The sequence below is a fragment of the Plecotus auritus genome (genome assembly GCF_963455305.1).
Source record: "Plecotus auritus genome assembly, chromosome: 1".
Lineage (NCBI taxonomy): Eukaryota > Metazoa > Chordata > Mammalia > Chiroptera > Vespertilionidae > Plecotus > Plecotus auritus.
In genome coordinates this window covers 221,308,285-221,452,463 of record NC_137770.1, presented here as the reverse complement: position 1 = coordinate 221,452,463, position 144,179 = coordinate 221,308,285, and the positions used below count along the sequence as shown (strand labels likewise).

The window sequence follows — 144,179 nt, the reverse complement described above, 5'->3', positions numbered from 1 at the left end:
TGGAGGTTTAGATGGATAATGTCCTTTGGCATGGACATCAATGTTTACATTAGAAACAGTGTCCAGGGTGAGCCTTTACCAAGGGGCTTTCAGGCAGAGGTTGGGTTTATGGGTGGCTGCTGCTAGGCAGGAAGTCAGCCATGAGATGCCTGAAGCTGATAGACTAGTTTGATAATAATGCTAATGATGACAGATATTATCTGAGTGTTTTTCCTCCCTCTTGGCAGACCAGGAAACCCAGTCCGAAAATGACTTTTCAAGCACAAGTGAAGTCCCCCTTGGGGACCTCTAGGTAAGCCATCCCTAGTACAATAGAACTAGTGGACCTACTGAAAGCAGGAATTTTAGGATACATGTGAAACATAAGCATAGAATAAAATTCTGGAAAAATAAATTCCAGACTGTAATTAGGATTTATGTCTGGATATATTATGGTAGCTTTAATAATTATTATTGCATATCTATATATGCTGAAATGGTTTACAAACAACATGTACCTCTTTTGTATATTTTATGTTATTTTTAAAAATTTGCTGTTATACATGTAAGAAGAAATGCATGAGTTTCCCCCAAAATATTTAGGGAGAACCTGTGGGAAGTTGTGAAGCCCTGTGGAAAACTGAACTGGGAGATGCACCCAGAAATAGCAAGGCTGACCCTTATTGCAGAATATGAGAAGATCAGACCAAAGACCTACAATCTGCACTTCGCTGTCTGTGGAAACCCATCTAGGCTTTGTTAAAGCTATACTGTCAGTTTCAGCCTCCTGGGGCAGCTGAGTCAGAAAATGGGGCCTTGGATTCAAGAGGTGCTGCTAAACCAGCTTGGGGCCAGGGTACGCCCATATGATTGACCCTTCCTAAGCCTACTGGGCCAAGGTGAGACTATGGACCACAGGAATATATCCATGGTATAACACCTAATAGCTGTACATTTCCTGTTCCTTTAATGAAATTTCATTTTGCAGGAGGGGATGTTTTTATTAGTTTACAAGCTGTCCAAAAGGATAAATTTCTATTTCTGGCTGTAAATAGAAATGTTAACACCCCAGAAAGGTAACTAGGAATTGTTGTACTAGGGATGGCTTGGACTTAAGCATTACCTGGTTTGTTCTCTCTCCTATGCATGCCTCAGGCCTGTCTTTTTGGCTTTAATCCCTGCTCTTCCTTTACATGTAATAAGCACTCTAGCCAAGGAATAACCTCTAGTTCTCATGCAAGTTCACAATATGCCCTCAGCGTGGAATGCCCTCCTACTCCATCTCTGTAGGTCCCCATCTAAATATCCCGCAAGTGTTTGCTCAAATGCCTTCCTGGTCTGCCATTCCTCTGACCCTCCCAGAAGCACTTGATAAGAAAAAATTTATAGCACACATTCCTTTCTTCTTTGCATTAGTTTCTGGAGGTAGGGAAGTAGAGCTTTCTTTTTAAGAAGTAGATTGTAAAACTTCCAGCTAGGAGTAATAAACAGGTGATTTTATTTTTTTAATATATATTTTTATTGATTTCAGAAAGAAAGGGAGGAGAGAGATAGAAACATCAATGATGAGAGAGAATCATTGATTGGCTGCCTCCTGCACACCCCCTACTGGGGATTGCCCACAACCCAGGCATGTGCCCTGACTGGATCGAACCTGGGACCCTTCAGTCCGCAAGCTGATGCTCTATCCACTGAGCCAAACCAGATAGGGCTAAACAGGTGATTTTAAACAACTCCTTTGAATTAATAGTGAAACAAGCTGAGTTTCAAATGTAGGGGTTGTGGGGGAGGGGTAACCTGATCTCTGACCTTCAACCAGTAGGCATTACATTCCCAGCCAGGTCCATCTCCTCCACATGTTGAAATATATAAGATGCAAGAAAGTGGGGAATATGCTCATTTTCTGAAGCTCTAGAACATATTTCTAGTGTATCTATATGTTTTTCTATCTTGAGTAGCTAAGTCTCTGATAAATTTTCAAAACAAGGTAAAATTATGACATGTATAAGAAATATGTTATAACTATTATATAAAAAGCCTGGTTGTCACGCCATCACGCTGTCATGACCAATAAACAGGAGGCTGCATGCACGGGGTGGGCAGGGCTGTGTGAGTGGCGAGGCACGCGCGGGTGGGCGGGGACTTGACTCTGGAGGACCTGACCAGAGGCGTGGGTGGGTTTCTGGGTCCTGCCTCCCGCAGTGGCGGCGGCCGTGGGACTCTTTCTGGGTTCCGCCGAGCAGCAAGACTCTGGGTCCTGGGTCTTGCGTGATTTCGCATGCTGGGCCCCTAGTTTATAAAATAAGAGATTATACCCAGCCAGCATGGCTCAGTGGTTGAGCGTCAACCTATGAACTAGGAGGTCACGGTTGGATTCCTGGTAAAGGCACATGCCCGGGTTGCAGGCTCAATCTCCAGTAGGGGGCATGCAGGAGATAGCTGATCAATGATTATCTTTCATCCTTGATGTTTCTATCTCTCCCTCTCCCTTTCTCTATGAAATCAATAAAAAATATATGTTAAAAAATTAAAAATGGATTATTTTATAGTATGTATAAAATAAACACATGTCAAAAAATTTTATGCAATTCATGAAATAATGAGAACTGGGGAATTTGTTAAAATCGATTCAAAGGAGAAGCCAAATAACTACAAATTCATATGGATTAAAGGAATGTTGAAATAAATTTACAAATAAAAGAAATTTTGAATTTTTCTACAGGAGTGAGTGGGTGATTAGAGAAGTCAATTCAACCTCCACCAAGTAGAATTTACCTGTGTGTGTTTATAGATATGAAAGACAGAATGATGCCTCCCTTCCTGCACCTCCAAGATGCCCACATGGTAATCCTCAGACCCTGTGGGTATGTTAGGTTACATGGCAAAGGGAATGGAGGTTGCAGAGGGGATTGAGATTGCCTATCAGCTGACCTGATCATAGAGAGATTATCCTGGATTATCCATCTGGGCCCTTGAAAGTGGAAGAGAGTAAGCAGAAGAGAGTTACAGGGAGCTGTGACCACTGAAGAAGGGTCAGAAAGATGCAAGATTGCCGGCCTTTAAGGTGGAAAAAGAGGTCCAAGAATCCAGGATGTTGTGGCCTCTAAAAGCTGGAAAAGGCAAGAAAATGAATTTTTCCCAACAACCTCCAGAAAGAAAAAAGGGGAGCTCTGCAGAAACCTTGATCTTAGTCCAGCGAGAGACCTACGTGGGACTTCTGGCCTCCAAACCTATAAGACAGTAAAGTTGTGTTAAATTTTTAAAGGAGCAGTAGGAAATTAACATAATAGACAAGAATTAGTTACATTGCTATCAGTTATCTACGATGTATAGAGTTTAAAAATAGCCTAGTCAGAGGTTAAAAATAGCCTAGTCAAAAACAAAGGGGCGGGGGCGCACACACACATAATTAAGACCTCATACTTAAGCTACATCAGCAGAGCTTATGGAGCTTACTTTTCAGGCAGCAAATAAAAGTTGGAATGTACTCCTAATGAGATGAATGACTCAGCACTTAGCAATTACAAAGATGCCCTATCCAACCACAGGATCATTAATCACTGATGGAAGCAGAAATGAGCAAATTGATGACTTGATGTTTCAGTAGATCTCCCTTGAAAACTGGGGAGAGCCAAATCATCAATAACTCTGGAATCAATTCTTGCTCCATCAGCCAATTTTTAGCCAAAAGGAGTAATAGCCTCTTGGTATCCAACTGCTTCAGCTTCAGCGTTTATGTTATAGCAAAATTTTTCTTTCCTTCAATTAAAAGAAGCTGTGTAACACTTACAACTGGACTCTTATCCTATGAAAATTCTTATCAAGTAGAAATTGATTGACAAACACTGAAAAAAAACACACACAAAAATATAAAAAGCATCAGATAAAAAATGAAGTTTGAAGCAGAATTATATGACTTTTGCTTTCCTGGCATCTATATCTCATTCTTTTCATAACAACACTTAAGAGTTTCAGAGGAAGCTGATCTCATAAATACTCCTCTTACCACTCCATTCAGACAACAGTGGGTGAATGACCCAAGCCTGGCCCATCTGTGTCAATGATAGGTTTCAGAATTTATGAGCCTGGCCAGTGTGGCTCAGTGGTTGAGCATCGACCTATAAACCAGGAGGTCATGGTTCCATTCCCAGTCAGGGTATATGCCTGGATTTCAGGCTTCGTCCCCAGTAGGGGGTGTGCAGGAGGCAGCCGACCAATGATTCTCATCATTGATGTTTCTCTCTCTCTCCCTCTCCCTTCCTCTCTGAAATGAATAAAAATATATTTAAAAATTAAAAAAAAATTTATGGGACCAAATTTGACCCACTAAGAATCAAGCCTGGATCATTATTTGAAAAGTATCAGGCGAGAGGCACTTTCTATGGTCTAGTCTTGCTAACGTGGTAGAATAGGGATTTGAGTTGAGGGAGAATCAGCTTGACAATGAAGTCAACTCAGAGGGAAGCAGAAAGGAGAACACAGAGTCATTTGTTATCATTTGTACTCCGGGGTATTTTTTTTTTTTTTTATGTTTTTATTGATTTGAGAGAGAGAGAGGAAGGGAGAACCATAGAGAGATAGAAACATAAATAGACTGCCTTCTGCATGCCCCCTACTGGGGATCGAGCCCAAAACCCAGGCATGTGCCCTGACTGGGAATTGAACCAGGGACCACAGGGTTCATGGGTCGATGTTCAACCACTGAGCCACACTAGCCAGGCTCATTTTTACTCTTAATTCCAGTCACATTTATTACAAGATCATGTACCTCTGGTCTTTCCAAAGTAATCAATTATTTTGTCCCCTTTCCCTCATAAGTCTGTTTGGGCTTAATTTCTGTTACTTGCCATCAGGAGAGTCCTGACTAAGACAACCATGTATATTTGATAAGTTATCTCACTACTGTTAAAAGATAACCCAAGGCATATTAAAAATTTTAAGTTTATTTTAGCAAAAATTAATTCAAATCAGGTAGTGCCAAACCCTAAGTGGTTAGAAGCACTCCACTGACAGGAGCTAGAGAAAAGACTTTTATAGGGAAATGGCAGAAGCAAAGCAATGGAATTATTTGATAGGCTATACTTTAAATATTTGCCTTATTGAAAAAGACTAGTCTGTGGTTGGTTGTCCTTAAGATTTGCCTTCTTAACCTTAAGGCATGTATAGGCTTGTGTTTTGGATGGCTAAAGTATTAGAACTACCTTGGTCTAATGGCTTCCATGTTTAATTAATTTAACATTACCAAACAGACTGATAAAGGAAGAAAGCAAATAAATACACTTGGGGGGTGGAAGAGACAAATTTTAATTGTTAAAAATAAAAAAAGGACCAAATATCATCTATTCATGATACTTCTTGATAATCACTGCATTCTATAGTTAACACTAACCACTAAAAGCTCTTACAGAAACCAATGTCTTGGCAAAGTGGCTTCAACTACTATAATCACGATGTATTTTATACTGTTCCTAAATCGCTTGAAACACTGTCTTGGAATCCATATCAGCATCTAAAGCCTCGGGGAATGATACAGAAATGGAGAAAATATAGTCTGCCTGTTATATACTTATGTTCTAGGGAGAGATAACAGAAGAAAATCTAGCTGTTACTAAAAATGAGTGCTATTTGTAAGAATAACTATAGCACAATTTGATAAATTGCCCCTTATTTTCATCCATTAAAAACAAGTTATTTCTCCTTTGAAACCTTTCTAGAATCTCCATTGTAGGCCTATATCTGTGGTGCTTTTAGTCTATCTTCAGCACATCTGAGAATGCAGAAGAAGCAAAGAGAATGAAATCAAAATAACTCAATTATTAGAATAATATGATTAAGGTGATTCACTCAGCAAAAATGAAGTCAAACTATTACAAAGAGTTTTAGTGGGGAGTATCATCTTTCATAAATCAAGAAAGCAAACCATGAACCATTTGGAAAGCCACCTGGTTTGTGTCCCCTTTTCATTTATCTTACTTTTGCAGCTTCACGGAGCATGGCCTGGCAGTTCAGTGTGAGGTCTAAGGTTGTGGAACAGAGTGTTCCTTTCCCTCATATATAAACTTAGGTTGTCCCCTTCCCCCCCCCCCGCCCCCCAGCTTTGAAAGGGAAAGGAAAATTTTCAACTCATAACAAAAGACTAGCATCAAAACATAATTTTAACATTTAAGTATACATTTTTAAAGTTCTAACAAACCAATAATAATGGAGAGTAATAAAAGGCAAATCTTGGATGGCCTCTTCAAGTCATCTTTCTTCTTCTCTTCCCCCACAACATTGCCTCCGTTTAGAATTCATCACTTCTCTCCTATATGTATGTAATGGCCTCCCAATTGATCTCTGGGCTTTTAGTTTGCCCTACTGATCATCTTCTATCCGGTTGCCAGAATGACTTAAATCTCACGCTGTCACATTTCTGCTTAAAATTGTACCTGGATTTCAAGGTTAAATTCAGATTGTCTCCTTAGCACAGCTGCATGACTCTGTAGCTCAAGTCTTTCATAATCTCCCTCACTGGCACCTCCATTCTGGCCATACTGAACTAATCACCTGACTCCTGTTTGTTGCTTCATGCACTTTGCTGCTGTCTGGAATACCCTCCCCCACTTAGCCAACTTCGCCTGCCCTTCAAAACTTAGGGCCAGTATTACCTTTTCCAGGAAACCTTTCCAGATTCCTTCGACCTAGGATCCCCTCCTAAGTGCTCCCTGTGATTAACTAGGCTTCTGCTGGTATTACACAGTACTGTGTGTGATTTCGGTTTACTTGTCTGTCTCCCCTGCAGTCTACAATACTCATCTTTTTATCTTCTATGCCAAGCCTCGGGCCTGTCACATAGCAGCCGCCTTAAGTGCCTGTTGAGAGAATTCATTTCAGAAGTAGAACCATGGGGCTGAATGAGCCCCTGGAGGAAAACAGCAAAGAAGACGTTGCTGAGCCTTCTACATTAGGGAGTAAAGAGATTTCGTGGTCTGGCAATGGCAGGGGGCGGGGGGCATCTGTGAGCTGGAGAAGAGAAAAAAGATGTTTCACCGCCTCGATTTTTTTTAGCTTACTAGGCCAATAGGCGTGCAGGGCAGGTGAAGCCAAAACGAGAAAAACTACATTTCCCATTATGCCCCGGGGCACCGCTCGGGTTTCCCCTCTTCAGCACCGCCTTTTCCTCACGGAAGTGAAAGGAGCACTTCCGATCCCGGCAATAACCCCGCGCCGGCGGCGTTAGGTCAGCCCTGTTGGGCCTTGTTCCGAAGCTCCGCCTTCGCTCAGGTCTTTCTAGAAACCCAGCTTTGCTCTTGGCGGTGCCGGACAGGTATTTCCCGGCCACTACGGGTGTCCCCGGGGTAGTCCGCCGCACTGGTGCTGGGGAGAACTTTTCTCTATGGAGGGCGTTGGAGTTCTCGCCGGGCGCTCCTGGCTTGTGGCACCGGCCGAAAAGCCGGTTGCGGGGGCCGGGGCTCCGCGCTGACATTTGTTTCTTTTCCTAGTTGCAGCGTCCCAGACGCGCGCGTGTGTGCCCTCCATGGCGGATACGACGCCGAACGGCCCCCAAGGGGCGGGCGCAGTGGTAAGTGAGCCGGCCAGGTGATGTGACTTGCTTTGCAAGAGTTAGGAAGGAGCAGGAAGTGTTGCCAGTAGGGTCCGAGGCGCTCCAGAAGCTCTTTGCTTTCAGGACTGGGGTTAGTGATTGGGGTAGGGTTGAGGGTGGGGCAGAGGGAGATCGTGATCGAAGTTGTAAGACACCTACACGTTTCTTTTTCAGAAGCGACATTAGGCTAGTTGTCGGGCCAGCCGGGAGCAGGTGGCCCACACCTGTATGCCGTGGAAATTGGGCCTTCTTGCCTTTCCCACTCCTCGGTCTCTATCCTAGGTCCCAAGGTTGAAGATGCCACGTGAGATCGTGCCAGGATACGCTCATTCTGCACACGCGTGCTGGCAGAGAATGTTTCTGCTCAGTTTATGCCATTATCTCTATTTATATATACACTTTCTTTTTTCTTTCTTTTGCAGAACCTTTTTAGAGTTAGTTGCATACATCATGATGGCTAACCCATAAATAATTTCGTACTCTACATGACTACAATGCAATCATCACTGCAGTTCTTGCAGTTAAATTTCAGAAATTTAACATTGATTCATGTTATAACCTAATATTCAGTCCACATCCAGACCCATTGCTCTGCAGAATACTCCTCAAATTGGAGTTGTCTGATAAGTGATATTCTGTCCTCAGTACGTTATACATATCAGGATGCATTTTATGTTGATTTATCCCATCATCTGAGATACTAAGTTTGATTATCTGGTTAGGGTGGTATCCACCAGATTCTCCATTTTAAAGATATCTTTTTTTGCCTTTGTAATTAAAAAGTAGTCTATGAGCCCTGGCCTGGGTGGCTCGGTTGATTGGGCATCATCTGTGGGTCCACCATCAATTCCCAGTCAGGGCACCTATCCTAGTTATGGGCTCCATCCCTGGTAGAGGGCATGCAAGGTAGTCAATTGATGTTACACTCTCACATCAGTGTTTCTCTTTTTCCCTCTCCTGTCCTATTCCACTGAAAATCAATGAAAAAATATATATTTTTAAAAAGTCTATGACATAGTAGTTTGACACTGTGTGAATAGTTTTTCACTCAAAGATCCATTGATATTTTTTGCCTGAACTATTTATTACATGATTGGGCAGTTCACTCTTAAAATTTAGACCAATACACCTTTTAAAATCTTTGTTGTTGTGTAATAAAGTTACACACACATAAAAATGTACAAAATGGAATGCATAGCTCAATGATTTATCACAAAGTGAACACCCTAAATACAAATAGGTTTTAAGAAAATGTTCTAAAATTAGAACACTTGTAGAATCTGAATATTAGTATAGAAACAGCATAGTGATCTAGATTCATCCTTTCACTTGGCTACTGATGATCATTTAAACTTAAAGGTGTCAACAATATAGTTGGATAGAATAAACTAGAGGCATATTTCCAAAGTTACCAGCATACTGTTAAAAAGACATGCAATAAAACATCCTTGAATTTTAAAATGTACTTGTGTTTTTTTCCAAAAGTTTTTTACTATATCTTCTTGCAAAAGATAATTATATTAGACTAGAGGCCCAGTGCATGAATTTGTGCACCAGTGGGGTCCCTCAGCCTGGCTTGTGGGATCAGACTGAAACCGGTTCTCCGACATCCTCTGAGGGGTCCCGGATTGCGAGAGGGCAAAGGCCAGGCTGAGGGACCCCTGGTGCATGATCAGGGCCAGGGAGAGACCCGGCAGGTTGGCCAGCCGGGGAGGGACGGAGGGACCGCAGGAGGGCTCCAGGGTGTGTCGAGCCAGTCTCGCTCAGTCCTGCTCCGTCGGACCCCAGCAGCAAGCTAACCTACCAGTCGGAGCTTCTGCCCCCTGGTGGTCAGTGCACGTCATAGCAGTTGAGCAGCCTTAGTATATCATTAGCATATTACACTTTGATTGGTTGAATGAATGACCGGACACTTAGCATATTAGGCTTTTATTGTATAGGGTTGCTTAAACTATTGTTTCAGACTCCAGGTTAAGATGCATTAGTGAGTTTTGAAATCAGTTTAGTGGGAACACTTTAAGTTTTTTTTTTTTTTTTTTTTAATGTTTTTATTGATTTCAGAGAGTAAGGAAGGGGAAATGGAAACATCAATGATAGAGAATCATTGATTGGCTGCCTCCTGCACGCCCCCTACTGGGGATCTAGCTTGCAACCCCAGGCATGTACCCTGACTGGGAATCGAACCATGACCTCCCCGTTCATGGGTTGACACGCAACCACTGAGCCACACAGACTGGGCAACACTTAATTTTTAAAACATTAACTAGAAAGCAAAATACCAAAATCTATCACAAATAGTATGGGTAAGTATTGTTTTGTGAAACATTTGTTTATATATTCACACATTTGTGTTGGATCTTGATGTAAAAATTATTTATGTAGGTCCTATCAAAAATTTGAAAGCCACTTTAGAATTTGAATATAAGTTGATTTTTGAATGTAAAAAGATATTTTAAGTTATTGGTGATGGACACATCTATTGGCAAAAAGCAGTAAAGCAGGGGTCCTCAAATTTTTTAAAGAGGGGGCCAGTTCACTGTCCCTCAGACCATTGGAGGGCCGGACTATAGTTTAAAAAAAAAACAACTATGAACAAATTCCTATGCGCACTGCGGGCCCGGGACGAGTCGGCTGCTAAGCAGGACAGGCAGCCGCGGGCCGGAAAATGTCCTCGGCGGGCCGCATGTGGCCTGCGGGCCGTAGTTTGAGGACCCCTGCAGTAAAGGAACAGAGAAAGAGAAGAAAACAGAGAAGAAAATGGTATATAGAAGTTTAATCTAGGGCCACTGAAACGAGGGTAAGACTTGTGGGGGAGCTTCCTGGGGATGAGCAAGTTAAAAATCGTAGAGGCAGATGCTGTTTAACACCAGACAGCCATATTTTGAGCACCTAGAGTATGTCATTTCCTTGTGTGTACATGGGCAAATCATCCTCAGGCTGAGTTCAGTGGTGAGTTACTGTTAGCATGGTTTTACAGTTCTACTTTGTAAGGTTTACTTAATCCAAACTGGCTTTGTATACTACCTTTTTATTCAGATCTGAGACCTACCTATTTCAGTTTGAGATTTTTGTAAGAATAGGCATTCTGGTTCTCTTGAGAGCAGTTCTTGTTTAACAGTCTGAAAATAGATGAGGTCAGTTTTACAAGTATAGAAGGAATACAGACAACTGTAATTAAAACTCTGAACAAATTTTTCTTTCCTGATTAGTCTTTTTTAAATCAGTTTTAGAGAGAAAGGGAGAGGGAGAGAGAAACATCGATGGGAGAGCCAGACATCAATTGGCTGCCTACTATGTACCCCCCTACTGAGGATTGAGCCCACAACCAGGGCATGTGCCCTGACCATGGGGAATCGAACCAGCCATCTCTTGGTGCATGGATCAACGCTCAGCCACCGAGCCACACTGGTGGGGCTCCTGATTAGACTATTTTTTTATATGTCTACTGGTATTTTCCTATTTAAGTACTTCCTGTGCTTTCCACATCAAAACAGTAGGGTGTTCGGACTTGCTAGGTGAAGTGATTGCTTTAAGAGTTATCACCTAATGATCTTAAAAAAAACTATTATTACAGAATTGTTCAAACATTTTGAATAGGAATAAAACTACATAATTTTCATCTTTAAAAACATTTTGCAGCCTTAGCTTACTACAATATTTTTCTTTTTAAATTCAGCAATTCATGATGACCAATAAACTGGACACAGCAATGTGGCTTTCTCGCCTGTTCACTGTGTACTGTTCTGCTTTGTTCGTTCTGCCTCTTCTTGGGTATGTATTATATTTATTTCTGCCTTTGTTATTCAGTTGTTCAGTCAGTTTTTATGGAATATCTTTTAAGTGCAAGACTTGCTAAACTGCAAGGGATTCAGGGACAAATAAAAGACAAGTCTAAGACACTAATAACCTAATGTTACTAACAGGAAGAATATATTATGTGCTATGTGGAAACTGACATCACATTGAAATCTGAGAGAAAATAGATGTGTGGAAATGAGTTTATATTTTTTTGCATTTTTTACTTAACAGGAAAAATGACTGCTTTGTAAAATTCAATTGGGCATATATATGAAATGATGCTTCTAATGATTCTAGTAAATTCTAAAAAGATATTTTTATTGATTTCAGAGAGGGAGAGAAAGATAGAAACATCAATGATGAGAGAGAATCATCAATCTTCTGCCTCCTGCACACACACACACACACACACACACACACACACACACCCCTTGGGGATCGAGTCTGAAACCCGCGCATGTGCCCTGATGGGGACTTGAACCGTAACCTCTTGGTTCATAGGTCAACACTGAGCCACCGAGCCACACCAGTGTAATTTTTTTCTGCTTATAATTAAGTAATAGATTTAGGTGTTGTGCAATTATGACGCAATTCACAAAGGAGGAAGAGGCATGGTAGTTGTTTATGTCTCATGATAACCTCTCCTCTGGTAATTTGCAGGTTGCATGAAGCAGCAAGCTTTTATCAACGCGCTTTGCTGGCCAACGCTCTTACCAGTGCTCTGAGGCTGCACCAAAGATTACCGCACTTCCAGTTAAGCAGAGCATTCCTGGCCCAAGCTTTGCTAGAGGACAGCTGCCACTACCTGCTGTATTCACTCATCTTTGTCAATTCCTACCCTGTTACAAGTATCCTTTGTACCTTTTGACAATGAAATTGCCCATTGCTGTGCACAGAGTAGAAAATAAAGTCACTGGATAATCTCTGAAGCTAATGAAAATTAAAGAACTCATTTGGAATTTGTATGTTTACACATTTCCACAGTGTTGTGGGATGATAATAGGTATTGTAAAAAATGGGGAAGGGATAAAGAAGGGGGTGTGCTGTTTAGTCTGGAAAGAACTAGCTTAACCCATAGGTTTCTTTACTATAGGACCTTTGAAATGCTAATGTACTTTGTGAGACTAAAAGTTATTACTGTTTCCTAAACTTAATTGTTATTTTCCTCCTGTGGATCATCTCTCAGGAAAGTGATTTGTGCTGTGAGAAGTGCTGCTCTTAAGAGTTTTTAAATAATTTATACAACTATACATAATGGAAGCACAATAAAATATATATTTTAAGACTAAATACTACCTTTTTAGATAATAAGTCTTAAAGGGAATAGGAGGAAAGTGAAATTAATTATTTGAGCACTTATTTTGCCAATATATATGAATTTGACATATTTAATCCTTGCAATACTGAAAAAAATTGTCATTGAACACATTTTAGCAAATGCCATTTCAGATGTGAATATTTGGACATAATACATAGCCTATTTTGCAAAGTACTTGATAAATTTAAAATGTTTCCTTAATTGTTTTCTTCAGTGAGTATTTTCCCAGTCTTGTTATTCTCTTTGCTTCATGCTGCCACATACACAAAAAAGGTTCTTGATGTAAGTAAAACTATGCAGGGTTGTTTGTTTGTTTGTTTGTTTGTTTTCTTTTTTGCTCCTGACCTGAATTTGAGCTAGCTGACATGAATTTGTGCCGGGAACCAATTCCAGCATGTAATAATTACAAGAGTTTCACCAAAAGGTTGGTGAAGCTTGGGCAGCTCAACAAGGGTGAGCCACATATGTAGCTTACCTGTTGGAAACGGCTAAAGGTCACTTCCCCCAAACCTGAATAGGATGATTGTTAACTGCCAGACAGCTCAGGGCGTTTTATTGCCTCCTGTTGGCCAAGTATCTGAACAGCTGTAGGCTATTCCCCAAACTGACAATGCTTCTGTACCCTACCCTTTTTTTTTTTTTTTTTAAATATATTTTATTGATATTTTACAGAGAGGAAGGAAGAGGGATAGAGAGTTAGAAACATCGATGAGAGAGAAACATCGATCAGCTGCCTCTTGCACACCCCCTACTGGGGATGTGCCCGCAACCAAGGTACATGCCCTTGACCGGAATCGAACCTGGGACCTTTCAGTCCGCAGGCCGACGCTCTATCCACTGAGCCAAACCGGTTTTGGCTGTACCCTACCCTTTGAAGTGTATATGTCCACCTTGCCTTAGGACAAATTGTGTTTAATAAATACCACGGGGTCCTTAGTTCCTTCAGCTGAAGCTCCTCTGACCCCCAATGCCTTTCAAAATTATCTTTCGTCTCTGGACTCTTTAATCATCTACGCGCAGCCCCTTTCTCCAGAATGCTGAACCCTTTGTAAGGCTGGGACAAGAACTCCGACATTATGGTGCCCGAAAAGGGATCACCCTTTTTGATTTTTTAAATTAAACAATTTGAACACTAAGACATTTTGGCTTTTGTCACAAAAAGCTCTAATCCTTACAAACTTGTCCTAAATTATTTAATGATTTGAAAGTTTTAAGTTTGGAATATTTTATTTACATTTCATAATACAGTATATTTTGTAGATAAAATAGTGCATTTAAAATTATCCCTCAGTTGCCAGAGGAATTTCTGAAGTTGAAATAGATCTCTTCATTATTTAAAGGAATTGAATCTTTTAGGTTTGATAAGTTGTTAGAGAGCTGTTCTGTCAGTATTAAATTCTAACATATCAGTCAAGTAGAGTGTACTGTACTGAATTTCTTTTATTCTAATGTTCTGAAATGCTACTTTACTAAAATTTCTTATCCTTGGGTTGAAACATTAAGCCTAACATAAGTGTGCTAGGCAGATTGACTGCATATGCACTGAAGTTTGAATTAAAATATCAAAATTTGCCTTGTGTTGGCCTTTTTCTTTATCCCTGTTGTTCTTTGGTCACAGCAGTAATTGGACTCGGTGATTTCTACCTTTAGTTAGCTAAGGAGTCACAGATACTTTAACTGTATTACTGGATAGTCAGGTTTTGTTATGGTTGGAGAGAAATAACCACCATTTTTCTAATCTTAAGAAATGTAAAGGACTTGTATTAAAGTTGTTTTTATTTCTAAATTTTCAAGTACATAAAATATAATAAAGCAAGAAAATACACTAACTTTTGTCTTTAAGTAGTTTCTTATTTTATATCATCATTTCCAAATGTTTGTCTTTTGCTTGTATGGCCTGTTAAATGTGCTATTTATCTAAAGAAAGAAAATAATAGAGTGATCAGAAATGCTTTGTTATTTCTAATGTTTGTTTTCTTCTGTTTTAGGCAAAGGGTTCAAATAGTTTACCTCTGCTGAGATCCATCTTGGATAAATTAAGCGCTAATCAACAGAATATTCTGAAATTCATTGCTTGTAATGAAATACTCTTGATGCCTGCTACAGTTTTTATGCTTTTTAGGTAAGAATGAAAATACATTTGTTTTAGGAGGTTGATGACTAAGTGACTGTAATAAATATATTAACTCAAATTTTATCCTGCTTCAATCTGTTGAAGTAGATCCTGATATGTAGAGCTAGATGGATCTTAGCAATTATCTTTCACTTTATAGTGGAGAACCTGAGACATTAAACCTGGGAACATGTCTTACTTATCATTCTTTGTCATTTATCATTTAACATTTGGAAAGTTAATTTCAGAATAACTACATTTGAAAGAATCATGGAAAGTATAGTACATTCTATTATTAAGATGATTTTTCTTTGTACTAGAGAAAAATCTGGAATTGTTACCTATTGCTCTTCTAATTAATTACAGTCTAGAATTAATTGTTGCTTACTACCACTTCAATAGTTCGTATCTTAATTGCAGAAGTAAGGCAAGGGAAGGAGGGAGAGAGAGAGAGAGAAAGAGAGAAAAAAATACATGAATAAAGAAAGTCTTCCTTTTAAAATTTAAGAAAAGTATTGATCACTCCATCAATATTCTTGTGTTTAAGTTTTAAAAACTACATTTCTGTCAGGATTATTGCTTTTTCAATTTTTACTTTCACAAGTATTGGGATACTACGTTTGACTATGAATCCTAGTAGCAATTCTGTCCTCTCCTTCCCAGATATATGGAGTTTGATAGTGTACATGTATGTTGTCTTTAAAAACACGTATGCAGATGGGTACAAAATGTATATTATTATATTGTGGGTGAAGGGTTTTGTTTGTTTAGTTTTTATATTAAATCAAAAGTATCATAATGCACCAATTGTCTGCATCTTGCCTTCTTCACTCATAGAGTATATTTTTGTGACCTATTTATGTTGACATACAGAGTTCTTATTTGTGGCTGTGTAGTGTTCCATCATGTTAGCATGGAACATTTTATTATGCATTCCCTTATTCATAGACATTTGTTTCCATCTATTTACTTTTCCAAATATTGATGCAGTAAACATGTTTTTATTTGTCTGCTTATACTTTTCTCTCAGTGTTATCTCTAACATAGATACCTGAATTGATTTTGCTGAGTCTAAGCTGGGTACATTTTATATTTAATAGACCATGGTTTATGAAGTATTTTAATGTTCATTGCCTAAGGGTTTTATGTACCTGACAGTTATTCCTTTCTTTAACACTCTCTTTTCAAGGTAGTAAGAGTTTTATAGATTTCCTCATAAAGGCATCTGTTCCATTCTTTTAAGTTATGTTTTCCCCTGAAAAAACAAAACAAAACAGAATCACCACATATTGCTTAAGTTGTTGGGTCCCAAATAGATAGTATAACCTAAATAAAGTTCTGGAATGATATAATGGATTTAGATATAATAGGTATTACTATGACCATCTATATATATAAAAGCCTAAGCACCATCCGACCGTTCGCCCGGTAGCTATGACACACAATGACCACCAGGGGGCAGACACTCTGACCAGTAGAGGAGGGAGCCCGATTCCTTGTGGAACTGGCCATGGGTTAGGTTGCTGCTGGGGCACTGTTGGCCCAAAATCTGCTTCACCCACACCCCGGATTGTAAGAGGGTGCAGGCCAGGCTGAGGGACTCACCGGTGCACGAATCCATGCACCGGGCCTCTAGTTTGATTAATAAAGACACATCCTCCAATTAAATTGCCTTTAAGTTTTGAGAGTATGTATATGAATTAATGATGTATACTTATTACCTCTGTATTTGTTTCTTTTAGCGGTCAAGGAAGTTTGCTCCAGCCTTTTATATACTATAGATTTCTTACTCTCCGATACTCTTCTCGAAGAAATCCATATTGTCGGTAAGCTGGGGATTAGTTCAAATTTGTTTTATTTTTTAAGAGTTAAATACAGTATTTGTAACGTTTAACTTATTTTGCTTTACATATATATATATACTTTTTTTCTTTTTTTTTTTTAATTGATTTCAGAGAGGGAGAGATAGAAACATCAATGATGAGAGAGAATCATTGATTGGCTGCCTCCTGCACATCCCCTACTGGGGACTAGCCCAAAATCTGGGCATGTGCCCTGACCAGGAATTGACCATGATATACTGGTTCATCATAGGTCAAAGCTCAACCACTGAGCCATGCTGGCCAGGCTAAGTTAGTTCAGTTTTATGTTAGAATTTAGAAGCAAACAATGTTTTTATACATTTAAGTTCTAGGCTTTAAAACTGTCTAGGGTTGGTGAGAAGGTGGTTGTATTTCCTTTTTAAAAAAAATAAACTTCTATTGATTTCAGAGAGGAAGGGAGAGTGAAAGAGACATCAAACATCAATGAGAGAGCATCATTGATTGGCTGCCTCCTGCACACCCCACACTGGGGCCTGAGCCCACAACCCAGCATGTGCCCCGACTGGTAATCCACCTGTGACCTCCTGGTTCATAGGTTGATGTTCAACCACTGAGCCACGCCGGCTGGGTGGTGGTGGTTGTATTTCTTTTCAAAAACTGAGATTGGCCCTAGCTGGTGTAGCTCAGTGATTGGGCATTGTCCCATGCACCAAAAGGTTTCTGGTTCCATTCTGGGTCAGGGCAAGGCCTGTGTTGTGGGCTCCATCTTTGTTAGGGAGCATGCTGGAGGCAGGCGATTGGTGTTTTGCTCACACATGGATATTTCCAAATTTCCTTCTTGTCTTTGTGCAAGGGCATATTTCATCCCCCCCCTTTTTTTAAATATCTTTATTGATTTCAGAGAGGAAGGGAGAGGGAAAGAGAGATAGAAACATCAATGATGAGAGAGAATCATTGATTGGCTGCCTCTTGCACCTCCCCCAATGGGGATCAAGCCCGCAACCCAGGCACGTGACCTTGACCGGAATCGAACCTGGGACCCCTCAGTCCTCAGGCTGACGCTCTATCCACTGAGCCAAACCAGCTAGGGACCTCCCCCTCCCTTTTTTTTTTAAATCCTCACCTGAGGATATGTTTTCATTGATTTGTTTGTTTGTTTTGAGAGAGAGAGAGAGAGAAAGAGAGAGAGGAGAAACGTCGATCAGTTGTCTCCCATATGTACCATGACCAGGGGTTGAACCCACAACCTTTTGGTGTATGGGACAATGCCCTTAAGTAGCTGAGCCACCTGGCCAGGGTTCCTTTTTTATTTGTTTGTTTAAGCAGTACATTATTGCTTTTTCCTAACCATAAAAATAACATGGAAGATACAGAAAAGTAGAGCAGGAGTTGTCTTTATACAGGATGAGTCAACACATAAGGTGAAAATTACTACCTTTGATGATCAATTACAGTACAAGATACATGATATTGTTTCTGCTAGCCTGTACTATGTATGTGTGATGTGTACCGTGTGTAATAAAGAGTATTTTGTAGGCAACGAGCACAATTAAGGCAAAGTCTAGTCTTCAACCTGTTTTGGGCACAAACATGCAACATAACTGGAACATGGGACTCGGGGCAGAGAGTGGCAGGAGATGAAGAAGAAAATTTGATTGAGACCAGATTCTGGAGGGCATTAGATGTTAAGAAATTGGGCTTTAGTCTGAAGAAAGACAAATGCCAGTTTGATCAGTGTAATGATCCAACTGGGAAGTAATATCCATTGAGCATCTTCTGTGTTATCTCATTTAAACTTCATTACAACTCCATAAAGTGCCTATTCCTATTTTTCAGATGAAAGCTCTAGGAAACAGTATGTTTATTAAAGGAAATAGTAGGTGGGATTGCCCATGTTATATAATTTTCACTTTCTTGTTCTCTTTTTTAGAACTAGTTGAATTTGCCTAAGTTAAATGTGAAAATGGTATGATTCTACTGTAAAGATATAAATCATCCCTAATCTCAGCCCTCAGAGGTAGCCATTTATTAAATGCTTTTGTTAAATAAACTTTTCTCCCCAGAAGGACAGGCGTTGATTTGCGAATTTTATTTTGTGTTTTCTAGGGAAAACTGTTGGCAATGCATTCTAGTTACTTCTTTTACTTCTTCAAATTCTTTAATGGCTGTGGGAAATTCCATCATCAGCATTTGCCTTGCATTGTGTTGCTTTTTCCCTTGTGTTTCTGAAAGAAAACTATTTTATCTTGCAGGACCTTGTTTAATGAATTGAGGATTATTGTTGAACATATAATAATGAAACCTGCTTGCCCTCTGTTTGTGAGAAGACTTTGTCTCCAGAGCATTGCCTTTATAAGCAGATTGGCACCAACAGTTGCGTAGTTTAATATCCAGCTAAGTTATATATGATATAAGTAAGCGTTATTAGCAGCTGGTACTTCTGCCAGGGGTTGTGAATTCCAGGTGTGAAACTGACCTCAATCCAACTTCCATAATTTACATAAATGCATCTTAACGGAAAAATAATATTTTCCTGGCATGTTAAATCAAGCCTTTATAAAAAAAAAAGTTTCCAAGAAAATTATTTGTTGTGTTGTTAATGGTTAAGGAAGTTTGTATTTTGTAATAAATGTATCACATTTTTTTTAGATGCTACTGTGCCTTTATCATGTACATTTATTTTTCTTGTGAAAATAGTTCTAAAATTTATTTCAACCTAATTGGTAATCTGAATTTATTTATATCTGGCATTAGTTCATTATGGTCAATTTACTTATGTGAATTCAGTATATTTTGAGACAGTATTCTTTTGCCATTTATGAATTTTGGTTGATGATTCTAACTGAATCATTTCCCACTGTATTTGGTTTCAAATTGTTATTGATTTTGTGCTGCTTTGTTAGTACAGATTTATTTTGGATGTGCCATTATAAGAGGAGTTCTGTATGTGTCTTACACTATGACCTTCTAAAATTTTATTTCCATAATTCTGTGGATTTGAATATTTTTTAAAAGGCTCAACTATAAGCTTACTAGCCAATTAAGTAAATATTTGGAATTACCTAACCATTTTACATCAGAGAGCAGTAGTCCTACAACTTTCAGACCCATTGAGTAATATTTCTCAGACAGGAAATCCTTTTATTACAGTGTGGACACATTATTAGTATAGTTTTAGAATTGCCTAGATCAGATTCTTGACTACCAACTTTCTCTGTTTCTTAGGCTTGAATTTTCATGGACAGTTGCAGCAGTGCAGGTACCTTTTGAAAAGAATATAACTGAAGATCATAAGACTGATACTTAGTGTCTGTTCTGAAATAATAATGAAGATTGTCCTGTAGATTATATACACAGCAAATCTTATTGAAAGGTTAAACGGAAAGATTTATAGGTAAGGGGATTGATTGGGAATGGTGCCTGAGTAGGCATTTTGGGAGAATAGTGTACATTTCAGTTTCATGCTGGATAAATAAAATTGGGGGAATTGGATGTATTATGCAACTGTGATTTGAGTTGTGTAATATGTTAAATCCTACTTGTTGAGCTTCTATCAACTCTATAAAATTTATTTTGATCTTTGTTGTTACATGATTGGAAATGTCTAAAATGTTGCAAAAATTTCAGTACAGAATAATGTAATGGTTTTTGTAACCAATTTTCTTCTGTCTGCATGTAATATGGATTCTTCAAATACATTCATTGGTAACTTATTAGTAACATCAGGTTTTTTGTTGTTCAACTTTCAGATCTATAGGAATGTGATATCTACTTGATAGCTCAACCATAACCAGCTCTTTTTGTAATATTTTTCTACTAAGTTAGAGAAGCAGCCTCATAATATACAGTTGATTTTGTGTGTGTACGTGTTTGTGGCTCATTATCACTATATATGTAATCGGATGATTTCAAGAACTAAATTTTCTAGAGCAATAAAGTGACTATAATGTTAAGTGAACAGTATATTATTGATTTCTAATGAGTTTTTAAAAATTATGTCTTGAATTAAATCAAGAAATTTTGGCAGTGAAGGCATATTTATTTTTAAGTTTAGGTTTTTTATGTTTTGTTTTTTGCAATTTTTTAAATCTTGATAATTTTAGATTTATAGAGGAGTTGCAAAAATAATAGAGTTCCTATATATCCTTTACTTACCCTTATGTTAACATCTTATATAACTATACGACATCAAAATCATGACATTAACCCTGGATAATATTGTTAACTAAAGTATAGAACCTATTCAGATTTCACCAGTTTTTACATTTGTTAATATTCTTTTTGCTCTGTTTTTACCATGATTATTATGGTTTACTTTTAATGCCCTTTAAATGTGTCTCTGTTTTGAGTTTTTCTTTTTTTTAATTTATTTTATTTTTATTGTTGAGGGTATTACAGATGTTCCCCATTTTGTCCTCTTTTGCCCCCCAGTTTTTCTTTTGAAAATTACTGTTAGTCAAAAAGATTTTCTAAGGAAAAGAATTCATGTTGATTTTAACAAAAAGAATGTGAACATTTAGACCTTACAGGCTGTCTATCAAAAACAGGATTGTATTTCTGACATGTTCATGTTTGACTTAAAGGGAGGCTTGATTTATAAATAAAACATTTCTGTACTCATGCCAAAGTAAATTTTACAATTTGAACATTACCAGATGTTCAGTTTGCATGAATTTGTAGTCAGAAATTCTATGATATAAAAACATACAACCAGCTAATAATGGCATCTGAAATTAGTGCAACATATACCTATTAAATCAAAATTAAGGAAACACAATAGCAGTATATAGAATGAATGCAGTAGGAAAAATAGCAGCATAGCTGAACTTATTTCTACTAACAGGATTTTAAGAAGTTGATTTAACATCCAAAATATCAAATTCTTTAAGAGGTGGTACAGTGCTGCTGTTTTTCTAGCACTTTTAGATATCACACTCTCTCAGACAGGTGGAAGCATCATATAAAACCTGCTTTATCTAGCAGCAAGTCTACTTTCCTTTTCTCTACTTGATTCCTCATAAATTTAAACTCTATTTAACATTATTCCAAAGAGAAATTTCTTAAATAACAAATTGTATTTAAAGGTACTTGGAATAAAGTTACCAAGGTAAATGCTCCTGGAAGTAAGCAAGAATAAAAGCTAGCTTCTTTTTTTTTTTTTTTTTAGTTTAGCTATTTAAGAACCTCCCTTACAGGGAAAATCAAGGCATGTTAATATTAGACCAGAAGTTATTAAAGATTTATGAGGTCTTGTATAACTAAGAATTATAAAGCTGTCCGAATACTTCCTTTCTTCCTAAAAGTCAGGATCACAAATTCCGATTAGATTTGTAAGTTTAGGACATAAATGTTATTCATCTGGAAAAATAAAATGAGTATATATGTAATAAGACAAGTAAAACTGGTTTAGTTTTTTAATGAATGATGTTAATTTTGAGAGATTATGGGACTTTTTATTAATATAGTTATTCTAAAGCTTCTTCCCTGCCCAAATCCCCTTAAGATCTGCTAGCATCAACGCTATTACCCAGATTTAGATTAACTTCGCTACCTATTTTGTCCAAAACCTCCAGGGAGAAAATAATTACAGACAGGTAATTACAGATCAGTAGGTGGCACTCTCCTCCAGTAGCCTCCCAGTTTCACATGCCCTGTTGGAAGGTTAAAAGCCACTAAAAGGGCCGAGACAGCCATAAAACTAAGGACCTTAATTCCACGACCTTTTAAAATATGTAATTAATATTCAACCAGTATTTAGCAAGCATTTATTCTGAATACATTTTTAAAATATTGAAATGTTCAAAAGCTGAAAGAAGTATCCTGCTAATACCTGCTTTCTAGGTAAACAGTAAAATAGGCCATAATTATGTGTGGTATTATTCAGATCATGGTCTCTCTTTTTTAAATTTCATTGTAAATTTCTGTATCACCTAAACATATCAATTATAAAATTGTTCTTTCTCCTTCATTTTCAGGTGTGTAGAATAAATAAAATTTTTTCATGGTCATTTTGTAGGTACACAAGGTATAGGCAGTTCAATCTCTTAAAATTTAAACTTTCATAGAAATACAAATGCATATTGAAATTTTTGGATATTGTATCAGGAATGGTACCTAGCCCTATCTGGTTTGGCTCAGTGGATAGAATGTGGGCCTGCGGACTGAAGGGTCCCAGATTCGATTCCAGTCAAGGGCACATGCCTGGGTTGCAGGCTCGATCTCCATTGGGGGGCATGCAGAAGGCAGCCAATCAATATTCCCTCTCATCATTGATGTTTCTATCTCTCCCTCTCCCTTCCTCTCTGAAATCAATAAAAACATATTAAAAAAAAATTTTTTTTAAAGAAAAGGAATGGTACCTAGACTTGTAAATTCTGTTTGAGTTTCAGAGACAATTAGTTCCTCTTAACACTTCATTGGAATTTCTCTAGGATTAGGAGAATTCTACAGAGGCTTAATGATAGTGTAGCTCAACAGATAGTATACAAAAACATGTTTATATATCCAGGGGTTATTTTCAGAGATTGTTTTAATAAGCATTCCTCTTATAATATTCCAGGTGGGAAGTTGTTATGGGATCTGAAAATAAGGATAAGAAAGGAGCTGCTAAAATTTTGGGAGGTGACTTGGGGGTGAACACAATACAATATACAGATGGTATATTATAAATTGTACACCTGAAACCTATATAATTTTATTAACCAGTGTCACTCGAATAAACTCAAAGAATTTGGGCAGGGACAATAACTACTACAATAGTAGTAGTTATTCGACATGTTTACCTCCTAAGGTGACATTCAAGTGGGTTCTTAAAAGAAACACATTCCTGTGTGAGGGATTAACTCGAAGTAGTCTTTCTCTATTTGTGTAGTGCAAATAGGAAAGCTGACCTGCATTGACTTTTAGATGTTGTGTGAAGAGAATAGAGTACAGTATTTTTTAAAATCTAAAGTAGATTATTTTTCTTAGAAAGTGATGGTAAAAAGTTACTGATGGATATCTTTGCTGAAATCTAAAAATTAGCTCATATTCCAGGAGAAAAGGGCCCCAAAATCATTTTACTTTTTCCTTCCTAGCCTTCTGAAGCTACTTTTTTGATGCGTTCAGTATTTTTTAAACATTTTTTTCTTGATTCATGACAGTTTAGCTCCAAACTTGGACTATATTTTTATAACTTTAAAATAAAACAATTGCTTTTGACATGAATTTTTGCATACATACATAAGTTAAGACCAAATGGGCAAAGTCTTTGGCAGGTAACATTTGTGATGTGTTATATTGGAAGAAATGTTAAAGGGTCGCAAAGATTAGAGTAAAAAAAAAACTAACTGCTTGATTTATAAATGCATTACTTCTGGTGCTCTATATAATGGGATATATTGAACTAAAAATTTGTATAAATGATATGTCAGCATTTCTTAGTAACTTCTCGAATCCATTTTTAATATCTAATATTGTACAGGTTGGGGAGTTATACTTTTCAGGCCAATACTATCCAGACTATATAAATTTATAAAATAAATTGAAAAATTCATCATTCCCTGGTATTCAAGACCAAAGCACATAAATGCTAATGTAGGGCTCAGAGGGGAAATATATTTCTCCTGAATATTTGAGAAAATGTGAAGTCCTTTCAGGAAAATCTAATAAACATAATAATCATAGCCTGCTGACACTAAGGAAAAAGGACCTCATTTGCTCTTTCTTTTATTCAGCGATTTACTGGTCCCTACTGATTTCCAAATTGGATCACTGTAGTAAATTATCTATGCTGGTACCTGTGAAAGTAAGCCCTGGGATCCACATTTGTTTTGTGTTCTGCTTAAATCAGCAAGAATGATAAATTTGCTGGTGTGGAATTGGAAGTGTCAAGGGCTTTCTCTGGTGATTGAGCAAAATAATGTCTCCACTTGTAATTTATTGTGCCCCTTTTTCACTGAATGTTCTTTGTATATCTAATATTTATTTCAGTACAAATTAAATTGTTGTTCCTTCATCTGTATTGTTATATCTAAGATTTTATTGATGTAAAAATCAAATTGTGTAATAAAAACCTCTCTGGATTTAAGCAGATTTGAAAATGTTATGTTGCAGAAAACATTTACAGTTAGAACTCAGCTTTCCATTGTGCTTCATTGCCTTATTGTTAGGATAAGGTGAATTTGAACATTTCTGTTGTCCTCAGTTCCTCACAAATAATAGAAATGGTATAATTTTGTGGTCTAATATGAAACTGGAAAAAAAAATTACAGTGGATCTCAGCGGCTTGCCTGCTTCTTTCTGTACTTTTTTTGTTAGTGAAATTTACAGCCTACTGTAAAAGTTTTTTATAACCATAAAATGACTCACAATATACAATACATCCAAAGTCATAAGTCAATATAGGATGACACAAGAATATATTTTCCTTCTAGGTGTTTATAGTTGGCAGATATTTATTTTCTGTGTAAATTTTTAACGTGTACTAAGCAAAACACAGTACAAGCAAGTTAAACAAATCTTTGTCCATTTAGAGATCATAATGTAAGAGGCATTATGGAAATCTGTTGTGTAAAGACCATTCTGATAGTTGAGTAAATACTAAATTAGTACATGAATTATCCACATAAGGGGAAAAGAGTATTAGGAAAATTGATTTCCTAAAGATTTAATGGTGAAGAGTCTTCCCTCAGAGTCTTATACATTGTTGATTCATATGTTCTTCCCTTTATTGTGTGGGAATACATGGAGCTGTTTTATAACATAATTCTGTGCTTTGAGAAGGGAAGGGTCATCTCATTCCTCAAGGCTGGCTGATAGGAGAGACTCCTCAAAGAAGTGGCCCACTGAGATCCTTGAGAGCTGTCAGTCTAAGCAGGTGATTTGTCAACCAAGTGCTTTGTAAAATTTATTATGGTGAGTTATGAACTTACATAAAAATAGAATGTATAATGAACCCTTCTATTACCCAGCCTTAACCAGTCCTGCAACCCTGCCTTATCCTCACCTGTGTTCACTTTCCCTTCTGATTTAAGTAATTTCACATTATTTTACACCACTTAGTAAAATTTTCATTATGTGCCTCAAATAAAAATCCCTTTTTAGTATCAATATAAAAAAAATAATTAACAGGTTTTTTTAGACTGGATGACTAGAAGTGACTAAGAATAATGCCCTGATGTGAAAAAGGCTTCCACAATTTTATAACAAGCATGAGATGAAGGGAGAGGGAAATTCTGCTATTTTTTAGAAAAAGACTTTTCTCCCTTTATTTGTGCCCTCAGAGAAAGACAGAGGCCACCATCCTCTTGGCAAGATGATAGATTTTTGCCTTCCCACACTAGACTATCCTCCCCCAAAGGAGATAGTTGAAAACATGGAAATGTGGGATGTTGGTGGTGTTACCAGAAACAGTGGGGCAGGTTAAGTTCTTCAAAGAAAGGGAGTACTGCTAACCATAGAAGGGGATAAGTGATTTGGGGCTGTGACACTAGATTAAGAAAGGGATTTCAGGTGGGAGAAGGCATCCTATCTAATAAAAGTAATATGCAAATTAACCATCTCTGTTACACCCACAAGCCACGCCCACCAACCAATCAGGAGCGAGTATGCAAATTAACCCAACCAAGATGGCTGCGGCCACAGAGAGAGCAGGAGGGAGGCTTGGGTTTTCCTGGCGATGGAGGAAGCCAAGCTTTCCGCACACCCTGGCCAGCCCAGGCCTCCGCTTAAGGCTATAAAGTTTCAATTGTAGAAGATAAATAAATCCCAGATACCAGGGCCTCCGCTTGGGTAGCCAGGGGGCGTGGCTGGCTTGCAAACCACCACAGGCCCCTCGCCCAGGCCGCCCCATGCCCCAAGGGAACCCCCACCCTGATCCGGGACACCCGTCAGGGCAAACGAGCTGGCCCCCACCCATGCACCAGGCCTCTATCCTATCTAATAAAAGAGTAATATGCAGATTGACCATCACTCCAACACACAAGATGGCTGCCCCCATGTGGTCAAAGATCCTGCCCCCATTGGACACAAGATGGCCACCACAAGATGGCCAGCAGGGGAGGGCAGTTGGGGGTGATCAAGCCTGCAGGGGAGGGCAGTTAGGGATGACCAGGCCGGCAGAGGAGGGAAGTTGGGGCAAACAGGCTGGCAGGGGACCAGTTAGACATCAATCATGCTGGCAGGGGAGTGGTTAGGGCAGGGGTCCTCAAACTACGGCCCGTGGGCCACATGCGGCCCACCGAGGACATTTATCCTGCCCGCCGGGTGCCGCTGCCTGTCCTGCTTAGCAGCCGACTTGTCCCGGGCCCGCAGTGCGCATAGAAATTTGTTCATAGTTTTTTTTTAAACTATAGTCCGGCCCTCCAACGGTCTGAGGGACAGTGAACTGACCCTCTGTTTAAAAAGTTTGAGGACCCCTGGGTTAGGGGGTGATCAGGCTGGCAGGCAGAAGTGGTTAGGGGCAATCAGGAAGGCAGGCAGGCGAGCAGTTGGGAGCCAGCAGTCCTGGATTGTGAGAGGGATGTCTGCCCGTTTAGACCCGATTCCCGGTGGGATTGGGCCTAAACGGGCAGTCAGACCTCCCTCGAAGGGTCCCAGATTGGAGAGGGTGCAGGCTGGGCTGAGGGACACCCCCCTCCCCCATGCACAAATTTTGTGCACCAGGCCTCTAGTAGAGGGTATAAAGGGTGATGGAAAAAATAAAAAATTTAAAGGGATTTAATATTAGAACCATTATTCTTGTTAAATTTCCTTGTAAATAGTTCCAAATAATTAAATTGTGAGATTTAGGTCAATTTATTCCCAATTTTATTTTTAAATTTATATCCTTTAAAAAATATCCAGTAGTTTGTGTTTTTGTTTTTTTTGGGGGGGGGTTTGTTTGTTTTTTCATTACATTCTTAAATTTGGAGCTCTACAAACGTTATTGCTTACAGTCCCAAAAGTAATAGGACAATTCATTTAAGTAACAAATCAAAATCCCTGAAGACAAAAGAATGAAATTTGCAGTGATCCAGAATAAAGTGGATATATCTTTCTTTCAACTCCTAAAGATAGTTATATAAACAGGCCTTTCCAATCTGAAGTAACAATCTTTGACACTGAATTATCAGGTTCATGTTTCATAGGACAATTTAGTAAAAGCATAATCTTCAAATGTTTAGAAATTACATTTTTGTTCCTTTACCTAAAAGGCTAAACTTCATTTTTGGACTTGTACTATTGGGCTTATTTTGAATTAGTGTGGTTTTCTTAGGTCAACTTTCTTTTTATTTATCCTCACTGGAGGATATGTTTTCATTGATTTTTAACGAAAAGGGGAAGGAGAGAGAGAAAAATATCAATTGGTTGCCTCCCGAGCAACCTATTTATATGCCCTGATCAGGAATCAAACCTGCAACCTTTTAGTGTATGGGATGACACTCCAACCAACTGAGCCACCCAGGCAAGGCTTGAATTAGTGTTTTTTTATATGAACTTTATAGTTCCCTTAACTGAGGACAATCCTCAATTTCAAAATAAAAACAGGACATTTCTTTTTATATGTATATTTTTTATTGATTTCAGAGAGGGAGAGGGAGAGATAGAAACATCAATGATGAGAGAGAACCATTGATCAGCTGCCTCCTGCACGCCCCCCACTGGGACTGAGCTCACAACCCATGCATGTGCCCCTGACCAGAATCGAACCCGGGACCCCTCAGTCCACAGGCCGACGCTCTAGCCACTGAGCCAAACCAGCTAGGGCAGAACATTTCTTACAAAAATATTGGAACAATGTTTAGAAAAATATTTTAATTTGGGCCCTTTTATATTTTCAGTTATATAAATATATTTCTGGGAATAAAATACATTTCAAAGTGAATAGTAATTAAACACCCTAATAAACCTACCAGAGGAATTTTTTTTTTTTTTTGCCTTTTTAATATTGTGGTAAAGTCAAAGGATATGTAAGGCTTATTACAACTTTATGTTCATTATGCTCAAAAGGTTTTGTGGAAGTTATAGTTAACTATACATATTTATATAGTACTAATGTGCTTTCAATAGCATCATAATCTTTTAACCCTTTGACATTAAAATGTACAAATAACCTTGAAGCAGGTTTATAGTCTTTCTTTGTCTATTTTCTATATACTATTATCAGATTTTCAGATTTTAAGACATTAGAATCTTATCTATATATATAAAAGCCTAAGTGACCGGGAGACCAGTCGACCAGTCTCTATGATGCGCACTGACCACCAGGGGGCAGTCAACTTGGACAGATGAAAAGAGAAACAGGTGATTGAGTCTATGAAAGATCGCAAGCAGGTGGGGTTGAGCTGCAGTTCGCATTGGGAGGCCAAATTCCACTGCTCCCCAGGGACCACTCCAGAGGTGTAGCACCCCCAACCCCCATCAACCCCTCTGGCCGCATCCTCCCCGGGCAGCCAGGACCAAGGGACAGAGGGAGGGAAAAAAGAGACCACGAACTCTGTACCTAGCTCCCACCTTCTCCTATCAGACCAGAGCCACCCCAGGACTTGCAGGATGGTGCGTGAAGTGGGCAGCCTTGCCACGCAGCTACAGCGACTCCCCGGTCTGCCCCAGGTGCCCCTCGGGCACTCACCCCACTTCTCCGAGCCTACCTCCCTGACTGCCTGTCGCTTTGCACACTACTACATCCCTTGGGGGATGTTGGATGCCAGTTTCAGCCCGATCCCCACAGGCCATGCTGAGGGACCCCACTGGTGCACAAATCCTTGCACCAGACCTCTAGTTTTAATTATAAACAAACTGCCCCCTGGTGGCAACTTTCCTGCAAAATAATCCTAGTGCCTCTCATTTTGCATGTAATAAGAACCATAGGGGTGGGGAGGAAAGAAACATTGCTTGGCTTTTAATTTTATTTCCAGTTGGTTTTTACATTAAATACCTAACCAAGGTTATAAGGGGCTTATTATGATTTCAACCTTTAATGTTAAAGTTTTTAGACCATTATCATTGGTTAATACTTACTGTTCGTTTTCAACATGCCTAAGTAAGCTAATAATCTTTCCCATTACATTTATGACAAGTATGCAGACTTTTTGTCTCTATTTTAAGACTGAGAAACCCAAATTCCACAGATGAGTCAGTGGGAATTCCTGACTGATAATTCCTGACATAAATCATTACAGAGTACAACCCTCATTCAGGCCAGGTTCACTGAGTATGCATTTTAGAGTCTAAGTGACAGTCTTAGGAAACAGCAGCCTCTGGATGTTCTTTGGTGTACCATCCTAATGGGTACTCATACAATCAGCTCATTCTTTTTTAAAATTTGTAAAATAAATGATTCAATACTTAGGAGATGCCTCTATCATATTTGCTGTTTGCCCAATCTCAGAAGGTCATCATAGACATTTACATGTCTTCCAAGTTTTGAGCAAAGAAGGATAAGTGGTGATACTCTTCTGTATATGAACATTTTTTAGTTATCAATATTGGTTCTCTTATAAATGGATGTAACTACCATGCCAAGAAAAAAAGTACTGCATAACCATTTACACCAAATATTCCAATTCTTTCATTGAGTTAGCACATTACCATTCACAGACATCAGAACTTAACACTGGTTATTTTAATGTCATTTCTGTATAAAGTTTGAGGTTAAAACGATTTACAGTTGCTTCTGCCAGATGCCTGGAGCATTACCAAACTGGGAACACTTTAAACTAAATTTTTAGCTCTGGATATTATTTTTCTGTATAGGAAGTATAAATTTGGGGCACAATATTATGAATACTGGCTTTTGGCTATGACTTCTCAGGGGAGATTTTTCTTCACTGCACCTGGCACACAGGTAGAAAAAGGCAACTTTCCTAGTTGTCTCATTTGACTTCAAATACAGTGGTTATGCAAATGTCTCCTATTAGATTTTCCTCCTTAGGTGGTCCTTTTTAAATATATATAGATAGATATATTTTTATTTATTTCAGAGAGGACTGGAGAGAGAGAGAGAGAGAGAGAGAGATGGAAACATCAATGATGAGAGAGAATAATCAATTGGCTGCCTCCTGCACACCTCTCACTGAGAATTGAGCCTGCAAGTGCCCTGATCAAATGAACTCCTGGTTTCATGGGTTGATGCTCAACCACTGAGCCACACCAGTTGGGCTGGGCCTTCTTTATCTCCTGCATTCAGTGTCCCACCCTTTACCCCATGTTTACTAGGATCTAGAATAGATTACCTGTGTGCATTCATATATTCTGAAAATTCTTTACGTTTTGCCTTCTTGGGAATTGCTTTTAAGGTGTGTATTTCCTATTTAACATGTTTTTGATTGATTTTAGCTGAAAGATTATTTCTTGTGTGTCTAGTTCACCCTGCTAGCGGAAACAAATCAGTCCAAAGTTGGACTTTGAGATGTGAGAATCAGTAAGCATTCAGAGAAAGTTTGTTGGGTAGGGTTTTATTCTGAAGAATCTGAAGGACCCAAAAGTTTCTCCAAAGATAGATGCACCTGAATGATCCTTTATTGCCCATCAACATGGAGATGGGAACCTAATGGGAGACAAGAGGGCAGGAAAAGACTTGGAAGACTGGATGAGGAGAGGGAAAAAGATGGTGGAGAGGCAGGGAGCCAAGAGAGAAAGGAAACTACTATCTATTTGAGGTAGACTCTGTGATCTGATCTGATAAGAGACTCCATGGGAAAAGTAAATAAATGTTTCACCACATTCTCTGGGCTCTTTTTAAATCCAGGATGGCTCAGCTCAAATGTTACAAATACATATGGCATCAGGATAATGTCAGGAAGCCCACAGTGGTGCCTCCAACCTGTACACATTCTGTTTCATTGGCCTTCAATGTCTTCATTTGTAGAATGTGGCCAGCATAGAATGTTGAGAATTGTTGAATGTGAATAACTACATTTTATATTATGCTTCTCATTTTACCTTAGGAGATTCTGGGACTCTTGAAATTTAAAGAACTTCCCTACTTGATGAATCAGTGGTGGTTTAAACTTATGTTGCTATGCTTTATGTCAACACCTTTCTGTGCAAAACAGAAACTTTGGATCTGTTAACAGAATTTCTTTCCCCTTTCCCTCAGTAAAGTACACAACCTTGTGTTGACAGTTGTTGTTTTTTTTTTACTCTCAGGTAAATTCCAGGGACAGAAAGTAAAAGTACTATTACTTAGCAAAATCAGATCAGTTTCTGTAACAAGAGCTCTCCCAGAAGTACATCTTCAAAATCAGTAACTGATTAAAAGTTCCCTTCAGTACATGCTTTTGTAAACGTCCCCAAATGAATGTATAAGAAGGATGCAAAAATAGTCTATAAAATGCTCAAAACTGAATTTATAATGTGCACAGAATGAGGCCCAGAATTATAATTCTGTATTCTTTAGGGAATTTGCCAGAAATGGGGAGTGACTTGATTCTTATCCTAAGTGAGACACCTAGGAAGTAGAGGAAATAAGAACATCATCAGGAAGGCACTAGAGCTTGGCCAAACTGTAGGGTTCAGTCACTTCTTAGCTGTGTGATCTCTGTTTCTCTTATAAAATGGTGATAATACCCCATACATTGTGAGATGACAAAATGAGCCAACCATATCGAGGTTTAAAACAGTGCTTCAGATAAAAGGGCTCAAAATATTTTGGCTGTCATGATCTGTAATTTAGAACAATTGTATGGAATGCATTACTGAATAAATTGAGTAGTTGTTATAATTTCCCACTTATTTATATCCCAAACAGTTAGAAAATAACAAATTATTTTCCAGGTATTGTTGAGTACTAATTAATATCTGTAGTGTTGACCACATCCCATTTTCTCCCCTACCCAGGTGCTGTAAATTTTTTAATTGTCAAAGAAAGTTTAAATTTTCGAGATTACAGGATATCTATCTATATAATATAGGAATATGCAAATTAGTTGGGACACCATAACATCACAACCGAACAGCAGGGACCTGAGGCTGTATGGCGCCTGGCTGGGGCGAGGGACCTCAGGCAGCACCCCCCACCCAACAGGGCTTGACAGGGACCTCAAGCTGCGCCCCTTGTCTGGTGGGGCTTGACGGGGGACCTGAGACTGTGGCCCCCACCCGGTGCTGGGCCGGGGGACCTGAGGCTGCACCCCCACCAGGAGGGGCTTGACAGGGGTGGGGTCAGCCGGGTCTGGGTCAAACCCAATGGGGGCGGGGCCGGCCGGGTCTGGGTCTCCATTTTCAAAGCACGTGCAGGTGGTGGGCGGGAACTTGACTCTAGGTCTGGCGGCATACCCCAGACTCTGACAGGAGGGAGATCTTCATATACATTTTACTAATTTTCTTTCATCTCTGATACTTCTATTATAAAGAAAGGGCAAATAGCAATATTAAAATATTTCCTCTAATTAATTCCCTTTAATGTGCATGAATTTTGTGCACTGGGCCACTAGTAATATAATGGGAAGAGCATAGAATAAGGATCAGAACCAGGTTTCAGTAGTTAACTACTTCACACAGATCTATGACCATGGGTAATACATTTAACCACTCTTTATGTCTGTTCATTCTTCTGAAAAATAAAGCAATATAAGATCAAAACTATTTATGTATGATGGGATGGGGTGTTCTTCCCTGCCATTCCTTTCCATATTCTAGAACACTGAATTCTAGAGGCTACATTAATACAAGAGTGTGGTTTTTGGTTGCTTTTTTTAAAAATAGAAGTGTGGTACCATCTTATACCTGTCAGAATGGCTATTATCAACAAATCAACAAATGGCAAGTGCTGGTGAGGATGTGGAGAAATAGGAATCCTCATGCACTGCTGGTGGGAATGCAGACTGGTGCAGCCACTGTGGAGAACAGTATGGAGTTTCCTCAAAAAACTAAAAATGGAATTCCCATTTGACCCAGTGACCCCGCTTCTAGGAATATATCCCAAGAAAACAGAAACACCAATCAGAAAGGATATATGCACCCCTATGTTCATAACAGCACAATTTACAATAGCTAAGATTTGGAAATAGCCTAAGTGCTGATGAGTTTATTAAAAAACGGTGGTACATCTATACAATGGAATACTATGCTGCTGTAAAAAAGAAGAAACTCTTACCATTCGCAACAGCGTGGATGGATAGGAGAGCATTATGCTAAGCAAAATAAGCCAGTTGGAGAAAGATAAATATCACATGATCTCACTCATTTGTGGAATACAATGAACAACATAAACTGATGAACAAAAATAGATCCAGAGACAGAGAAGCTTCAAACAGACCATCAAACCTCAGAGGGAAGGCAGGGGAGGGTGGGTGGAGAAAGGGGGTAAGAGATCAACCAAAGGACTTGTATGCATGCATATAAGCATAACCAGTGGACATAGACAGTTGGGGGGTGAGGACATGTGCTGGGGGGTGGGAGTGGCCAGGGAGAGGTCAATGGGGGAAAAAGAGACATATGTAATACTTTAAACAATAAAGATTTTAAATTAAAAAAAAAAGTGTGGTAGGCAAATAGACATGAGCAGAGCAAGGACAATGAACCAGGTACAAAAGGTCACCAGGGTGGAAAGCCCCAGGTGCCTAGCAAAGAACAACTGTAGCTGGAACCTTGCCCCCAGGGTATCCTTTTCTCCCCTAGCATATCTTGGGCATGCAGTTTTGAGAAGGCTAAAAAGGCTAATTCCAATGTAACCCTGATATTTGGGGGGGCTAGCAATCTGAATCTGTGCCAGCAAGCCCAGTGTACATTCTTGATAACCTATAATTAAGTCACTGCGTCTTTCCCAGAAGCTGGCCTTGCAAAACTTGTTACTTAAATACAGAAGCCATAAACTTTGAACAATGCACAGCCCTGGAGGGCGGGGGTTATTAGTGCTGGCACCAGGCCAGACCATCATATATGGTGTCAAGACCCCCAACTCCTGGGGCCTTTTTTGCAAAGCCTGCAAAGGGACCGGAAGCATAATCCATATTTGAGGGACAAAGACCCTAGAAAGATATAAAAGAGAAGCCCCCTGCATGTTACTTTACTCAGATTTGGGAAGTTATTCCTCAGAGTCTGCTGGCATAATAAACAGTCCTTTCCTCTAAAGTGTTGCTTGGTTTTTCTCTGGTCTTCTGCAACAGTTTGGGCCCCCTGACCTTTCCTCCCTGGATAGAACATTTAGACCTCAGTTGTATTTCAGCTCCAAGCCCAGAAAAGCAACAAAACTGAACCGCGTCCAGCCAGCCAGGGGTGAACCTGAGGATGGGCAGTGAAGGATTAAAGAAAACAGACAAGAGAATACATTTGGGGCTAGGTAGGATCACTGTGCCTGAATGAGGACATAGTGACACAGCCTATAAGCCAAAGCTTTATTTTATAGTTAGAGCACACAAAACGAAACAAGGGGAGTGGTCAACATGTTTACAATGTTCTTGCGAGTTTCAAATCTATTTCGTTACTCAGGCCTTGTTTTGGCAGCACTTGCTGCACCTCCCACAGCCCATTAGCTATCTAGGAACAAGGGAGGACTATAAGGTCAAGCTTAATTGTGCTAGGAGGGCTCTGCCCTCCAAGCTGGGACTTATATGTGGCTCTGCCACAGGTCAGTCCAAGGTATGACCCTATGGCTGCTCCCTACACAAAACCAGAATTTAATTTTTTTTAATTTAAATTCTTTATTGTTTAAAGTATTACATGTGTCTCCTTTTTCCCCCATTGACCTCTCCCCGGCCACTCCCACCCCCCAGCACATGTCCTCACCCCCCAACTGTCTATGTCCACTAGTTATGCTTATATGCATGCATACATAGTGTGACCCATGGCTGACCTTAGGACCAGGTGCATTGAATAATGACCCCCTGCCCTGGTGCTGGTCAATAAATTAGTGGAGACCACACCTTGAAAGGACACAACTGAAAAACTGTAACGGGACAAACAATGGGTCCGTGCTGTCTGTCACTACCCAAGCCAATGAAGCAGAGACAGGGTTGAATCATAGATGAGCGTTTATTCCAGTACTGCCGGCAGTATGGGAGAGCAGCAGGCCAGCCACAGAAATCTGCTCTGCACACCACCATAAGCCAGGTGCTTATGTAGTAAAAGCACAAAGAAGAAGTAGGCAAAAGGGCAGTTTATAGATATGCAAAAGGACTAGGGGTCTTCAAAGGACTCAGTGATATGCAAGGGCTGGGGTTACAAGGAAAATAGCCGAAAGGAGTGCCAGATGGGCAGTTAACAGGTAAGCAGGCTGGAGGTCTGCAAAGGCCTACAGGTATGCAAAAAGGGCTGGGGATCTTCAAAGGGCTGGCAATTCTGGTTTCTGTAACAAATCTTTGTGAATCTCTCCATAATAATAGGCAGCTCCAAATGGGGAGGAAGGGCTGCATCTCCAGGTCAGCTCCAGCCAGGGTAGAAAATGCCTTTTTTAATCAGAATAAAATAATCACAGTTAACAGAGCATGATTAATATTTCTTACAATACTAGGTGGTTCCCCAAATTCTTTTGCTGCACCCTTTCAAAACTGCTGAATATTCTATTGAGATCTTCCTCTGGGACCTTCCCTAAAATCCCCACCTTTGAAACCCTTAGGAGGAGGACTCAGTGCTCTCTCCCTCCTGGGAGCACTCCCAAGCCTTTCCCTCCTCCCTTACCCTACCCCCAAGCACATTACCATTAGCTTCCACACTCCCAAAGCTTCAAGGGCCCTTCCTTTATCTGTATAACTTGTTTCCTAATGAAAATGGGAAATTTGGACTGGAAACATGTGATGTCCCCCTGGGCAGGATGGTTCCTGGGCTCTTGTCCGGTGGAGTCGAAGAATGAAACTATGGTCAAAAGGTGGTAGAGCAAAGGTGGAAATTTATTGAGAAGCGAGCACAGACTCCCAAGTGGGGAGGGGGAAAGAGTCCACTGAGTCCCTTTTTCCTACAGCTTATAAAGGCTGCAGATCTTTGTGCCTTGCTATCCCCTCTGATTGGTCACCATCCCTTTCTGATTTGGTCACTATATCAACTCCAGAGCTCAAAGGTGGAACCTCACAAGGGAGGCCTGAAGCTCTCCTTTTCCTCCCTCATTGTTTCCCTATTCCCTCTGGGCTTCCTTCTTCCCTCTTTGAATGAGGGCTTCCTTCCCTTTATTCTGTAAATGTACACCTTCTGCAGCTCCCAGTCCCCTTATTCTATGGAAATGTGCCTTCTGCAGCTCCCAGTCCCCTTATTCTATGGAAATGTGCCTTCTGCTGTCTCCAGCTCCCTTATTCTATGGAAATGTACCCTCTGCAGCTCTGTAGCCCTGTGCTTTTTCCATGGACCCCTCGATTCTGCAAATTTCCTAAACCTGCCCATTTCACCCCTAAAAACTCCCATTTTACCCCTAAAACCTCCTTTCACTAAGCCCATTTCTTCTAGGAATTACTTTTTCTACCTCTGTGATTTATAAATAACTGTTAGTTGGAGTCTTGGCTCTAAATTCTTTCTTAGTCAGAACCCAAGTATCAGGTTGCTGAACCCAGGTCCAGTCTGACCCCACCGGTCTGACACCCAGTTCCCACCTACAACAGAGGGTGTTTTTAAAATAATGTTACCTAAGTTAGTGAAGTAGAAAAAGTATCAGTGTAATGAGGAAGGATCGAAATGCATTACACATGTTATCTGAGGTCTGACCCCCATGAGGACTTCTCTCCCTACCTCATGCACACTCTCGTTCTGAAACATGCCCACTACCAACAGCAGTACCAGCTGGAGCATTTCTTCTCCTTCCTGCTTTATTTTTCTCTATAGCACTTATCATTGTTTTATAGTACTTAACATATAACACATAGAAGTACCATATATTTATTTATTTCATCATCTGTCTCTGCCAACAGAGCGTAAGCTTCATTAGGACAAGCATCATTTTCTGTTTTTTTTCATTGCTAAAAGCCAGTTCCTAGAACACAGTAGGCACTCAATGAATACACACTGAATACTAGAACAAAATTCATTCTAGTTAAATAGAAAAGGATTTTTTTTAAAAAAAGATTTTGAGTAGCTAAAAAAATCTGGAAGGAGGGGAGAATCAGGGGTGAAAAGATGCAGTTTCTTTCTTTCTTTTTTGTTTGTCTGAGAGAGGAAGGGAGTGGGAGAGATAGAAAGATCAATGATGATGAGAGAGAATCATTGACTGGCTGCCTCCTGCATGCCCCCTACAAACCCGCAACCCAGGCATGTGCCTTTGACCAGAATCGAGCCTGGGACCCTTCAGTCCGTAGGCCAGTGCTCCATCTATTGAGCCAAACCGGCTAGAGCAAAGATACAGTTTCTTACTGCAGTTTTTATTGGAGACAGTCATCATTATTGTGGGGACACTCTCCTGGACTTCTGCCCCTATTACCTCTGAAAACTGAATGTATCTGTGCCTTATATCTCTTCCCTTGCCAAAATATATTCATGAGGTGCCTTGCTTTTCCCATTTTTTCTTTCAATTTGAAGCCTTTCTGAATCTTGGTTAGAGCCTCTATCACATCTATGGGCCCTAGCTGCAAAGGAGCCTGGGAAAGCAAATTCCAAACATCTACCTTGGGGAGGTAAACCCACAAGTTAATAAATTTTGGGGCAAAAGAGAAACTTTGGACCTGTTAAGATAATTTTTTTCCCTTTTCCCGTAGTAAAGTACACAATATTGGAAGTATGTTCAAAATATACTGGGCAGCCACAAAATATAAATGTCCTTCACTGGCACCGAGGTCTATCATTTAAGGAAAAGTTCCAGCCCTGGCCAGTTGGTTGGGCATCATCCCATGCACTAAAAGAATGCCATGCAGGAGGCAGCTGATCGCTGATCGCTGTTTCTCTCTTACATCGATGTTTCTCTCCATCTCCCTTCCTCTCTAAATGATTTAAAAAATATTTTAAAATAAATAATAAATAAATAAATTCCAAATAAGGATATCTGAATTTAGTAAAAAACTTTGTTTAATCCAGAATTTGTTTTCAATAGCAACTGTTATACAATCTGTCTGCTTTCAAATTTATATGTCTTCATTTCTGACCTTGGTTCTAAGCTTTAGCAGTTGCATATTTTCTCTTTTGGAGAAACCAAGATGGCGGCATAGGTAAATACCTAAACTGCTGCCTTGCACAACAATATCAAAACTACAACTAAAAGACAAAACGGACACCATCCAGAACCACAGGAAAGCTGGCTGAGTGGAAACTCTACAACTAGAAGAGGAAAGCACATTGAGACTCAGAGGAGCTGTGAAAGGCTGAGGTATGGAGACTCACACGTGGAGAGGATGGGCGGCTGTGTGCACGGGCGGCTGAGTGCGCGGCTGGCTTTCTAAAGCGGGAGGGAGAAGGAAGCTCCCGACTGCACTGAACTCCAGTCCCAGGCGAGATGCTGGGAAACCAGACTCATTCGGGGAGAATCTGGACTGTCAGGAAGAGAGAAAGCACACTGAGACTCGGGAGCTGCGGAAGGCAGAGGTCCAGAGGTGTGTGCACGCAGAGAGGACTGACTGCTGAATGCATGGGAGACTGAGTGCGCGGCTGGCTTTCTAAAGCAGGAGAGAGATGGAAGCTCCCGACTGCGCTGAATTCCAGTTCCAGGCAAGTTTCTGGGAACCCGACTCATTTGGGGAGAAACTGGACTGTCTGGCAGCGGGTGAAACTCGAGGGCGGCTTTCTCTCAGAGGTGCTTGCAGCTATTACCAAGGGACATTGAGACCGAGGGGCCCCATAGGGCAGGGCTGACGGGAAACCAAGGCTGTCTGCTCCGCCCTGAAACTCTGCCCCATCCAAGCTAAGCACAGAGGCTTTTGCAATTTTGTAAGTCTTGTCTCATAAGAGTGTCTCCAGCACAGAAGTTCTCCCAGCATAGACACAGTTGATCCTCACAGCCAATTGGCCTGGAGGTCAATTCCTCCCAGTGATACCAACCACAATCAAGGCTTAACTACAACAAAGCTGAGCACACAGTCTACAAAGGGGTGCACCAAGAGTGTCCACCTCAGGTAAACTGGGGGGTCTGAGCCACTGGGCCCTATAAGACACCTAGCACACAAATTTACCCTACCAACTCAGGGAAGCAGTGAAAATGCGGAGACAAAGAAACAGATCACAAACAAAAGAAATGGAGGAAAACAAACGACTGGATATAGAGTTCAAAGCCACTGTTATAAGGTTTTTCAAGAATTTCCTAGAAAAGGCCAATAAATTTAGCAAGACCCTAGAAGATATGAAAAAGGACCAACTAGAAATTAAGCATACACTGACTGAAATAAAAAATATTATACAGAGACCTAACAGCAGACTAGAGGAACGCAAGAATCAAGTCAAAGAGTTGAAATACAAAGAAGCAAAAAACACTCAGCCAGAAAAGCAAAAAGAAAAAAGAATGCAAAAATATGAAGATAGTGTAAGGAGCCTCTGGGACAACCTCAAGTGTACCAACATCCAAATTATGGGGGTGCCAGAAGAAGACAGAGCGCAAGATACTGAAAACCTATTTGAAGAAATAATGACCAAAAACTTCCCCCACCTGGTGAAAGAACAAAAGGAATCCAAGGAGGACCACACCAAGACGCATCATAATTAAAATGCCAAGAGCAAAAGACAAAGAGAGAATATTAAAAGCAACAAGACAAAAACAGTTAATTACCTACAAGGGAGCACCCATACGACTGTCAGCTGATTTCTCAACAGAAACTATGCAGGCCAGACAGGAGTGGCAAGAAATACTCAAAGTGATGAATAGCAAGAACCTACAACCAAGATTACTCTACCCAGCAAAGCTATCATTCAGAATGGAAGGTCAGATAAAGAGCTTCATAGATAAGAAAAAGCCAAAGGAGTTCATCACCACCAAACCAGTATTATATGAAATGCTGAAAGGTATTCTTTAAGAAGAGGAAGAAGAAGAAAAAGATAAAGATAAACATTATGAACAACAAATACATATCTATCAACAAGTTAATCTAAAAATCAAGTGAATAAAAAATCTGATGAACAGAATAAACTGGTGAATATAATAGAATCAGGGGCATAGAAAGAGAGTGGACTGACAATTCTCTTTTTTTTTTTTTTAAATAAATCTTTATTCAGATTATTACAATTATTTCTCCTTTTTCCCCCCATAGCTCCCCTCCACCCATTTCCCACCCCACCTTCTGCCCTTACCTCCCCCCCACTGTCCTCATCCATAGGTGTATGATTTTTGTCCATTCTCTTCATGAACCCCCCATACCCTTTTCCCCCTGAGAATTATCAGTCCACTCCCTTTCTATGCCCCTGATTCTATTATATTCACCAGATTATTCTGTTCCTCAGGTTTTTAATTCACTTGATTTTTAGGTTCGCTTGTTGATAGATATGTATTTGTTGTTCATAATTTTTCTCTTTACCTTTTTCTTCTTCCTCTTCTTTAAGAATACCTTTCAGCATTTCATATAATACTGGTTTGGTGGTGATGAACTCCTTTAGCTTTTTCTTATCTGTGAAGCTCTTTATCTGCCCTTCAATTCTGAATGATAGCTTTGCTGGGTAGAATAATCTTGGTTGTAGGTTCTTGCTATTCATCACATTGAAAATTTCTTGCCACTCCCGTCTGGCCTGCATAGTTTCTGTTGAGAAGTCAGCTGACAGTCGTATGGGTGCTCCCTTGTAGGTAATTAACTGTTTTTCTCTTGCTGCTTTTAATATTCTCTCTTTGTCTTTTGCTCTTGGCATTTTAATTATGATGTGTCTTGGTGTGGTCCTCTTTGGATTCCTTTTGTTTGGGGTTCTGTGGGCTTCCTGGACTTGTAAGTCTATTTCTTTCACCAGGTGGGGGAAGTTTTCGGTCATTATTTCTTCAAATAGGTTTTCAGTATCTTGCTCTCTCTCTTCTTCTGGCACCCCCATAATTCTGATGTTGGTACGCTTGAAGTTGTCCCAGAGTCTTCTTACATTATCTTCAACTTTTTGGATTTTTTTTTTTTCTTTTTTCTTTTCCGGTTGAGTGTTTTTTGCTTCTTTGTATTTCAATTCTTTGACTTGATTCTTGTGTTCCTCTATTCTGTTTCTGGGTCTCTGTATAATATTTTTTATTTCAGTCAGTGTATGTTTAATTTCTAGTTGGTCCTTTTTCATATCTTCGAGGGTCTCGTTATATTTATCGGCCTTTTCTAGGATATTCTTAAAAAGTCTTATAACGGTGGTTTTGAATTCTATATCCAGTCGTTTGTTTTCCTCCATTTCTTTCGTTTGTGATCTGATTCTTTGACCCCGCATTTTCACTGATTCCCTGAGTTGGTAAGGTAGATATTTGTGCTAGGTTTCCAATATGGCCCAGTGGGTCTGCTTCCCCAGTTAACCTGAGGTGGACACTCTTGGTGCACCCCTTTGTGGACTGTGTGTACAGCCTTGTTGTAATTAAGTCTTTATTGTTGTTGGTATCACTGGGAAGAATTGACCTCCGGGTCAGTTGGCTGTAAGGATCAGCTGTGTCTATGCTGGGAGAAGCCTGGTGCTGGAGACAGCCCTATAGGATTAGACTTGCCAAATTGCAATAGCCTCTGTGCTCAGCTTGGATGGGGTGGAGCCTCAGTCTTGGCTTCCTGTCAGCCCCGCCCCTGCGCGCACGTGCGCTTTCAGTCCTACGCCTTCCCCAGCTCGAGTCTCCGCCTGAGTGTCCAGACTCCCCCCACAAGAGCGTGGGTCCCCAGGGGCTTGCCTGGAACCGGGGTTCACTGCAGTCAGAACTGGGGCACAGTGCCGTCAGGAGCCTCTGACTCCCCTCCACCAGGGAAAGCCCGCGGCAACCTCTGCAGCCCTTGTGCGTACCGGCGCGGGCGCGCTTTCAGTCCTCCGCCTTCCCCGGCTCCCGAGTCTCCGCCCGAGAGTCCAGACTCCCCCCACAAGAGCGTGGGTCCCCAGGGGCTCGCCTGGAACCGGGGTTCACTGCAGTCAGAACTGGGGCTCAGTGCATTCAGGATCCTCTGACTCCCTTCCACTAGGGAAAGCCTATGGCAACCTCCGCAGCCTTTGTGCGCACTGGCCCGCGTGCGCCTTCAGACTTCTGCCTTTCCCAGCTCGAGTCTCCGCCCGAGAGTCCAGACTCCCCCCGTAAGAGCGTGGGTCCCCAGGGGTTCGCCCGGAACTGGGGTTCAGTGCAGTCAGAACTGGGGTTCAGTGCCGTCGGAGGCTTCCTTCCCCCTTCCGCCAGAGGAAGTCAGCCGGGCTCTCAGCCGCCCTTCCTCTCTGCGCACAAAGCCCCTTTGCCGTACCTCCAATTCTCTGTGAGCTTTTCTCCTTCCTTCTAGTTGTAGAATTTTCACTCAGCCAGCTTTCCTGTGGTTCTGGATGGTGTCCGTTCTGTCTTTTAGTTGTAGTTTTGAAATTGTTGTGCGAGGCAGCAGTTCAGGTGTTTACCTATGCCGCCATCTTGGTTTCTCTCTCTGGACTGACAATTCTCAAGGGGAAAGGGGTGTGGGAGGTGCAGGAAGAGACTGGACAAAAATCGTACACTTATGGATGAGGACAGTGGGGGGGAGGTAAGGGCAGAGGGTGGGGTGGGAACCAGGTGGAGGGGAGCTATGGGGGGAAAAAGAGGAACAATTGTGATAATCGGAACAATAAAGATTTATTAAATTAAAAAATATATATACATTTTCTCTTTTGACATCCTCATAAATAGCCAAAACCCATTGTCTGGAGTACAGTTTCCATCACAGACTGTACTTCTTGGCTGGGGGTGCAGCGACTAAATAATTAGATGCTTTCTTTACTTATGGAAAAGGAATAAGAGTACAAGCCCATTATCAGAAAAAAAATAGCGAGGGTGTAAAATACTGAACCATCTCAGAGCTTCTCACTTGTTGCCATAAAAAACCACTGTATTCAACAGCTAGGTCAGTGAGCAGCTGCTGGCCAGTTTGAATGTATACAGTATTGGATTCTATGACTAGTTGTGATACTATTTAACCACTTTTTCAATGAAATTTATTGTTTTTGCAAGTATGGAACAGGAATGACTGCTAAATTATTAGATACTTAAGTTTAGAATTCTCTGTCATTACTGCGTAATTCAGTTGCTGAAATAACGTGTAGCAGATGCTACAGTGCAAGTTAATGAGTAATTAATTTTTTGTACTCTGGCCTTCCATTTGTCACAGCCATGTGGGTTAATAATTATTCTTTTGTTGCTTATTTTAAGATTTTCTTTTGTTTGTTTTGTTCTTTTTTATTTGTTAAATTCTTCCATTTACCCCAAATTCCTTGGAAAGTCTTATGGCACTTAATAGCCTACTTCTGTTTAAGTAAAAAGAGAAATTTGAAATTCTTCAATTGATTTACTCATTATTGTAAACAAGCCAAAACCACAGTTAAGCTTGTTTACTATTTCATGGGTATTGTGCTGGCTTCAGCTTTCAAGGGCATATATTCAGCTTGGCTTCCCTTCTCCAAAGCTGGCTCCTTCTTAACCAGGAAACAAGGCAGGGACAGGCTTCTTCTCTCTCCTCCGACCTCACCCGCTTGTCTCAATTTCTCTGTAGCTGTTTGTGTCCAGAAGTAAATGTAGCCAAAATTAATACCAGAATCAACTCAATTCAACCTATTTTTTAATTTTAAAAAATCAAGCTATAAAATAAAGGCCTGGATATTTGGTGTAAACTTTTCACAGAAATCTGATACATGTCAGATTAAAGTTTTCCCAGCAAGCTACCCAATGACAAGGAATGTTGGAGGTGTCAGGAGAAGGTGTACTAGAGTTAGTGGGAACAATGAAACTCTAAGGAAGATGTCCATGCTTTTGAAATATTTGGAAGATGGGTTCACAGAAGGTTGAAAATAAAATAGAGCAAGAATCTAGGCCTGTCCTATCCCACTTGTATAGATATTTGAGGCAAAAAGAGGAGGAAGCCCTGGCCAGTGTGTCTCAGTTGGTCACCGGTTCAATTCTCAGTCAGGGGTGTGGGAGGCAGTCAATCAATGTTTCTCTCTCCCCTTCCTCTCTCTCTAAAATCAATAAAAACTTTTTTTATTTTTTTAGGATGATGGATATTACCCCCTATTTCTCTCTCCTTGATTCTCAGCAGTGATGCTGAACTGGAGAACTGGCTTTAGACATGGACAGAGCTGGTGGATGGGAAAAACTGTCAGTATTAAGATGCATGTGTAAGGATTTAGGAATTTAAAAAATATATAAATACATACACTGCCTGGCCAGCATGGCTCAGTGGTTGAGCGTCAACCTATGAACCAGGAGGTCACAGTTGGATTCCTGGTAAAGGCACATGCCCGGGTTGCAGGCTCAATCTCCAGTAGGGGGCATGCAGGAGGCAGCCAATCAATGATTCTCGCATTGTTGATGTTTCTATCTCTCCCTCTCCCTTCCTCTCTGAAATCAATTAATATATATATGTAATACATATGCATTTGTATTTTTATATATATACATATATTTTTTTTTACATATAGGTCAGTGAGCAGGAAACAAGGCAGGGACAGGCTTCTTCCCTCTCCTCTGACTCCACCCCCTTGTCTCAATTTCTCTGTAGCTGTTTGTGTCCAGAAGTAAATGTAGTAAATAGCCTACTATGGGTCAATGGGTAAATTCATGCACAGGTAGGGTAACTAGCAGCTGCCAGCTGCCAGCCAGGGCCTCCCTTCGTTTCACGCTGCCCCCTGGTGGTCATAGCGAGCGATCGAACTCCCAGTCGGTCGAACTCCTGAGGGGACACTTCGCACATTAGGCTTTTATATCCTATCTAATAAAGAGGGAATATGCTAATTGACCCTCATGCCATCGCAAAGATGACAGTGCCCACAGCCAATAAGGAAGGAATATGCTAATTGACTGCCCCACCCTCAAAGATGGTGGTGCCCACAGCCACAAGATGGTGGCACCCAGTCCCCTCAGCCCCGCTGGGGCAGCAGGCATGCGGCAAGGCCGGGCTTGTGCGCTTGCCTCCGGAGTCCCCCAGTCCCCTCAGCTCCCCAGCCCCCCAGGGCTGGCCCGAGGCGCAGGCAAGCCAGATGGCAGCTGCCCAGCCTCTCAGGGCCGGCCCAAGGTGCAGGCAAGCCTTGGATGGTGGCTGCCCAGCTGCCCAGAGCCGCCCGAGGCTTGTGCTGCTGGCAGTGGCAGCAGCAGAGGTGTGATGGGGCGTCACCTTCCCCTGACCACCAGATCGCCTCCCGCCCCTGAGGCTCCTGGACTGAGAGAGGGGGCAGGCCGGGCTGAGGGACCCCCCCCTCCAGTGCATGAATTTTCATACACCGGGCCTCTAGTATATAGATAAAATACACACATATTTGGTAGAAGCTGGTGGACATTGCTTTTATTTTTTAAAAATATTTTTTATTTCAGACATTCTTACAGGCATTCTGGTGTATGGTATTAATCAACTGACACTTCACCTCTCTCCTACTTCTATTTTCATCTATCTGACTTAATAGTTACCTATATTTAGGCATCTATTTATATCACAAATCCTCACAAAATGAAAACAATTTAATATGTTGATCACACATAAATGATATAAAAAAATCTGGGGAAATACTCTTTCTTGACCTATATTTTAGAAAACAATGAAAGACCACATTGCCATTCACATATTTTGAAAGACCTCTTATTTTCTTTCAAAGGACAAAACCCACTGACTTAGAAGCATGGTGATAAAGAGCAAGATCTTTTTGCCTTACTTTCTTCATCTATGACTTGCTAAAGTGTCATGAATGAGATAATAGCGGATGTGGCAATTAATAAATGATCAATACTACTACTATGAATATCACTATTTAAAAATGATCTATGTGTTTATTGTAAAATTTTGTCTCCTCCAATAGAAAATAAGCCCCATGATGCTGGAATCTAACCTGTTCATAAATATAGGCAACTGCCTAGACATTACCACTGGCCTTTGCTGTTCAGAAGAAATGAATATTCCTCTAAAAGAATGATCAGAAAATGTATATAAACAAAAATTAAAATTCTATAGTATATAATAGACTCTAAGAAGCTTTGATCAGTTTGATTAAAATGATAGTTGAAACCGGGGGCTATTTTTAAGCATTTAAAGCATTTAAGTAGCATTATAGCAAAGGTTAGTGATATTTACATAGTTACCATAAAATTAAGAGTTAAGCCCTTATGTATTTTATATCATTAAGTTGAATTTCTGTTAATGTCTATCTTAATAGTAATATTCAGATATTTGAGCCAATTTGAGAACAGCATTTTTTTGATATGTAATAAAGGTTAACTTTTATTTTTATTATTATTAGTAGTAACAGAAAACAGCAAAGGCCAGTGGTAATGTCTATTAATTTGCTTGGGTTACCATAACAAAATATCAACAGACTGGGTTTTCAACAACAGAAAATGTATTTTCTCACAGTTCTGGAGGCTCAAAGTCCAAGATCAAGGTGTGGTAAGTTTGGTTTTGATGAGGCCTCTCTCCTTGGCTTATAGATGGTTGCCCTCTCACTGTGCCTTTGCATAGTCTTCCCGCTGTGTGTGCACATCCCTGGTGTTTCTTTGGATGTCCAAATTCCTCTTCTGCTAAGGATACCAGTCAGATTTGATTAGGACCCACTCTAACGACCTCATTTTAACTTAATTACCACTTAAAAGGCCCGATCTCCAAATACTGTCACATTCTGACGTGATGGCAGTTCCGGCTTCAACATAAGAAGTTGGGGGGATGGCACATTTCAGCCCACAACAGAAGCCAATCTCACGGCCAGGATCTCTGAGGGTCAGACAGAGAAGGCCCTCTAGGGAGCCAGAAATAAAAGTGGGACCCAAGCATGTCTGGGGGAGCAGTGGGCCACACTGTGGCTGCCCAGGCAACTCATCCAATTGGACCTTGCCATGGTGCTAAGTATAGTGCATTTAGTTTCATAGTCCATAGTGGGTTTGCCTGACCCCAGCCTGGCAGGTGTGGGTGAGACCAGCTCAATGGGTAGCATGAGGAAGTGAGTATGGGAGATGCCGAAAGGAAAGAACATGTGGTGAACAGCACTTTTAAATGTTTGATCACTTAATGTTTAAACTATGTTTGCCTTAGGAAGTTAAATTTGCTTACCAATCTTGTGGTAATTTAATCACCAGGACTTCACTATTTTGGCTTTACTTATCTCAGTCTGTATAAGACTGTTGATTCTTTTAAAATTAGGAATATGCTAATTTATTTCCCCTTGAAATAGCTATTGTGTAGTAATATAGTTAAGTGACTGAGATTAATTTGAAAACAAACTACTGTGCTTTCCATTCACCCAATTTATTTGTGCCACACATTGTTTTAACCCCTGGGAACCGGCAATGTACAAAACACAAGATTCCAGCATCATGACACTTTATTTTCTATTTTGAGACAGAAAATAAAATAGATACTTTCACATAGTGGTAAGTGTCTTGAAATGCATACAGGGCAACAAGGCAGAAAATAACGAGGCCTAACCAGCAAGGATGGTCAAGGAAGGCCTCTCTTAAGTTTGAGCTAAGACCTGAATAAGCATGTCAGAGATAAACACAGTTAACACCGCGGCGAATACTGGTGCGTACTCTTTCTGGACCAGCCTGATTCCTGGTGTCGATGTCTGCACATCTCGATTATGCAGACAAATCTCGAATTTATAAAATTCTTATTCTACTGTATTACAGACGAGAATCTGCGGTTCAAAGGTTAGTAGGGCAAGTAACTGATTCCGAAGTCGGTACTTGCCTTCGTGGTCCTGGGTACAAAAAGGTATCACAGGCGAAGAACGATGTACTCCGGTAAAGGTTCGGACAGCACTGAAGACATGTTGGCCTCCTTTTGGACTTATCCGGGAAGGCACCGGAGAGAGAATCAGAAGACCAGCGTCCGTCCTTCCTTCCCACCTTTCTTCCCACTAACAACACATGGCCCGGGTTTCGAGTTCAGAAAAAAATGAAAAAAAGCAAGCAAAAGCCCCAAAGGCTGTCACTTCTCTCAAGGCTTTCTTGACTGTTAAGGTGCAAACAACTGACGCGATTTCAAGGCAAGGCGTAAACGTACAGGTGCGGAGGGAGACAAGAATACACACCAGGGGGGCGGGTCTGGGGTGGAGAGGGTCAGTGGGTAAAAAAGAGGACATCTGTAATACTTTCAACAATAAGATGCATTTAAAAAAAAAAAGTACACACCAAAATTCACCTGCAGCCACGCCCTCCCCACACGGCCCACTCTAGGTCCCCAGACTCAGAACCTTGTGATTCGCGCTCCGCGTATGTCACTTCCGCTGCTTCCGCGCCGGCGTTCAAAAATGACATCATTTCCGGGTTACTGAGGCCGCCGGTGGCGGCGCGGGCGTCGTCACTCGCTGGTACCTCGCTGGTACCCGGTCTATGGAGTCAGTTGGTGCCGGTGGTGGCGCGGAGGCAGGAGACGCTGTCCGAGTAGGGGCCTTTGCCCCGCCAGGATGTTGCCGGGCTTGGCCGCCGCCGCTGCGGCCCACAGATGGGGCTGGTCCTCCCTGCGCCGGCTCCGTCTGCGCTGCAGGGCGGCGGCCCGCGGCTCCGGCGAGCTCCAGGGTGAGTGTCGCGCCCCGGCCGGCCGACCGCTGATTCCGCGGAAGCCGGACTGGAGGGCCAGGCTGAGCTCGGCGCTCTGTTCCCCGCTCCTCGGGCAGTGCGCCCGCTGGCCCTCCCCCAGCCCCAAACCCTTTCGGGTCTCCGCCTTTGCAGTTTGGCCCGGCCCGGGGCCCCGCCGGGGGGCTCCTGACAGGCCTTGGATCCTAGCACAGGTCAGGTCTCGCAGAAACTTGCGGACAGGGTCACCACCTTGAAGCCGTCCACTTTGTACCTAACAAAACATTAAGTGCGCATCGCCGTGTCCGGCAGTGACACCCTCTCCTCTCACCCCCTAGCCTAGGCAGTGGGAAATTACTGACTCCTCAGAGTTCCAGGTCTTTTGAGCTCACCGACTCACCTTCAGTGTAGCTGAGTAGATTTTCTTGTCCTGCTCCTTTCTCGTATTCCCAACTTGTTTTCTAAAATTTCCTAAAAGGATGAAGGCGCGGGGGGTTGCTATTTGACATTTACAAATCATTCTTAAGTATGAGGTTATGGCCATCTCACAGTCATTGAATTGAGCCCAATTTCTGGCTGAAAAACAAAAGAACTCTTCAGTTCCGTTGAACAACCTTTTTGGTGAAAAAGTATCTACTGGAGCTGTAATTTTTATCCCTCTACTCCAACATTCTTTTCTAATTCACATTGTCCGATAGTTTCCAAAATAGTTTTGAGCTTGTAAGTTTTAATCAGGCTTACCTTCCTTTTGGCCACAGATTGGCCTGCCATAGCGTGACACTTGAAAACTGGTAGAAACAGTGAGGGAGGAGACTGAACCAAACCCACCCTTAATCCTCCAGCTTCTTGAGGATACAAAGAGTATTTGCAGAAACATTTTTCAAAAATTCATGTTTGAAACACTTGTAGGATGTTTGTGACCTCGCAATAGAAGTTGTAGTCAAGTTATTCAAATGTATAAGCTCGGGCAACGCCTGTGCTGTGCAAATAATACATTTGCAATAAAGGTAAAAACGGGCTCTTAAATTTTCAGAAATGTTCTTGAGGCTTTTTGGTGGTGATGGCAAAGTATAATTGTTGAGCTTTTTTATATTGGCAATATACCTGATTCTCTTAGCAGAATGAATCATTTGGTTATACTCACTTTAAAATACCCAAGTAAGGCCCTGACCGGTTTGGCTCAGTGGATGGAGCGTCGGTCTGCGGACTGAAAGGTCCCGGGTTTGATTCCAGTCAAGGGCATGTACTTGTTTGCCGGCACATCCCCATTGGGGGTGTGCAGGAGGCAGCTGATAGATGTTTCTAACTCTCTATCCCTTTCCCTTTCTCTCTGTAAAAAAATCAATAAAATATATTAAAAAAAAAATACCCAAGTAAGCCCTAGCAGGTTTGGCTGTGTGGATAGAGTGTCGGCCCGCGGACTGAAGTGTCCCGGGTTGGATTCCAGTCAAGGGTACATACCTCAGTTGCAGGCTCAGTCCCCACCAGGCTCCTGCAGGAGGCAACCAGTGGATGTGTCTTTCTCACATTGATGTTTCTGTCTCCCCCTTCCTTTCCACTGTCTAAAAGTTCATGGAAAAATATCCCCTGGTGAGGATTAACAACAAAAAATATCCAAGTAAACTTTATAGCATTGCCTCTATTGACCACATAATTTCTGCACTTTGCATTTAAATTAGGTGTAGTAGCTGTTGAATTTAGGCAAAACGCCCTTCAAATATTGGTTAAAAAAAGTTGAACTAGTATAATATGTAATCCTATTTTCTGTAACTGTCATGTCAAAAATTATGTGCTCTTATCATCTGGGAACCATAAATAATAATTTCCTATCTCACCAGTCAGAATGACTTGGCAGTTCTTTGGAATGTTTATTAATAAAAAATTAAAATGTGTTTTCACACTTAAAAACACTTAGTGGGTTTTAAAAATAACCTTGTTTCTGAAAATTTAGTTTCAGTAATACTGAAATTGTTTTAAAAGGGCTACTATAATTATGGTAAAATTTAAAAATCATTTAGAAAAAGAGTACTGTTTAAGTGTAAGAAGAAAACAATATTTGAAGAACTTTTGAGGAAAAATTCTAAAAACATACTTTTTTGTCAAGAAATAAAGTTCAGTCTGTGCTTATAAAATTCCTGTGTGGGAGAATATGGGGTTGGGAAAAACTTATGAAGAGTAAAGAGAGGAGGAAACCTTGAGGGAAACAATTGCTTCATTTGCATACTTAAAATGAGAAATATCTGTTTGTCAGACTTAACACAGAAAATATTTAAAGGTGAAAAGGAAAACAGTATTCTAGAGCAGTACTGTCCAAAAGAAATATGTGAGCCATGTATGTAATTTTCAGTTATCTGATAGCCATATTTTAAAAAATAGAAATGAAATTAACTTTAATATATTTTATCCAGTATATTAAAAATATTTCAACATGTAATCAATATAAAAATTATTGAGATATTTTACATTATCTTTTTAAAAAAATATTTTTATTGATTTCAGAGAGGAAGGGAGAGGAAGAGAGAAATAGAAACATCAATGATGGGAAGGAATCATTGATTGGTCGCCTTCTGCACGCCCTCCCTACTGGGGACTGAGCCCACAACCCAGGCATGTGCCCTTGACGGGAATCGAGCCCAGGACCCTTCAGTCCAGGCCAACGCTCTATCCACTGAACCAAACCGGCTAGGGCTACGTTATCTTTTTGTACTAAATTTTTGAAGTCCAGTGTGTATCTTACATTTACAGCACATCTTAGTTTAGAGTAGCCACATTTCAAATGTTCAATGAACAATGACTACTTTATCGGATACAGTTAGAGTTAGTATCCCTAATTTAAAAAGAATTTTTATAAATCAACGTACATTTCAGTGGAAAAGTGGGCAAAGGAGGTAAATAAAGAGTTCAAGTGGCCAATAAAAATGCAAAAATGTTTTATTCACTAATAAACATAGAAATATAAGTTTAAAGGGTTTACTACTCATCGCCTGTATGTGTTGGCTAAGTTTTTCATAATGATGCCTCATATTGAGAGTCCAGGAAAGCAGGAACTCTCTTACTACTGATTGGGACATATAGTTGAACAGTGTTTTATAGGTCAGTTATCCTTTGTATAAAAATAACTTTAAAGGTTACAAACTTTTATAATAACTTCTGACCCAGCAATTCTACTTAAAGGGATTTACTTTAATGGAATAATCAGTTATGTATTAAAATGTGTGCTTAAGTTCATTATTCATAGTTATAAATTGGCAACACAGTTATAAATAATTAAAAACTGAAATATAGTAAATTTATTATTGGCTGGTGATATATGCAACCCTTTTTTAAAGTAGTAATTTAGAATATTGAGTGACATGGAAAAATGCTCTTGTACTATGAGGTAAAATTAGAAAAAAATTTAGTAAGAAAATGTACTGCAATATTGAGTTTCTCTAGAAAAAATATTTAGCTTTGTGTTTTTCAAATGATCTACAATAAATATACTTTTAAATAATAAAATGTTACTTAATTTCTATAGTGAATATATCTTTTTTGTTTTAAGTTTCTTTGGCTTTGCACAGAACACTTAACTTTTTTTTTTTTTTAATATATCTTTATTGATTTCAGAGAGGAAGGGAGAGGGAAAGAGAGATGGAAACATCAATGATGAGAGAGAATCATTGATTGGCTGCCTCTTGCACGTCCCCTACTGGGGATCAAGCCCACAACCCAGGCATGTGCCCTTGACCGGAATCAAACCTGGGACCCTTCAGTTTGCAGGCTGACGCTCTATCCACTGAGACAAACCAGCTAGGGCTTATTTTTCATATATTTATTAAAAAATTGACCAAAATTTGAGGTCAGAGGATGCTCCTTTAATGACTTACTGCATATCAAATGAACAGATACATGCTTTTGTTTAAATCTGAGATTAATGAAAGTTTTTAAATAAAAATATAGAAATTAAAGCTTTGTATTGTATTCCTGTCTGTAATGTGCTCAAATTTACTACCATAAGAAAAGTAGAGTAGGGATTTAACAATTTAACTTTTGTCCCCAGAACTCCCTCCCTTAAATAACTAATAGGAACATTGACAATTATAAGAGACCATTTTGGCAGATGGACAGCATGATTCTGTGTAGTTCAAGTTAATGATAGGATTTATAACTGTAAAATGAGGGTAACCTTAGTATGTTCTTCATAGAGTTTTTGTGAGTAAGGATTATTCAATAAAGAGGTGCTAGACATTGTAGTTACTATGGTGTAATGCTGAACAAGAGACACAGTTTTCACCTTTATTGGGCAGACACTAGGAATGAGAAAACATAGTGTTGTGCAAGAAATACGCAGGGTGCTGGGCTAGAAAGTAGCCAGCAGGGACTGTTTCATTACATATGCTGGCCTGGAACTCTAGCTTTCCTGTTACTGTTTTTACTTTTTTTAAAGCAAATATTAACAAGAATTAAGCAAGGCAGTAGAGATGTATGCCAAGAAGCAGTGCAGGCAGTTGCCAGCATCTCATATTCTTTACTTAAAAAAAAAAAAACATTTCCTATTGCTTACTCTGTTCTGGAGAAAAATCACATCAGCACTAGTCTTTAGGTTTGAGCTACCCGGTTGAGGTCACACTTTTGCTTGTTAGCTGATTAGGCATAAAAGAGATTTCTCTGCATTTTTGCCTAGCTGGAAGCATAAAAGTAAACTAGAGACAGTGTGTTAATATTAGCAGTAATAATATTAAAAGTAATCTAGCAATAATAATATTTTAGTTTTTAAAATTTAGGCATTTTTTGAAAATACAGAAAAGTATGGAGAAAAAATTATGCAGAATCCAAATATTTTACCAGTAACATTTGTAATAGTTGAGTTCAGACTTAATTCTTTTGTGTCCTATAAATACATTATAGCATGAGTATTTTTACATGTTATTAAAAATTTTTGATGAATACACAATGAAAATATAGGGATGTCTCGTAATCATTCTCTTGGGGAACATTTAAGTTGTTTCTAGTTTTTGCTGTGGTAAATAATACCATGAAGAACAGTTTTTGCATATAGTATTCTATATAATAATAGTGTATTTCATGGGCCTAGCAAGCTTTTCCTGTGCTATTCTACTTATTGTCTATTTTAAATTCACAGTTACTAACCTCTTTAAAATTAAGTGATTTAGTAACCATGATTTAGTTTTCAATATATCAGTGCTTTAGAAATTTTGGGGGAAAACTACTGAAATAATTTCTTAAATAATGAGACTGACCTCTAGAAGACAGGGTGCACATTTGCCTGATTCTGTTTGTTTTTAGTTATTGTTACTACCTAAGCAACAATATGTACAGTATGTCAGTTTACATGGGAGAAAAAGTGTTTCTTGTGTTGCTTGTTGTTGTAGTCTGAAAAAGAAGGCTAAATTTCCTCTGAAAGCCAGAGTAAGTGGTAGATGACCAGATTGGAGAGGGATGACAAGTGGTGATCAGTATCAGTGGTCATTAGGAGCTACAGAGGTACAGTAAAATAAAAGCGGAGAAGAGTAATTGTTGTGACCAGACTGATAAAAATACCAGTAGCTTGCAGTCTTGATGAAGAAATCACCCTTATTTGTACAGCAAAAAAAAAGGTCCTTTTCTAAACCTGCAGAAGAGTGAGCACCAAACTTAAGACTGATCTGTATGTAGCTTATTTTATTTTTATTTTATTTTTTTTATATATTTTATTGATATTTTACAGAGAGGAAGGGAGAGGGATAGAGAGCTAGAAACATCGATGAGAGAGAAACATCGATCAGCTGCCTCCTGCACACCTCCCACTGGGGATGTGCCTGCAACCAAGGTACATGCTCTTGACCGGAATCAAACCTGGGACCCTTCAGTCCATAAGCCGACGCTCTATCCACTGAGCCAAACCGGTTTCGGCAATGCCAAAAATTTTTAATGTATTTATTGATTTGAGAGAGAGAGAGAGAGAAACATCGATGTGAGAGAGAAACATTGATTGGTTGACTCCTGTACGTATCCCAACCAAGAAATGAACCCACAACCTGGGTATGTGCCCTGACCCTGAATCGAACCAGTGACCTTTCAGTGCATGGGACAGTGCTCAACCAACTGAGCCACAGAAGCCAGGGCCCCAAATGTGTACTTTTAAAGTTGCTGATACCTGAAATTTTCCTGAAGTTAAAAATTAAGGACTTTTCAAAACAGCTGGCAAGGAAGCTATCAAAGATTACTAGGATAGTGCCAAAAGGACACAGGTGTCAATTTGAAGAGAATACTAGCCAAAAATGGGACAGTCTGAGCATTAATCAGGATAATGACTAAAATGGATTGAAATACATCAAATAATGTTTAAATCTATGAAATCATAACAGTACATGCACACACACAAATTAATTGTCACTACTGTAGGATGGTAATGAACTCATTATTTTGAGAACTAAAAAATACGGGAAAGAGTTAAGTATTTAGCTTGATTTTCCTATATGAACTATACTACTGACTAACCAAATAAATGAAGGGAATGTTCTCTTTGTAGAAGTATTTGATGAATAATGAAGAAGTGATAAAATTAAATTATCACTATTTTGTAACCATCTAATGAATTAATGGTTCTAGGCTTTGAACAACAGCATACACTGTCACAGATAGACAATCAAATATTATGTGGCTCTTGATGAAAGAACTCATCACCACCGAACAAGTAGTGTTGTAATAAAAAGAACCAGAATTTGGATAAAGCCTTTATTTTTTTATTGATCTTTAGAGAGAGAGAGGAAGAGAAAGATGGATTTGTTTTCCATTAATTTATGCATTCATTGGTTGATTCCTGTATGTGCCCTGACGGGGATCAAACCAGCAACTTTGGTGTATCAGGATGATGCTTTAACCAACTGAGATACCAGGCCTGGATAAAGCCTTTAGTTCCATCAACTTATAGAACATGATAAACTATACAGGGAATTAAATCAACAAAATTTAGATTGGAAAACTACCAGGACAAAAATTTAGGACAAACCACTTGGTTTCTTCAATATAAAAACTGCTCTTAAAAAAAGACATCCTGTAGCTTAAAAAAGGCTTAAAAAGTATCTGTCAGTCGCAGTATGTGGACCTTGTTAGGATCTGTTCACACACACAAAAATTGTAATACCTATAACAACTGGAAATTGGAAATTGATGGTATTTGATGATATTAAGAAATTGTTATTAGTTTTTACTTTTAAAAGTTCTTGTTTCTAAGAATTCATCCTGAAATGTTTATGAATGAAACTAGAGACCCGATGCACGAAATTTGTCCCGCTCCTGCAGCGGTGGCCACCTCTGCCTCCTCTGCCTCAGCCCCGGCCCCCGCCCGCTGCCGCGGCCACTGCTGCGGCTTCGACCAGAAGGATGTCTGGTTTAATTAGCATATTATGCTTTTATTATTATAGATTTTTTTATGTCTGAGTTTTGCATCAATTAATATGGAGGTGAGGAGATACTGGTATAGATAGAGATGAGACAAGGTTGACTATGAGTTGGTACTTATTGAAAGTAGGCATTAAGTATGTGAATGTTTATTGTATAGCTTTTTCTACCTTTGCATATGTTTGAAAATTTCTATAATAAAATGTCTTAAGATCTAAGGAGGAAAAAAACCCCAAGGATCAAGTCATGGAAACATAGTCATCTCCTGAAGAAGGATTTTTAGACTGTCGAGTAATCCCTCTTTTCAGCACCTTAGTGTAGTCTCTATAAAATCATTTCATCAGTGGGTGGGGAAAAACAAGTGTTGTGGCATATTGTCTTTGTTATGTAATAATCACAAAAGATATTTCAAATAGGGCTGATAAGATAACACTATTGGCCTGCTGTGAAGATGCTTTCCTGGAGGATGGGTTTCTTGGGAGAATTTGCTTTAGCCTTTGCTTCACTAATTTTGCTGGTAGCCTACATATTTTAATGTGCAAGAAGATACACTGTTATATTTGCTTTTCTCAGCCTTTAAGAAATAGAGGCAAATGACCAAAACTATACTGGGCCTTCAACAGTTATTTGCCAAATGAAAAAGTATGTTAACATCAAGAAGTTTTTAAAGCAAATAAGTTCCAAGCCTGAAACGAGTGAAACTTACGCTGCTTCTGTCCCTTATGTTTTTCAAATTATCTTCAAAATTTACAGTACTTTATGTTCCTGATGAATTTGCTGAGCCATTAAGAAAATATTTATTTATATCTGCCTTCTGATCTTACATTTTGTAAGATCATTATTAAGCATTTAGATAAGTCTTAACTCTTAAATACTTAACCAGCCACTCTTGGAAAAACAATTATCTCACGATATAATTTCATTAATACATCTAAACCTTTAGAAAATACAGGGGGTCCCCAAAAAATGTATACACACTTTAACAACTGGTAGCTCAATTTTGAAAATGAAATGTATTGTAATAAACACTGTGTTTATAATTATTCAAAGTGGCCCTAGCCCAGGGGTGGGCAAACTTTTTGACTCGAGGGCCACAATGGGTTCTTAAACTGGACCGGAGGGCTGGAACAAAAGCATGGACGGAGTGTTTGTGTGAACTAATATAAATTCAAAGTAAACATCATTACATAAAAGGGTACGGTCTTTTTTTTTTTATTTCAATAGTTTTATTCATTTCAAACATTTTAACAAGAAGAATGTAAACACTAATTATTATAATTTGAAACTTCAAAAAATGGAGGAATCATAGCACAATAATATACCTTATATTGAAGATGGCAAAGGCAAAATAAAATTGCCTAACAAAGGAAAGGTACAAAAGCCTTTCAAATTAAACTTAAATATAATAAAATAATTTAAAACTAAAACAAATAGAAAAGAACAAAATGTGTAAACAGTAAATTAAACATTTTCTTTAGTGCAACTTCCAAATTATGCCCGGGACGTAGATGTAGATGGCAATGTGGACTGGGTTGAAAGGTTTTTGGTCTTTAAAACATCAACTTCAGTGGGAACAGTGTTGTTGGTCTCTTTTTTTAGCTAATGCATCAAAGTCTGGAGTTAGTTTTGTTGTGGCTATTCTCAGGATAGATCTGAGGTGTTCGTCAGTTAAGCTGGATCTGTGAGGGGCTTTGTTGATGTCCATGACGCTAAATGTCTGCTCACAAACATAGGTTGACCCAAACAGCACCAGTATCTTCTGTGCCATCCTCCGGATGTTTGGAAAAGTGGCTTCATTAAGTGAAGCATAAAAGTCTCTTAGTTCAAGAGAGCTGAATTTCTCCTTTAGGACAAAGTCAGACTGAAGATCGATGAGTTCCAGTTGCACCTCTTCTGGTGCTGTTTCAGGGTTTTGTGACAAAGGACAGGCCACCAGTTGAAGTGACTGGTCAATTTTTTCAACATCAGAAAACCGACGACAGAATTCTGCATGCAGGTCATCCAGTGATTTGCTGTATTCACGTTTTGGATGGTCTCCTTCTGTGTGGCTAGTGTGGCAAAATGAGTGAAGACTTTGTCTGAAATTTGTCTGGAAAAGAAAATCAGCTTCGATTTAAAGGCTTTCACATTAGTGTACATGTCATGTACATACTGATCTTTTCCCTGTAGCTTCACATTTAGCTCATTCAAATGTGAAAATATATCTACAGCAAATGCAAAGTCACACAGCCAATTCTTGTCACTCAGCTCAGTAAATTCATCAGACTTCCCCTTTAATTTCAAAAATGCACCAATCTCTTCTTTGAGCTCCCACACTCGTTGGAAAACTTTGCCCAAACTCAACCAGTGGACACGAGAGTGGTAAAGTAAGTCGTGGTGATCCGCATCAGTTTCCTCCAGAAACTTAATAAACTGACGGTGCTGAAGTCCCTTTGCTCGAATGAAATTAACAAGCTTTACGACTGGATTAACAACATGATTAAGTTGTAATATAGACTTGCACAATGATTCCTGGTGAATAATACAGTGAAGAAAAATAACATCTTGGTTAGGGTTCTCCTCTTTCACTTTATCCTGAATTCTTTTTAGCAGTCCAACATTTTGTCCAGTTAAATTTGGAGATCCATCTGTTGTGACATTAGCAAGTTTACTCCATGGTAGCTTCATTTTCTCGATGACAGTAGTCACCCGGTCATACAAGTCCTCTCCCCGTGTTTTTCCTTTCAGTGGCTCCATGGCTAAAAACTCCTCCGTAATTTCAAAATTGTCACTAATTCCTCGGATAAAAATTAAGAGCTGAGCAGTGTCCTTTACGTCATTACTTTCATCCAATGCTAGTGAATAAAACTTAAAGAACTCTGCCTTACTATGTAACTTGCTGGCCAAGTCTTCATCAATCAGTTCCACTCGACAAGTCACTGTCCTGCGTGATAAGCTGAGTTTTTCAAACTTGCCTTTGCTCTCTGGACACAAGAGACCTGCTGTCTCTATCATAACATTCTTTCAAAAACTCGCCTTCAGAGAGAGGTTTGCTAGCTTTTGCTAATTTGAATGATAGCATAAAACTTGCTTTGGTAGTTGTCTCTTGAATTGCAGTTTGTCTGTGAAAGACATTTTGCTGAGCCTGTAATTTAGCCATCAACCTCTGTGCAGTAGCCTCCCGTTCTTGAGGTGACTGCTTGCTAGCATAGTTGCCATGCTTTGTGGCAAAGTGACGGCTGAGATTGTACTCTTTGAAGACTGCAAGTGTTTCCTGGCATATCAGACATACCGGCATTGATCAGACTTCGGTGAAAAAATATTTTGGCCGAAACCGGTTTGGCTCAGTGGATAGAGCGTCGGCTTGCAGACTGAAAGGTCCCAGGTTCAATTCCGGTCAAGGGCACGTACCTTGGTTGCGGGCACAACCCCAGTAAGGGGTGTGCAGGAGGCAGCTGATCAATGTTTCTCTCTCATCGATGTTTCTAACTCTCTATCCCTTTCCCTTCCTCTCTGTATAAAATCAATAAAATATATTTAAAAAAATATTTTGTTGTCCACTCCCTCTTAAACACTCGGCATTCACTGTCCACTTTCCTTTTCTTTGGTCCACTCATGTTTAATGTTGGGCTAAAACCAACAGTACCATTCTCTTATTAAATTCTTTACTAAAATAAGACAGTAAAGTATAAAAACAAGTGATTAAATTTGCTCTACTATAACATTTTTGGTCTTCTAAAAAAATATATATATAACAAAATCATCTGAAAAAGTTCAGACATGGGACAGAGGCACACCCTGACCATAGAGAACAACCCCTTTCCTCCATAGGAAACCTGTGTATCTTTCACACAGGCCCTTTGTTTATGGTAACACACATAGCTGCACATTGCTGTGTCTTCCAGACACACTTGTATGGGAGGTGCTAGGGCAGTGCAAAACATGGGTAACCAGTAGTTACCACTAGCACTTCCGTTACTGGCAAAAAACAGCCGCAGTGCACATAGTGTGAAAGAGCCCATTATCAATGTCAGATTGCATCCACTGGTCTCTATACAAACAACCAAGTGCCACTTTTAAATGCCCATTGCAACAGTTTTTCTTATTAAAAGCTGGAAATGGCAGGATATTTATATATATACCCCTACTGTGACAGCCTGGCAGAGCATTACAAAGGAGAAAACCCAGCATCTGGTGATGTCCATAAGTACAAGACTTCAGGCTGTCATTACCAGGAAAGGGTTTCATCCAAGTATTAGATATGAACATTTGATTTTCAGTTTTTCATTTGTCCAATTACTTCTGAAACCCTGAAATTAAGCGATTTTGTAATAAAATCTTTAGTTCATCACATTTCTATACAATCTTTTTGTTCAACCCACTGAATTAGGGTTCGTTCACACTAGCCGTGCTGCCGTTGCAGTGTGGTGCAGTACTGCAATGCAGGGCAGCTAGGGTTAATGCAGGGTACACAGGTTTCCATCATGTTTGCGTTGATGCTAATGTGCAGTGGTGCATGTTAACACAAATGCCCTGTAGCACGCATTTTTACAGGTGCAAGGGGGAGAAGCAAATGCAGCGCAAAATGCATTTGTTTTGCCGCTAACACATGCGGTTAGTGGCCACGGTAGCGTTACTGATACTGCATCCGTATTAGCAAAAAAATGCAGCCGCAGCATGGCTAGTGTGACATGTCCTCTGTGTGTCTTTTTCCCCTCTGCGTGCGTCCGCAGTGGGAAAAAAAAAACTGCAGTGGATACAAGCCCTAAAAGCTGAAAGTCTTTGTTGTTTTATTAACATGTCATTGTGATGTACAGAATGTGGGAACAGGAAAAAATTGTGTTTGAGTAGAGCTCTTAATCTTACCTCAGAAAGGCTCTGATACTGTGCTCTCCAGGGGCGTGTCTCCCTACATCACCACGATAACGTGTCTACGCATTCCCAGGGTGATGTCGGGGGACGCGTCCGCGGGCATTACAAAGAGCCTCTGGAAGATTGAGAGGTTGTTCCTTCTACTGGATGGGCGGATATAAATCCGCCCACTCAGAAGAAGGAGCTGCGGCCGTGTTTCCCGACGTTGCCATGTTAACACTGCTGCTGGTGAAGGAGCGGAGGGGAGAGCAAGAGAACCCCCTGCTCTTTCGGCTCCGCGGGCCGGATAGAACAGCCGAACGGGCCAGATCTGGCCCGCGGGCCGTTGTTTGCCCACGGCTGCCCTAGCCAGTTTGGCTCAGTGGATAAAGCATCGGCCTGCAGACCAAAAGGTCCCAGGTTCAATTCCAGTCAAGGGCATGCGCCTCAGTTGCAGGCTCCTCCCAGGCCCTCCCTGACTGGGTTGCCTCCCAGGTCAGGGCTTGTGTTGGAGGCAACCAATTGGTAGGTTTCTCTCACAACAATGTTTCTCTGTCTTTCCTTCTCTCCTACTCTCCCTAAAAATCATGGAACAAATATCCTCGCTTGAGGATTAACAAAAGTTATTTAAAGTGTGTGTATACATTTTCTGGGGACACCTTATAAATGTTATTGCTGGACGTTGGGCACTATTTATTGCCGGTGGGTCTTGATCCGGCATCTGGAAGGGTTCTGGAATTTGGAGAAGGGGCTGTGCATAAATTAATAAAGAGTCCAGAGACGAAATGTAATTTTGAAAGGCATTTGGTGTGTGGGGGGGGGCGCGGGGAGAGGATCTTGGTTGAAGAAACCAAGTTCTCCTTGTCTCAAAACCCCTTGCTTTTTATTAACACAATTTGTCCTAAGGCAAGGTGGAGATATACACGTGAAAGGCCAGGGTTAGTCTACAGAGTCCATTGTCAGATTGGGGAATTGCCTGCGGTTGTTCAGGTGTTTGGCCAACAGGAGGCAATAACATGTAGAGTAAGATGCCTGAGCTGTCTGGCAGCAAACAATCAATTTATGTGTCCTTTTCAGGTTTGGGGAAATGCCTTTAGCCATTCCCAACAGGTGATAACATATGTGACTCAGCCCTTGTTGAGTCCCCAAGTTCCATCAATCTTTCGATGAAACTCTTGAAATTATGACATGCTGGAATTGGCTTCCGGCATGTTATAACTAGACAGGGTTTGAATTCTTTTAGGAAGAATTATAAGTAGTCGTATAAATAAAAGAGAAGGGTCACATGAGCCTAGAGGTGGACAGATTGGCTTTTCTACCACTTCAGGGCAAGTGTGGAATCTTTTTTTCCCTTCTGTATTTCAGCCCTCTAAAGCCCATAACCAACCCAGATGCAGCAGCTGAAGTGCTTCATAATTAATATTCTATTCCCTCAATTAAAATCCCCATAACTCACTCATTGATTATGAAATGAAAGGAATAAATCTGCAGCTAGTAGAAAGAGAACACTGTAATTTTGAGTAGTTTAGTATATAGGCATTTTAAGTAGGAAGCCCTCCTGATCTCCTCCCACCTCAAGATTTCTATATCTTGAAAAGTACATGCCTTTTTTTCCCCATGTAACCAGCATATAAAATGAGTATTTCAGAATAGCTGAATAATACGAATTTTTAAAATATATTTTAAAAGTTTCCATGTGATTAAGTTTACAAATGAGAGAAAATAGGAGTATTATCCTTTACTTGTTTCTTTACAAAATTGTATCCCTGTATACCTAGGTGTCAGTGAAACACCTCCAGTGGAGAGTGTTTGGCACTGTGCATTTGGGTGTCTTGCAGTATGAAAGTTTTACTGTCATTCTGTAAAACTGTTCTCATTCTAATCATAGCGGGCACGTTTTATTGGGTATAAAAATTCTTGTGTTTGTTTGAAATTAAAATAATTTTTTCCCTTTAGAATGGCAGAATTTGGTGACATTTGGAAGCTTTTCAAACGTGGTTCCCTGTAGTCACTCATACTTTTGTACACTGAGTCAAGTAAAGTTGTACTCTACGAATGTTCAGAAAGAAGGGCAGGGATCAAAAACTCTCCAAGTGGAAAAAATACCATCATTTGATGAAGCAGGTATGTATAAATCTTTTAAAATCATTCTGTATACTGCAATGGTTTATTTGAGAATATTTGTTTCTTGAATATTTGATATAACTTAACTATAAAAAAATCTTTACTGATATTTTTATACAGTTCTAGAATTCTATAATTCTCTGTCACTGTCCCTTCAAATATTGTCTTTTTCCATTTCTCTGTTATCTCCTTTTGGAACTCTCATTAGAAATATGTTACATCTTGCTGTATTTTCCATGTCTCTAAGCCTGCCATATTTTCTATTCTGAAATTTATATTTCTGTTTTTGTCATTTTTATATTTCTATTCTGGATTTTTTTTTTTAGGTCTGCCTAATTCACTAATTACCTCTTAAGTTACCTCTAATCTGCTGATGATACATATGTTGGGCTTTTAATTATTATATTTTTCATTTTTAGAAAGTATTTGTTTTTTTTATCTTGCTTGGTTCATTTCATGTTTCTTGTTTATATTTTCAGACTTTTCTTACTTAGCCACATTAAACATAACTATTATATATTCTGACAGAAAATTATACTCTCTGAAATCTTTTGGTTCCTATTATATTATCTTTTTTCTCTGTTTCTTGCTTTCATTCATGATACAATATTTGTGTTTTTTTAACCAAGAATTATTCATTTTCTGTGCAGTTCTGTATCTTGGAATTATTTGATGTCTCTGGATTGAAGATGTGGTCCTGTATTGAGAGTTTGCTTTTTGCCTTTTAGCTACTGGGAATACAACTTGGGACCATATTGAATTCTCTGCTTTACATTTTTAGACCACATTGGTAGCAGGAATTCAGAGTGCAAATTTGCATGAGGGCTGGTTTATTCTTAGGGTTTTCAGGGGAGTTGTCCCCTTGCTACGTAACAGGAAAGTAAAGGCAGGCATGCTTCCCTGTTGATCCCTTCTGTGTGTATTATTTTTAGTTCACGGTTATACCAGGTGTGTGGCTTTTTTCCTGGGTGTTTTCTGTTAGCAGACACTTTTTTTCTGAGTGTCTCCATCTTGAGCAGAAATAGTCATCTTCTCTGGTCTCCCATGCCCCTTGTAGCCATGAAGTTCTGTAGAAGCTCAAAAAGTATAAGTTCAGCAGAAATCACTAAGGCAAAAACTGGCTTTGGTGTGCTCACTTACTCTCTAGAGGCCCAATTTTTCCTTTGCTTTGCCCTCTTAAGAAAACTTTTTGCTACTTTAGCAATGCATTTGAAAAGATTTTGTTCAGGCTGTCTAATTTGCTGTGCAGCATTAAAAAGAAGTCCTTTATTCACGTATTTATTATTTTATTCAAGAAGTGTTTATTGAGTACTTTTCATATGGCAGCCAGTGAGAACCACCCTTTGAGTTTATAGTCTATTACTAAAACAGAAAATTAAGCAAAGAAATATAATACTGTATAGTAAGTCCTTTGATAGGAGAAATACTGTGTGCTGCAGGATCATACTGGGAAGGGCCCCTGAGCTCAAGTGGTTAGGAAAGGTTTTCATAAGGATATGATATCTAATTGGGGAACTGAAGGATATCTAATTAGGTATTGGTGTGATGAGTGGTGGAAAAGAAGGTAAAAATTACAAGTAATATAGTGTGATTGAAGTTGTGAGTAGAGGATCCTGGTGTTGGGGTTGGTAGTTTTGAAAAGTCCAAGGGATGAAACTCAGGAGGTAAACAGAGTAGTCAGATCAAGGTTTTGTTCAGGAGTTTGGACTTTGTAGGCAATAGAACTCTATTGTTGTATTTTTAGTAGAGGAAATACTTGACCAGATTTAAAGTTTTAGAATGATAACTAGTTGCAGACTGGAAAACAGGTTGCAAACGAGGCAGTAATACAAATAAGGGTCTAGATGGCAATGATTCTTTTAAAGGAGTAGATAAACTCAGGAGATTTAGGAGCTGAATAATTAGGGCTTGGTGACTGAATTTGGGGGAATGAAGGAAGGGGTCAAGTAAAGGTCATTGTCTGGTTACTGCATTGGGGAATTGTGTAGTGATTTCATTGGTTTCTAAAATTAGCAATACCAAAGCTAGATGGAGTATATTTTGAGAAGATGATTTAATTTTGGACATCTAAATTGTAGATGCCTCTGAGACATCTTAACATATATGTAGTAGGCAGTTGGGTATACTACAGACAATCCTTAGAGATATTGTGGGGTCAGTCCAAACCACTGCAATAAAGCAAATATTACAGTAAAGTGAGTTATAAACTTGTTGGTTTCCCAGTGCATATAAAAGATGTGTGTACACTATATGTAGTCTATTAAGTGTACAGTGGTATTATGCCTAAAAAAGGTCTGCACCTTAATTAAAAAATACTTTATTGGTAAAAAATGTTAAGCATCATCCGAGCCTGCAGTGAATTATAATCTTTTGTTCATATTGATGAGAACTCATTATCTGTGAAGTGCAATAAAGCAAGGCACAATAAATCAAGCTGTACCTGTACTAGTCCACTGTGAGACATCATCATCTCTTGACTGGATTACTGCAATAACCGTCTCCCTGGGCTCCCTGCTTCCACTCTTACTTGTTCATTATGTTTCAGCCAAACCATCTCCTTTTGGTTCTTAGAGAACCAAGCTTTTTCTCATTTATAGGGACTTTGCTCTAGTTGCTTTCTCTTTCCAAGGTGTATTTCACATAGCTGACCTCTGCTGGTCATTACATTGTAGTTGAAACGGCATCTCTACACATCATTCTTTAATCACTCTATCTAAAGTAGCCACCCAGTCAGTCTTTAATATTACTTAATTTTAATTCTCTTTTAAATTGTACTTATTACTGACTGGTATTTTCAATATTTATTTAGTTATTTCCCACTTCCCACTCGTTTGCAAGCCCAATGACAACAGGAACCTCAGAGCCTAGAACAGTGGTTTGCACATAGTAGGAGTGTAATAAATATTTGTAAATGAATGTGTAGAATTCTAGCCTGGAGATACAGATTTAGAAGATGTTAGCTATACCTAGGTGGTGACTGAAGTCATGGGTATGTTTGAGACAGTGCAGGGAGAGTGTTTGAAATGAAGAGATAAAATCTCTTAGTACAAAACTCCCAATAAGTAGAGACAAATGGAAGAAGAGGAGCTTGCAAAGAATATTTTAGGAGGAGCAGCCCGGAGAGGTAGGAGAAAATCCAAGGAGAGTACAGTGTCAGGAGAAGAGAGTGTTTGAAGAATAAACCTTTCAAGGCCATCTTTCCCTTTTGAATGTCTTTCACAAGGGAAGGTTTTACAGATTCATTGAGAAACATGTATTCATGTAATGATGTCTTTTTTTTCTTCCTTTTCCCTAAGGCTCACACTCCCTTTGGGCTTATTGTACAATTTTATTTTCTTTTTATTTATTTTTTTAGATTTTTCATTTTTAATGAAGTATTATTTTTTTCCCTATTTCTTTTTTTTAAAAAATAAATCTTTATTGTTCAGATTATTACAGTTGTTCCTCTTTTTCCCCCCCATAATTCCCCTCCACCCGGTTCCCACCCAACCCTCTGCCCTTACCCCCCACCCCCACTGTCCTCATCCATAGGTGTACGCTTTTTGTCCAGTCTCTTCCCACCCGCCCCACATCCCTTTCCCCACCGAGAATTGTCAGTCCACTCTCTTTCTATGCCCCTGATTCTATTATATTCACCAGTTTATTCTGTTCATCAGATTTTTTATTCACTTGATTTTTAGATTCACTTATTGATAAATATGTATTTGTTGTTCATAATTTTTATCTTTACCTTTTTCTTCTTCTTCCTCTTCTTAAAGAATATCTTTCAGCATTTCATATAATACTGGTTTGGTGGTGATAAACTCCTTTAGCTTTTTCTTACCTATGAAGCTCTTTATCTGACCTTCAATTCTGAATGATAGCTTTGCTGGGTAGAGTAATCTTGGTTGTAGGTTCTTGCTATTCATCACTTTGAACATTTCTTGCCACTCCCGTCTGGTCTGCATAGTTTCTGTTGAGAAATCAGCTGACAATTGTATGGGTGCTCCCTTGTAGGTAATTAACTGTTTTTCTCTTGCTGCTTTTAATATTCTCTGTCTTTTGCTCTTGGCATTTTAATTATGATATGTCTTGGTGTGGTCCTCTTTGGATTCCTTTTGTTTGGGGTTCTGTGCGCTTCCTGGACTTATAAGTCTATTTCTTTCACCAGGTGGGGGAAGTTTTTGGTCATTATTGCTTCAAATAGGTTTTCAATATTTTGCTCTCTCTCTTCTCTGGCACCCCCATAATTCGGATGTTGATATGCTTGAAGATGTCCCAGAGGCTCCTTACACTATCTTCATATCTTGGATTCTTTTTTCTTTTTTCTTTTCCGGTTGGGTGTTTTTTGCTTCTTTGTATTTCAAATCTTTAACTTGATTCCTGCAATCCTCTAGTCTGCTGTTGGATCTCTGAATATTATTCTTTATTTCAGTCAGTGTATGCTTAATTTCTAGTTGGTTCTTTTTCATATCCTTGAGGGTCTCACTAAATTTATCGGCAGTTTCTAGAAAATTTTTGAAAAACCTTATAACTGTGGTTTTGAACTCTATATCCAGTAGTTTGCTTCCCTCCATTTCTGTCATTTGTTACCTGTTTCTTTGTCTCTGCATTTTGGCTGCTTCCCTGTGTTGATAGAGTGGCTTTGTGTGCTAAGTGTCCTATAGGGCCCAGTGGCTCAACCTCCCCAGTTACCTGAGGTGGACAGACACTCTTGGTGCACCCCTTTGTGGGCTGTGTGCACAATCTTGTTGTAGTTAAGCCTTGATTGTTGTTGGTATCACTGGGAGGAATTGACCTCCAGGCCATTTGGCTGTGAGGATCAGCTGTGTCTACGATGGGATAACTTCTGTGTTGGAGACACCCTTATGGGGCAAGACTTGCTTCAATGGGGCTTTGGTGCTCACTGAGTCTGCCCCCAGAGTGTGTCCCCTATGGATCTGAGGAGTTGTAATCTGGATGGTTCCACTCTGACCACTGGGTACACTGGCTCTTGGATCTCCAAGGAGGTGCAGATTTAGCTTCTTCCTGAGGCCACCCAGCAGGAGCTATGGAGAGATCTGCAGATTCCTCTTCTTTGTTTGGGGTTTGGAGGTGCCCAAATGAGGCCCAGCTGTGAAACAATGCAAGCTGCTGTAGGGCCTTGGGCCTTCTTTTGGAAGTTCTGGGGCTCTCTGACCCAGCTGCAGTTTGTTAGGTAATTTTAGATTGCAAAGGGCCAGGCCATTCATATGCAAAAGCCTCTACGCACAGCCTGGGTGTAGTTGTAAGTTGGGTGGGGCAGGGCTCAGGGAATCAACAGGGCGGAGCAAACAGCTATGGCTGATCCTCACCCCTGCCCTAAGAGGCCCCCGGGTCTCAGTTTCCCTTGGTAATCACTGCAAGCACCTCTAAGAGAAAGTCGCCCTTGAGTTCCACCTGAAGGCAGACAGTCCAGTTTCTCTCCATGTGAGTCTGGGTCCCCAGAGTCTCACCCGGAACTGGAGTTCAGAGCACTCAGGAGCTTCTGTCTCTCTCCCGATTGAAAAAGACAACCGCATCCTCAATTGCCAGCACTTTTTGCTCCCCCACCTCCATACCTCCACACTTTACTCCCTCAGCTCCTCTGAGTCTCAGTGTGCTTTTCTCTTTCCTTCTAGTTGTAGAATTTCCACTCAGCCAGTCTTCCTGTGGTTCTGGATGATGTCCATTTTGTCTTTTAGTTGTAGTTTTGAAGTGGTTGTGCGAGGCAGCAATTTCAGGTGTTTACCTATGCAGCCATCTTGGTTTCTACTCTTACTGTGCAATTTTAGTCATTTCTTTTCTTTTTCTTGTGGTGATGGAGAATTGCTGGGGTAAATATTGATTGAGAATTTTGTTATTAAAGGATGAAGGAATAGAGAGTGTACCGAGTTCTTAAATTCCAGAAAGCCTATTTATTAGATCATCAGAATGGGAGAAGAAACAAGGGATGAAATAATATAATTAAAGGTAGATTATGTTATAATGCTCTTCTGAGGTGAACTTAGACTCAGGCAAAAGATACTTAATGTTGATCTCTCTATACAAAATGCTTGAAATTGAAATCTATGAGTAGTTTCTTCTACGCTGACTGGAATAAAAATGTTAGTTTATTTTCTTATATTAGAAATACATTGTTTGTGATGGTTTTATTTTGGGCTCAGTATTTCAGAATTAGCTCAGGCCAGATTAGATCTTGTTAGCCATCAGGCAGACAGCAAGTAATTGCTTGGTTGAAAGATAATTTGTATATTTAAGAGTTTGAGATTGACTTTTGAATAATTCAAATCGCATGATATAGTCAGGCACAGTTCATTAAGAGGTGGAGATTTGCTAAGGAATCCTTAAGTTTTTAAGGAGCATTCAGATGTTTTAAATTTTAGTAAAATTAGTTTTAATTTTGCTAATGACAGCAGATGTGTGGCAGACAGCCAGGACTTGAGTTTAAAACAAAATGTCTAGAGATATTCATGCATAAAATGTCTGGTTACTTATGAAGTCATAAAGATTCTACTCCAGTGATACATGTAAGTTTATTAACATGGCAGTGTGCAAAATAGGTATCAGTACCTATTTTTGAGCCATTTGCTAGCATTTCTTGTTTGTAATTCTTAACACTACATAATTAGTGACATCTAGACAGCCTGTAGTGAGAATAATATCCAGAAATTCTTAGAGGACCTCATTTTCTTGTTTGGTTGAATGAATTTGATTATTGTGGAAAGGAGGGCTGTTGGAATGTTTGACAGTAGATTTCAGTTCAGGTATTAGGTGAGTGTTGGAAGCTCATTATTCCACCACCCCATTCACTTTTCTCTGCCCTATTCTTTGTTCACCAAAGCAAAAATTTAAGAAATTGATATATAGATTCTATAAAGATGCTTTAGAATTTGCTTGTTGCAAAGGTAGACAATAATCAAATCATAATAATCATTTAACTGTTAAATGTCAAATGTTATAAGCTATAGTTATTAAATAGAAGTGTTTTGAAGCCTATTTTAATTTATCAATATGCTATTATGACCTACTTAGGATTTGGTGAATAGTTAAAAAAAAGCCGTTTGGATGCCATAGCTGGTTTTGCTCAGTGGTTAGAGCATTGACTTGTGGACTGAAGGGTCCCAGGTTCAATTCTGGTCAAGGGCACATGCCCAGGTTATAGGCTCAATCCCCAGTATGGGGTGTGCAGAAGGCAGTCAATCAGTGATTCTCTCTCATCATTGATGTTTGTATCTCTCTTTCCCTCTTCCTTCCTCTCTAAAATCAATAAAAATATATTTTAAAAAAGCCTTTTGGAATTTTCTGTAAATGTTTTGGTTATCAAAACATAATAAATATACTATGTTAAGTCATTTGATCAATGACTTTCACTGAAAAATAATCAAGACATATACTGAAAGTTACATAAAAGATTTTTTGCTTTTATTTCAAAGGGACTTTTACCTTTGTTAGTATCTAGTCCAGCCGTGGGCAAACAACGGCCCTCGGACCGGATCCGGCCCGTTCGGCTGTTCTATCCGGCCCGCGGAGCCGAAAGAGCAGAGGGTTCTCTTGCTCTCCCCTCCGCTCCTTCACCAGCAGCAGTGTTAACATGGCAACGTTGGGAAACACGGCCGCAGCTCCTTCTTCTGAGTGGGCGGATTTATATCCGCCCATTCAGTAGAAGGAACAACCTCTCAATCTTCCAGAGGCTCCTTGTAATGCCCGCGGACGCATCCCCGACATCACCCTGGGAATGCGTAGACACGTTATCGTGGTGATGTAGGGAGACACGCCCCTGGAGAGCACAGTATCAGAGCATTAGCTAAAAAGGAGACCAACAACACTGTTCCCACTGAAGTTGATGTTTTAAAGACCAAAAACCTTTCAACCCAGTCCACATTGCCATCTACATCTACGTCCCGGGCATAATTTGGAAGTTGCACTAAAGAAAATGTTTAATTTACTGTTTACACATTTTGTTCTTTTCTATTTGTTTTAGTTTTAAATTATTTTATTATATTTAAGTTTAATTTGAAAGGCTTTTGTACCTTTCCTTTGTTAGGCAATTTTATTTTGCCTTTGCCATCTTCAATATAAGGTATGTTATTGTGCTATGATTCCTCCATTTTTTGAAGTTTCAAATTATAATAATTAGTGTTTACATTCTTCTTGTTAAAATGTTTGAAATGAATGAAACTATTGAAATAAATAAAAAAAAAAGACGGTACCCTTTTATGTAATGATGTTTACTTTGAATTTATATTAGTTCACACAAACACTCCATCCATGCTTTTGTTCTGGCCCTCCGGTCCAGTTTAAGAACCCATTGTGGCCCTCGAGTCAAAAAGTTTGCCCACCCCTGATCTAGTCTATAGACATTTAATCCTAATTTATAAAAAGCCAGGGGCCATCACAACCTAAACAATTGAACGGACGACTGAGCAGGAGGCTGTGTGGGGTGACTAGGCCGGCAGGGGGGGGCAGTAAGGGATGACTAAATGACTGGGCCCTGGGCCCTGGCTGGGGTGTGGCGGCGGAAGGGAGCTCTGGGCCCTGGCCAGGTCACAGCAGAACTCTGGGTTTCCTGCCATCAGGGGCATGGCCGGCCTTCAAACCTGGTGCCAAGAGCTCCCTGTCACTGCCACACCCCAGCCAGGGGTCAGAGCTCCCTTCTGCCACTGTGCCTCGGCAGGGGGAGCAGAGAGGGGCGACCAGACTGGCGGGGAGGGGGCAGTTAGGGGCAACCAGGCCAGCAGGGGGGATAGTTAGGGGCGACCAGGCCAGCAGGGGAGGCAGTGAGGGGAGATCAGGCCAGCAGGGGGGGCAGTTAGGGGCGACCAGGCCGGTGGGGTTCAGTGAGGGGTGACCAGGCCAGCAAGGGGGGCAGTGAGGGGTGATCAGGCCGGCAGGCAGGTGAGCAATTAGGAGCCAGCGATCTAGGATTGTGAGAGGGATGTCAGGCTGCCGGTTTAGGCCTGATCCCCAGGGTCCTGGATTGAAGAGTGTGTGGGCTGGGCTGAGAGGACCCTCCTATGCATGGATTTCATGCACCAGGCCTCTAGTTTATCCATAAAAGACATGAAAGAAGATAAATCAGAAATTCTGATCAAGATGGCATTGTAATCAGATGCTTTAGTACCAGTTTCACTTCTCACTGATTGGAGTCATAGATAAAATATAAAAAGAGAAAATTGAAGGAACAGCTAGATTAAAAAAAAAAAAAGACATGCTTATGTCCAAGAAATGGAATAGAAAATGCCAGACTCTGGGTCAGTAAGTAGACACTTGCAGCCAGGAGTTTGGCTTGTTTGGGTTAATGGATTTGCAGGGGCTACATTCATAGTGACGTACTGGAGGCAGACTCACTGTTTGAACTTATGCACCTACCCTTATGCAGGAGGCTGAAAATAGTCTCTTCCATTTGTTACCTGAGGCTGTGTCTTACAGGAGGCGGTAGTAGGGCAGGGTGGTAAGAGGGAACAGGGAACTGAAACCTGCCATTTGCTGGTTTGGAGACTTGATTGAGTGGTAGGAATTCTAACTGCCAGACTGAGATCTGGTTCAGAACAGACTTAAGTTCTGAGCCCTGGAGCATGAGGAGGAGAGGGAAAGGATATAGCCTATTCAGAATAACATTGCAAGTTCCAAAATTAAAAAATATAGGAAGGATCATATTGCAATATATAAATGCTTTTCTGTGCAATTTTGTTCTTGTCTTCGGCCTTTTTTTCCTAGTGAGTTGTGTTTTATTGATCTGGAGGAATTCTTAAATATTCTTGGTACTTATCCTTTGTTGATTCGAATTGTTGGAAATATCTTCTCAGTCTGAGACTTTTCTTTCTTTTTTATTTTTTTTTATTATTATTTTTTAAAATATTTTATTGATATTTTACAGAGAGGAAGGGAGAGGGATAGAGAGCTAGAAACATCGATGAGAGAGAAACATCGATCAGCTGCCTCCTGCACACCTCCCACTGGGGATGTGCCTGCAACCAAGGTACATGCCCTTGACCGGAATCGAACCCGGGATCCTTCAGTCCGCAGGCCGACGCTCTATCCACTGAGCCAAACCGGTTTCGGCTTTTCTTTCTTTTTTAAATGGGATCTTTTGATGAACAGATGTTCTGAATTTTAATTTAGCAGAATTTGTCCATTTTTCCTTGTATTGTTTATATCTTGTTAAGAAATCTGACTCTACCATAAAAATAGGCTATATTGTTTTGTTAGGCACGTAAATGTTATAACATTAAAGTCATTAATCTACCTGGAATTGGTTGTTGATGATGTGAGGTGGATTCCAACTTCCTTTTTTTATTTTTATTTTTTGAGGGGGATGGGATTAACAGTAGTTTCAGTAACTACTTCATTCTTCTTTGAATAGTATCCCCAGGACAGTTTTAAGTAGAAGAATCAACATGTGTCTGTCCTTGTTTTGTTCCTTATTTTAAAAGAATGCTTCTAAAGTTTCACCACTGAATACAATGTTTAGGTTTGTTTTACCATTTATGGAAATTTTTTTCTGTTCTAAGTTTCAAAAAGGGTTTGAAACTTGCATGGGTGTTGAATTTTATTAAATGCTTTTTCTTTACTTCCTGAAATGATTCTATAGTTTTTCTCCTTAATCTGTTAACGTTTAACTACTCTTAACATTCTTAGGATAAGTCCAACTTGTCTATGATATATTATCTTTTTAACACATTGCCAGATTGTTAGCTCATAAGTTTATAGGTTTGTATGCAAGCCACTGCTTAATGTAAATTTTTTTAAAACTTTACAGCAGAACTCAAAGCTCCACTTACTAAGCAAGAACCTCTCCAAGTAAGAGGTAAATATATTTTTATCCTATTTTTTGTGATGATGTTTTGAATTAAATATATAAAATTAGTTTATATAGAGGTCTTTGTAGTTATATTATCACTAGAGTCCTGGTGCACCAGTGGGGTCCCTCTGCCTGGCCTGTGCCCTCTTGCAATCCGGGACCCCTCGGGGGATGTCGGACTGCCAGTTTGGGCCCAATCCCCGCAGGCCAGGCCGAGGGACCCCACTAGTGCACGAATCTGTGCAGGGGGCCTCTAGAATGCATATAAGATCTTTGGTTAATCTCTTCCCATCCTCCCCACTTGCCCTTTTACTCTGAGATTCATCAGTCTGTTCCATGTTTCTGTGCCTGTGCATTGAGCGTCTGCCCCCTGGTGGTCAGTGTGTGTAATAGCTACTGGTTGAAAGGTTACTTAGGTTTTTATATCATACACACACACACACACACACACACACACACACACACACACACACACACTCTAGAGGCCCGGTGCACGAAATTTGTGCGGGGGCGGGGGGTGTCCCTCAGCCCAGCCTGCACCCTCTCCAATCTGGGACCCCTCGAGGCATGTCCGACTGCCCGTTTAGGCCTGATCCCACCGGGCAGTCGGACATCCCTCTCACAATGGGCAGTCAGACATCCCTCTCACAATCCAGGACTGCTGGCTCCCAACTGCTCACCTGCCTGCCTTCCTGATTGCCCCTAACCACTCCCCTGCCAGCTTGATTGATGCCTAACTGCTCCCCTGCCAGCCTGTTTGCCCCTAACTGCCCTCCCCTGCAGGCCTGGTCACCCCTAACTGCCCTCCCCTGCAGGCCTGGTTCCCCCCAACTGCTCTCCCCTGCAGGGCCCGGTCACCCCCAACTTTCCTCCTCTGCCGGCCGGGTCACCCCTAACTGCCCTCCCTGCAGGCTTGATCACCCCCAACTGCCCTTCCTTGCAGGCCTGGTCCCTACCAGCTGCCCTCCCCTGCTGGCCTGATCGCCCCCAACTGCCCTCCCTTGCAGGCCTGGTCCCTCCCAACTGCCCTCCCTTGCTGGCCATCTTGTGGTGGCCATCTTGTGTCCACATGGGGGCAGGATCTTTGACCACATGGGGGCAGCCATCTTGTGTGTTGGAGTGATGATCAATTTGCATATTATTCTTTTATTAGATACGATAGAGGCCTAGTGCATGGGTGGGGGCCAGCTCGTTTGCCCTGAAGGGTGTCCTGGATCAGGGTGGGGGTTCTCTTGGGGCATGGGGCGGCCTGGGCAAGGGGCCTGTGTTGGTTTGCAGGGCGGCCACGCCCCCCCCCCCCCCCCCCCCCCCGGCGATCCAAGTGGAGGCTCTGGTATCTGGGGTTTATTTATCTTCTACAATTGAAACTTTGTAGACTGGAGCAGAGCCAAGCCTTCTGCTTGCTCTGTGGCGGCAGCCATTTCTGTTGGGATTTATGTATCTTCTATAATTGAAACTTTGTAGCCTTAAGTGGAGGCCAAGGCAGGCCAGGGCTGCGGAAAGCTTGGCTTCCTCCATTGCCGGGGGCAACCCAAGCCTCCTGCTCTCTGCAGCTCCATGGCTGCTGCCATTTTTGCTGGGATTTATTTATCTTCCATAATTGAAACTTTATAGCCTAGAGTGGAGGCCTGGGCTGGCCAGGGTGTGTGGAAAGCTTGGCTTCCTCCATCGCCGGGGAAACCCAAGTCTCCCTTCTGCTCTCTCTGTGGCTGCAGCCATCTTGGTTGAGTTAATTTGCATACTCGCTCCTGATTGGCTGGTGGGCATGGCTTGTGGGTGTAACAGAGTGATGGTTAATTTGCATATTGCTCTTTTATTAGCTAGGATACACACACACACACACACACACACACACACACACACACTAGAGGCCTAGTGTATGAAAATTCATGCACTGGAGGGCGGTCCCTCAGCCCACCTGCCCCCTCTCACAGTCTGGGATCCCTCAGGGGCAGGAGGTGACCCGGTGATCAGGGGAAGGCGACGCCCCATCACATCTCTGCTGCTGCCACTGCCAGCAGCACAAGCCTCGGCCGGCCCTGGTTACCTGCGTCTCGGGCGGCCCTGGGGGCCTGGGCAGCCGCCATCCGAGGCTTGCCTGCGCCTTGAGCCTGCCCTGGGCAGCTGGGCAGCCACCATCCAAGGCTTGCCTGCGCCTCGGGCCAGCCCTGGGCGGCTGGGGGGCTGAGGGGTCTGGGTGCTGCCATCTTGTGGCTGTGGGCACCTCCATCTTTGAGGGCATGACAGTCAATTAGCATATTCCCTTCTTATTGGCTGTGGGCGCTGCCCTCTTTGAGGGCAGGGCAGTCAATTAGCATATTCTCTCTTTATTAGATAGGATGTGTGTTTGTGTGTGTGTGTATATGTGCGTGTGTGTGTGTGTGTGTGTGTATGTATATATATATGTATATATGGCTAATATGCAAAGTGTCCCCTCAGGAGTTCTACCGGGAGATTGGGAGTTTGCTTGCTCACTATGACGTGTGTTGACCACCAGGGGGTGACGCGGAATGAAGGGAGGCCCCGGCCAGCAGCCGGGAAAGGGAAGTCCTGGTCGGCAGCTGGAAGGCCCTGATCAGCCCTGATCGCCAGCCAGGCTTAAGGACTCTACTCGTGCACAAATTTCGTGCACCGGGCCTCTATTATATAAATAAGGGATAGGGTTAGGGATATTGACCATAAGGATTTAGTATCTGATAAGCTAATTATCTACTTAAGTTTACTTTGCATTTTGGTCACAAATTTTGTGGTAATTGTTTTTTTTCAAAAGCCCAAGGAAAAGAGTATGGCAAATAAAAATGATCAATTACTTTATCATTTTAGAAAAGTAATGTGATTAAAAAACAAAACAAGAGGTCAACACCTTTCAGCTTCAACTTTTTCAAATCCAAGTAGAGATTGGACATTCTTGTCTGACTTTCTTTTCTAGGAATATTTGCAGCTCTGTTCTTTATAATGAGCTATGACTCCCATTTCCAAATGAGTATGTTCACTGAGGCAGTCACTCTGTGATGAGGAGCACTGTGGCTTTGGAGTCAGACAAAACTGGATTCAGTTTGTGGCCCCAGCATGTACCAACTGTATGGCTTTGGGCAGTGTACCTGACTCTCTAAGCCATAGTTTTCTCCTCTGTAATACGGTGCTAGAATGGAATTTCTTTTGTAGGATAATTTTGAAGATGATACCTTCTAGTAGTGTGCAGTCACAATTAAGAATAATTAATATTATGATAGCAGTCATTATCATTAGTAATCTGGGCCAGGACAGGCCAACAGAAATTTCTAGCTACTTTGAAGAAATTTTACAAAAGTAATTAAAAAAAACAACTAATCTTTTAAAAGAGAGATGTAATTCCCCTCTCTGCTCCAGAGGACCTCACCTGGATTTTGAGTTTGAGGGTTATTGGGAGAAAGGCAGTTCAGAGACTTGAACTCATGTAAAAAGAAACTTGAACTTCTTTATATATTGCTTTTTTCAAATAAGGTTTTGATTTTTATATTGAACTTTATTTTTGAAATGTTCTTAAGTATTTTTTGTACAGTTTATTTTAATAGTTCACGTGTTATTTTAAGAGTCTTTTTACCTACTGCAGTGATATATAGTTTTAGTCTAAATTTGCTCTTTGAACTTGAAAGTAGAACAGAAAATTTATGGATTAATAGATATAAGACTAGAATGTGAAGTGACTAGGTGACAATTTGTAACAGAACAATACAAGTTTCTTCTGTTGTTTTTCTCTTGATCTTCAGATATTTGCTTATGTTATTTATATCGTGACCAGAAGTCGACTTTATAATATGACTTATAAACATAGATCAGTGTTATTGATGTGTCTGGCTTTTTTATGAACATTTGATCCTTGGTAGTAGGTAAATAATTTAATAGAAGATAGTATTTTACTTAAAATCTGTAATAAACTTCCTATAATTTTTAACTGATAAAAATGTTCTTTTTGTTTACTCAACTTTGTTGCATTATGTGAAACAGTCCAGTGGCTTTCAAACATATAGAGATTATTTAACTGTAACAAAAGTGTTCACAAAAAGTACTTGTTCTTAATTTTATGCAGTACTCTGATTACTTCTTCTTTTTACTTTTTACAAAATGCAGGTTTTACTCCACAGTTTTAAAAACACTGAACTAGCCTGTAATTTTTAACTGAAGCTGAAATTCATTTTCATTTAGAACCTAAGCAATTTAAATTTGTTAGTACAATTTAAACCAACAAGTGATATATACAAGGTGTGCATTAGACAAAGGGTTGGCATTTTGGCATCAGTTACAGATGAATTATGGAAATAAAAGCTAGATGGCTACAAATATTCCGTTCTATTCTGCACTTGGAGAATATTTTTTTTCTGATATCATTCAGTGCATCAGGAAAAAGATTGATATTTTATGGAATTCATTAGTAAAGCCTCAGTATGACTTTTGTTTTGTATACTTTTGTTTTCGTATGTTTTTTTGGTTTCAGTCAAAGCAGTCCTTAAGAAGAGGGAGTATGGACCAAAGTATACTCAGAATAATTTCATCACTGGAGTCAGAGCAATAAATGAGTTCTGCCTTAAATCCAGGTACAGTTGTTATTTTTAAAGGGTAGTTTTATCTATCTAATGTAAATAACCATTTATTTCTTAGAATGTGTTTCCTGCTATCTTCCATCCATGTGGAACTTTCCCATAGCTTCTTCCTAAATTAAAGAAATATGTTTATTTAGTTAAAAAAATGTTAAAATTATTTGTTTGCAACACTGAATTCTGCTCCAGCATAAGCAATTTCAATCTTTTTGGGCTTCTTAAATTCAAAAAGGCAAGTTATTCAAAATCTCTGTGTCACACAAGATCATAGGAGTTTTATTGTTATGTTCACATATGTCAGAATTATTATTAATGAGATAAGATTATTTACTAATTTTCTTGCCGTCATAGAGATTTATAGAAATTATATCGTTACAGAGAACCGGAATAAATCAAGCAATGCTCGAAGAGTTTGGAGTTACATTTATTACGCACGGGTCCAGAGGAAAATGTCTCTCAAATTCTGGGCCCCAACATGGAGGAATTTTCCCTATTTATATGTTTTTACCTTCTTTGTCTCCCAAATATGGGTGTTTCCGGCCCCTTTTGCAAGTTCTTAAAGAGCCCCTATGTGCTGGGGCCTTGAGACCTCAACCAAAGGCCTGGCCTGGTGCCAGCACTGATAATTTTGTCCGGGGAAGGTTTAATGCCTCTCTGAAGTGGGAGTAGTCTCATTTTCCTTATTATTTAAACAAGCAAGCATTTACAGAAGCCAAATAGCAGGGTTAAAATTTCAAACAGCAGTTTTTATATAAGATGGATGCTTCAATATTTGTCACATATTTCTAAATTTTCCCTTCCTTTATGTGTTTACCTAGAAAAGTCTTATTTATATGGAAGATTTCTTGGTTTTTTAGAGATATCAGATGTGATCTATTCTTTTCTCCCCCCTCCCTCATGGTTATTCTCTATGGTATAGTATCAAGAAATAGGGAATCCAACTATCTGCTTTATAACTTATATAACTAATAAAATAATCAATTATAACATTGTTATAAAAATATATTCTGTTTCACATAGAGTATTTAATTTAGTTCTCACAAAAATTTTGGGAATTAAGTAGGCTAAGTATTGCTGTCTCCACATTATAGGCCAGGAAACATAATAAGGATGTTACTGATGACCCAGCTTATTTAGTGAGTCAGTGACAGAGAGGAAACTAGAATAATCTTTTGGTAGCTGGTCCAAACTGTCTTACCTATGTGTGATAGTTGGTTGTTGATATTTTTAAACTCCAGGTTTTGTTTCTAGAACTTAGTGATAGTCCATCGTTACCACATTTTAATTTATAGGTCTTTTCATTGCCATTACAGAATTTTCTTAGGAACACCAGTGATCAAATATAGAATGACTATTTAGTTGTGACTTGATGACTATATAACCTTTTAAGAATATAAGAGAAGGGACAATTATTAAATAGCATGGAATTGACATTAAACCTTTGTGACTTGATACCTTGGAATGCTACTAACAGTAATCTGGATGTAAATAGGGCTGTAAATTTTAAATTCTTAAATAGAGGGATGATACTCTAATTGCATTTTTTTTATGATGCATGAGACATGCAGCGTTGCGTACATAGCAGATAAAATGTAAGCACTTAGGAAGGAACTTAATCTCTACATGTTTTGTTATAGTATCTGTATTGAACATCAGGAATATTTCCCTTTCTTTCTCTCTCCTTCCCCTCCCCCCTCCCTTCCTTCCACACCCAAGGATGTGTTTACTGGAGGGGATAGAGGAGGAAGGGAGCGGGGGAGGGAGGGAGGGAGGGAGGGACACATCAATTGGTTGCTTCCTATTTGTGCCCTGACTGGGGAACAAACCCACAACCTAGGTATGTGCCCTGGCTGGGAATTGAGCTTGAAACTTTTTGGTGCACAGTATGACATGGCAACCGAGTTACCCAGCCAGGGCAAGAATAATTGTTTCTTCACTGTCTCTAAACCAGTTTTTGTGTACAAAGTGCAATCGTTATAAACTGATCTTTAAATGTTATGCTGATCTATAGTCTTTTAAGATGAGGATCAATGTAGTGGTTTTTATCTGTTCCTAATAATTTCTTTAAGTACATAAACTGTATGAATATTGTCTAAATAAATTTAACATGTTTCTTTCTTTAGTGATTTGGAACAACTTCGAAAAATCAGACAACGAAGTCCCCATGAAGATACTGAATCCTTTACTGTATACTTGAGATCAGATGTGGAGGCAAAGTAAGAATATAGTTCTTTTAGAATAAAAGTACAAGCCGAAATTGGGATTAATAAAAACACATCTTAGACAGATTCAGAATTTTTTAAAGGATATATTTTATTTTTTTAAAGGTAGAATATTTTTATATTTATAAATTTTTCTGGGAATTACTAGTATATACTACTTAACTAAAAATATGTCCTAATTTATAAGACAATTTGCTGAATTTACTGTTTTGTTTAGATGTAGTTTACAAAAGTTTCTTAAGTGCTTTATATTTTTTCTAAAGGACCTTTTGTATTGCTGTAAGATCCTCATATAGTTATTTAGATGGTTCATCTAGATATAAATATGATTACAATAAAGTCATTAAAATTGTTCATTGTTGATCATGTGTTCATGTGTAGATCTTTGGAAGTTTGGGGAAGCCCTGAAGCTCTTGCCAGAGAGAAAAAACTGCGTAAAAAAGCAGAAATAGAATACAGAGAAAGTAAGTATATTCAATTTAAAGCTATTGCAGGTTCATTTCCAGACCACCACAGTATTTTTGCTGGTGGTGGTGGGCGGGGGGTTGCCTTCAGTTTCTGAAATAAACCATTTGTGAAGCACAGTAAAGCAAAGTTCAATAAAATGAGATGTGCCTGTAACTGGTAGGTAAGAATACTGCCTGTAATTATGTACTCCCTGATGGCTGCATACTTTTGGCTTTGGCTCTTTTGGTTATAGCAAATAGCAATATCCATTTAGGATTCAATTATTTTATTAAAAAAATAACTATTTTTTTCTCCTCTGTAGCTTTTTAAAGATGATGAGAGGAAGTGAAGTTAGTTTGTCGTTTCCATAAGACATGAATATTAAAACCAATGGTCTGATTTGAAGATTATGCTTCTTTTAAAAGTGATAGAATAATGGTGCTTTCTTAGAGAAAAGACTGTTAATTCAGCCACCACATTTCTACCTTAATTAATTAAATCAGCAGATATTTATCGAACACCTATAAACTGGAAACTGCATGGTGCTTGAGATTTATTTATTTATTTATTTATTTATTTTTTAAAAATATATTTTATTGATATTTTACAGAGAGGAAGGGAGAGGGATAGAGAGCTAGAAACATCGATGAGAGAGAAACATCGATCAGCTGCCTCCTGCACACCTCCCACTGGGGATGTGCCCGAAACCAAGGTACATGCCCTTGACCGGAATCGAACCCGGGATCCTTCAGTCCGCAGGCCGATGCTCTATCCACTGAGCCAAACCGGTTTCGGCGGTGCTTGAGATTTAGATGTACATAAGACTCTTAGGGAATTTAACAACCCAATGGTTTAGTGACAAATCCACCTTATAGAATTTATATAATATAAAATAGGTTTTAGATAATTTTTTGATTTACATATGTATGTACTTATTAATGACGTGATGCATACCTGTGATTTTAAAAAGGATACAAAAACGTGAAGAAGTCTCCTTTTATTTCTTCTAGTAACTGTCTCATTTTTCTTCCTAGACATAACTGTTGTTGAAATTTCTAAGTGTAAATAAACCATCAAATAAATATAAAGCATTTACATGATTCCAAAGTCACATCTTACAAAATATTTCAGAGAAATTTAGCCTCCATCCCAGACCTTTCCACCCTGATCCCTTTCTCTCACATAGATAACCACTTAAAAAGTTAGTCTTAGGGTTATTTTTTCTATTTTTAAACATAAAATAGTATAGGTACATGCATATATTGCATACAAAATATAATAAAATAACATACCACCTCCCTTTCATAAATAAGACATACTAAACATACTTTCTGTCCTTGCTTTTTTCATTTGAGAGTATGTCCCAGGGAGCATTCTATAGTAATAGATAGGGATTTTTCTTTGTTTCTTTCATAATGCTCCATTTTGGTGGGTATACCATAGTTTATTCAATCATTCTCCCATAAGTTGTTTCTGGTCTTTTGCTATTTCAGATAGTGATACCATGAATAGCTTTGTGCATATATTAAAGGAAATATTTAAAGTAACAAAATTTGAGGAAACACGCTAATAGAAAAATATTTCATCCTATATTTTTAAACTTGAAGAATTGAGTTAAAAATGAAGAATTGGTTCTTATATCAAGCTTAAATAACTCATTAATTTTAGGTAATTTTAAGAAGAGCATCTTACCAAACTGCCTTTATCTCATTGCAAATCCAGATTTCTCCCTGCCTTTTTTTTTTGTGTGTGTGGTTAAAAAATGCAATGTAAAATTCATCATTTTAACAATTTTTAAGTGTAAAGTTCAGATGTGTTAAGTATATTCACATTGTTATAAAACAGATCTCCAGAAAGTTTTCTTTTCCAGAACTTTTTCATCTTACAAAACAAACTAATCTTGTTAAACAAGAACTCCCTTTTCCTCTCCCCCAGCCCCTGGTAGCCACTATTCTACTTTCTGTTTCTATGGTTTTGACTACTGAAGATACCTCATATAAATGGAATCATACAGCATTTGTATTTTTTAAAAATATATTTTTATTAATTTCAGAGGGGAAGTGAGAGGGAGAGAAAGAAACATCAATGTTGAGAGAGAATCATTGATCAGCTGCCTCCTATACACCCCTTACAGGGGATCGAGCCGACGATCTGGGCATGTTCCCTGACTGGGAATTGAACCCTGACCTCCTGGTTCAAGGATCGATGCTCAACCACTGAGCAACACTGGCTGAACAGCATTTGTATTTTTGACTGAGTTACTTCACATAACATTGTGTCCTCAAGGTTCATCTATGTGACAGGATTTCCTTTTTAAATCTGAGTAATATTCCATTGTATGTACATACAACATTTTGTTTGTCTACTCATTCATCCATGGAAATTTTGGTTGCTTTTATTTCCTGGCTATCGTAAATAGTGCTGTTATGAACATAGGTGTTTAAATATCTCTTTGAGACCCTGCTTTAATTTGTTTTGGATATATATCTACAAATGGGATTGCTAGATTACATGGCCATTTTTAATTTTTTTAGAACTTTCATATTGTTTTCCATTGCAGTTGTACCGTTTTACAATCCCACCAGTGTACATAAGGTTTTCAGTTTCTCCACATCTTCGCCAACATTTGTTATTTTCTGTTTTTATTTTTTAAGGATAGTAGCCATTCTGAAGGGTGTGAGGTGATACTTCATTATGGTTTTGATTTGCATTTCTCTGATGACTAATGATATGAGCATCTTTTTATGTGCTTGTTGGCCATTTGCATATTATTTTTGGAAAAAAATCTTCAAATCCTTTGCGCATTTTTTAATTGGGTTGCAAATCCAGATTTTTTATAATAACCTGATGTTTTTGCTGGTAGCTAATGGAGCATATGTAACATAGTCATAAAGAGAATACTTGTGTTAATCTAAAATGTGATTGATAGGAATATGTATGAGCTAAATGTGTTTTGTAATTCTTTTCTTACAGGGTTATTTAGAAACCAAAGCATATTAAGAGAATATAGCGACTTCCTTGGAAACACCAAGGTAAGGATATCTTTTTGATAATGATATGTAGGTGTTGCACAGTGAAATTCTACTGTTAGTTCATTGCGAAATACTAGCACGTCTCTGGCCCTGATTCAAGATTTTCTTGAGCACATTGTAATTTACAATCTATTTTTGCTCTTGTCTGCTTTATTGAAATTTCAAACATTGGGACGTAAGTTCTCTTTAAATTCCAGACTGTGTTGTAAGCCTAAGATATAGGTAAGAGAGAAAACTATTTTCCCAGGTTTTTAGCAAGATTAAGCTCTCTCATAGCCACTTTTAATTTTATTTTTTAAAAATATCTTTTTATTGATTTCAGAGAGAGAAAGAAACATCAATGATGGGAATCATTGATCATCTACCTCTTGCACGTCCCCTATGGCGATCGTGCCTGCAACCGGGGCATGTGCCCTGAACTGAAATCAAACTGTGACCTCTGGTTCATAGGTAGATGCTCAACCACTGAGCCACACCAGCTGGGCCGCCCTTAATTTTCTTTATCCCTGTCCTAATCATAACATTTATTGTTTTTAATTTAATTAACTTTCATTGCATTTATTGGGGGGTGACGCTGGTTAAGAAAGTTACAGGTTTCAGATGCATCAAAATTCTACAGCACATCATATATATAATGTATTGTGTGTTCACCACCTCAAGTCAAGTTTCTGTTCATTGCTATTCATTTCTTCTACTAGAGGATGGTGCACGAAATTCGTGCATGGGGGTTGTCCCTCAGCCCAGGCCCCACCTTCTCCAATCTGGGACCCCTGGAGGGATGTCCGACTGCCTCTCACAATCCAGGACTGCTGGCTCCCAATTGCTCGCCTGCCTGCCTGCCTGATTGCCCCTAACCGCTTTTGCCTGCCAGCCTGATCACCCCCTAACTACTCCTGTTCCAGCCTGATCGACACCTAACTGCTCCCCTGCCAGCCCGATTGCCCCTAACTGCCCTCCCCTGCTGGCCTGGTCAACCCCTAACTGTCCTCCCCTGCAGGCCTGGTTGCCCCCAGCTGCCCTCCCCCACTGGCCCGGTAACCCCTAACTGCCCTCCCTTGCCAGCCTCGTTGCCCCTAACTGCCCTCCCCTGCTGGCCTGGTCCCCCCCAACTGCCCTCCCCTGCAGGCCTGGTCACCCCCAACTGTCCTCCCCTGCAGGCCTGGTTGCCCCCAAACTGCCCTCCCTTGCAGTCTTGGTCCCTCCCAACTGCCTTCCCCTGCTGGCCTGATCATCCACAACTGCCCTCCCCTGCTGGCCATCTTGTGGTGGCCATCTTGTGTCCACATGGGGGCAGCCATCTTTGACCACATGGGGGTGGCCATCTTGTGTGTTGGAGTGACAGTCAATTTGCATATTACTCATTTATTAGATAGCATATCTCCTTTACCTGTCCCCACTCCCAGCCCCCCGCCCTCTAGTTAAACATTAAAACTGCCAGTTCTCTGCTTATACTCTAGAAGTTCAGCCCCTGGAGGGGAAAATTACACAGCTATTTTGATTGTTGTTTATTATATTAGTGAACACTCAATATTATTTGACAGTCTTACTAAATTTTCATAGTATATTCCCTTTTCCACTCTGAGATAGCTATTGAATTTCTTTTCATCTTTCCAGTGTCCTACAGCCTCACTCTTTACTCTTCAGCTGATGACCTTGCTTCATATTTCACTGACAAAAACAGATGTAATCTGATAAAAGTATCTCACTTTTTATCACCAAAGTTATTAACTTATCTATATGTGTGCCAGAATACTCTGTTTTCCTTTCTACTAGGAGGAAATTAATATTGGCACTAGTATAGAAGGTTTGCCTTTACTATTCCACCTCTTATTCTCCCCTGAATCCTTTTCAGTTGGGCTTTCATCTCCACTACCACACTGAAATGGCTCTTACCAAAGTCACCAGCACCACCAAAATGCTAAGTAACCATGTGCAAAGTCAACTTTGCATTTAAACTTAGCTTGGAGATATCTCCTATCAAGAAGTGAAAATCACCCTGGCTGGTATGGCTCAGTTGGTTGAGCATCACCCCGTGCACCGAGAAGTCTCCGGTTCAGTTCTGGTCAGGGCATATGCCCGGGTTTTGGGCTTGATCCCTGGTAGGGGGCATGCAGGATTTTTTCCCTCTCTCTTTCTCTCTCTCTAAAATAAATAAAAACATATTTTTAAAAAATTGAAAATACTTTTCTGGAGAAAGGCTAACTGTGCCAATTGTTTTCTTTTTTTTCTGAGTTATATTTGAGACATTGCTCCCTTCTTGAAAAATTTAGAAATTGTCAGTGATGAAATGCTTCCCCCTCCCCACATTTGTTACATTCACAACTGATTTTTGTTCCCCTTTGAGCCCTGTGTTTCTGGCACTTCAGTGCTGCACTGAAGGTGTGGACTCTCTTCAGTGGCAGAGCTTTCTGTGAACCAGGGTTTTCGCTTCCTTGCTGTGACAGCCGCTGCCACTGCATGTTGCCATGGAATAACTTAGGCTTGTGAGACTTGCCATTAGGAAAGATTTCCTCCTTTCCTCCTATGTGTTTCACATGTAGGATCATCCTCACCAAATGTTTGACTGGTAGCTGTTGACTTCTGAAATCTGTATCACTAGAGGCCTTTTGAAGATTAGTACTTGTCAGCCTTGAAATGTTCTAGGTTTTGAATCAAATTTCTATCTAATAAACCCTTTTTTTATAGTAATAGAATAAGACTTTAGTATTTAATTTCCCTCTACTGTTCCCATATTCCTGTTAGGAACACTTGCTCTCCTACTGAAGATGGTGACACTTGGCCAGGCATGGAAGAGGATGAGTAAAACTGGATAGATTGTAGTGGAAGATGATGGCATTCTAGGGAGAGGAAAGAGTGGGAGAAAAAACACAAAGTATATATTCACAGAACAGCTAAAGAACATGTAACTCAAAAATATTTTCTCTGAATATGTTTCTCTACTTATTTCCTTTTATTTTGGTCTGTTTTGGAATTAAACACTTTATTATCACTTGAGGTGTTTGGTTTTTAGTCAGGAGGTAAATTAGAGCAGCACACTTGTTGGTTTGGGTCATTCCATGCTTAAAAGTTAAAAAATTGCTCAAGAAATAGAAAAATTTTAGAGTTGATTTCCATTCGGTATACTTTGATCATTTTATCCCTGGTTTTTGTTTTTTTTTAAATTCTCACCCAAGGATTTATTAATTTTTGGAGAGAGAGGTAGGAGGGGAGAATAGAGAGAGAGGTCAGTTGCCTCCTGGATCAAACCTGCAACCTAGATATGTGCCCTGACTAGGAATTGAATCTGCAATTTTTGGTATATGGGATGACTAGCTAGCTGAGCCGCCTGGCAAGAGCTGTTCCTAGTTTTTTAAAAAACATATGGTTTTATTGACTTTATTATTATTTTTAATAAATCTTTATTGTTTAGATTATTACAGTTGTTCCACTTTTTCCCCCCCATAGCTCCCCTCCACCCAGTTCCCATCCCACCCCATGCACTTAACCCCCACCCCCCACTGTCCTCACCCATAGGTGTACGCTTTTTGTCCAGTCTCTTCCTGCACCCTCCACACCCTTTTCCCCCCGAGGATTGTCAGTCCACTCCCTTTCTATGCTCCTGATCTATTATATTCACCAGTTTATTCTATTCATCAGATTTTTTATTCACTTGATTTTTAGATTCACTTGTTGATAGACATGTATTTGTTGTTCATAATTTTTATCTTTACCTTTTTCTTCTTCTTCCTCTTATTAAAGAATACCTTTCAGCATTTCATATAATACTGGTTTGGCGGTGATGAACTCCTTTAGCTTTTTCTTATCTGTGAAGCTCTTTATCTGACCTTCAGTTCTGAATGATAGCTTTGCTGGGTAGAGTAATCTTGGTTGTAGGTTCTTGCTATTCATCACTTTGAATATTTCTTGCCACTCCCATCTGGCCTGCATAGTTTCTGTTCAGAAATCAGCTGACAATGGTATGGGTGCTCCCTTGTAGGTAACTAACTGTTTTTCTCTTGCTGCTTTTAATATTCTCTCTTTGTCTGTTGCTCTTGGCATTTTAATTATGATGTGTCTTGGTGTGGTCCTCTTTGGATTCCTTTTGTTTGGGGTTCTGTGCGCTTCCTGGACTTATAAGTCTATTTCTTTCACCAAGTGAGGGAAGTTTTCAGTCATTATTTCTTCAAATATGTTTTCAGTATCTTGCTCTCTCTCTTCTTCTGGCACCTCCATAATTCGGAAGTTGGTACGCTTGAGGTTGTCCCAGAGGCTCCTTACACTATCTTCATATTTTTGGATTCTTTTTTCTTTTTTCTTTTCCGGTTGGGTGTTTTTTGCTTCTTTGTATTTCAAATCTTTAACTTGATTCCTGCAATCCTCTAGTCTGCTGTTGGATCTCTGAATATTATTCTTTATTTCAGTCAGTGTATGCTTAATTTCTAGTTGGCCCTTTTTCATATCCTCGAGGGTCTCACTAAATTTATCGGCAGTTTCTAGAAAATTCTTGAAAAACATTATAACCGTGGTTTTGAACTCTATATCCAGTAATTTGCTTCCCTCCATTTCTGTCATTTGTGACCTGTTTCTTTGTCTCCACATTTTGGCTGCTTCCCTGTGTTGATAGAGTGGCTTTGTGTGCTAGGTGTCCTATAGGGCCCAGTGGGTCAGCCTCCCCAGTTACCTGAGGTGAACACTCTTGGTGCACCCCTTTGTGGGCTGTGTGCACAGTCTTGTTGTAGTTAAGCCTTGATTATTGTTGGTATCACTGGGAGGAATTGACCTCCAGGCCATTGGGCTGTGAGGATCAGCTGTGTCTGCATGGGAGAACTGTGCTGGAGACACCCTAATGAGGCAAGACTTGCTTTAGTGGGGCTTTGGTGCTTACTGAATCTGCCCCCTGAGTGTGTCCCTTATGGATCTGAGGAGTTGTAATCTGGATGGTTCCACTCTGACTACTGGGTACACTGGCTCTTGGATCTCCAAGGAGGTGCTAATTTAGCCTCTGCCTGAGGCCACCCAGCAGGAGCTATGGAAAGATCTGCAGATTCTTCTTTGTTTGGGTTTTGGAGGTACCCAGATGAGGCCCAGCTGTGAAGCAATGCAAACTGCTGTGGGGCCTTGGGCCTTCTTTTGGATGTTCTGGAGCTCTCTGACCCAGCTGCAGTTTGTTAGGTAATTTTAGATTTCAAAGGGCCAGGCCATTCATATGCAAAAGCCTCTGCACACAGCTTGGTTGGGGCGGGGTCTCAGGGCAGAGCAAACAGCAATGGCTTCCCATCAGCCCTGCCCTAAGAGGCCCCGGGGTCTCGGTGTCCCTCAGTAATTGCTGCAAGCACCTCTGAGAGAAAGCCGCCCTCGAGTTCCGCCCAATGCCAGACAGTCCAGTTTCTCCCCGTATGAGTCTGGGTACCCAGAGTCTCACCCGGAACTGGAGTTCAGAGCATTCGGGAACTTGTGTCTCCCTCCCAAATGAAAACCGTGTCCTCATTTTCCAGTCCCTTGTGCGCGTGTGTGCGTGCGCCTCCATACCTCTGCACTTTACTTCCGCAGCTCCTCTGAGTCTCAGTGTGCTTTTCTCTTTTCTTCTAGTTGTAGAATTTCCACTCCGCCAGCCTTCCTGTGGTTCTGGATGATGTCTGTTTTGTTTTTTAGTTGTAGTTTTGACATGGTTGTGCGAGGCACCAATATCAGGTGTTTACCTATGCTGCCATCTTGGTTTCTCCTCTGGTTTTATTGACTTTAGAGTGAGAGGAAGGGAGAGGAAGAGAGAGAAACATTAATGTAGGAAACATTGGTTGCCTCCCTCTTGGACCCCTATCAGAGAGCAAACCTGAAACCTGGATATGTGCCCTGACCAGGATTCGAACCAGTGACCTTTTGGTGTACGGGAGGATGCTCAGCCAACTGAGCCACACTGGCCAGGGTCCTTTCTGGAAGAAGGCAGGAAATCAGTTACAAGGAAACAAAATAAATAATTAAGATTCTGGAATAGGACCTAGATTTCCTTTAGATTTCCATCTTCCCACTTTTTATAGAGGAAATTATGGAGAAACAAATTAAATAAGTAAACCTAGTTGTTTAGAGGTATTGATAGAAGAGATATTTTCTGGTGTGTCAGAATCACTTATAAGCATTAAAAATGCTTCTAGAAATTTTTGAGATTTTCTAAAACATTGTTTTTCTTTTATAGCCACGTTCCAGAATGACATCAGTTTTTCTTAAGGGGCCAGGAAAGGTGGTGATGGTTGCCATTTGCATGTAAGTACTGAAAAATACAGCTTTTAAAGTAGATATACGTTATTTTATGTATATATTCTTTTTGTTGTTGTTTTTCCTACTGATTTCAGAGAGGAAGGGAGAGGGAGAGAGACATAGAAACATCAATGATGAGAGAGAATCATTGATGGGCTATCTCCTGAATCCCTCCTACTGGGGACGGAGCCAGCAACTCAGGATGTGCCCTTGAATGGAATCAAACTTTGGACCCTTCAGTCCACAGGCCAGCACTCTATCCACTAAGCCAACCCAGCTAGGGCAGTTTATATTCTTTATTAGTTGGTATCTTAATAAAAAGTTAGAGGCTTACATTGTTTTAGGAGAAAGGTGAATGTCTTTGTTTTTGTAAGTTAGTTGATGGGGGAAGAGTCCATATACACTGAGTGGCCAGATTATTATGATCTCTGAACGCAAAATAATCTGGCCACTCAGTATATATATCCTATATAATAAAAGGTTAATATGCAAATTGTCCCCTCAACCAGGAGTTCAACCAGTAGGCAGGCTGGCCAACCGCCCATGTCCCCACCCCCTTGGCCAGGCTGGCTGGACCCCACCCATGCACGAATTCATGCACCGGGCCTCTAAAAAATACACACACACACACACACACACACACACACACACTGAGTGGCCAGATTATTATGCATTCAGAGATAATAATAAATTGGCCACTCACTGTATATACCCTTGCTTGTGCTGTGTATATTTTTGATGTGGTTAAGATCCAAGAACAGTTGCTATCTGAAAATTCCTATTTTCATTTGAAGTTGATAAAAGTCTTTTTTAAAAAAAGGTTGAGATAGCCAAGCTTATTTTAGAGTAATTAAATCAACTTAGGTTATAGCTATTGAAGAGTATCTGCACTATTATTTTTTCTCCCACTTCCCTTGGTGTAGAACATAATTGCTGTTTTTGCCATTTTTTGTCCTCTGTCTTCTTGATTTCTATTGTTTTATCTTTTTTCCATTTTGTTGAATAACCTATTTTAAAATATTTAAAGGCATTAATTTCATAAATCATTAGTTCTTTTAATTTTAAAATATATATAATATGTGTGTCAGGAATTGTGATAAGGTCTGAAAATACAAATATCTTATCTTCAAGGATTAGAGGGGCACTAAACTAGGGGAAGTCATTTACAGTTATACAGAAAAGAGATGATGTTACAATAAACTAAGATAGTGGTAGTATTCATGGAGGAATAGAGAGACATGTTTAGGTTCAGAAAGTATTTAGGAGGTATGGAAAAGATGTTGCCCATATTTCTGAACAGTCTACACTAATCTACACTAATAAAAGAGAAAGATGCAAATTGATCATACCTCTGCTACGCCCACCAGCCAATCAGGAGTGAGTATGCAAATTTACCTGGCGAAGATGGCCGCGGCCTCACCCTCTGGCCACTCTGGGCCTGTGGGAGTCGGAGAAGTCGGGCGCCAGCGCCTGAGGCTGGTTGTGGCCAGAGAGACCAATAAGCCGCCTGCTCCATGATCCCAGGCCGCAGCCAGCTGCAGAAGCCACCCACCCCACGTCCACCCGCCCCATGTCCTGGGGGAGATAGAGAAACCGGGCCCTAGCGCCTGAGGCTGGGTGTGGCCCGGGAGACGAAGAAGCCGTTTGCCCTGTGATCCCAGGCCTCAGCCAGCTGCAGAAGCCTCACATCCGCCTGCCCCACATCCTGGGGGAGACAGAGAAACTGGGTACCAGCACCTGAGGCTGGCTACAGCCTGGTAGATGGAGAAGCCTCCCACCCCGCTGTCCCAGGCGCCAGCACTTGTGGCTGCAGCCCAGGCGAAGCCACCTGCCCACCATCTCCTGCGGTTGCAGCTAGCCTGGGTGCCTATGCTGACCAGAGGGAGGGAAGCCCAGATCCCGGGTGCCTGTGGTCGGCTGGATGATGGAATCCTGGGTCCCGGGTGTGAGACCGAGGCAGAGGTGGTTAGGGGCAATCAAGCCAGCAGGGGAGCAGTTAGGGACAATCAGGCAGGCAGGCGAGCAGTTAGGAGCCAGCAGTTTTGAATTGTGAGAGGGATGTCCGACTGCTGGTTATCCCCCGAGGGGTCCCAGATTGGAGAGGGTGCAGGCTGGGCTAAGGGACACCCCTCCCTCCCATGCATGAATTTCGTGCACTGGGCCACTAGTTCGATAGATATTGCACCATCCCTGAGAAAAGGGACACACTGGAAGGAGGAGCAGCGTGGGAGCAAAGGAAATGTTGAGTTTCGAATTGGAGTTTTTATAGGACTCCCCAGTGGAGTTGGTCAAAGGATTAAATTTATTTATTTTTTGTCAGTAAAACTGGGTTAGTAATTAAAGTGTGTGTTTTTTTTAATCAGAGGAATGTATGTAATATATGTAAATTGCTTAGCATAGTACCTGGTACATAATAAGTACTTCATAATTATTGTTAATATTTATTGGTCTGAAGCTTAGGAGGGAGATTTGTATTAGAGATTTAGGGTTGAGAGTTATTAGTATATAGGTAATAATTAAAGCCATAGAATAATGTGAATAGTGTCAGGAAGAAAAAGCTCTCAGGAAAAAAACTTGATGAATTGGAGGTATTGGAGGTTGGAGGTATTGGAGGCAGAAGCCATTATTTAGTGCACTGAAGACTGTACAAAGTGGGGAGAATGGAGAAACAGGAGCAGATATGCTTCTTTCAAGATATTATTTGAAGTGGAGGAAGGGGATGTACAGTTTTCTCATTTATGAAATGATAATATTTGTATAATAGGATTATAATAAAACATGGTAAATGACTAGTATAGTGCCTCAAGTAAGTCATGCTAGTCATTACTGTTGGAATCTGAGCAGCTGGCTTGCTCAGAGCTAACCATATTTATTTTATTTTATTTTATTTTTTTTTTTTTTTTTTTTTTTTTTTTTTTTTTAATATATTTTATTGATATTTCACAGAGAGGAAGGGAGAGGGATAGAGAGCTAGAAACATCGATGAGAGAGAAACATCGATCAGCTGCCTCCTGCACACCCCACACTGGGGATGTGCCCGCAACCAAGGTACATGCCCTTGACCGGAATCGAACCCGGGACCTTTCAGTCCGCAGGCCGATGCTCTATCCACTGAGCCAAACCGGTTTCGGCTATTTTATTTTATTTTTTAAAATATATTTTATTGATATTTTACAGAGAGGAAGGGAGAGGGATAGAGAGCTAGAAACATCGATGAGAGAGAGAAACATCGATCAGCTGCCTCCTGCACATCTCCCACTGGGGATGTGCCCGCAACCAAGGTACATGCCCTTGACCGGAATCAAACCCGGGACCATTCAGTCCGCAGGCCGACGCTCTATCCACTGAGCCAAACCCGTTTCGGCTAACCATATTTATTTTAACATCTATGGTCTAGTATGACTCAGAGACTGCTTGGTCTAGATTTGTGTTCATCTATTTAAGTAAACAGACTTTCACCAAAGTCTTGCCTTTGACACTGCTCTACTGGACAATATTGATGCAGATCTTTTACCTACCTAAGACACATAATTTCCTTTCTAATTTTATTTTGGCCAAATGTAGAACATCCTCTTATCAGTTCTTAAAATGCACTTAATTTGCTTATACGCATCATGCCTCTTCATTTGAATATTTAATACCAAATCTGTATTTTTGAAATTTGTACTCTTGTTACCAGAAACATAGTAAGTTTTTGAAGGCTAGAGATTCTTTTTAATTTCCTTTGACACAATCTAGTATAGAGGTATATATAGTCAATTAAATAAGCTTTAGGTGAAAATTTTTGACTAAACCAATGGTAAATTGCTTTCTTTTTCTCTCCTAGCAATGGATTAAATTGCTTCTTTAAATTTCTTGCTTGGATTTATACGGGTTCAGCAAGTATGTTCTCCGAAGCTATACATTCTTTATCTGATACTTGTAACCAGGTGAGGGATAAAAGCTTTACTCTTATTAATTTTAAAAGTAATTTTTTACTGATTTAATCTAAAAGTTGGCTTGTTTTAAAAACTGAATAATTCCTGTAGTTGGCATGTGGAAGAAAAAGAAAATTGTTTTACTTTTGAACAATGAAGCACATAGAAATATGAGAATGATATTTTAAAGCAGGTGTTTAGGCTTTAAGAACTTCCAACAGTGGAATATGAAGTAGTAAGATTATCATTCACTAAGTGTTTGGGCAGAAGTTTTTGTAGAAGAGATTCTTACTTTAGGTGGAAATTTATATCTGAACATAAGTTCTTATGGTCAATGAATTTAAGAGTCAATAAATTTAAGTTTTTTGAATAACTATGTAAATTAGTCCCATGTCATTGATAAATTAAAATTTCACATTAGACTTGTACTTTGAATTCCTTTTCTGAATTTGCAAATGAAGAAAGATTTTTATAAAATTAAAATACCTTCTTTAACCCAAATTTTGAATACTGTAAATTTAAGCCTTTTTAAAGAACACAACAAAACTTTCTACTTGTATTATTATTTCACATTTTAAACAATGTGTTGTTTTAAGAGAATGCCTTTTCAGTATTCATTTATTTATACCAACTTGCCTAACTCACTGTCAAATAGATTAAAACCCTTTGCAAAAGTAAGGAAAGAAGTCAAATATTTGCTATCAGTACTTACAAATCTTTCCCTTGAATTAAATTTTTGTGCAGTAAATATTTAATAACTTGTATCAATATAATATTTTCCCAGTCAGTTGTGGAGTGGAGAGAGAGGAGAGTGGTTGGGGAGAGATACATATCACATAATATCTATTTTTTAAAAAACTTATTTGGACTCATGAAAATTGAAATGCAAAAATATTTGTACATATGGACCAGGAGTTATGTACAGATGATTAGTTTCATTCTTAGCTGTTATTATTAAAACATTGAAGATAGTTTTTCAGTGTCCATACTCTGAAGGAGTATTCAAGGGTTTAAAAGAATGTGGTAATTATAGTTATGTACTCTTCTGAAATGATAACGTAATAAATTAAGAAAAAAAAATCAAATTGTAAACCATTATGTAAAGAACCTTTGCTTCCCACCATGATGAACTAATGGGAACTGAATTTAGTCTTTTTCTGTAAACAACTAAAAAACTACATAAAATATATGAAACAATATTTTTAAACTTTGGACAATAGTCCATGATCCTAGACAAGACCATGATCCTGGAGATAAAGAAAACAAATTAGTTGAACTCTATGATCTCTGGCTTTTGTTTGGAGGCACATGTGGGATGGTGTAGTATAGTGGGAGATAACAGTCTTGTTAAGCTGAGAAGGCAGAAATTAGAATTTATCAAGTCTGAGGAGGCTAGCAATTATAAGGCAGAGTTCCACAGAGGGTCAGAGCTCTAAAGGATCAAGTTGTAACTTAATTACCTGCCAGAACAGAGCCCCACACTCTAGAAGGAAGACAATAAAATCCAGAAACTCAATATAACATTCATGGTATTTGGCATTTAATAAAAAAAAGAAAAAAGAAAGAATTTGACATGCAAGAAGCAGAACATTTGACTTATAACCAGGAGAAAAATCAGTCAATAGAAACAGAGTCAATTGACATGTGAAAAGGATGTTAAATAGCTATTACAACTACATTCATATATTGAAAGGAAAACATGTATATTAACAAGAGAAATGGAAGATATAAAGAATGAAATGGAGCTTTTAGAGCTGAAAAATATGTCTGATATGAAAAATTAACTGTGTAGAGTTAAAAGCAGACACTATAGAAAAAACAATCAATGAACTTAAATATATGGCAGTAGAAAACATTCATACTGAGGGAAAAAGATTGAAAAAAATGAAGGGAGCTTCAGTGACCTGTGAGACAATATCAAGAGAATACTATCAAACATTTAAGGAATAAGTAATACCAATAGGACAGGCTTTCAAATATAGAGAAGGAAATGCTTTTCAACTCCTCTAATAAGGCCAGCATAACCCTGATACCAAAACCTTACAAAAATGTTACAAGAAAGAAAAATGAAGACTAATATCCCTCAAGGACATAGATGCAAAAATTCTTAAAATATCAAGTTGAATACATAAAAATGATAATATATCATAATCAAGTGAGTATTATCCTAGGAATATAAAGTTAATTTAACATTCAATATCAATAGGAATAGAAGGTTAACATGCAAAAATCATTTGCATTTCTATTATCAACAAACAAATGGCAAATTAAAAATTTAATAAATTTTATTTAAAATCATATCAAATAATACTAAATACTTATGAGTAAGTTTAATGAAAGATGTGCAAAACTTTTACAGTGAAAATTTAAAATGTGTCTGGGAGAAATTAAAGAAGACCTAAAGAAATGGAGAGATATACCATGTTCATGAATTGGATGACGTGATGTAATATGTCAAATCTCCTTAAATTGATCTGTAGATTTAATGTAACTGCAATCATCCCAGGAGACTTTTTTTTGATAGAAATTGAAAAACTAAAGTCTAGAACTTGGAATGGAAATGCAAAGAACTCAGAACATTCAAAGCAATTTTAAAGAAGAGAATTTGAAGGACTTCAAAATTTATAAAACTACAGTAATTAAAACAGTGAGATATTGGCCTAAGGAATGACAGACCAATGTAACTTTATAGTAGAGGATCCAGCAACAGAATCACAGTTACATTTGGTAAATTGATTTTTGATAAAGGCACCAAAGCAATTGAATGAAGAAAGGAAACTAACAAGTGGTGCTAGAAAGGTTTGGATAGCCTTATGGAAAAAAATCAAAGTACCTTGATCCCCGCCACAGATCATATACAAATTTGAAGTAGGTCGTAGGCCCAAACATAACAGCAAAAGCTATGAGGATTCTCCTAGATATTAATTTATATGAATTTATTGCACACTTGAGTTTGCCACGTATTAAGTGTTTAGGAAAAGAAGACAGTCCTTGCTCTGTCTTCTGTAAGCAGGTCATACACACAAAACAGCTACTAGTAGAAAGATATTCTAAGACAACATTTAAACAGTTGCATGATAGTATGAGGAAAACCTTAAAAGGTAAAGATGATTACAGAAGGGGAAACATTAATAATGCTTCTTAACTACTTGGTGCTAAAATATTAATGCTATAAACCAAACAAATCCTATCTAATAAAGGGAATATGCTAATTGACCCTCACACTGTCGCAAAGCTGGTGCCCACAGCCAGTAAGGAGGAAATATGCTAATTGACTGCCCCGCCCTAAAAAATGGTGGCACCCACAGCCAATAAGGAGGGAATATGCTAATTGACTGCCACACCCTCAAAGATGGTGGCGCCCATTCACCTCAGCCCCCCAGTTGCCCAGGGCCAGCCCGAGGCACAGGCAAGCCTCAGATGGCAGCTGCCCAGCTGCTCAGGGCCAGCCGAGGCTTGCGCTGCCAGCAGTGGCAGCAGCAGAGGTATGATGGGGCATTGCCTTCCCCTGATTGCTGGGTTGCCTCCCGCCCCTGAGGGCTTCCGGACTGTGAGGGGGCAGGCCGGGCTGAGGGACCCCCCCTCTCCAGTGCATGAATTTTCATGCACTGGGCCTCTAGTGTAGGTTATATATGTAATATATGTATGCACATATATACATATGTTCTAAATGACCAGAGAAAGGTCTGGAAGGACATATCAAACATAACTAATGCAACCTTGCCTCTGGGGAAGGACAGGATTAGAGGATCTGTGATATTTTTATAAGAAGAACTAATATGGTTCAGATTCAGTTTATAGAATACTTGATATTTCTACACTATATTGCAGAGTAAACCTTAATATTAAAGATTTTAAAAATAATTGAATCCTCATTGACTTTCATAAACAAACACACAGACATTTGTACACAGTGTGAATTAATGAATATTTCAGTTTTAATGTACAGGTTTAAAAATTATATGTTCTTTTTTTTTATTTTCTTAGTTTAACTCATTGAAAAGCCATTTGTTTTTAGGTAGTTTTAACCCTCTTTCCTTTTGGAGTCCAGTAGAAAAAAACAAAACTGTAATAGTCTGTACATTTAGGGTGGGATTTCCAGTATCAAAACTTAAAAATTCATGTTCTCACTTTTGCCATATTTACGTTAGGTTTTTGTATTGTTGTTTTTTGTAAAGAAGTAAAGTCTTATTTATAACTAGTCCTCCATCTTTATTTCCACCTTCCACATCCCTGATAATCACTGCTCTGTATAATTGATATGTATAATTCCTGTGCATGGTTTTGCAGTTTTACTAGTAATGTATGTGTACATAGACAATATATACTGGTTTAAAATTTGACAACCTTTTATTTGTACAGTTATACAAGTTATTCTTTATATAAAATAAAAGATATTACAGACACCACTAATCTTGCTTTTCTCCTCAGAGGTAAAAATATAGTTAAACGTGCATTTTTCTAGACCAGGGGTGGGGAACCTTTTTTCTGCCAAGGGCCATTTGAATATTTATAACATCATTTGCAGGCCATACAAAATTATCAGCTTAAAAATTAGCCTGCTATATTTCGTCAAACATTTAATTAACTCATCCCTAATGCCTTGGCAGGGCCAGACCAACTGATTTTACAGGCTGAACTTTCCCCATCCCTGTTCTAGACCTTTCCTTGTGCTATGTATTATATGTAGTTAAAAAAACTACAAAACGTTAAGTTCTGTACTGTAAATACTGTTTCTAAATTCGCTTCTTCCCCCTCACCCCCTTACACCTAATGGTATGTGTAGGAGCTTTTAGCATTCAGTACATAAAGCTCTATCCCAACTCCATTCTTTTAACTGTTGTAGAAGTAATTTATGGTTTTATTTATTTTGCCATTCCTCAATGATGGATTTGAGGTTGCTTTCAGATTTTTCATCTTTATAAGCAATGGTGTTCTGAACCCCTTTGTGTTTATTTTTATTTCTCTCGGTTAAGTATTAGAAACCAGATAGCTTAGCTATTGGACATTAGTATTTGTGTTTGTCATTTTCAGATTGCATCCTCCAGATTGGCTTTACCATGTTATACTCCTCATTTGCTAATGATTATCTTTTTGCTTCTTCTCCATAGGGTTTACTGGCTTTGGGCATCAGTAAGTCTATTCAAACACCAGATCCTAGTCATCCGTAAGGACAATGCCTTTATCTTTTTTGTTTGTTTTTGTGGCAACTTAATTTTAGAAGCCTGCTGTTTCTGTACCTGCAGTTCGTGTTAAAGATTTGGTTATTGCTTCCACTGAAGTGTACTCACTGCTGTGTCAAAGTAAATTTAAGATATAATTTGAAAATAGAGTTTAAACTATTTATATGCTTTGTAACATGGCATAGAGATCTTGTACTTTTTATATTTGATAATTTAAAACAGAGCTCATATTTTGATCTTAGAGTTCTGTTTTATTTGGTCAAAGGAAACATATATTTCATACTGAGACTAATAGACCACTCAATCGGCAATAGCTCTAGCCGATTTGGCTCAGTGGATAGAGAGCATTAACCTGTGGACCAAAGGGTCAGTCCCACGTTCGATTCTGGTCAAGGGCACATAACTTGGTTGCAGGCTTCTCCCCAGCTGGGGCCCTGGTTGGGGCTCAGGCAGGAGGCAACCAATCGATGTGTTTCTCTCACATCGATGTTTCTCTTTCCCTCTCTCTTCTACTCTCCCTAAAAATCAATGGAAAAAATATCCTCAGGTGAGGATTAACAACAAAATAAATAAATAAATGATTTCTTTGTCTACATATGTAGATAACAATGCAAGGCCCATGAGGGCTGAGCTTTAAAAAATATAAATAAAATCTTAGCAATAACTCCTACTAAATCCATACTTAATCTATTTTAATCCTGTTGTGATTTGGAAATAGCATTCTGTTAATATTTCAGATTATTTACTTGTAAAATGAGTATGCTTTTTAGAATATATTAATTTGAATTCTACCAGTTGTTTGATACAGAGATGTTTTTTGTTGCTTCTAACATAACCATCTAAAACTTGAATTCCACATGCATCATTTTAAAAAACACTCCAGTAGTAGAATTCGATGAATCTTAAGACAAAAAAAGCACTTTTATTGCTGTAAAAGAGTCTACCTCTATGCTTTATATAAATGCCTTTCTTTACTTGAAAGCAAGACACTACTGTTTTCTTTTTTTTTAATCCTCACCTGAGGATATTTTTCCATTGATTTTTAGAGAGAGTGGAAGAGAGAGGGAAAGATAGAGAGAAATATCGATGTGAGAGAAACACATTGATTGGTTGCCTTCTGCACAAGCCCCGACCAGGGCCAAGGCCAGGGAGGAGCCTGCAACTGATGTATGTGCCCTTGACCAGAATTTAACCCAGAGCTCTTCAGTCCGCAGGCCGGCGCTCTATCCACTGAGCCAAACTAGCTAGGGTGAGACACCACTGTTGTTGTTGTTGGTGTGTGTGTGTGTTTTTAAATAATAACATTTTAAAAATATTATACTTTGGTGAACAGCTTTGTTCACCAAAATTTTAAAACAGGCTAAAATTTTTAAATTGTAGGTTATGAAGATTTCTTAAGATATTTTCAATAACCTATGTTATTGCTGCCCAGTAGAATTTTTTACAAAATTTGTTCATTATGATAGTCACTAGCTACATGTGGCTATGGAGCACCTGAAATGCGGCTAGTGCAATGAAGAACTACATTTAAAATTTTACTTAGTTTTAATTAAATAGCCTTATGTGGCTAATGATTTATTTTGAACAGTGCAGGTCTACTGAATTAAAAATTTCAATAAGAACCTACAGATTTCTTGAAAATACATAATGAAAGTAATGCTATTTAATTTAGATCTTCATTTACTTTAACTTATATTTATTTCCAATATTACTTTGGTGGGGGAAACTTTTAGAAGCAAGTAAATTTTTTAAATCAAGCTTGTAGAACATTATCACATCTATAAACTAAGAATTCCCTATGTCAAGATTATATACTTACAAAAAGAATTTAAAAATCAGCTTTTAGTAAGAATTCTTGTTTAAATTTTCATCTGCCAAAAGGGTGCCATAGCATTTGGGTTTGGAAGTAAATTTCCTAGGAAATATTTTTATTATTTAGTGATTATTTTCCTTTTATAGTATATCATATTTTTTAACTTAATGCTCAGTATTTTATTGGTACATATAGAAACACAAAAGAATGCACATAAAGACCAAAGATGTTTGAAAAAATAATTTAGATTTTAAAATTTGTCATTAGAAACATTGAGAAAACTGAAGCTCTTAGTCCTAATAATAGTAGTCAGTTGCTCTGTGCTAAACTATATAGAACCAGAAGCAAGTTCTCAGCATCAAATATGGGTAATATAAATCATCCATTGGCTGTACAAAAAGACAAAAATAATCCAACTAGAAGCTGCATTACAAGGAAATTTAAATGTTATCCTGCTCATAAACATCTGATTGCATTTTTAAAAAAGATTAACTTTACCAGCATTTGTTGTGGTACATGATAGTAAAGTTCTAAATCAAAACAGACTATATGGAAAAGGAATTAGCAGATACTTATACTAAATTGTATTCATTGTATTTATGTATTTTTAAATATAAGTTTTAAGTTTTGTCCACTTTACATGTTGATTTTCTGATTAGATTTGAGTTTGGCACTTAAACTTTACTTAAATATAAAACCATCACACCTTAATATTGTAAGTTTTTCATTTTCATTATAACATATATTTTAAAAGGAAACCATTTGTATTCTTATAAACTATATTACCATTTTTATTTTCCAGGTATGGATTTTCAAATATGCGCTATATTGCTTCACTAATTAGTGGTGTTGGTATTTTCATGATGGGTGCAGGATTATCTTGGTACCATGGAATTATGGGATTGCTTCATCCTCAACCAATGGAATCCCTGCTCTGGGTAATTATTTGCCCCTCTCAGTTTTGAAGTTGTATGAAATAGTATTTAATTTTAGTGGAATACCTTTGTGATCTTGATGTTAAAGAACAGGACTAACATACCTTCTTGACTGTGTTATGTAGTGTTATGTATCTGTAGTTGTATTTTTTAGAATATGGTTAAGCATGACTTCTAAATACATGATTCAGTGATGTCGAACAAGATCATCTCTGTAGGTACAGTTATAATATTGAGCAGTCCCATTAATTTTTCTAGTTTCTGTTGAAAAATAAGAAGACTTCTGTTCACTTTTAGTCCCAAGAACAATCACCTATCAGTGATTAAAATATCCAGTCCCATGTAATAGTCATATGTTGAAGTAGTTATAAAGTTAAAGCTTCTCATTTCCCTCATCCTGGTAAGTCTTACTGGAGGAATGGGAGGAGGGGAGCATAGTCACTGTATGTATTCTCCCACCCCTAGGTTGCCTTCTGGCAGCATTGAAAATAGGGATAGGGGACAAGAAAGTACTGCTTTTTGGCATCAGTGTCATTTTGCATCAGTTTCCTTTGTAGAGATTTAAAGCTGTTTCTTGGGTTTTATTTTCTTCTGTCATGGGCACTTCAAGGAAATTACCCTACTTGGCAGCTCCCTTGATGAGCACAGTTGTGTTTATGCGGGCCAGTGGGTTTGGAGCTAAGAGTTGTAAAATCTGGCTTGGGCCACCTATGCAAGGCTTGAGTAGATGGTATAGCTAGCACCTCATTTTGAAATGTGGGGTGCTTGTAACCTATTTTGTTCTCAACTGGAGTACATCTCATTTTAATACCTTGTTACACCTATATACCTACATAATAACAAGCCTTTTAAACTAGGCTTTTTCTATAGTTCTTATTGATTAGTTTCTTACTATAATACATTTCAGATAATTAAAATGAAGAAGGGTATTTCCTCCATTCTGCAGGGGTTTGACCATGTTATAGTTATCTTCTTGTCTTAGCATTCATGTAATTAGTACAATATTATTTTATAGAGGCAAAGAAGTTAATTGCTCTGGAGTTAGGGATTAATTAAATTTTCAATTGTGTATGTAACAAGTTTTAAAGCTTCTAGAAGTTCTTCTATCTTTTAGTAACTAAATGGGGTTCCTTCCATTAGACTATGACTGTTATAAAAAGTAGACTCAGCACACCATAAACCAGCTTATATTTATTAGGTATTATTTTGGAATCTTGGTGGATATATGGTATCTCCCTTTATTAATCCTTTCTGGAAAGAGATAGAAGGATTAAAAACAATTATAAGGAAGTTTAGTTACTGTGTTTCAGATTGGCAGCATGATTGAGTGTAAAGAGCCTAGAATTGAAACGGAAAAGCCTGTGTTCTAATTCTTCCTGTGGTATCATTTTTGTGTTCTCAAGCAAATCACATAGCCTTTGGAAATCTCAGTTTCCTTAACAGAATTATGAAAGTGTTGGACAGGGTTCAAAATTTTCAACCTCTTAGAGAAGCTTAGGGGTCCAAAAAGGTAATGTTAAAAATTCTATAGATGATTGGTTTGAATTTCATTTAAAAATTGTAAAAGTTTGTGTTGCTAGTTTAATTCTTTCTATATGCCTTGAATTACAGTTACTGAGATCTTTATTTAATTCCAAGAATGTCCTGGGACTATAAGGAAAGTAGTGTTACAAAAAATATATATACATATTATGCTTATAGTTATCTTTTGGAATCAGAATTCAGAAAGGATCCTCTTTATACTTGGTATCCAAACAAATCCATAAGTTATTTGAGCATGGGAGTGGACCTTATTGCCTCTGGTATTCACAACCCCAGATTTCGAATAATTTGTGTTAATTTTGAACTTCAAAATTTTATACAAATTAATAATACTTTCACCTTTTATGTCATTAATTGAGCTTAGGTCATGGTATACGTTCTGTAATAGTATAGCGCCTCATTTTGGAATGTGGGGTACTTATAACCTAGGACTATATTATATATATATAGGGGTGAGCATGTATGAAAAATTATATAATAATTAATAAATAATACAGGAATAAACTCTGTTTAGTGTACTCACAAATGTAAGCTTCTTTTGCCCACCCATGTATACATTTCTATATATATAAAAGCCTAAGTGACCGCTACGACCAAATGACCAGAGTGAACAGTCAACCAGTTGCTATGACATGCACTGACCACCAGGGGGCAGACACTCAACACAGGAACTGCCCCCTGGTGGTCAGTGTGCTCCCACAGCCAACATCACGAGATCCCCCCTCCCCTTGCAGCCCTTTCCCTCACCTCCTCCAGCTGGCTGGCCAACCTCCCGCAGCCCCTGCCCGCCCCTGCTCCACCAGGACAGCCAGCCCCCCGACGGCCCTGATCGGGGGACTGGCCGGCCAACTTCCTGGGACCCCTCTCCCCCACCAGCCAGCCCCCCAATAGCGCTGGCCAGGCCAAGGGATCACACCTGTGCACGAGTTCGTGCACTGGGCCTCTAGTACTATATAATAAAAACCTAATATGCAAATTGACCGAACAGCAGAACGACCGTTGGAACAACCGGTCGCTATGATGTGCACTGACCACCAGGGGGCAGACGCTCAATGCAGGAGCTACTCCTAGCCCACAGGCCCCAGGCCAGCCAAGGTGGGTGTCAGCGGGGGCCCCCCGAATCATCCCACCAGTTGCCCCGCAGAGGGAGGTGACTGGCGGCAGGGGGCAGGGCTGGCAAGTGGGACGGTGCTGCCCCCTGATCACCCTGCCAGTCGCCTCCTGCAGAGGGAGGTGACCAGTGGCAGCGGTGGGGGGCGGAGTCGGCAAGCAGGCAGCGCCAGGCCGGCCAAGGCGGGTGCCATCAGGGGTCCCCCAATTGCCCCACCGGTTGCCCCACAGATCAGCCCTGATCGCCGGCCAGGCCTAGGGACCCTACCCATGCATGAATTTTGTGCATCAGGCTTCTAGTAATATATATATATATATATATATATATATATATATATATATATATATATATATATATCTTCTAATTATTACAAAATGAGGTGACCATAACATTTTTAAGCTTTTACCTGTTTTCTCATATGAAGATACCACCTATCTCATTTTCTTTTTTTCCTTTTTTTTTGATGAGTATTTATTTTTTTTTTTATTCCACCTATCTCATTTTCCTTGTTTGAAGGATCCCATCAAGATCTTTTTTTTTTTTTTTTTTTTTTTTTTTTTAATATATTTTATTGATGTTTTACAGAGAGGAAGGAAGAAGGATAGAGAGTTAGAAACATCGATGAGAGAGAAACATCGATCAGCTGCCTCCTGCACACCCCCCACTAGGGATGTGCCCGCAACCAAGGTACATGCCCTTGACCGGAATCGAACCCGGGACCCTTCAGTCCGCAGGCCGACGCTCTATCCATTGAGCCAAACCGGTTTTGGCACCCATCAAGATCTTATCTGGCTTGAATTCAAATTCATGTTTCCGTTTTAAATATTACAAACTTTATGTATGAACAATTGTGATTTTTAGTGAAATATTCATTTATGCTTTATTTTAATATTTATTTTTCAGGCATATTGTATTTTAGCAGGATCATTGGTATCTGAAGGAGGTATGTACTTAGTATTTCTTTATTCTTAATTTAGTAATATATATTTAGTAGTTAATTAAAAAAACTGGGAATAGGAATCTAAGCTTTGTCTACTTTTAAGGAGTAAACGCTATATGATGTACTGTGGCTGTTTCCATAAAGGGTGGGGGCAAGGGAAAAGCTATTTCTTCTAGAGTATCCTATATAATAAAAGGCTAATATGCAAATCGACCAAACAGCGGAACAACTGGTAGCTATGATGCACTCAATGCAGGAGCTGCGCCCTGGTGGTCAGTGCGCTCCCACAGCGGGAGCACTGCTCAGCCAGAAGCTGGGCTCACAGCTGGCAAGCACAGTGGTGGTGGCGGGAGCCTCACCTGCCTCTGCGGCAGCGCTAAGGATGTCCAACAGCCGATCCCTGCAGGCCATGCCCCCACCAGTGCACGAATTCGTGCAGTGGACCCCTAGTCATATCATAAAACTCAGAACATTTGAAATGAAGTATAAAAATATAACTATATACGGAGTTCTAAAAAAAATGAGGTTTTAGTATGTTAATCAAAGAAGGCTGTCTTTTTGTAATACAAGTATGTTCAAGTTTCTGAAAGTTTCAGCTATAGTAGTATTATGACAGAGAAGTGCTACTATCATATATGAAACTGCCTAATTCACTGCTTTATTCATAGTATGTTTACGTCTGAAACACTGTCACTTTCTATGCATAGTATTTCGTTCATCTTTGTCTATACCAGCCGTGGGCAAACTATGGCCCGCAGGCCGGATCCGGCTGTTCTATCCAGTTCTCTTGCTCTCCCCTCCGCTCCTTTACTTTGAATTTATATTAGTTCACACAAACACTCCATCCATGCTTTTGTTCCGGCCCTCCGGTCCAGTTTAAGAACCCATTGTGGCCCTCGAGTCAAAAAGTTTGCCCACCCCTGGTCTATACAATGGTGATCCTCAAAAGGTTGGGAGGATCAAGAATGACTATGCTTACTTAGTGCCTGCCAAATAGTAACTGTCCAATAAATTAAGGCTGTTGTTGTGGTAATGATATTTAAATTATTATGGTTTTGAAATATGGGATACATTATGTTGTGATGATTAATTGGGACCTCGATAATGACTAGTTAATACCAAACTTTTCCTTAATTCCAACCATGGCATTAAAGTGTTATACATATTTATTTATCTTTTGAGATACCATCTTTAAAGTTTGGAGGCATGAAGTTTCTTCCTTGCTGATATGAATGCTTTTCTTTCAGCAACACTTCTTGTTGCTGTAAATGAACTTCGTAGGAGTGCTGCGGCCAAAGGAATGTCATTTTACAAGTATGGTATGTGCTTTAGAAACCAGGTGTATTATTTTATCTCCTTTATTTGCTTAAAATTCCCTAGTACTATTGATTTGTTCCTTATAGATATGTACAAAATACTAGTATATCTTAGTGTCTTCCCTTTGTGTGGCTCTTATATATGTATCAATTCATTTTTTTAATTTAATTCTTTTCTTTATTGATTAAGGTATTACATATGTGTCCTTTATCGCCCCATTGCCCCCCCCCCCACTGTATCAGTTCATTTAAAAAGAGAAATGTAATGTGATTTGAACATGAATACTTTATATTTGCATTTAACTTAAGTAAACTACAGTATTTATGTATATGCTTATATAACTTAAAAAGCAATTTGAACATGTAAGCCAAGAAATAGTTTGCACTGAGCAGAGTTTTTAAAATCAGGATATCACACATTTTTAATCTTCATTTATACCTTAATTTTAAATGGATACTTATTAAAATGTTATCTGAGAGTATCAAGTTAAGATTTCAGAAAGTTTCTTTTTTATCTCTCCCCAATGATTAAGTAATGGAAAGTCGTGATCCTAGTACAAATGTTATATTATTGGAGGATACTGCAGCAGTCTTGGGAGTGACAATAGCAGCCACTTGTATGGGCCTTACTTCTATAACAGGTAAATATTCCTTATATTACAGGTGGTTTATTTGTACTACTTAAATAATCCTATGTGGAAATTTTCTTTTACATCATTGACTAATTTTAAGTCGATAAAGTGTTAGATGCTAATTTTATACTAACCTAACTTATTAACTTATTTGTATAAAACATTTGGTCAGTAAAAGTATAAAATTTCTCTGAGTTAAGAATTTCTTTTAGAAATAAAGAAGGCTGTTAATAGAGCATTTCTGTAATACTCTAAACCTTCCTAATTGTCACTTAATGAATTATGCAGTTATTCTTTACCATAAGTTACACAATTATTCTTTATGTGTAGAAGTATTGATATTTGTCCTAGAGACCTCACAAGTTTATTAAGATAAATGCAAGAGAGAACTTTAATAAACTCTAAAGCACTAAATAAATACATATTGTGGCTCTTGTTAATTTGTCTTTTGCACTGTTAGTCCCAATAATAAGTGCTATTGCTTTCCTATTTCCTTGACTCTCAAGTTGGTTCCACCCTCATTTTGGTAGCTAGTTAAGTGTTTTAAAGTCCAGTACAATACAGATGAATCAGAAGTCAGAATGTAAAACAGAATCATTTATTATGCAAAGACTCAAATTTCTGAGGTTGGAATAGTCTTGGAATGGAACTCTTTCCATTCTTACCCATTTGTTCTTGCATCCTATATAATAAAAGCCTAGGTGGTGTCACACGACGCTGCCACAGATGTTCACCACAAGATGGCCGGCAGGGGAGGGCAGTTGTGGGTGATCAGGCCGGCAGGGGAGGGCAGTTGGAGGCCATCAGGCCAACAGGGGAGGGCAGTTGGGGGTGAAATCAGGCCAGCAGGGGAGGGCAGTTGGGGGCGACCAGGCTGGCAGGGGAAGGCAGTTAGGGGCCATCAGGCCAGCAGGGGAGGGCAGTTAGCGGTGAGATCAGGCTTGCAGGAGAGGGCATTTGGGGGTGAGATCAGGCCTTCAGGGGAGGGCAGTTGGGGGCGATCGGGCTGGCAGGGGAGGGCAGTTGGAGGTGATCCAGCTGACAGGGGAGGGCAGTTGAGAGCAATCAGGCCAGCAGGGGAGCGGATAGGGGGCGATCAGGCTGGCAGGCAGGCAGGCAGGCGAGCAGTTAGGAGTCAGCAGTCCTGGATTGTGAGAGGGATATCCCCAAGGGGTCCCAGATTGGAGAGGGTGCAGGCCGGTGTGAGGGACACTTCCCCTTTTGTGCACGAATTTCATGCACCAGGCCTCTAATATTTATATATTGTCATATAATTGTCACTGTAGCAACAGCACTTCTATGTTAGGTTGTTTTATCCAAAAAATAATTACCAGGACCAATGTTGACAACCTTCTTCCCTATGTTTTCTTCCAGAAGTTTTATGGTTTTAGGTCTTTGATCCATTCTGAATTCATTTTTTTGAATTGTATAAGATACGGGTTTTTGCATGTGGTTATCCACTTTCCCCAGCACCATTTGTGAAATAGACTATCCTTTTCCAAAAGGTGTTCTGGGCTCCATCCTATCTAATAAAGAGGGAATATGCTAATTGACCATCACTCCATCACAAAGATGGATGCACCCACAGCTGAGGCCAAGTTCCCATAAGGAGCCTTAATGAGCAATCAGCAGGGACCTGAGGATACGCCCTACCCCGCCCCCGTGGGGCTTGACAGGGGACCTCAGGCTGTGGCCCCACCTAGCAGGGCTTGACATCAGGGATCTCAGGCCATGCTCCCCACCCAGCAGGGCTTGACAGGGGATGGCAGGCCGCACCCCACACCCGGTAGGGTTTGACAGGGGACCTCAAGGTGTGCTTCCCATCCTGATGCTGGGCTAGGGGACCTCAGGCTGCTCCCCCAGCCCCAGTGGCAGGCTGGAGGACCTCAGGCCACACACCCCACCAGGTAGTGCTTGACAGGGGACCTCAGGCCACACCCCTGCCCAGCGGGGCTTGACGGGGGACCTGAGGCTGTGCCCCCTGCTGGTGGGGCTTGACAGGGGACCTGAGGCTGCACCCCCCTCCTGGTGCTGGGCCGGGGGACCTGAGGCTGCACCCCCCCTCCTGGCGGGGCTTGACGGGGGACCTCAGGCCATGCCCCCCACCCAGCGGGGCTTGACAGGGGACCTCAGGCCGTGTCCCTCACCTGGCAGGGCTTGACGGAGGACCTCACGGCATGCCCCCCGCCCCGGTCTGGGCTGGGGAACCTCAGGCCACGCCCCCCCGTCCTGGCGCCAGGCCAGGGGACCTGAAGCTACACCCCCTGCCCGGCAGGGCTTGACAAGTGTGGAACTGGCCAGGTCTGGATCTAGCCCAACCAGGAGGAGGGGTGCCGGCCAGGTCTGGGTGTCATGCGATTTTGAGGTGCATGTGGGTGGGCGGGGACTTGACTCTGGGTCCCATGGTGAGCCCCAAACTATGACAGGAGGAAGGTTTTCATATACATTTTATTAATTTTCTTCAATCTCTGACACTTCTATTATAGAGAAAAGGCAAATAGCAATATTAAATTATTTCCTCTAGTTAATCCCCTTTTAATGTGCACAAATTTCGTGCACTGGGTCACTAGTATTTAAATAATTGGAGGTGATAAGCTCTCATAGTTCTGCAGTGTTTTTTAAAATACTCTAAAATATGAACAGGTCTTTCTCATTTTGAATATACATTTTAAGTCTGAACCAGCATTCTTTGATGTTCACTGTGATCCAGAATATTTCTGTAAGTTTTTATTGTTTTTCTGGTTAACTTTATCATTTTAGACATAAATCATTACTTAACAAAATTTCAGGCTTAAGAAAAGTGTGACTTGACAAGTCAACTTTTAATAGATTATTTTCTTTTATATTATAACGTTAGTCAAATCAAACAAAATTTTTGTTTTAAGAGTATTCACATGAATTAAATTTTATTTAGTTAAATTAATTCATTTAAATTAAATTTAAGTAACATGCCCACAAATAAATACATTTTTAGCTAGTATTCCAGTGACTTCTGTAGGATTATTTATATACATATATTTTTAAATAAAAATGATGAAACTTGGATTTCTAAAGTGCAATACAATATATTTTATTTCAAACTCTATAATTATATGCCTCCTAGTACATTATACTGTACTCACAAGTGGATCATTTTTAAGACTTTAGTACAGATAAGTCAGTTTACTTTTCAGTGTTATATTTTTGACTAAATATTAGTAAAACTAGTATGTAAATTGAATTTTTTAGTAAAATATGTTTTATCAAGCATTAAGAGACTTAAATTTAATACTGACATTTTATCTTTAGAATAAAAAGATTTCTCTAATCATAAAAGCCATGTGTTATAATATTTAATTGATGTCTGTTATAAAAATACTAGAGACCCGGCGCATGAATTTGTGCACGGGTGGGGTCCCTCAGCCCAGCCAGTGATTGGGGTCAATTGGTGCTGTCTTGCCCAGTCCCAATTGGGGCCACCTGGCTAGGGGGAGGGACCACAGGAGATTGGCCGGCCACGGGAGGTTGGCTGTGGGAGTGCACTGACCACCAGGGGGCAGCTCCTGCATTGAGCATCTGCCCTCTGGTGGTCAGTGCGCATCATAGCAAATGGTCGTAACGGTCACTTAGGCTTTTATATATATAGATTAATCTACACATTTATAGATGATAAATCATCTCATTGGTTTTGGAAGAGAATTAAGCCCTAACAATCAAAGACAAATTTTAGAATCAGAATTGCCTGGAGGTTGGGAAGACACAGAATCCTAGACCCCACCTCCAGAGTTTTTGATTCGGAAGATCTAGGGTAAGGCCTGAGAATTTGCATTTCTATTAAGTTCTCAAGTGATGCTGATGCTAATGGTCAAAGGACCACACTTTGAGAACCACTGCTCAAAGGTACCCAGAGCAGCAATGAATGAACTTTCTTTTTAGTATCCAGAATAATATTAGCTATGTAATCACCCTTGGTTGAATGATAAAGGAGTGACCCATATAAGTTTTTATATGGCTTTTATAATTTTCTCATAGAACCTTGGTAGGAATAAGACACAAAAATTGTTATTTCTTTCAGTTTTTTATCTTACAGTTATTTTGTCAACCTGGGATAGGAAAAGTGCTACTGATACTGCTAACAGAAATGGACTCTTTATTATGTTATTAATCTATCATAATAAAAACGTAATATGCTAATTAGACCGGACATCCTTCCTGACGTCCTTCCTTTTGGACAAAGCTGCAGCAGGCGGGGGCTGCAGCAGGGGTGGCAGAGGCCCCTGACTGCAATGGTGGTGGGCGGGGGCCGGGGCCAAGGCCCTTGCACAAATTTTGTGCATCAGGCCTCTACTATGTATATAAATTCTCTAATATGAAAATGCTCTGAAGCTTCACCCATATAATGGCCATATGCAAAAAACAGATCTTAAATAATTAAACCCCATAATACTCCCATGTAATATGAAGCAAGCTGTATCATTCCCATTTTGTAATAAGGTAAATAAATCTATTAGGAAAAAGTAATTAAAGGAATCGGAATGAATTTGAAGTACCTTGATTTATTGATTATGTCCTTTGCTCACTAAAGCTCATGAAATACTAGAAAATGTTAATTTACTGACTTCTTATGTGCTTTATTTAGGCAATCCACTGTATGACAGCCTAGGTTCTTTGGGTGTGGGCACCTTATTAGGTGTTGTCTCAGCATTCCTCATTTACACTAACACAGAAGCACTGCTAGGGCGATCCATCCAGCCGGAACAAGTACAGCGGCTTACTGAACTCCTGGAGAATGACCCATCAGTAAGGTCAGTTTGTTGCTATGCTGCTGCTAAGGTTTACAGAATCATTCAGAAATAGGTATGTTTGGTGGTAAATACTTCCAGAAGAGGTTTTAGATTCCTAGACTTCAGAACTTTTTAATCTATTACTTTTCAGAGTTGCAAACTTACAACAATTAGCAAGTGAAAACATTTAGGAAACTTCTTAAGTTTCCTTTCAAATTTTGTGTATCTTTAATTTTTAGAATAAGGAACAGAAATTTGCAAAGTAGTTGCCTCCTTAATGTGGAACCACTTGGGTGGATCTTTCATATTTATATTTCCCTTATATTTGTATAACAATTATAAATTGAATATACTAAATTTAGGAAGATTTTTATTCATGGGGAAGTGATTACCAAATTTAATATAATTTATATTCCCTTCAAAAATAAATTTATTGTTTTAACTTATTTTAAGTTTTTCCTTATAATCTTTATCTTTTAAATTGTCCTATATAATAAAAGGCTAATATGCAAATTGCCCCCTGGACCGAGAGTTCAACTAGGAGTTCGACCAGGGGGCAGGGCCTGCCAACCACCCGTGGCCCATCCCCCTGGCTGGCCCAGCCCGATCGGCCCCAACTGGGGCAGGCTTGCCGGACCCCATCCATGCATGAATTCGTGCACAGGGCCTCTAGTCCTATATAATAAAGAGGTAACATGCAAATTGACTGTCACACCCTCGCACAAGATGGCCGCTCCCAAGTAGTCAAAAGACGGCCACCACAAGATGGCCGGCAGGGGAGGGCACTTGTGGGCGATCAGGCCAGAAGGGCAGGGCAGTTGGGGGCGACCAGGCTGGCAGGGGAAGGCAGTGGGGGCGATCGGGCTGGCAGGGGAGGGCAGTTGGAGCAATCGCCCGGCAGGGGAGCAGTTCGGCGTCAATCAGGCTAGCAGGGGAGTGGTTAGGGGGTGATCAGGCTGGCAGGCAGAAGCAGTTAGGGGCAGGCAGGCAGGCAGGCGGGTGAGCAGTTGGGAGCCAGCAATCCCGGATTGTGAGAGGGATCCCAGATTGGAGAGGGTGCAGGCTGGGCTGAGGGACACCCCTCCCCCAGTGCATGAATTTTGTGCACTGGGCCTCTAGTATAAGAATAAAGAACAAAAGACTTAGGAGAGAATCAGATACAGAGTTCTATTTTTTTTAAATATATTTTTATTGATTTCAGAGAGGAAGGGAGAGGGAGAGAGAGATAGAAATATCAATGATGAGAGAGAATCATTGATCAGCTGCCTCCTGCATGCCCCCTACTGGGGATCTAGTCCACAAACCAGCCATGTGCCCTTGACTGGAATCTATCCACTGAGCCAAACTATCTAGGGTGAGATATAGAGTTCTGATAGTATTTTTCAGTGAAATTCAACAGCAATGTGGTTTCAGAGTGAAGTGGAAGGAACAATCCTTTAAAATCCCAATTTTAAACTTTAAAATAAGAGTGTATTTTTTTCTGGGTTATAATTAAACTCTTTGAGTTAAATCTTTTAAAAATGGCCTATATGTCTGAATTGGTAAAACGAGTGATTAAGCCCTGTATGTTTAATCTTGAAAAATAATTACCTAGATGGATCAAGATTAGAAATTGAGCATTCTTTTTGTTGTTAATCCTCACCTGAGACTATTTTTTTCTTTTATATATATTTTTATTAAGGTATTATATGTGTACATATCTTACCATTGCCCCCCCCACCCCACTCCCATACATGCCCTCACCCCCCAATGTTTTGCATCCATGGCTACTCATATGCGTGCATATAAGTCCTTCGGTTGATCTCTTATTTCCCCCACCTCTCCCTAAACTTCCCGCTGTAATTTGACAGTCTGTTTGATGCTTGACTGCCTCTGTATCTATTTTTTTGTTCATCAGTTTATAATGTTTTTTATTATCCACAAATGAGTGAGATCATGTGGTATTTTTCTTTCATTGACTGGCTTATTTCACTTAGCATAATGTTCATTAATTCCATCCAGGTGCCTACAAATGGTAATAATTCCTTCCTTTTTATGGCAGCATAGTATTCCATTGTGTAGATGTACCATAGTTTTCTGATCCAGTCATCTGTTGATGGGCACCTAGGCTGTTTCCAAATCTTAGCTATTGTACATTGTGCTGCTATCAACATAGGGGTGCATATATCCTTCCTGATTGGTGTTTCTAGTTTCTTAGGATATATTCCTAGGAGTGGGATTACTGGGTCAAATGGGAGTTCCATTTTCAGTTTTTTGAGGAAACTCCATACTGTTCTCCACAGTGGCTGCACCAGTCTGCATTCCCACCAGCAGTGCACGAGGGTTCCTTTTTCTCCGCATCCTCGCCAGCACTTGTCGTTTGTTGATTTGTTGATGATAGCCATTCTGACAGGAGTGAAATGGTATCGCATTGTCGTTTTGATTTGCATCTCTCAGATAATTAGTGACTTTGAGCATGTTTTCATATGCCTCTTGGCCTTCCTTCTGTCTTCTTTCGAAAAGATTCTATTTAGGTCCCTTGCCCATTTTTTTATTGGGTCATTTATCTTCCTTTTATTAAGTTGTATAAGCTGCCTGTAGATGTTGGAGATTAAACCTTTATCAGTGATAAAATTTGCAATTATGTTCTCCCATACAGTGGGCTTCCTTGTTGTTTTATTGATGGTTCCTTTTGCTGTAGAAAAGCTTTTTATTTTGATGTAGTCCCATTTGTTTATTTTCTCTTTAGTTTCCATTGCCCTAGGAGCGGTATCGGTGAAGAAATTGCTTCGGCATATGTCTGAGATTTCTCTGCCTGTGGATTCCTCTAGTATTTTTATGATTTCCTGTCTTACGTTTAAGTCCTTTATCCATTTTGAATTTATTTTTGTGTATGGTGTAAGTTGGTGATCTAGTTTCATTTTTTTGCATGTATCTGTCCAATTTTCCCAACACCATTTATTGAAGAGACTGTCTTGACTCCATTGTATGTTCATGCCTCCTTTGTCAAATATTAATTGAGCATAATGGTTTGGGTCGATAACTGGGTTCTCTATTCTATTCCATTGGTCTATATGTCTGTTCTTGTGCCAGTACCAGCTAGTTTTGAGAACAGTGGCTTTGTAATACAGCTTGAAATCTGGTATTGAGGTCCCACCTACTTTGTTCTTCTTTCTCAGGATTACTGTGGCTATTCACGGTATTTTTTTATTCCAGATGAATTTTTGGATAGTTCTTTCTAGGTCTGTGAAATATGCCGTTGGTATTTTAATGGGGAGTGCATTGAATCTATAGATTGCTTTGGGTAGTATGGACATTTTAATGATGTTGATTCTACCAATCCATGAACATGGTATGTTCTTCCATCTGTTTACGTCTTCCTCTATCTCTTTTTTCAGTGACCTGTAGTTTTCCATATATAGGTCTTTTACCTCCTTAGTTAAGTTTATTCCTAGGTATCTTAATTTTTTTGGTGCGATGGTAAATGGGATTGCGTTTTTAGTCTCTCTTTCTGTAAGTTCACTAGTGGTGTATAGAAATGCCATAGATTTCTTGGCATTAATTTTGTATCCTGCTATATTGCCGAATTCATTTATTAAGTCTGTTAGTTTTTTGATGGAGTCTTTAGGGTTTTTTTATGTACAATATCATGACATCTGTGAATAAGGACAGTTTTACTTCTTTTCCAATTTGGATGCCTTTTATTTCTTCTTCTTGTCTAATTGCAATGGCTAATACTTCCAGTACTATGTCGAACAGGAGTGGTGAGAGTGGGCATCCCTGTCTTGTTCCTTTTCTTAGGGGAAATGGTTTTAGTTTTTGCCCATTGAGTATGATGTTGGCTGTGGGTTTATCATATATGGCTTTGATTATGTTGAGGTATGATCTTTCTATTCCCACCTTGCTGAGAGTTTTTGTCAAGACAGGGTGTTAGATTTTGTCAAATGCTTTTTCTGCATCAATTGATGTGACTGTGTGGTTTTTATCTTTCAATTTGTTTATGTGATGTATCACGTTTATTGATTTGCGGATATTGTACTATCGTTGCATCCCTGGGATAAATCCTACTTGGTCATGGTGTATGATCTTTCTGATGTACTGCTGGATCCGATTTGCTAGAATTTTGTTGGGGATTTTGGCATCTATATTCATGAGGGATATTGGCCTGTAATTCTCTTTCATTGCGTTGTCTTTATCTGGTTTTGGTATTAGGGTGATGCTGGCTTCATAGAATGAGCTTGGAAGTGTTCCTTCCTCTTGAAGTTTTTGGAATAATCTGAGGAGGATAGGTTTTAGTTCTTCCTTGAATGTTTGGTAAAACTCCCATGTGAAGCTGTCTAGACCCCGGCTTTTGTTTGCTGGCTGCTTCAATTTCTTCCATAGTTATTGGCCTATTGAGATGTTTAGATTCTTCCTGATAGAGTTTTGGAAGGTTGTATTTTTCTAGGAATATGTCCATTTCCTCCAGGTTGTCCAGTTTGTTGGAATAGAGTTGTTCATAGTATTTTTTAACAATCCTTTGTATTTTGGTGGGGTCTGTTGTTATTTATCCTCTTTCATTTCTGATTTTGTTTATTTGGGTCCTCTCTCTTTGCTTCTTGGTGAGCCTGGCTAGAGGTTCATCAATCTTGTTTATCCTTTCAAAGAACCAGCTCTTGGTTTTGTTGATCTTTTTTATTGTTTTTTTTTGTCTCTGTGTCATTTATCTCCACTGTGATCTTTATTATTTCCTTCCTTCTGCTTACACTGGGCTTTTCTTTTTGCTCTCTTTCTAACTCTTTGAGTTGTAGGGTTAAGTCAGTAGTCAGCAAACTCATTAGTCAACAGAACGGCAAACCACGGCTCGCGAGCTGCATGTGGCTCGCGAGCTGCATGTGGCTCGCGAGCTGCATGTGGCTCGCGAGCCGCAGTTTGCCGACCACTGGTTTAGGTAATTTATTACCATTGTTTCTTGTTTTTTGCAGTAGGCTTGTAGAGCTATGAACTTCCCTCTCAAGACTGCTTTCGCTGTGTCCCATAGATTTTGGATTGTTGTGTTTTTATTGTTGTTTGTTGCCATGATGTTTTTTATTTTTTCTTTGATCTCTCTGGTAACCCAGTCGTTGTTTAATAGCATGCTATTTAGTAACTCCATGTGTTTGATTTTTTTTGGATTGTTTTTATTGTAGTTGATTTCTAGATTTATGCCATTGTGATCTGAGAAGATGCTTGGTATGATTTCTATCATCTTGTATTTGAAGAGACTTTGCCTGTGACCCAATATATGGTCTATCTTTGAAAATGACCCATTGAGAAGAATGTATATTCTGTGGCTTTGGGGTGAAATGTTCTGAAGATGTCAATTAATTCCATCTGGTCTAGTGAGTCATTTAGGATTGATGTTACTTTGCTGATTTTTTGTTTAGAGGATTTGTCCAATTGTGATTGTGGGGTATTAAAGTCCCCTTCTATGATTGTATTGCTGTTAATCTCTCCCTTGATATCCTCCAGGAGTTTTTTTATGTATATGGGTGCTCTTGTATTGGGTGTGTATATGTTTACCAGAGTTATTTCTTCTTGTTGGATTACTCCCTTTAGTATTATGAAGTGGCCTTTCTTATCTTATTTTATGTCCTTCATTTTGAGATCTAATTTGTCAGATACAAGTATTACTACCCAAGTTTTTTTTCATTTCTATTCGCCTGAAAAACCTTTTTCCATCCCTTCACCATCAGTCTGTGTGCGTCTTTTTTTCTGAGGTGGGTGTCCTGTAGACAGCAGATATATGGGTCATGTTTTCTTATCCCCTCAGTTATCTATGTCTTTTGATTGGGGCATTTAATCCATTTACATTTAAAGTTATTATTGATAGGTGCTTGTTTGTCGCCATTTTTATTCTTTACCCCTGTGTTCCTTCATCGCTTCCTATTTCTTCTTTTTACAGCAGACCCTTCCGCACTTCTTGCATTGCTGGTTTGGTGGTAATAAACTCCCTTAGTTGTTTTTTTTTGTCTGTGAAGCTCCTGCTTCCACCTTCAATTTTGAATGATAGCCTTGCTGGGTATACTATTCTTGGATTCAGTCTCTTGCTTTGCATCACTTTGTATATTTCATTCCATTCCTTTCTGGTTTGGTGTGTTTCTGTTGAAAAATCAGTTGATATTCTAATAGGAGATCCCTTGTAGGTAACTTTCTGTCTTTCTCTGGCAGCCTTTAAGATTCGTACTTTGTTGTTGGTGTTTGCCAATTTAATTATGATGTGTCTTGGTGTCGGTCTTTTGGGGTTCAACTTGTTTGGGACTCTATGTACTTCTTGGACTTGCATAGTTTTTTTCTTGCCAGTATCAGGGAAGTTTTCTGTCATTATTTCTTCAAACAGGTTTTCTATTCCTTGCTTCTCTTCCTCTCCTTCTGGTACCCCTATTATGTGAATGTTGTTTTGTTTTGTGTTGTCCCAAAGCTCCCTTAGGTTCTCCTCTTGCTTTTTAAGTCTTCTTTTCAGTTGCTGCTGTGTGTGTGTTTTTTTTCCTACCTTGTCTTTTTTTCTTAATTTCTTTATTGATTAAGGTATTACATATGTGTCCTTATTCCCCCAGTACCCCCCACCTCCCATTCATGACCCCACCCCCCTGTTGTCTGTGTCCATTGATAAGGCTTATATGCATTCATATAAGTCCTTTGGTTGATCTCTCCCCCTTACCTCCACCCTCCCCTACCTTTCCTGAGGTTTGACGTTCTGATTGATGTTTCTCTGTCTCTGGATCTATTTTTGTTCATCAGTTTATGTTGTTCATTATATTCCACAAATGAGTGAGATCATGTGATATTTATCTTTCTCTGCCTGGTTTATTTCACTTAGCATAATGCTCTCCATCTCCATCCATGTTGTTGCATATGGTAAGAACTCCTTTTTTACCGCAGTGTAGTATTCCATTGTGTAGATGTACCACAGTTTTCTAATCCACTCATCTGCTGACGGGCACTTAGGCTGTTTCCAAATCTTAGTTATGGTGAATTGTGCTGTTATGAACATAGGGGTGCATATATCCTTTCTGATTGGTGTTTCTAGTTTCTTGGGATATATTCCTAGAAGTGGGATCACTGGGTCAAATGGGAGTTCCATTTTTAGTTTTTTGAGGAAACTCCATACTGTTCTCCACAGTGGCTGCACCAGTCTGCATTCCCACCAGCAGTGCACGAGGGTTCCTTTTTCTCCACATCCTCGCCAGCACTTGTCATTTGTTGATTTGTTGATGATAGCCATTCTGACAGGTGTGAGATGGTATCGCATTGTCATTTTGATTTGCATCTCTCAGATAATTAGTGACTTTGAGCATGTTTTCATATGTCTCTTGGCCTTCCTTCTGTCTTCTTTCGAAAAGATTCTATTTAGGTTCGTTCCCCATTTTTTTATTGGATCATTTATCTTCCTTTTATTAAGTTGTATGAGTTCCCTGTAAATGTTGGAGATTAAACCTTTATCAGTGAAAACATTTGCAATTATGTTCTCCCATACAGTGGGCTTTCTTGTTGTTTTATTGATGGTTTCTTTTGCTGTAGAAAAGCTTTTTATTTTGATGTAGTCCCATTTGTTTATTTTCTCTTTAGTTTCCATTGCCCTAGGAGCGGTATCGGTGAAGAAATTGCTTCGGCATATGTCTGAGGTTTCTCTGCCTGTGGATTCTGGTACCCCTATTATGCGAATGTTGTTTCGTTTTGTGTTGTCTCAAAGCTCCCTTAGGCTCTCCTCTTGCTTTTTAAGTCTTCTTTCCAGTTGCTGCTGTGTTTGTTTGTTTTTTCCTACCTTGTCTTCTAATTCGCTGATGTGGTCCTCAACCTCTTCTAGTCTACTGTTTAAAGACTTCCATTGTGTTCTTTATTGCATCTATGTCGTTCTTCATCTCCTCTTGGTTTCTTTTCATGTTGGTGACATTCTCATTCAGCTCCTTATAGTTCTCATTGAGTTGTGTGTATTTGTCATTGAGTTGTGTGTATTTGTCATCCAGCCGTTTAAACATCCTTATAACCATTACTCTGAATTCTTTCTCTGATATGCTGCTAGCCTCAATTTCCTTTAACTTTCTTTCTGGTGATTCCTCTTTCTCTTTCCTTTGGGGATTGCTTTTTTGTCTTCCCATGTTTTGCTGTAACGTTTTAATTGTAGGTCCGATTGGTTTGATACTCAGATTCTTTTGGGGATGGTGCTACTGTTGTAATCTCTCAGGTCTCCTGGGCTTGGTAATCTAATGTAGCTCCCTATTTGAGCTAGTTGGGTTCTCTTGATGTAGGCTTGTGAGCTTGAAAGGTACAACTGCGTTGTCTAGAAGTCACCAGCTGTGGAGGGGGCTGTCCCACTTTTTGCTGTCTTGCGCCCTTGATTGAAATTGCACGTGCCCAGCAGGGACTCACAGTGGCACCCAGGAACCGTCTGTTTGGGTGATGGTTCTCAGGAGGCCTGCGCTCTGGAAAGGCATGACTATGGTGTCCAGAGTTCTGTAGTTGTGGGGTGGGCAGACTCAGCTTTTGCTGCTGCACCTGTGGTGGATATGTGCACGCTCCCAGTGGTGGCTCGCAGGGGAACCCGCAGTGCATTTGCCAGCCAGGGGCTCTGAAGCACTCTGAAGAGCCCTGGCACTGAAGCCGCATAATGAGGCATATGTGGGCAGGTATCCAGGATGAGTGAATTCAGAATTCCTACTGCCGGGGGAGTGCGTCTCTGTTTGTCCAAGATCACACCCAGCAAGGACTCACAGCAGCTCCCACAAGCACCCTGTGGATAGATGGGCTCAGGGTGTGTGCCTGTTGGAAATGCGCGCACAGACTGTGGCGGTGCATTTGCAGGCACAGAGCTCTCACGCACTTTGAGGGGCCCTGGTGCTGAAGTTAAGCAGCTGGGGTATATGTGGGCAGTTATTCAGGAAAAGGGAATTCAGAATTTCTACTGTGGGGCAGTGCATCCTTGTCTGTACAGAACCACACTCAGCAGGGGCTCAAGGCAGTTCCCCAGAGGACCCTGTGGATAGATGGGCTCAGGGTGCCTGCCCATTGGAAATGCACGCGCGGACTGTGGCGGAGCGTTTGCCAGTGCGTTTGCGGGCGCACAGCTCTGATGCACTTTGAGGGGCCCTGGCGCTGACATTACACAGCTGGTGTGTCTGCGGGCAGTTATTCAGGCAGAGGGGATTCAGAATTTCTACTGTGGGTCAGTGAGCCCTTGTCTGTACAGAATCATACCCTGCGTGGGCTCCCAGTGGCTCCCAGGTGCTGCCTATGGAGTGGTGTGCCTTGGATGCCTGTGTGTTGGAAATGCGTGAATGTGGTGTCTGGAGTTCTGCCGCTGGGGAGGGGGGAAGATGCACTTATTGCTGCGGAACGGTGCACCTTTGGAGGTGTAGGTCCCAGTGTCCGCGGTTCTGCAGCTGGGTAGCAGGATTTTGTCTGTAGTGGCTGTTGGGTTGCGGGCAGTGTCAAAGTCCTGACTGGGTGGTGGTGCTGATGAGTTTCTATAAAAGGCCGCTGTCCCCTTCAAGATGGTGTGGGCTCCGTGCCCAAGTCCTGCAGTCCAGGGAGTGCCCACATCGGTAGTAATCTCTCCTTGTCCAAGAGAGCCAGGTCTGCCAGCTCCTGCTGCTCCTGCAGGATTTTACTGTCCCTCACTCACACACACACCACACACATCCACACACACTCACTTCTCTCCCTCACCTCTGTCCTGCCAGCCGCCATCCCCATTGCTTCCTGACTAGTTTGTTTTTTATTATTACTAATTCTATCTCTACTAGTTATACATCCGTTCAGATTGTCTTTTTCTTCTTGAGTCAGTTCCGATACTTTGTGTCTTAGAATTTGTCCACTGCTTCTGAGTTATCTAACAACAGTTCATAGTATTTCTTTGTAGTTCTTTTTATTTCTTTAGGTTTAGTAGTAATGTCTCTTCTCCCAATGCTGATTCTAGTAATTTGAGTCTCCTCTTGTTTTTCTTGGTTGGTCTAACTCAGTGGTCGGCAAACTGCGGCTCGCAAACCACATGCGGCTCGCGAGCTGCAGTTTGCCACTCTGTTGACTAATGAGTTTGCCGACCACTGACCTAGACTCTCGATTCCAATAATTACAGGCTGTTGTTGTTCCTTGTGATTAAGCCCCTATCCCAGTGGTCGGCAAACTCATTAGTCAACAGAGCAGCAAAACGCAGAGCCACAGTTTGCCGACCACTGGTCTAACTAAAGGTTTGTCAATTTTGTTGATCTTTTTAGAAAACCATCTTTTGGTTGAATTCATTTTCTGTTATTTTTCTATTTTCTATTTCATGAATTTTTGCTCTAATCTATATTATTTTCTTTTTTCTGCTTGCTTTAGGTTTAGTTTGCTCTTTTTCCAATTTCTCTTAAGATGGTAGGTTAGGTTTTGATTTGCTGTCTTTCTTCTTAATATAAGCTTTTACAGTTATAAATTTCCCTCCAAGCTCTACTTTTGCTGCATCCTATAAATTTTGGTATTTTGTGGTTTCATTTTCGTTCATGTCAAATAATTTTCTAATCTCACTTTTGATTTCTTCTTTAGCATTGGTGATTTATAAGTGTCTTACTTTCCATGTATTTGTGAGTTTCCCAAATGACTGTGTGTTACTGATTTCCTACTTTATTCCATTTTGGTCGGAGAACATGTTCTTTAAATTTACTGGTTTGTTTTATGACCTAGCATATGATCTATCTTGGATAATGTTCCATAGATGTCTGTTAGATTTAATTCATTTATAGTGTTTAAGCCTTCTATTTTCCTGTTAATCTTATTGTCTAGTTATTGTTTCCATTACTGCAAGTAGGATATTAGAAGTCTCCAGCTATTTTTGTTGAATTGCCTATTTCTCCTTTTATTTCTGTCAGTTTTTGCTTTATGTATTTTGGTATGTTGTTGTTAGGTACATATATGTTTATAATTTCACATACATTTATAATTAAAGTGTAAAAAAAGAGCTATAAGTAGAAGGACTGACAAATTTGAACTTTTCTATAAGAGTGAAGATCTATATATTAAATTGTTGGAAAAAATAAATGTTAGTAATCCAGAAAGTCTATACAGTTTTTTAGATAGTATATTAGTTATCTATTGCTATGTCACAAAATACCCCAAAATTCAGTGACTTAAAACTGAATTTATTACCTCACAGTTTCTGTGGGTCAGGAATCTGGCCATGGTTTATCTAGGTCCTCTACTTCAGGATTTCTCACAGACTGTCATTAAGGTGTTAGTGGGGATGATAGTCATCTTCTGGGGGTTGTTCTGCTTCTGAGCTTACTCAGTTATTGATATGATTGTTTTTGCCACGTGGTCCTCTCCAACATGGCAGCTTGCTTAAAGTATGCAAGCTGAGAAGGCAATAGAGATTGAGGGTAAACAAGATAAAAGTGATGAAATGACATCTCATCACTTTGCCATGCTCTGTTGGATAGGAGCAAGTCACTAGGTCTAGCTCACATTCAAGAAGAGAGGCTTGTACAAGGGCTTTAAAAACAGGAGGCAGGGATCATATGGAGCCATGACAGATACTACCTATGACAGCTTAGTTTTATATAAGAACACAAAGAAAGTGTGCATTAGAATATTTTCATTACCTGCTACTCATGTATTAGCCAAATAATCAAATTTATTAATATTTTGTAAGGACTGAGGTAGATATTCTTTTTTTAAAAAAATAATTTGTATAACCTCTTGACAATCTGAACAAGTTTTATTTCAACTTGGACACATATAACTTACCAATATTAATTCCTTTTTTATAAGAATAATTTGCTGATTTTTAGAGAGAGAGGAAGGGAGCAGGAAAGAGAAATATCAATATGAGAGTGAAACATCGATTGGCTGCCTCCTGCACACCCCCTCCCAGGGATTGAGCCTGAGACCCAGGCATATGCCCTTGACCGGGAATTGAACAGGCAACCTTTCGATGCATGGGATGACACCCTACAAACTGAGCCACACCAGCCAGGGCAATATTAATTATCCTTATTTTTACCCTAGATAGTTAATAAACTTGTTTCTTTATATCGATAAGACTTTTAGACTCAGTATTTAGTAAGTTGCTCAAGATCACTCAGCAATTAGAGTCAAATGTTTTAAGAGTACTTGGAGTCTCATTTAGACTTGTTTTCCCTATAGCTCTCTATGTCCCTAGGATTCACAGTGTTTTCTTATTCTCTTATATGTCCTATAAAGATGTTATAGTGATTATCATAGATGGAAAATAATTTCTCAATAGTTTTTTTGGGGAAGATTGATTCCAGAGGGTATGGGCAGAAAGGTTGAAACACAGTTATGCTTGAGCTTCCCTTTCTGGGAGGCAAAATGGTATAGTGGAAAGACTACTGGGTTTGGTTATCTGAAGATCTGGGTGAGTCCTGGCTCTGCTCTTGACTAGTTGAATTGCCTTGGGCACGTCACATGTGCCCCTGTGGGGCTGTTTTATAATCTATAAAGTTAAAGATACCATCGTACCTACTTTGTAAAAGCCATTCAATACTGGCAAATGTCTGCCATGGAATTGGTAACTTTAGGCACTTAATATGTGTTGACTCAGTTTGTTACATTTGTTTCATTAGGTAGTTATTACTAAGCTATTCTAATAGAGTACTTCAGAGCGTTGTTTGAAAACTTTTAAAGAAGCTATTTAGCCCTAACTGGTTTGGCTCAGAGTGTCAGCCTGTGGACTGACGGTCCCAGGTTCGAATCCTGTCAAGGGCACTTGCCCGGGTTGCAGGCTCGATCCCCAGTAAGGGGCCATGCAGGAGGCAGCCAGTCAATGATTCTTTCTTATCACTGATGTTTCAGTCTCTCTCTCCCTCTTCCTTCGTCTCTGAAATTAATAAAAATATATTTTTTTAAAGTATTTAAAAAAGAAAAAAGGGACTATGAGATATAATGACCAAATTATAGAAAAATAATTTAGAGTTGATTATTAAAAATCTATCAACTTTATAATCTATAATAATAAAAGCATAATATGCTAATTAGACCGGATGTCCTTACAGATGAAGCCAGGGCTATGAGGGAAGCCCGGGTCCCGGGTGCCAGAGGGAAGCTGGTGCCAGCAGCCTGGGGAAGGAAGGCCTACTCTTGCACGAATTTCGTGCATCGGGCCTCTAGTTTATATATATACAGATTACCATAAAATAATGTTTATTAAGTTTATACCTTTGGCATTATGTAAAAATAGCTAAGTGGACATTTGTTTGGAAAATGATAGGTGGCACTTAATGGTAAACACTCTGAAAGCCATTTTAGTTCATTTTCATCACTGGTGGAAAAAATAATTCTAGACTATGTGCCATTAAAATGTATATACATGCAACCATTTGTAACCATTGTTATTGATTGCAGGGCAATTCATGATGTTAAAGCCACAGATTTGGGACTAGGTAAAGTAAGATTTAAGGCAGAAGTAGATTTTGATGGACGAGTTGTTACAAGATCATATTTGGAAAAACAAGATTTTGACCAAATGTTACAGGTAAGTGTATGTATTTATTGTTTTCTTATAAAACCAGTGGTTTAAAAAGTTACTTTTTAAGTAAATGAAATAAATCTTTTAAAAAAGATTTTTTGAGAGAGAAAAAAAGAGGAGGAGGGAGAGAGAGAGAGAGAGACAGAAAGAGAAACATTGATGTGAGAGCAAAACACTGAGCGGCTGCCTCCTGCACACCTCCTATTGGGATTGAGCCTGCAACCTGGGCATGTGCCCTGACCGGGAATCAAACCAGCAGCCTTTCAGCGCACGGACGATGCCCAGTAAACTGAGCCACACTGACCAGGGCTAAAATAAAATTTTTTTTTTATAGCTCATAAAGTCACTTTAGCTTTCAATTTCTTAGGGTTCCAAAATTTGACAGAGATCAAGTGTTTGCCAGACATTTTATATATATTACCTGATGTACTTTTAACAACCTTGTGAGGTGAAGAAATAATATTTTTGTCCTGGCTGGCATGGCTCTGTGATTACAGTGTCAGCCCCTGCACCGAAGGGTCTCGGGTTCAATATCCCATCAAGGGCACGTACCTGGGTTGCAGGTTTTATCCCCTGGCCCCAGTGGTCAGTTGTGTGCAGGAGGCAACTGATCGAAGTGTCTCTGTCACATCGATGTTTCTCTCCCACCCACCCCCCATTCTTCCACTCTCTCTAAAAATTAACAGAAAAAGTATCCTGAGGTGAGGATTAACAAAAAATAAATAAAGTTAAAAAAAAGAAATATTTTCATTTTTATATATAGTCAAATAAAGACACAGAGAGATTAAGTAACTTGCCTAAAATTGGAGAGCCATATATGGAGTCACATAGGAATTTCTATCTCTGTTGCCTCCATAATCCATTGTTTCCTTTTTTTAATTATTTTTTTTAATATATTTAATTGATTTTTTACAGAGAGGAAGGGAGAGGGATAGAGAGAGAGTTAGAAACATCAATGAGAGAGAAACATCCATCAGCTGCCTCCTGCACAACCCCTCCTGGGGATGTGCCTGCAACCAACATGCCCTTGACTGGCATTGAACCTGGGACCCTTCAGTCTGCAGGCCCAACGCTCTATCCTAGCCATGGGCAAACTATGGCCCGCGGGCCGGATCCGGCCCGTTCGGCTGTTCTATCTGGCCCGCGGAGCCGAAAGAGCGGAGGGTTCTCTTGCTCTCCCCTCTGCTCCTTTACTTTGAATTTATATTAGTTCACACAAACACTCCATCCATGCTTTTGTTCCGGCCCTCCGGTCCAGTTTAAGAACCCATTGTGGCCCTCGAGTCAAAAAGTTTGCCCACCCCTGCGTCTATCCACTGAGCCAAACCAGTTAGGGCCCATTGTTTCTTTTATTAAGAATAGTTTAAACGATGCTCTAACTGGCTTGGCTCAGGGGATAGAGCATTGGCCTGCTGTATAATATTCCATTATATGAACCTCTGAAATTTATTTACCCAGTCTTTAGTTAGTGGACATTTATATTGTTTCTAATGTTAAGCTATTAGAAACAGTGCTACAGTGATATTCTCCTTTTTTTTTTTTTTTAAATATATTTTATTGATATTTCACAGAGAGGAAGGGAGAGGGATAGAGAGCTAGAAACATCGATCAGCTGCCTCCTGCACACCTCCCACTGGGGATGTGCCCGCAACCAAGGTACATGCCCTTGACCGGAATTGAACCCGGGACCTTTCAGTCCGCAGGCCGACGCTCTATCCACTGAGCCAAACCGGTTTCGGCTACAGTGATATTCTCATACCTGTTTCCTTGTTCACATGTATAAGAATTTCTTTAGGGAAATACATATCTAAATTTAAAATAGGTGGGCCTTTGGGTGAACATATCTTCAACTTCTCAAGATATTGGCACACTTTTCCCCAAAGTTGGTCAATTTAATTTCCACCATTAGTTTATCAAATCTGTTGCTTCACATTCCTACTAGATTGTATTGACAGTGTTTTGAAATTTTTGTCATTATGGTAGGTGTGAAATGGTATCTTGTTTTAATTTATATTTCCCTCGTCGTTGTGAGGTTAATAAACATTGAAATTCATTGACCATTGGGATTCGTTCTACTTGTTTCTTTCTTTTTTTAATATATTTTTATTGATTTCAGAGGGGAAGGGTGAGGGAGAGAGAGATAGAAACATCAATGATGAGAGATAATCATTGAACGGCTGCCTCCTGCACGCCCCCTCCTGGGGATTGCGCCTGCAACCCAGGCATGTGCCCTTGACCGGAATCAAACCTGGGACCTTTCAGTCCGCAGGCAGACACTCTATCCATTGAGCCAAACCAGCTAGGGCTTATTTCTTTTTTTAGTTAATTTCTCTTATTCTGACAGATTTGTAAACATTTTATTTTTAATGTGCTTGGTTCTAATTTTCAGTTGAGTATATGCAAATATCTTTTCCTAAGTTTGTGATTTACCACTTTTTTGTGCAGAAGACTTACTGGTAATGTGGTTTTTAATTTCAATGTCAAACTTATAATCTTCTTCTCTGCGTGTTTTATAATCTTGCCCAAGTAATCCTTATCCCATTATCATAAACATACATTTTTTATGCTCTAAAAGTTTTACGGTTTGATTTTTACTGTTGGATTTTTAATCTACTTAAAATTGTTTTTGTTTTGTTTAATGGTTTGAGGTAAAGGTTTAATATTTTTTTTATAGAAAAATAATTGCCCTGGCACTATTTATTGAATAGTGTTTTTGTTTTTGTTTTTAACCACTAATTTCTATGCTACCTTAATGTGACATTTTACTCAATTTTTCTTGAATGTAAGTTTTTCGAAAATAGGTTGTTTATTGCCTGTGGCTTGAAAGTTGTCTTTTTATTTATTTATTTTTTAAAAATATATTTTATTAGTTTTTTTACAGAGAGGAAGGGAGAGGGATAGAGAGTGAGAAACACCGATCAGCTGCCTCCTGCACACTCCCTACTGGAGATGTGCCTGCAACCAAGGTACATGCCCTTGACCAGAGTCAAACCTGGGACCCTTCAGTTCGCAAGCTGACGCTCTATCCACTGAGCCAAACTGGTTAGGGCGTCTTTTTATTTTTTTAATCCTCACCTGAGGACATGCTTATTGAGTTTTAGAGAGAGAGGGGAGAGGAGAGAAAGACAGAGAGAGAGAGAGAGAGGGAGGGAGAGGGAGAGAGAGAGAAACATTAATATGAGAGAGAAACATCGATATGAGAAACAACAAGCTTCTCATAAGCTCCCTGACCGGGGATGGAAACCACAACCTTTTGGTATATGTGACGTCACTCCAACCAACTGAGCAGGGCTGGTTTGAAAAAGTTTTTCATTTTTCATTAAACTTAATTATGTTATAACTTTTTTAAAGAAATCATCAACATATTACTGTGATTTTATAAAATTTTTATTTTGTTTTTCTGCTATCATTTTCTTTATAGGAAATTCAAGAAGTAAAAACTCCTGAAGAACTAGAGACATTTATGCTTAAACATGGAGAAAATATTATTGATACTTTAGGAGCTGAAGTAGATAGACTTGAGAAGGAACTAAAAGTAAGATATATTCATTTTAATAATATAATATATAATAATTTATTTTTTGAGTACTTACTGTATGTCAGACACTGTGCTAATTGCATCTTATGTATATTCTCTCAGTAACCCATGATGTATTGGTTGCTTTGGTAAGAAAATGATTGGGTTGGAAAAATTAGATAATTTGTTCAAGAAAGTAGGATAATTGGGATTTGAACCTATGTAGCTCAACTTTAACTTCTTTACTTCTATCACTATTCTGTACTGCTTGCCTAGTATTTAAAATAGTCAAATGTTTTTGTCTGTTAAGTTAGAGAAAAAATGGTGTGTGACCTTAAACATACACATGCATCTTGCTTTTTTAGGCCATCTGACGTTATATTTTCTGTTTGTTTTGTTCAGTTGGAGATCATAACAACCTATTGGTTATTTTACTGAAAAATTTAAAAAACTCTCGGTGTTCTCAGATTGTCATTTATTGACATTTGAGTTCTATTTGTTTGCAGTAAATAAAACTTGTAAATGATCTTTAACATAGCTTTTTGAAGGCCATGCATTTTTTTTCAGTTGATGTTGACCATTCTTTAGTTTTGTTAAAAATTGAAGGGAAACAAAAGCAAAAATTGAGGGGAAACATATCACTACTTACTCTCTTTTCTTTTATAATCCATATCTGATCACATTAATAGAAGTACTCAATTAAGATCATTTTATTAATGTTAATATTATAGTTCACAATCTTTGTCAGGCAATATTTTTGAAGTTTGTACATGAGCAATTCTCACATATTTTACATTCTTAAAAATTATGAGGACCCAAAGATCTTTTGTTTATAGTTGTTGACATTTACCAAATCATAAATTAAAACTGAGAAATTGAAAAATATTTTATTTAAAAACATAAATTGATTACTTGTTAATGTAAATAACATTTTAACAAAAAATAAGTTTTCTAAAATGAAAAAAAAATTAGTGAGAACAATGGTATTGTTTCCACTTTTGTAAAAATCAAAGACAGCTAGTTTCCTATATCTGTTTCTACATTCAGTCTGCTGCCATGTTTTGTTTTGGTTGAATAATATGAAGAAAGGAAGGAGCTCAAGCATATTCTTATACCTTTTCAAATGATTGTGTTATTCTCTTTTGATATTATACCAAAGCCTGACAACTGATAACCTCTTTAAAAAAAAAAAAAATCCTATATAATAGAAACCTAATATGCAAATCAACCAAACAGTGGTATGACTGGTCGCTATGACGCACATTGACCACCAGGGGGCAGACACTCAGCTCAGGAGCTGACCCCAGCCCAGCCAAGGCTGGTGCCAGTGGAGGCCACCCAATTGCCTCACCAGTCACCCCGTAGAGCAGGGGTGGGCAAACTTTTTGACTCGAGGGCCACAATGGGTTCTTAAACTGGACCGGAGGGCCGGAACAAAAGCATGGATGGAGTGTTTGTGTGAACTAATATAAATTCAAAGTAAAGGAGCGGAGGGGAGAGCAAGAGAACCCTCCTCTCTTTCGGCGCCGCGGGCCGGATAGAACAGCCGAACAGGCCGGATCCGGCCCGCGGGCTGTAGTTTGCCCACGGCTGCCGTAGGGGGAGGGGACCAGTGGGGGCAGGGCTGGTGAGAGGGCGGCGCCAGGCCGGCCAAGGCAGGTGCCAGCAGGGGGGCCCCCCAATAGCCCTGCCAGTCGCCCCACAGATCGGCCCTGATCGCTGGCCAGGCCTAGGGACCCTACCCGTGCATGAATTTCATGCACTGGGCCTCTAGTATGTAGTTTATTGATTTCAGAGAGGAAAGAAGAGGGAGAGAGAAATAGAAACATCAATGATGAGAGAGGATGCACGCCACTACTGGGGATCAAGCCCGCAACCCAGGCCTGTGCCCTGACCGGGAATCAAACCTTGACCTCCTGGTTCATGAGTGATGCTCAACCACTGAGTGACACCAGCCGGGTACAACTGATAGCCTCTTAAAGCTTAGTTGCAATGTGGAATCTGAAACCCTATCAATGAACTTTTTATATCGTTATGAAGTTATGGGGCACAGTCCATGGGACCACCCTCATTTCTAACACTGTTGCAAAGTTGAGGGGTTCCTTAAAAGCACCATCAGGTTAGATAACCCACTAGGAATTTCAGAACTCACTCAGTGCTATTAAACTCACAGTACGGTTTATTACAATGAAGTGATACAGGTTAAAACTAGCCAAGGGAAGAGAGGTGCATAGGTCTGAGTTCCAACACAGAGCTTCAGTTGTCCTCTCTCCATGGAGTCATGGACAGTATTTCTTTCCTAGCAACTGTGTGACAGTTTGCAAAAAATACTGCCAATCATGGAAGCTTAACTAAGCCTTCCTATCGAGAGATTTTTTTTTAGGCTTCATAGTTGACTTTACATCTTCAGCTTCTTTTGGAGGTAGAGCAGACACTGTGTGGCTGAAGGTAAATAAAGACGTAATTATCAGCCAGGACATTCTAAGGGATTGGAGATCACCTCCCAGTAGCCAAGGACAAACCAGACCTCTCTTTGGGTATGATTAATTCTCTACTAGATACTTTTATATTAAAATCTGTTGGGCTGTCTTGGTACTCTGAATGGATCTTTTACCCATGCATGATTCTGAAGTATTATGCATTGGTCATTTGGAAAACAAGTGGTTTGACTGAATCTATGCACATCTTTCAAATGTTACATTTTAAAGTAGAAGCTGTCACGTTCACAGTGATGGTAATGAGTTTTTCAACATTCTGATTTTCACTTGAAAGCTTTCACAAATACTTTTAGCTGTTTTCTTTGAAGTAATAGCTCACTTTATTTCTTAGCAGATGCCTGCCAAATTCCCAAATTTGAATAACTGTAGTTTGTTAATTGTTCTTTTAAATCAAAATGGTGTTTAGATTTTTTTTTAAAAAGCATCCGACTCAGCTCATAACTGAATCAATCACGAAAGTACTTTTCTTTGTGACATCAGACTGATGACATACTTCCTGTTTGATCATAGAATATTTTTTAAAGTGTATTCAGGAGTTCAGGTTTAATAGACCAGTACTTTAAAAAAAATTTTTTTTATTGATTTCTGAGAGGAAGGGAGAAGGAGAGAGATATAGAAACATCAATGATGAGAGAGAATCATTGATCGGCTGCCTCCTGCACACCCCCTACTGGGGATCAAGCCTACAACCTGGGCATGTGCCCTTGACCAGAATCGAACCTGGGACCCTTCAGTCCACTGAGCCAAACTGGCTAGGGCTAAACCAGTACTTTTCACTACTTTGTGAAGGACAGTTTAAAGTAAAATTACCTTTTTTTTTCTTTTTTAATTGTGAGTAGCAGTAAAAGAACAAATTGACTGCCATTGTAGTTCGGTACCATTTGCCTTGAATTGTGCAAAGGTGCCAGCAGTTTTTTCCACCATTGCTTTTATGCCATCAGAGGAAATGTCAACATAGTGAAAAAGGCAAATTACATCTTAGTGTTATTATGAAAATAATTTTACCTTGGAGTTCCCCTAAAAAGGTCTCAAAACCCCAGTGATCCTTGAAGCACATTTTGAGAACCATTGTTTAAATAAAATGTGAGATGATTATTTTTATGCAGGGTGACACAAGAATGAATAAACTTTGCTTTTGCATTCTATCTGTTCCAGATAAAATAATGGACTTTTAAACTCAATATTTTAGCTTTACTCTTTAATAGAAACAAGAAGTCAGAAGCCAGATTTAAAAATAAAAACAAAATTGATCATTTTCAACTATACTTGTATTATAATCAGACTAGAGGCCCTGTGCACGAAATTCATGCATGGGGGTGGGGGGGTTCCCTTAGCCCAGCCTGCACCTTCTCCAATCAGATATCCCTCTTGCAATCTGGGGCTGTTGACTCCTAATTGCACACCTGCCTGCCTGATCGCCCCTAATCACCTCTGCCTGCCTGCCTGATCACCACTAACTGCTCCCCTGCCGGCCTGATCTCACCCCCAATTGCCCTCCCGTGCCAGCCTGATCACCCCTAACTGCTTCTGCCTCGGCCCTCACCACCATGGCTTTGTCTGGAAGGAAGTTGGATGTCCGGAAGATGGCCGGTTGACTCGGTCTAATAAGCATATTACCCTTTTATTAGTATAGGTAGATTATATAGGATAGGATTGCTTAAATGTGGGGGGAGCCTTTTTCAGCAGGAGGAGATGCTCTTGGCAGACAAAAATACATAATCCCTATATCTGGACTGATAGCCAGCCATATGCACTATCACTGCCAAACCGGTTATTAAAATATTGAATCACTTTCTTCCACCTTACACCAAACAGCTGTTTCCATTAAAACCCCTCCTCAGCCCCCACCGTAGGTTCTGCCTTCACAGTTCACCCAGATTTGGTTCTGATTGGTCGGTTTCTGTGTCAGTCAGCGTCTCCAGGCCTATCTCCAATTTCTATTGATCAATTTCTATTATGTACATGGCAGCTTGTTAGGTACTAAATATTAAAATTTAAGGATATTAATCCTACTTCTTTTATTTTTCATTCATTTGGCAAACCTTGGTGTATCTGCTTTGTGTTGGACCATTATATTTTAGGAATTTGATTAGTTTTTTTCTCTGAAAATAATTTTTAAAAGAGCAGAGAATATTAACTTTTTGGTGTCTTTTTCTTGAAACCAGATTTTTATTAGTACGTACGTACGTACATACATACATACATATAAGTCTAAGCGACTGGCCGACTGTTTGACCATCCAACTGGTAGCTATGATGCGTACTGACCACCAGGGGGCAGACGCCCAACACAGGAGCTGCTCCTGATCTGTGTTGAGCGCCTGCCCCGTGGTGGTCAGTGCGCATCATAGCGACCGGTCAGCCGGTCTTTCGGTCACTTAGGCTTTTTTATATATAGATTCCTTTAACATGAGTAATATGTAAGTGTTCCTAGCATACCTTTTAAGCTAAGAATTATTGATCCTGACTAATTATCAGATCACTTAGAGCAGCGGTCGCCAAACTTTCGGACCTCACGGACCACCAGTGGTCCGCGAACCACCAGTTGGTGACCGCTGACTTAGAGGATCTCTTTTTCCTTTGCTGACTTATTTTTACAATTTTAACCAAATAGTATACAAAGTCTATAAAATCAAACAGAACTGAAAAGCTTATAACAGAAATAAGTGTCACCAGCCTCCCCTCCTCATTCCTTAATTCTGTTTTTCAGATATAACCATTTTTAATACTACTCACATTTTTTATAATTTACTGTTATAGTTTTACTTAAAGTCTTATACTGCTCCTAATTTAAACATTATTTTGTCTTTGATAGGTGAAGATTTAGTTATTTTATATACTCTCTTCTCCCCTCTGAGAATTCTCACAGTATCATATTATACTTTATTACACTTTATAAACTTTTTTTATTTATTGATTTTAGAGAGAGAGAGAGGAAGGAAGAGAGAAACATCAGTTTGTTTTTCCACTTAATTATGCATTCATTGGTTGATTCTTCTTTGTACCTTGAATGGGATCAAACCTGCATCCTTGGGATATTGGAACGACATTCTAATCTACTGAATTACCTGGCCAGGGCTTTCTTGCACTTTTAATTCGCTCCCAAATTGAGTTAGGTGTGCTTCCTTTATGTACCCATGGGGAAAAAATAAGCCAACACCTTTCCTTTGCTCTGTAGTGGCAAACTGTTGTAATTGCCTGCTTGCTTACCTGTATATCCTCACTAGACATAAGTTCATCAAGGACAAGTAGTATTTGCTTCCTGTTCATTGTTGTACACCAAACATGTCAAACTTGTGGCCTGTGGGCCACATGTGGCCCACAATGAATATTTTTTACAGCCTAGCTAATATAACGGTATATAAGAAACGTTTTAATAAAAGTTTTGTAACTTAATTTTACAATATCCTGTTATACATAATTATTAATAATGAACTACAACGTTCGCTAATGACTGATTACTATAATTGTGTTGCATTCATTTCCCTTACGCGCCTTATGCGCAGGCTCACCATTTCTCTCCACTAATACTAGCAGCGAGTATTTTAGCAGCCGATTGCCACATCATTAGTCTTGGACTGACTTGTTTGGTGTGAGCAACTGGAAATATTCATTTTCGAAGAACAAGAAAAATAGGTTTATTTGCGTTAAGCTTAATTTGTGCAGTTATTCAGTATCTGGTAAGTTAATGTTCAAGAAAAAATATTTTTATTAAAATGTTCTATTATTTTATGTTAACGATTACTCATTTATTTCAGCTCTTTGTATTCAGCATGTCTCTATCAAAATAAACCTACATTTCTATGAGAATTGAAGCTTTTGTTTTTTTGTGGCCCACATAAACTTAAACCTTGTTTATTTGGCCCATGTTAGCCTTTGAGTTTGACATGCTTGTTGTACATACTTCAGTGCCTGGCCCTGGGTAGTTGTGTTTTAAAGATATTTTTGTTTTTACTGAATTGAAAATTCCTAAGCTAGCATTTAAGGTTTTTCACAACCTGGCTTCTTGCCTACATTTCCAGACTGACTTTGCTCATGCTGTTTCTTCTGTCTAGACCCTCTTCATCCTTTCTCTGGGAAGTACCATGTTCAAACCTCATATTATATCCTCAGTGAAGCCTTTCCGGATCTCATGATCATATGTAATATATCTCACATTTTTGTTCCCAGAGTTATTATTTAGTATACTAGAGGCCCAGTGCACGAAAATTCATGCAAGAGTAGGCCTTCCTTCTCCCCGCTGCCAGCACCGGCTTCCCTCCGGCACCCGGGACCTGGGCTTCCCTCCGGCCGCCGGCAGGCACCTGGGACCTGGGCTTTGCTCTAGCCCCGGCTCCGTCTGCAAGGACGTCTGGTCTAATTAGCATATTATCCTTTTATTATTATAGATTGTTACAGTTAAGAGTGTAAGGTCTGGAATCAGGTTTGGAATTCACGCTGACTGCATCACTAACTAGCCATGTGACTTTGGACAGGTTAGATTTTTTCTTCAAACTTAAATTTTCCCATATGTAAAATGGAAACAATTGGGTTATTATGATAGAGTTAAAATGACATGCACGTGAAACCCTTTACTAGCAACAGTACTTGACACATGAGTAAGTGTTAATTAAATGTTAACTATTATTATTAACTACTAGAAGCCTGGTGCATGAAATTCATGCACGGGGGTGGGGGGGAGTCCTTCAGCCCGGCCTGCACCCTCTCCAATCTGGTACCCCTGCAGGATCCAGCCTAAACCTACAATTGGACATCCCTCTCGCAATCTGGGACCGCTGGCTCCTGCCCGCCTGTCCGATCACCCCTAACCCCTCTGACTGCCTGCCTGATTGCTCCTAACTGCCTCTTCCTGCCTGCCTGATCACCCCTAATCACCTCTGCCTGCTTGCTTGATGCCCTTAACTGCTCCATTGCTGGCCTGATCGCTTCTAACTGCTCTACAGCCTGCCTGATCGCCCCTGCCTCAGCCTCTGCCACTGCGGCTTTGTCCGGAAGGACATCTAGAAGGTCGTTTGGCTGGTCTGGTCTAATTAGCATATTACGCTTTTATTAGTATAGATAGTGCTTAAACTCATGGATGGTTATTGTTACACTTATATCCCTGTCTAACCTGGGTTCCTGAGCATCTGAGTATTGAGAGTCTTACTTAATAATCATAGCTCCAGTCCTAGCTGGTTTGGCTCAGTGAATAGAGCATCGACCTGTGGACTGAAGGATCCTGGGTTCGATTCCTTAAGGGCACATGCCCAGGTTGCGGTCTCAATCCCCAGTGGGGGGTGTGCAGAAGGCAGCGAATCAGTGATTCTCTCTCATCATTGATAATTCTCTCTCTCTCCCCCTCTCCCTTCCTTTCTGAAATCAATAAAAATATATTTTAAAAACTAATAATAATCATAGCTCCATTTCCTGGCAAAATGCCTAGCCCAAGACTATATGGATTGTTACTAAAATAAGTGAATATCAATGTATTTTTTTCCGATTATTGTTTTTCAGTGATTTTTCTTTTTACCACAAATGAGCATATTTTCAGTGCTTTATAATGCTTAGTACATAATAGATCCTTAAACCATTACTGTGTTAATGGACATGTGAACAAACTCATATTGGTGAGACTACTTACTGTATCGTTTATAGTATGTTTGATCTATTCATCTATTGGTTTTAATTTTTTTCCTTATCAAATCATTTCTCTTGCTAGTATGCTACAATGAAATAGTTTGATCAAATGTTTTCGATGGCTTTAGTGATCAAAAGGAATACAAGAAAGAGAAGATTCTGTTTTGCTCTGAATAACATGGTGGTGATTTTTCCTTCCAGAAACGAAATCCTGAAGTTCGACATGTTGATTTGGAGATATTATAGATTTGATGGAATGAATCACTTCAGAGGGACCTTGGAAACAAGTTTGTTGAGCCTTCTCTCCCACATTGAAGGAGTCAACGCCATTCAGAAGCCACTCTTTTTTAAGATGAAGGAAATATTTTATGTAAAAGGGCAATTCAACAATCTACAGAACTAAAACTACTTCTTACTTCTAAGAGACACATTACAAGTTGAACCAGTTTGGAAATCATTATGTTTTTATGTTTTAGTAGCAAACAGTTAACTTAAATTGATCACAATTTCTCATTTTGGCCTGTCAGAGTATATTGTACCTTACAATCATGTTTCCTTTCTTCATATTGGTAAAAATAAGCAGCAGTCATAGGGTTATTAATTTTATTTCCACTGAAGACTTCATCGAAACCTGCCAATACTGAACATGCTGGCTAAATCTTGGTTTGTGGTTTTTAAAGTCACGCACTTCAGTCTGCCTTTATAGAATATGGAAATTATTTTTACATACCTTATGATTTTTCCCTGAGCACTAAGAGGAGCACTCTCCTAACCTGGTTATCCATAAATGTTCATTCCAGAATGGGCTTGGTTACTGAATTGAAGGAAGGCATTTTAATACAGCCTTTGAGGTCATAGTAGTTGCCATTTTGTAAAATTTCTCATTTCTCCTTTGCTTTTTTTCTTATTTGGTTTAATTTTCCTGATGGCAAAAGATATAAAATAACCCTATATGTTTCCATGGGCCAGTATAATGACTGGCTTTTTGTTTTTTAACTGGCTTCAGTGCCATCATGTGTATTTATTAGGACATAATGCATTTATAAGTATTTTGACATTCTGTATAATGGGCTAGAAATATTTATAATTTTATAGATAAGGTAACATTTTACTTTTAATTTATTTAAAAAGGCACTACTTATGTAAATCGAAACTGTGGGATATTTCTTGCTTTAAGAGAAAGGGAGAGAAGTAAATCTCTTATGCAGAACTTGTGTCCTTGATTTTTTATAACACTGTAGTCTGTAGCATGTCTGTAACCTGGGTTCCTCACAGTTACAAATGGGCATTTAGCATAAATATGGCTATAACATTAGGTAAGTAGCTTTCTAATGATCATAAGGTATCAAGGTGAAAAGAAATACAATTGAGTAATTAAAAATCTAGTGCAAAACTACAGCTCTGTCTCCTTTCATCAGAACAACTCAAGCACTTTGAATGGTTCAGGTAGCACTGAGCATTGTCCACACGAGTGATGGCTGAGTGATCTCTTTGCTGGGTAAATGAGTGCTTGACATAAGGACCTAACTACCTATATGAGGTCAGTATCTAAAACTTACTTAGATCGAAGTTAATGAATTACAGCAAATTGTAATGCTGAAACAAACAAACAAAATAACATTTGATTAAAGGGTTTATAATGATAATTTTTGATCCATAAATGTGATCTACTGGAAAATTGTGAAAGTGTACATTGTGGTACATTTATTTTTACCATTACAGAGCATTTTGCATGCTGTACATTTTAAATGAAATTACATTCCAGTTTTATTTTTTAAGATAAAAAATTATATATATATATATATATATATTTGATTCTCTGTTCTTATGGTTTCAGATTCTTCACTCATTTTTTTTCTGAAACTGTTTTTTCCCCATTATAATTCACTCTATACTTTCTGTTCTTCCTCTCTCCCCTTTTCCACCTGCCATTTGTTTTTCCATGTCACTGCCAATATGGGAAAGTACCAAATTCTATCCAATTCCCTCCTTGTAAAATTACTCTGAAAAATTTCATGTAGTTAGACAATAATAAACTTAACTCATTAAAAAATATCTCAGCCAAAACCGGTTTGGCTCAGTGGATAGAGCGTCGGCCTGCGGACTAAAGGGTCCCGGGTTCAATTCCGGTCAAGGGCATGTACCTTGGTTGCGGGCACATCCCCAGTGGGAGGTGTGCAGGAGGCAGCTGATCGATGTTTCTCTCTCATCGATGTTTCTAGCTCTCTATCCCTCTCCCTTCCTCTCTGTAAAAAAATCAATAAAAATATGTTTAAAAAAAATATCTCAAATTTGGTTTTCTAATCTGATTTGATTGAGGTCATAACTATTCTTAAATAATTGAAGGCTTATGTTTCTGTCTTATTTTCAGTGCTGTTGTGCACTGGTATTTTACAGTTTGTTTAAGCAAAATTGGATATGAAGAAGCATAGTACATACCAAGCAATTTGAGTATTTCTGTGGGATCAGGAAATGTAAGACCTCTCTGGACCTTTTTCCTTTTAAACTAGAGTCAAATTTGAATTTGAAAACCAGGGAATTTGGGTCTCTCTTTTAAAATAAGATATGTCATTCAGGTTTCTTGTTTGTATGTGTGTGTGTGTGTGTGTTTCCAAATTAATACTTCTTCTTTTAAGTCTTGTCCTATTCCATAGTATTTGAATATTTAAACATACAAATCTTAATATTTTAAAGGAAAATAGCTCCTGTAGTAGAATAGTAGTAAGAATAACGTTGGACAGAAGAGGACGGTCAAGGGCCCATGATGCCTCTCTGTACTAAGCTGAAATCTGGGAACTATCGGAGGTCAAATGTGCTTGTTTTCAGCTTTGGCTGAGAATGGATTTCTAATCAGGTCCCGAACTAGGTAAGGTGGCACATTTTTTGAGACCATGGCAGAGGGAGGGAGGATGAGGGATGGAAACCTAATTTTAAGTGGACCATATTGGTGGCCAATAGTATCCAATTCCAAAGAGGAAGATTTCTGAACATAGGAAACTGAGCTAGGATCAGATTGGAAATCCACCCCCCCACACACCCTCCCCCCGAAAAGCTAATCTCTGCATACATCATCCTACACACACCCCACATAACCCAGAATAACAAAAGGCATAATAACACTTGAATTTGGGGTATGTGATTTTAGTGCTACCTTAATTATCCTATAATTTGGATAATGCTTTTTCCTAAAATTGTGCCATCTAAATAAATGAAATTACTTATGTCTTAAATCTGGTAACTTTTTGAGGTAGAATGCTAGGAACTACAGAAAATTGCACAGGCATTTGGAATTTATACTGTCTTTCTCAAATTGTATTTGTCAAGTTTTGGCATTTAAAAATAATGCTGACCTCCAATTCGCCAAACTGTCAGAAGTCAGTGAAGCAAAGAATTAAATGTAAAAGGTGGATTCAGAGATTGTCTCTCCTAACTGCCTCATCCCTGTCTCTGAAATGGGACTTTGGAAGGATTTATACAGAAAGTTGGTCTTGCAGCCTTTACATTTGCATTTACGTTTACTAGCATTCCTAGACTTGGTTTTATGGAAAAAGAGAAATTTCATTTCTATTACATTGTGTTTCAGTTGTCTGATTTCACTGGCAGATTAAGATGGTCCTGGTCCTTCAGGATGCTTTTTTTTCCTTAAAAAATGTCTTATGTAAATAAGAGCAATTCACTTATTAGTTTGGGATTTTTCCCCCTGATAAATGTGTTTTTTTGGTAACATAAATCCTTCTTTACCTCATGTATTAAAAATTAAGCTGTGTAATTGGATACATTTTACCTTAAAAATCATGCTTATGTTTTTTAACAGAATTTATTATTCATTGAGTATGTTTGTTAGATTGTAGTTTCCTGGTTTCACAAAACTGTAACAACTTTTTTTTTTAATCCTTACCCAATGATATTTTTTCATTGATTTTTAGAGAGAGAAATATTGAAGTGAGAGAAACACATTAATTGGTTGCCTCCTGCATGAGTCCCAACCAGGGCCCGGGCCAGGGAATAACCTGCAACTGATGTACGTGCCCTTGACTGGAATCGAACCTGGGACCCTTCAGTCCACAGGCCAACACTCTATACACTGAGCCAAACTGGTTAGGGATTCAACAATTCTTAATTCTAAAGTCAGTTTTCAGTATAAAGAGAACTGTTTGTTATTAGTCTGCTATTATGATGTCATGTGTTTGCTAAAGCACAAATCTAAGAAAGTATATCCTTTAGTGATAATATTACATTTTGATAAATTAGAGCAAAATACAGAATTGTGTGTTCGTGTTTAAGGGCCATAGAGGTTAAAAACGAGATTTTAAAGTAAAAACATACCTGTTTATATTATAACTAGAGGCCCGGTGCACAAATTTTGTGTACCAGTGGGGTCCCTCAGCCTGGCCTGTGGGATTGGGTCGAAACCGGCTCTCCGACATCCCCTAAGGGGTCCCAGATTGTAAGAGGGCGCAGGCCAGGCCGAGGGATCCCACCGGTGCACCATGGGGGCCAGGAAGGGACCATGGGAGGGCTCCAGGGCATGTCTGGCCAGTCTTGCTCAGTCCTGATCAGCTGGACCCCAGCAGCAAGCTAACCTATCGGTTGACTGTCTGCCCCCTGGTGGTCGTGCGTGTCATAGCATAAAGTTGAGCGGCCTTATTAGCAAATTATGCTTTGATTGGTTGAATGGCCGACCGGACACTTAGCATATTAGGCTTTTATTATATAGGATAGCTATCAACAGGATAATTTTAGCTAGTTATATCAGGTACCATTTTATATGCATTAACCCATTTAATCCTTACAAAGAGCCAGTGAAGTAGGGGGTCTTACTCAGTTTTGTATACGTGGAAACGGATGCACAGTGAGTCTGAGGATACTCAGCTGGTAAGGAGCAGTTAGGATTTGAAATCAAATGGTCTAGCTCTGTAAGTCACTGCTGAACAGATGAGCCCAAGAAAAGTAACACTATATAGAAAATAGAATCAAACTATTCATTGTATTCTAAAATAAGCAAATGAATGAGTTTTCAGTAGTGAGAACAACTAGCCAGATCTAACAGGGATTGCTTGCAACGGGGATGGCAGGATGGATTTGGGGTGGGATGTTGATATTAATGGAAGCCAAGGAATTGTCTGTTACAGTGGAGGTTTATTTTCAAACATTACTTACAGGCCACCTTTTACACTTATCCAGAAGATAATATTTAATTCAACTGCCAGTCATTGACTTGAACCACGCAGGAAAGAAATTTGGGGCAAAGTGTGGAAATTGGCATTAATCAAACTATTAAAATTTTAAAATTGTATTTGATCCCTAGTTACCCATTTATTTTTCTGAGGCATCTAATGTTACAAGCTTGTGATGTGTTCTTATATTTGATGTATACATGACCACAAACATAAGAGTGTCCCAAAAAATGTATACACGCTTTTAATAGCTGATAGCTCAATTGATGTTTCTTTTCAGATTTAACCCATTGGAATTAAAAATTATTCAAAGTGTGTATACATTTTGGGGGGACACTCCGTGTGTACATACATATAAGTTTGTAATATATATTTCCTCTGTTCTACACCGACGGTAAAATACATATACATTAATGGATCTTATAATTTAAAAAGTACACAGCCAGCTTTCAGAGTTTTGTGTTCACTGAAAGTTTTTATATCAAGAGTATATAACAATGTAGTACTGTGCTTAAATATGGTAGCCACTTGTGCATAGAGCTATTAAATTATTAAAGAAAATTAAAAATTCAGTCCTCCAGTGGCTTTAGCACATTTTCACGTGCTCAGTAGCTACATGTGGCTGGCTGGTGGCTACCTGTTGGACAGGGCAGGTATGGAACATTTCCATTATTATAAAAAGTTCTTTTGCACAGCACTAATATGGCAGATAAAAGTAATCCTAATCTCTTTAATATTTGAGAGCATCTTTATAGTGTATAATAGAATAGTGCCTAGTTTTTATTGGAGTCAAAGGTAAATTCTAGCTTAGCACTTATAAATGTATTGATATATAACTAGCTCTTGGGCTAAAACTTGAAGCTACCAACTAGTATTACTTAGAACAAGTAAATTTCTCATCTTCAAAATGATTTGAACTTGACTTCAACTCTCATTCAAATGCACAATCAACATTCTGAATGTTAAGTAATAAGTCAACCATAAAGTGTTCTCGAGCCATTAGAAGTTCTTACCCATGTTTATTATGTGATTATGAAGGATAATATTGATTTACATGGTGTTCCAGCAAGGTGCTAAATCAT

General features: G+C 39.5%; 2 protein-coding genes across 4 annotated transcripts; both read left to right on the top strand.

The window, feature by feature from the left end:
- The first annotated feature begins 7,149 nt into the window (after positions 1-7,149).
- TMEM33 (transmembrane protein 33) lies at positions 7,150-20,478 on the top strand. 2 transcript variants are annotated; one of them, XM_080660775.1, is made up of 9 exons: positions 7,150-7,285; positions 7,461-7,540; positions 11,238-11,332; positions 12,020-12,207; positions 12,892-12,959; positions 14,666-14,799; positions 16,533-16,616; positions 18,866-18,986; positions 19,839-20,478. In XM_080660775.1, exons 2-9 carry the CDS (start codon positions 7,496-7,498, stop codon positions 19,842-19,844), a joined length of 741 nt encoding a protein of 246 aa, XP_080516901.1. In that variant the 5' UTR covers positions 7,150-7,285; positions 7,461-7,495; the 3' UTR covers positions 19,845-20,478. The 2 variants fall into 2 exon arrangements, with proteins under 2 accessions (XP_080516901.1, XP_080516900.1); XM_080660774.1 differs by lacking the exon at positions 19,839-20,478 and having other exon boundaries at positions 18,866-19,171.
- A 28,305-nt stretch (positions 20,479-48,783) lies between these two features.
- On the top strand, positions 48,784-139,318 carry SLC30A9 (solute carrier family 30 member 9). 2 transcript variants are annotated; one of them, XM_080660763.1, is made up of 18 exons: positions 48,784-49,059; positions 63,226-63,393; positions 74,132-74,179; positions 78,648-78,747; positions 80,874-80,966; positions 81,354-81,436; positions 84,393-84,451; positions 90,621-90,688; positions 94,509-94,611; positions 99,711-99,766; positions 102,398-102,533; positions 106,087-106,126; positions 107,371-107,442; positions 107,973-108,080; positions 112,690-112,855; positions 126,167-126,296; positions 129,712-129,825; positions 138,122-139,318. In XM_080660763.1, the coding sequence occupies exons 1-18, from the start codon at positions 48,948-48,950 to the stop codon at positions 138,164-138,166; spliced, it is 1,701 nt and encodes a 566-aa protein (XP_080516889.1). In that variant the 5' UTR covers positions 48,784-48,947; the 3' UTR covers positions 138,167-139,318. The 2 variants fall into 2 exon arrangements, with proteins under 2 accessions (XP_080516889.1, XP_080516890.1); XM_080660764.1 differs by having other exon boundaries at positions 48,820-49,059; positions 74,135-74,179.
- Positions 139,319-144,179: the final 4,861 nt, after the last annotated feature.

Coding starts and splice junctions, on each gene's coding strand:
- TMEM33 (XM_080660774.1), top strand. CDS start 7,496: ATGGCGGATACGACGCCGAACGGCCCCCAAGGGGCGGGCGCAGTG. Junction 7,541..11,237: donor CCCAAGGGGCGGGCGCAGTG/GTAAGTGAGCCG, acceptor TTTTAAATTCAG/CAATTCATGATGACCAATAA. Junction 16,617..18,865: donor CGAAGAAATCCATATTGTCG/GTAAGCTGGGGA, acceptor TTTATCTTGCAG/GACCTTGTTTAATGAATTGA.
- SLC30A9 (XM_080660763.1), top strand. CDS start 48,948: ATGTTGCCGGGCTTGGCCGCCGCCGCTGCGGCCCACAGATGGGGCTGG. Junction 84,452..90,620: donor ACTTCCTTGGAAACACCAAG/GTAAGGATATCT, acceptor TTTCTTTTATAG/CCACGTTCCAGAATGACATC. Junction 108,081..112,689: donor GGGCCTTACTTCTATAACAG/GTAAATATTCCT, acceptor TGCTTTATTTAG/GCAATCCACTGTATGACAGC.